The following is a 140,764-nucleotide window of genomic DNA, read 5'->3' as shown; positions in this document are numbered from 1 at the left end:
CTCGCTTCATACATGTCATAAAACTAACTGAGGTGGAATCCAACTCAAGACTTTCAAGGTCCAAGGACTACTTTTGTTTCGGTTTTAAATTTTTTGGGTTGTGTGGAATACAATTTGCACCTACCTACGATATTAAGTATTTCAGCTGAATAACGTTTTCATCTTGGCAGATGTCAGTAAACCTACCGTAATATTTAATCTTAAAGATCAATATATAATCTAAACAATGATCACTAAACTTTACAGTTTTCATATTCAGAAAACAATTTTGTTAATAATAATACGATCAAAGATATCATAATTACTATTAATGCTTTAATAGTGCCACCCGTATTCTGAATGGTAGTTATTTATTTGATTAAAAAAGATATGTTTGACAGAAAGGAAACAAACAATTACAAAAAAAAATTGTTTGTTAAAAGGTAAGAAATAGGGAGAAATTAAAAAGATTAATTAACTATAAAAAACATAAAACTGAGATAAATGCAATGAGCAGACGCTGACCCATCTTTCCTCGCAAGGGTCTATAAAGGACCCAATGCTACTCTTTCCTTCTCCCATCAAACTCGGATTAATCAATCAAACTGTGTGAGATACATTGTAACAACAGAGAGAGGTTTAAACAACAAAGAAAAAAAAAATGGGCAGATGGGCAATCGCAGTACACGGTGGCGCCGGAATCGACCCTAACCTTCCCGTCGAAAGACAAGAACAGGCCAAACAGCTTTTGACTCGCTGTCTCAAACCTAGGCATAGCAGCTTTACGCTCCAATGTCTCCGCCATTGACGTCGTTGAGCTCGTCGTACGTATCTCCCTTGTCTCATAATATTATTTCACCTCTCTTTCGATATTTGATTTATGTTTTTTTTTTTGGTTATAACGATTTATTTTAAACAGGTGAGAGAATTGGAGACAGATCCTCTGTTTAACTCAGGCCGTGGATCTGCTTTGACGGAGAATGGAACGGTTGAGATGGAAGCGAGCATTATGGACGGTACGAAGAGACGATGCGGCGCCGTTTCGGGGATCACCACCGTGAAGAACCCGATATCTCTTGCTCGTCTCGTCATGGACAAATCTCCCCACTCTTACCTTGCTTTCTCCGGCGCGGAGGAGTTCGCCCGCAAACAGGTATTTTACTCTTTTACCCCTCCACCTTTTTAATTCTTAACCGCTCGGTTTAAGTTCCCCGCGTTAACCGAAATCGATTTGGTTTTTGTTAGGGAGTTGAAACGGTGGACAACGAGTACTTCGTCACGGAAGACAACGTGGGGATGCTCAAGCTGGCCAAAGAAGCCAACTCCATCTTGGTATATAAAATTTGACTTAATCTCCACCGTTTCATTTATTCACCGCACGTGACTTTAATCGTGTGGTCAGTGTTCTTTTCTTACAACTTTTTATTCGTTTGTTTGTTTCCAGTTTGATTACCGGGTCCCACTGATAGGATGCGCCGGCGCCGCCGTAAACGACAGTCCACTCCAGATGAACGGACTTCCGATCAGCATTTACGCGCCGGAGACAGTAGGATGCGTGGTGGTGGACAGAGAAGGAAGGTGCGCCGCCGGGACATCAACCGGTGGTCTGATGAACAAGATGATGGGAAGGATAGGAGACTCGCCGCTGATAGGAGCAGGGACGTATGCGTCTGAGCTTTGCGGAGTTTCGTGCACCGGAGAAGGAGAAGCCATCATAAGGTCGACGCTGGCGCGTGACGTGTCGGCTGTTATGGAGTACAAAGGAGTTGGGCTACAGAGGCGGTTGATTACGTCATCAAGCATCGGCTCGACGAAGGGTTCGCTGGACTCATTGCCGTGTCGAATAAAGGAGAGTGGTTTGTGGGTTTAACTCTAATGGGATGTTCAGAGATGTGCAACTGAGGATGGGTTCATGGAAGTTGCTATGTGGGAATGAGATGGCTCTTGTAGTTCCATTATTAATATGTGGTTTCGATTTGTGAGTTTAATGTTTAAGACTTGTTGATTTGTCTCTCTGCTTCATGGGTAATAACAGTTCAGCTCACAAAATAGAAACTAAAAGTGGTAGTAGTTAGTACCTTTCTTGAATCCAACCTTCATGTACTTGTGGAGGCAGTCTCTGAAAGTTTCAAGCACTGCTCTTTCCTGCTCCATGTATGCATCTCTTTCAGGGAAAATTGTCTTGGTTTGGGGATCCACCTCGTCATTGTATTGAGCATCAATCAGTTGGATCAATCTTCCACAGGATTGTATGTCTTCTTCTTCCACAATACCGCTCTCAGACTCATTCCATAGCTCCTTATCATCAGGCTTTATGCATATGCTGTTCTTGTCTTGTAAACCTGATTGCAGCTCCAACACTGGGATGTTGACTGCTAATAGTCGATAGATTTTAAAGGAATACAGAATGGTAGAGCTAATATACCTGCATTGGCTGTAGCAGATTCAGATGCTGCTAAGAGAAGCGATCTTAGATCCCCCAAGTCTGGAACAAGTTTGGGAGTGGTACATCCTAGCCGTGACCTTTTCTTTCTAATGTCACAACAAAATGCAGTTGACAATAAGGTGAAGAAAGAGGAAATATCATTGTAGGAGGAAAGGCTAAAAGCGTACCTGTAAGGGAGTTTAGGAGAGCTATACATAGGGGACTCCAGAGAATCAAGAACGTAATTGTCAGGCATCGAACTTAAAGGAGCTGGACACGAATTCCACTGCTATTCCAGACAAAATGATAATGAGTATTAACAGTGCATACTTTCTGAAACAGGTAGAGTATAGTTCACTTGCCTCAGTAACAACTCTCTGTATCTTCTCCTCCTCCGTTATACCTGTAGGGAACTCTGAGGAGCACAAATCAAACTATCAGGAGTATTAAAGCCGACGTTGTGTCTGTTAGTAGCTCCTAGAGCACTGACATTCTCGCAGTTGATGCATTTACAGTTGTAAGAGCACAGAGCATTAGCTTGAAAGCATTCACAGTACTTCTTCAGGCACTTGGTTCTTTTGCATTTGCAGCCTCTCGAAAGCAGTCCATGTTTAGTATCAGCTGCAGCCTTATACTAGAATACAAAGCACAGATCATCCTCAGTTTCACAAAGTGGTAGGAGGACTTGAAGAACATACCTGCTTGTTAATTAGGAAGCTGGGAGGCTTTCCGTTGAATGCATTTGGATTACGATCTAGTAAATTCAAAACAGCTGCTTCTCTGAGGTAAGAGTTGTCAGTGTTGTTGTGACAATCAGCACAATCACAGTCGTTACATAACACTCCTGACGCAAAGCAGTCACAGTACCTAAATAACCAATCAGTTCAACATATCTCAAAGTGTTGTAATCTGAAGGAAACTCTCTAAAGCTTTTACTCAATTTCAACACAATACTAATTAGTCACTGAAGCTGAAACAAGCTTACAGTTTCAAGCATTTAGACTGCCTGCAGCGACATCGTTTCTGCTTCCTCCCTGTAACGCCTTCCTGATGATCTGTGTTGTTGTTACCTTCCCTCTCTCCGCTTCAAAATTAGAGAGCAATCAAGAAATCAAGATAGTGTTTTAGCACAAGATTCTGAATCATCCATCAAGCAACTTAGTTCTTAATAGATAGTGATCGATCTAACATCTTCTGGATTGAAAGAAGTTCACAATACCGAGAGGTCATCGGAGGGAAAGAGAGATAACTCTAGTTTGGTGAAAACGAGCTCTCTAGGGCTCTTCTCTGACGCGGCGGCGAAGTTATCAATCGATTTTGGGGTGTGACGATTTGAGCGTGATCGGCGGAACGATGATCCAGAGTTTTTCCCGGAAACCAAACGGTTTTTTTTTTTCCTGGAAAATGAATTTTCAAAATGGAGAGAGAGAGAGAGAGAGAGAATGATTTTGGAGGGAACGAGGGGCAGTAGTAGTATAGGACGATGAGATATTTTATTTGTTTTACATTTAAGGTGATTTTCCAAATTCAATTTTTTATTCAAAGCTACAAAACTTTCAATTTGCCATACTATTAACATTTTATTTTTATATATGAATAGAATTTCCGTCGGAGTTCTCTCTCTCTTATCTCTTCAAAATCTTTTAGAGAGAGAGAACAACTTCAGTTGCTCGATCGCTTTGCTAGAGCTTCTTTTCCGGCATCGGTGCATCCGGCCGGTTTTTTGTTCCGACAACGTACTTGTCCTTCGCTGGTCTGTCGGTTTTGACTCCGGCGTCCTTACCTTTCTTTTTGGAATGGACGGCTGGCTACTGTTTCCGTGTCACACCTTTCTTGGTGTTGACGGCAGCTCTCCACCGGGATCTTCCCGGTTAGTTCGATCTGCGGTTCTCGCTGCTCTTCCGCTCGATTGACTCTCCTTACTAAACCTCGGCTGTTCTTTCATTTTCTGAGTGAGGCTTATTCATCTCCGGGCTCTCCTTTATCTTTAAAGATGACTAGAGTTTATTGGAAAATTGATGGTGTATGGCTCGATTGAAGTCGATTGTTATCTCCTCTGAATCGTGGATCTGGTGGGCGATTTAGCTCTGTGAAAACTGATCAGTTGATCGGGTTTTCATCGATTTGCATCCGCTGTCGGTGGATCTCCATCGCGCCGCTTCTCTTTCGCCGGAGGAAGTGCGTCGGTCGAGTCTTGACGCGTGTCCATTGACTGCAGGGCAGTCGAACACGTGGTGGACTTACTCGACAACTTCCCCTACGGGTTTCTCCTATGGGCCTTTGGTCTATAGTTTTAATGTAAACTAGATTTTGACCCGCGCTTTCAAAACGCGGGATCGTTTCTTTTTAAAATTTCATTTAAATTAATAAATATTTGTCGAATTTATATTTTAATAGATTTTTTATTTGTTTATAGTCAAATTTTATAATATTGTCTTCTTTATTTTTTAATTATTATTAAAATAAAATGTTTGTCCTATATTATCCTACGTAGATCCGGTTGGTTTGTTCGAAGGTGTGGGTATGAATAGGAAATCGGTGTTGCCTATTTATAATATTGATCAGATTCAAAGCGAGGTGTTAAGTTTTAGGAGAAACTTGGGGAGAAAGTTGGGAGATCTTCTCTTTAAAATCGAATCTCTCTATATTTTAATATTAGTTTTTGGAAACCATGTCAAACAGTTAAAATATTTTTCTGCGTGTTCTTCAAATTAGGGGATCTTCTTTTTATTTTATTTGATTTCGTAAATCTTTGAGTACAAAATAGAATTTAAAACGACTTAACGGGCTTAAAAACGAAAATATAAGTAGCAAATTGGTTGGGCTTTTCATTTTCGAAAAACATTTAAAATAATTTAAAAAACAATATAAAAAAAGAATGGAATGTTTTATAATTAATAGGAAAATTTAGGGGCAGATTTATAAGAAGTATTCTACTTTAATAATATAGATTTGAGCCTTCTATTTGGGCCTTATGTTTGTACTGTGTAGGGCTTTGCCCATTTAGGCTCTGATCCATAAATAAAATTTCCAGATGTCAAAAAAAAAAAAGAAATTTTTTTTTTTTTTAGCTCAAACTTCGTACTTTCCATTAACCAAGATCATTACGCATAACGTTTATCATTCATTATCCACAAAAGAGTTTATCTAATTTGGCACAACAGAATAATATAAATGAGGAGCATTTAATACTCTGAAAAGACACAGCTTCCTTACTAATTCTGTTTGACACTCTGTTACATCCTCCTCTACCTTGAAAAGCCACCTTGTGACCCATCTCCTATCTTTGAGAGCATTAGACTTATATCTTGCATGTGATCCATGGATCATAGGCCCAACTATCTCTTCAGATGAAGTGTTAGTACACTCAAACACAATGCGATTCCTTCTCTGCAAGACAAGTGTTGAGAACTTAGAACAGTCGCTCACCGCAACTACACATTACTACAGAACCTAAAAACAATGACAGCAACATTAAAGCGTTTCAACTACTTGTCTTTCATTAACTCTCCTCTGCTCCACAACTCCAATCGTCATCGTCTTCCTCGATTCTTCCAGCCACCTAACCATCTCTTCTGTAAATTTTGTTTTCTCCGAATCTTCCCGGTAACTATGATCTGGCTGTTCTTTTGTTCGGTTTGGAAGCGTGTTTCTGACGCATGTTACATGTTCGACGAAATGTCTTAAAGATTCTTGCTTTCCGTTATTTTTGATCTGAATTAATTATTGAAATTTTTAGCAACACGCCTAGGAATAAATAATACAGTCTTATATTCATTTATTTGGATCTGTTGTCTGAACATCACTTTGTTGATTGATTATATTTATATGTAATCAATGATGCAGCTTCACAGTGTGGTTCACTCATGGAAGTGTTTAAAGCAGCTTTTTCGGAAGGGTCTAATGCCTCTGATAGGATAGCTATTAAAGCCGATGGAAAGAGTTACTCTTATAGCCAGCTTACATCTTCTGCCTTTACAATCTCTAAGTTGTTCCACAAGGAAGATACTAAAAATGTATATATGGTGATCTGTTTGAATTTTTGTTGCTATTTCTACTTGTAACCTATCCCAATTTGTTTTATTTTCTTTATTTAAATTATCTTTTCTTTGCATTGTCCTTAGGGAGGTGAAAGTAGGAGGTGTGATGGGTTTGGTAGTCTACAAGGAGCTAGAGTTGGAATTGTGGCGAAACCATCAGCTGAGTTTGTTGCAGGAGTACTTGGGACTTGGTTTAGTGGTGGCGTGGCAGTTCCACTTGCACTCAGCTATCCAGAGGCTGAACTCTTATATGTCATGAATAATTCGGTAATATGAAAATCTTTTTGCCTTGCTATTTTTCGTATGGTTTAAATTTATTGTTCACTTTGCTTGAGATTTTGAGCCTACCTGCTAGTTGTAGTCCTTGCTCAGTAGAAAGGTACTTGAATGGTTAGGTTTTCTTGGTTGGCTCTGTCTTGTACCACATTCAAGCTTAGCAAAATGAGTTTGTTTTTTGTGCTACTGTTAACGCTGTGAATATACGTGTTCACATTTTCTAGGGCTATAATCTTGTTGTCTTTGGTTTATAGGACATATCTGTGTTGTTGAGCACGGAGGACCATAGTGAAACACAATGTGATTCCTTCTCTGCAAGATTATGTGTTGAAAAATCTATTTTGCTTCCTATTTTTAGTGTGGCTTGGATTCATTGTTTACTTTGCTTGAGATTTTGTAGTCCTTTCTACAGAGATGATCAGCTTTAACACATTCATGTTTTAAAATCAGGACATTTTTGTTAGCTTGTTGTCTTTGGTTTCTAGGATATATCTGTGTTATTGAGCACGGAGGACCACAGTGAAACTATGAAAACTATAGCAGCAAAGAGTGACGCTAGATTTCATCTGATTCCCCCTGTTGTTAACTCAACTTCGGAAACTATTACTCACAATCAGTTTCAAGATGACAGCTTTGAAGGAGAAGATAAACTTCTAGGTAAGATGGTATATACTTGATATGGGAACTATATTTAAGGCTGTTGTTTTAATATTTGCTACCATACATTCAAGCATCACTGTTCTGTCTATTTCTTTGCAGATGATCCAGCATTGATCGTGTACACTAGTGGTACAACTGGTAAACCAAAAGGAGTTGTCCATACCCACAAAAGCATCAACTCCCAGGTATATATATTCAATCCTCCATATATAACTCATGTCATGTTTAAAACCACTCAACCCTGCATTAGGATGTGTTGGCATATACTGAACTGTTAGCAATTGTGATCTCTTCTGGGCACTAGTGGGTAAACGAAATGATGATGTAACTTAGAAGCTTGTAAATGTGTGCAGGTTATAATGCTAACTGAAGCTTGGGAGTACACATCTGCTGATCACTTTCTCCACTGCCTCCCACTACATCATGTTCATGGTCTTTTCAATGCTTTGTTTGCCCCTCTTTACGCCCGGTCTTCGGTAATTTATATATCCATATATGCTTCCGTTACCTCTTTCAAAATAACAAGCTGGTGATTGATGTTTTGCTTTCCTCCTTGAAGGTTGAGTTTTTGCCCAAGTTTAGTGTTAGTGGAATCTGGCGCAGATGGCGTGAATCATATCCGTTGAATGATGAGAAAACCAACGACGCCATAACTGTATTCACTGGAGTAAGTCTTTCTTGTTCTTACTTTTATTCCTTAAACATGCTCTAGCAAAAATGTTGTGTAACATCATATAAGATAGTCTTGTTGGCTGTTTTGATCAGTTTCTTATCAAGATTTAGGTTGAGATAGATATATAATAAATTAGCTTTTTCAATTAGTATAAAAAAAGTGAATGTTGTGATATACAGGTTCCAACCATGTATACTCGGTTGATACAAGGTTATGAAGCAATGGATCAAGAAACGAGAGAGTCTAGCGCTTTTGCTGCGCAGAAGCTTCGCCTAATGGTAAGCAACCAAACATCTGAGAAGCGCATCATAATCCTTAGACATATCCTTAGAAGTGCTTACATGTTTGGTAATGAAATACATTTTTTTCAGATGTCTGGCTCCTCTGCTCTTCCTAGGCCGGTCTTGCATCAGTGGGAAAGTATCACCGGTCATCGTCTTTTGGAACGATATGGCATGACTGAGGTAATTAGCTTTTCCTGTCTCTCCTAGGTTCCTTTAAAAAAATAACTGTTCTTAGTAGTTCAATCTGATTAATTTGGATTTTGATTGATATTTTATAGTTTGTAATGGCAATATCAAACCCCTTACGTGGTGCACGGAAGGCAGGTACCGTCGGTAAACCACTTCCCGGTGTTGAGGTCAGTAAGATCTTTTAACCAATGTCACACAGCTAAGGTACTAATGTTCAGATACGTTATAGGCTAAGATTGAACAAGATGAAAACGATACGGATGGAGTGGGTGAGATCTGTATAAAGAGCCCATCTTTGTTCAAGGAGTACTGGAATCTTCCACAAGTTACTAAAGAATCATTCACGGAAGATGGATACTTCAAGACCGGGGATGCTGGTCGAGTTGATGAGGATGGACATTACGTGATTCTCGGACGTAAGCAGAAACATTCAAACATACAATTTATGAGTTGCTTTGTGTTTCTTTCTCTTTGAGACATGTTCTCTTATCTGGTGCTGTCGGATCAGGTACTAGCGCTGATATTATGAAGGTTGGAGGTTACAAGTTGTCTGCTTTAGAAATCGAATCAACCCTACTCGAGGTAACATCAAACATCCATTTGAGTTTTAGATATAACTAAACAGAGAGGACTTGATCATAAACTGGAATCTATGAGTGTTGTGTTATGCAGCACCCAACGGTTGCAGAGTGTTGCGTGTTGGGGTTGCCAGACAAAGACTATGGGGAAGCGGTTACAGCGATAATTGTAGCAGAGACTGGAGCAAAGAGGAAAAGAGAAGAAGAGTCAAAACCTGTGATGACCTTAGAAGAACTCTGCGGTTGGGCTAAAGACAAACTTGCTCCTTACAAGGTAGTGTCTTTACAAAAACTGACCAAGCTAAGATAAAATATTCACCATCTTACCGATACTTTTTATTTTCTTTTTCTAGCTACCAACCCGTTTGCTGATATGGGAGAGCTTGCCTCGCAACGCCATGGGAAAGGTAACTAAAGAGCCTTTTTTTTACTGAATGAGATTGTGTTGTTTGATGTAAATAAGAATCATTCTCATACTTTTGAGTTTGCAGGTGAACAAAAAAGAGCTAAAGAAATCTCTGGATCATCAGGAGTAGATTCTCAGACAAACATGGATCTCTTTATCTGCTTCTTTGTTCTTTGATTGTAATACACATTTGCATTAAATTAATATATATATCCTTTATATATTATGTTGTTGACTTAAACAAGGTCAGGGAATCAAGACCAAACTATTTGGAAATAAATCTTAATTTATTTATTTATATGATTCTGTACTTTGCTCATAATCATGAAGAACGAGTTAGAAAAGGATTGGCGTTGACCAGTGTCTTCTGATTCCGACATGCGACCGTTTAGTTTAAAATAGGCGACGTTGGCCAATCAGGTAATCACAAACGCAATAACGCAAAGGGTATAAATGGTAATTAATAATAACTAATCTATACTATTATATTCAACGGAGTTTTATCCTCAATTCGCATCGAAGATCGAAACATGGAAGACTCAACGATCCTAAACACCACAACGTATCTAGAAGCGTTGGCGCAAGGAAACGGTTTAAGCGAGATAGAGGTTTTAATCTTACAAGGCTTAGAACTCATCCATGTCGGAAAAGGAATCATACGATGTAAACTACTCGTCACGGATCGCGTCGCGGTATAAAAAAAAGATATTTAATCCTTTTTGTTTCTACCATTGGTGAATTTTAGTATATGAATGAAGAGATGATGATCATGTGATTCTCAGGGAGATGATGGAACTTGGCACGCCGGAGCTATTACGGCGGTGATGGATGCGATCGGTGCTGCTTCTGTCTACTCCACCGGCGATGGACTCCATTCTTCTGTTGATCTCAACGCTTCGTTTTATTCAGCGGCCAAGATTCATGTTCGTATTCTCTGTCCTTTTGTTTCTCACGTGTTGTTAATTAACATTGTTGCATGGTAAGAAAAAAAAAACATTGTTGCCTGGTAAATAGTAGATTAGATAAGATAAAGATGAAAAAAGTTACTAACTTGCAATATAAATATGTTTTATAATGAATTTTACTAACCAAAATAAAGTCAGTTTATGGTTATGACAACATTCTTGCTATGATCCTCTAAAACTTACAAAAACGATCATTTAGAAACAAAATTTTAAGTGGTGTTAAAAAAAAAAAAATTAATATAGATAAGGATAAATGTGCAGGAAAAAGTAGAGGTAGAAGCACGAGTGAAGGGGACCAATGGAAGGCTAAAATCATCTATGATTGAGATTAGAAGAGAAAGAGATGGAGAACTCATAGCCACAGGAAGGTTGTGGATGGCTCCACTTGTACTCAAAGCCAAACACACTGCTTCTTCTAATCTTAGTAAGCTTTGAATTATTATTTATTTTTTTCTCAAATTTAAACTTACTATTTAAACATAATTACCATTTTGAATAATCGAGTTAGCCAACTTAGGCATACACACCAGTAGTGGCTTCTCTAAGGAATAAACACACCTACTAAGATAATCCTCACTTTCCTAAATCCAAATCCAAATATATATAACTATAATTACATGCATACAAATATATTAGATTATATAACACACACCATGAATCTTTAGTTTAATTTAACAGCTTCTTCTTGTTCTTCTCCTCTCACACCATTAACCTTATCATTCCTCAACTGGTCCATCGTGGGACCATACGACCAGCTACACACTATGTAATAAATGACATTAACGAAGCTCAAGATGGCTAAAACCCAATAGTAATAATCATAATGACCCTTGTTGATATTATCTTCAATCCAGCTCTCTCCACCCTTCTTTGAGCTATTCTTGACCACATTGAGGATCACACTAGCCAATATATTAGCCACTGCCATTCCTAGACCAAACAAGGCAGCAGCAATGCTCGACATGCTTTTAGGAAACTCGGTATAGAAAAACTCCGTCTGTCCTATCCCGGTTAAGGCCTCTGCCAAACCGTGAAGCACATACTGCGGTACGAGCCACATCGCTGAGATGTTCACTGTCGCGTTGGCGTTGTTTGCAAGTCCTTGGCTTATTGCGGTTCTTCTTCGGTAATGCTCAACAGTTGCGGAAACCGCCATTGCTAGGAAGGATATGAATAGACCTAACCCCATTCTGATCTTGACATTGATTCTAACCGGTTTGCCTCGGATCTTGGAAGCTAATGGGAGGATTGCACGGTCGTAGAGAACCACCCATGAGATCAAGGCTATGATTGTGAACATGCCAAAAGATCCAGGTGGGATTTTGAAGGTTGAATGGTCGCTCAAACGTCTATCCATGGAGTTAGCTTGAAGCAACTGAAACGAGTTCTGGCTCACGTTTATAGACATCATTATCCCCGTGGACCATACCGGTATCACCTTGACCAAAGCCTTGAGTTCCTCAACTTGGTCCGTTGTACAGAGCCTCCATGGGTTTAAGGCCAAACCATCAGCACCAATGTCTTCCTCACGGTTTCTTATGACACAAGCTTTATTCAGAAACCTAAAAAATTGCAACACTTTGTCAAAACTCCTTAAACCAAAAAAAAAAAAAAAAACTCCTTAAACCAATCCAGAACGATATAAAATTTATTCTGACATAAAAAATCCAACAAATATATATATATATATATATATATATATATATAAATTAATTTTATATTACCTCAATTTATCACTTGGAGCTTTAAGTTCAGAATCGTTCAGGTGGTAATAACAGCCATAAGAGTCATTATGAACCGGTAATACTAAGTTCCTGTTCACGTAAGCAGCAACAGCCACTTGAGCTAAACCAGTGAACAGACTCTTGGTCGCTTTGCGTTTAACATAGAGAGGAGACGCGAAAACAAACACGATACTCGCCAGTAGCATGAGAATCGCTGGGACTCCAAACCCTATTCGCCATCCCAAGTGATCTTGAATGTAAACAATGACAGTGAAAGCGATCAAGACAGCAACCGATGAAGAAGCGTAGTACCAACCAAAGAAACTCTCAAGAACCCTCTCGTTCTTGGGATTCTCTTTGTTGTCTAATTGATCAGCACCAAAGGCTAGAGAACACGGCCTGATTCCACCAGATCCAATCGATATAAGGCCAAACGCGAAATACAAAAGAGCCAACTGAGAAGATGTCGCTGCGGTAGAACTGCACTTGGTTACGGTAGATGCTACACACGGTGATGGCTTCACTTGTGGTAACATCGCCGTTAGCCATAGAACCATCATCCCCTGTAACGTTCAATTCAAAAAATTCATTAACAAAGAGTTTATATTATCAAGTACTCAAAAACATTATTTCATGTATATGTGATTTACATTATTAGCATGACAACTTAGTAAAACATGTTATGTTCATTTCTTTCGTAAAATCTGTAGATGTCTTTACAGAAAAATACTTCCAAGGGCAAGAATCCAAATTTAAGGAACATATTGCTCTCTATGAAAATGATTGAACGAGGTGAATGATTGCTATAGATTTTTAAAATCAATTGATATCACGATTTACATTTTTCTCAAGTGGATGACTCACTATCAGAATTCACACACAATTCGCCAGAGAAGTCAGAAGGCCACCACAACCACAAGGTTAGCAACCATAATTTTATAAAAATAAATAAATTGATGATAATGATACTTATATTCTTTATGGATATTTAAGACTTGTTGTGATATAATCACATGGACATTTCAGAATACCTGGCTTTTTGTCTTAATTTTACCGACTTTGATATATATACGATTTAATTTTGTGGAAACAAGCACTAAAAAAATAAATCGCTTTAGTTTCATTTATTGGACAGCAATTTCAGGGAGGCACATGCAACATGTGGGAAATTTTGACTCTTTACGGAAAGAGGCTTCTTCTACAAAAGCATAATCATAGCTCTTAAAATAGAAAATTTACTGAACATATATATATATATATAACCTTAGTGTTGTATACTTCAACAAATAAACAGCTATTAGTGATTCAGGAAATGATACTAAATATAAAATATTCCCTGAAATTTACCAGCTGGTAAAAACAAATTACCCTACCGAGAGTTTTAATAAATAAAGAATTACTTTTAGAAAAACCTCGTACCATTTAATTCCAAGAACCTTAATTATATGATTGTTAGATTTTATTGAATTGTCGACGCAAAGTAAAGTCCAATTATTGGTTTACATCTTTCACCCAAATCAATCTAAACCGAAAATCCCGGTTTGTGATTTCCAAATTTACTATAAAAACAATAACCTGAAATCCCCTCAGTACTATTGACAAGAAACACGTATAAACAAACCTTTTACAAACCCGAAGGACAAGATGTAAATTAATGTAAATCAAACCGGAAAACAGATCGGATTAAACCGGAAAATGAGAAGAACCATAAACCGGTTCTTGAACTGAAAATATTTTGAGCGGCGGTGAAGTTTAATTACCAGGAAACTGGAGAGAGAGGCAATGGAGATGGTGAGAAAGCGACCCAAATAAGAATCTGAGAGAAAAGCTCCAACGAGAGGCATGAAGTTAGTAGCAGCGACCCACATGAACAACACGTTTTGTCCTTTCACAAGTCCTAATCCGTAATCACTCATCAGATAAAGAATCATGTTCTGTAACAATCCATAGCTCGCCACTTTCTCGAACCCCTCGTTTGCTTTATCCACCAAGAACAACAGGAAGAAGACATTTAGAGAACAAGAAGCGATCCAATGACAAGAAGACAGAGAGAGATGCAATGTTTTTTATTACCAATGATGAAGGGCATAGTGAGAAGTCCACCCTTTGGTCTTATGATTCTGGGTTGAAGCATCATCTCCTTTGACTCTGTTTGATCTGGAGGGTTCTCCATTGTTACTACCTTTCAGCCGAGAGAGAGAGAGAAGAAGATCTTTGTCTTTGTGTGAGAGCTTTTGAGTTAATGCGATCTTATGGTTCAGTTTAGACAGCTAGGAATCTCTGTTTCTGCGACGAGTGCGCGCAATAATAAATGGGAGATACAAAATATATTTTTTTCAAGGCAAATTAAATTGAATTATTATAATTATGGGACCTACAGAAAAAGATATTATATCAATTCATCGAAATATTTTTTTAAAAAATATGTATGGGGTTTCATTCTTCGTATATCTAGCTAAATTCAGGCTGAAACAAAAATGCCAGGAAAACACAAGTATTTTACAAAAAACATTGAAAATTATAATAATGTGGGTACATGTTTGTATATATTTTCATCATAAAAAACAGTATAAGTTACATCTAACTTCCAATGTTCCTTAATCCATGTTATCACGTCAAAAATAAATAAAAGAGACGTCAAAACACACTAACCAGAGAGAGTTAGCAAAGAGAAGAAAAAAAGAACGAACAGAGTGTATTTAAATATATACCTACGATAACTAAGTCTTTTTTTTTGTCATTATAGAGTTTTGAAAAAACATAGCACCATCAAAAGATGAGAGGAGGATCAATGTAGCTAATCAAAATAGATAAAACCAAAAAACAACACTCCAGTAGGAGAAAAGAAAACCAGAGATAAAGAGACCCAGAGAAAGCGTAAGCTCTACGTGAGCCCTTCATGCTGATGCTTCCTGGCCAATCTGGGTAGCTAACCATGCAGGACCATTCCTAGCGACGTACGATTGATACCTTTGATCTCTTGTCACACTTACTGCAATTAAATTGGCAATGAGGTTACACGAGCTTGTGACATAGCTGATCTTGGCATCTCTGATGGAATAGATCGCCGATAGGGCATGAGAGACAGGCTGGAAATGACCAAAACAAAGAAGTGGATGATCCATTGCCTTTTTAACCTCAAGAGCTGAGAATTCAAAAACCACTTTCTTAAATTTCAGATCACTCATGGCTTCAGCTGCCCAATGTAGAGCCATAACGTTGGCTTGCTGCAGCGAACTCACATTAGCAAAGGCTCTTCTACTGTGAAGTAAAACAATTCCTCTTGTATCTCGCACCACCCAAGCAGCTCCCGCTATTGAAGAACCTTCATCCAATGAGGAGCCCACGTTACATTTCAAGAAAGAGGCTGGCGGCTTCTGCCATTTCTCTGGAACAGAACCCCTGAACATTGCCGAATACTCTTCAGTAGGGAGATTATCATGCAGATTAAGCCACACCGCCGTATCCTCCATAGCTCTACGGAGAATGATTGCAGGGTCTGGGGTCACACGTTCATAGCAAAAACCATTCCTTGCTTTCCACATGTGCCAAAGGATCCATGGAAAGGAAAGGCGCAAACAAGGTCCAATTGCCGTGTTTTTGCTGCACCTAATAAGATAATGCAGGTTGAGGAAGACAGAGTTCTGAGACCAGCCAGCAGAAGGCAGAGGAAACCTTGACTTGTCCCAAACTTCTTTCGCAGTTTTACAGTGGAAGAGAACATGACATATCGTTTCTGAACCTTGGCCACACACAGAGCAGACTGGATTCACTTGGATACCACGTGTTTGAAGACGAGCCTTAACTGCTAGAGCCCCCGAATTCACTCTCCATAAGAAATGCTTTAACTTGGGAGGAGCTTTTGTTTTCCAGAGGTTACTCCATAGTTGTCTCTCCAATGGGGGCTGAGCATTGATTTGCTGGTTATCAAGTTCAAGCATAGAATCAATAAGCTTATACCCGCTCTTAACATCATATCTACCGTTCTTAGAAAAACCCCATATTAGCTTATCAGCACGAGAGAGATTGATCTTCGTATTTAACACCAAGTTAACGTCTTCTTCATCAATAAGTTGACGTACTAAGTTATGGTCCCAAGTCCCTGTCTGATCATCAATCAAATCCGAAACTCGCAATGTGAGATCAACAATAGCATCCTGATGATAACGGGGAGGACGAGGAACTGAAGAAAGCAACCAATTGTCCAGCCAAACTCTGGATTCTTCACCATTGCCAATCTCTTGAAGCAAACCTTGTTTCATCAGATCTCTCCCATGAAGCATACTACGCCAAGCAAAAGAAGGTCTCACGCCCACGCCACAGTCAAGGAAGGATGAACGACTAAAGTAGCGTTGTCTGAGCAACCGAGACAATAAGGAATTAGGCTCCGACCAAACTCTCCATGCCTGTTTGGCTAGTAAGGACTGATTAAACTTCTCAATATCTTTGAAACCCAACCCTCCCAGCTCTTTCTCTTTACATAGCTTCTGCCACGCCACCCAAGGAATCTTTTTTCTGTTATTTCCGCTACTCCACCAAAACTCAATCATTACACTGGTAAGCTTCGTACAAACGTCCTTAGGAAGCTTGAAACAGGACATCGCGTACACTGGAAGAGCTAAGCACACTGATTTCAACAAAATCTCCTTTCCACCTTGCGAGAGAGCCTTGGAAAACCAGCCTCGAAGACGACCTTGCAGCTTCTCCCGAATGAAACTTAAGAGTCTGATCTTAGAACCACTAAAACACTCTGGAAGACCCAGATAGGATCCTTCTCCACCTTCCTGATCAATCCCGAGAATTCCTTTCACCTCAGATTTAGTCACATCAGGTACCTTGGCGCCAAAGATAACTGAGGATTTAAGATGATTGACTACTTGACCCGACGCATCACCATAGAGCTTAAGACACGCCAAAATCTCCGCAGCTTCCTCTGAATTCGCTTTACAAAGCAGTAGACTGTCATCCGCAAACAGAAGGTGATGTATCGAAGGACAAGACTCAGTAAGACGAACACCATGAATACGACCAGCTTCTTCTGAGGAATTGAGAGAGCTCACCAAAGCTTCTGCGCAAAGAATAAACAGAAAAGGAGATAACGGGTCTCCTTGGCGAAGACCTCGTTCCGGTTTGATGTAGCCATGTGATTCACCGTTCAGTAAAACCGAGAAAGAGACTGAGTTAACACAAGCCATCACCCAGCGAATCCATATATGGTCGAACCCCATTTTCTCTAACAAAGTCTTAACAAAATTCCACTCGACTCTATCATACGCTTTCGACATGTCCGTCTTTATAGCCATCCAGCCTTCAGCGACTTTCTCCACTGTACGGAGTCCGTGGACCATCTCGTGGGCAATGATAATATTGTCGGAGATCTGCCGACCAGATACAAAAGCACCTTGGGTTTTCGAAATTATCTCAGGCAGGATCGATTTCAACCTACGATAACTAAGTCTACCATTACTTTTTTTTTTGCTTAGTCTAAAAGGTATTTGAGCCGAAACCCAACTAATCCCTTAACGGAGATAGTACCAGCGATTAGTTCGGTTCCAAATATTTATAATGTAAAATGTGGCTTTATCTTCGTCTGGTCAAGCAAGTAACAATTATTTCTGGCAGAACATGAATCTAAAACTAACAGATTTTTGTGTTAAAAAAAACTAACAGATTTACATTTTTCCTTAAATTTTTTTATTACCACCACTAGGTCTGGGCGTTTTTACCTCAACCCGAAGTACCTACCTAAATCCGAACTGAAAAAACTGAAACCAAATCCGAATTGTTATACAAAAATATCCGAACGGGACTTATGAGCTTAGTACTTTGGTGTTTGGTTATAATCCGAACCAAACCATAATCCGAACTAGGATCCGAAGATATCCGAAAATAGTTAAATATGTTAATGGTTTTATATATTTTAAGTTGATTTAGATATTTTAGATTATTCAAAATATTTTTTAAGTTTGTTTTAACTGTTATTTTGAATACTTTTTAGTTAATTTAGTTAATTTAACTAAATCTTAATTATATTTGTAAACAATTTATAAATTTTGAAATTCTTTTTGTCAATTTTTGAAGTTTAAAAAAATAGATTTTTGGAAGATTTTAAACAATAGTTACATCTGATCCGAACCGAACCCGGAAGGAACCGAACCGAACCCGGAAGGAACCGAACCGAACCCGATCCGATAATTAGGAAAACCCGAATGGTACTTCTGAGCATAACACCGAAAATCCGAAAATCCGAATCACCCGGACTGAAACCGAACGGTCCACCGAACACCGGGCCTAACCACCACTGTTATATTTCGCTTAATTTATTTCAAAGAACTTTCATAACTCTTGCTTATCTTATGGAAAATCAGTTTCATCTCCACGTTTACTACAAAGCATTTATTATCTGTTCTATTAAGGTGATATATTCAGAATATAGTCACTCTAAATCATTTCTTGAGCCTTGGGCATTAGTAAGAAACTATATATGTGTTCTAGCATTATAATAGTTGTTGATCTTAATGTCTTCATTAATCCTCTTCTTGTAAGAAGATAATGTTATATTTTGGATTAAGAACGCTTGTAGGGTATGTTGCTTTTGAAAAATGGCCCATCACAATCAATTTAGTTGTTGTTCATACTTCAAGAAAATAATTCCTCATTACAGCACTTCTCTACACAAATGATACGTGTAGATCACAGTTATTGTGGATGTAGCTTTTTATTCTTTGAAACTGATGTGCCTTGTTACTGGAAGAAAGATTAGACTGTTCTAGATGATATTAAACTTGTTCAGAGACTAGATAATCAATCTGTTCATCAAAACTTGCCTTTTTTTTCTTTTTTGAACACCTTCAAAGCTTGCCTTCAAATCCTAATTTATTGGTGTTACTCGAATAATGTAAGAGTCTCAAACGAATAAAATAAAGTGTCAATAATACAACAACCTCCAGGCCTCCAACAAATAAAATCACATAAGTTTATAATCGACTCAACTTAAAAGATTCCAAATATAGTTTTGTTTTTGGTCAGGTATAGAAGTGAAATCGTTATCCTAAAACGAAACATCCCATTAGTAAAACGAAAGTATCAAAATCATCATAAAGTTTTTATTTTGGCTCTCTCTTCCTCTTTTCTTGACAAATTGAAACTTTATAATTTGTTCTTGTTCTTTTAAAGTATAATGGAATTTTCATGAAAGTAAGTGCATCATATTTAAAGCTTTTGCTTCGCTTTTTCCATATCACTCGTCAACATCTCCAAATAGTCGGCCCAATAATCATAAGCTAGAAGCATAGTTTACTTATTCTTTTAATAATTAATAAACTTTTTATTAAACTTTGATAATCCGAAACTTGATTTCTAAGACTAGGCCAATACAACCAACTATAAGCAGGTAAAATCACTATATCTTGAGTCGAAGTCTGAACCCATTTATGCAATGCGTAACAAAGTTGCTCCGAGCTAGGCAGAAACATATTCGGAGAAAAACGAGTTAACATTTTTATCCCAAGACAACTATTACTAGACCACCGTTCATATATATCCTTACCATGCATGCAACTCCTTGCGAAATAGGCCAAACGTTAGTCAGCATCAAACGTGCGACCATATAGAGGGACGACCAACGTGATACTGTTGGCACATACTAGCATCAATCAGTGTCACACCCCATCCGTCAAAAGCAAACAGTATCTAGTAGATCACTCCGAAATGAATACCTATTGGTCAATTGTTAGACAGATCAAAACACTAGCATTTAGAAAGAGAATAATTTGGAATTAATATTTAGGCATCGAACTTCATATTATTGGCCTGGTCTTCATTAGATTATACAATGCTAAAATGATTTAAAATCAAAAAGTGAACATATATAAAGCCATAATGATGAGAATGACATGGTCATGGTCATGCACGTGGGCGTTGGATGCTCTCCAAACTCCTTCTGGCAAACTTTTTTTTGGGGTAATAATGTTAAAAAAAAAAAAAATGATGCAAAACGCATCTTTAACTACTCGAACTCGCGCCCCTATACAGAATGATTGGGACACTCGCGCCCCAAACTCCTTTTGGCAAACTTATTGATCTACTATATATCATTATGTCATTTCATTTTTACTTGGTGATCATCATAACTAGTTGTTTTCTGATAGTTAAAGTTACTATTCAATCTTCAACGTTTGTAAAAGTCTTGTCAAACAATACGGTTGAAGTGAACGCGCGGTCCTAATGCAGTGTTCACAGAATTTGGCGAATATTAAGTTATAACGACTGAAAAAAATATTACACAACCTCTATTTAATGTATTGTATCCCTTTTTCCTATGTATTAAAATGGTGCGAAAGATTTAACGTGGACTCTGGATGAAGATGATTCTGGGACACTTCCAAAAGAAGAAGACTGTAGAAGAATAGCCTGAAACAATATTATTTAAACATTGCTTGACTTACACGCTAACTCCTCAATTTTCCTCCATTTCTTACTTCAAGAAGGAAAGGTCTATTGATGTATGTGTCAGGTTTCAGACTTGTTTTTTTTCTCCTCAAAGTTAAAATAATATACTTAAGTATTATTTTGTCAGGCTCATTTTCCTCACCTACTCTGTTTCTTATTTCAGTGTTCTCTCTATTCCACTCTGTTCAAAAGACCACCTCCATTTACACACACGCTATTTATCTTGTCTTGTTCTGCTTGTGTTTACCGAAATTTAGATGTTTTTTTTATCAGTTTGCTATTTGACTTCTAATATAATAAAACCCCAATTGATCACTTTTACCAAAGCTATTAACAACTATTATGTCATCACACATAAAAATGCAAAGCATAAACGAACATATATATACAAATTAATCGCTAGTTTGTAATGATATTTTCTGATTATAACTTCGTAGTTTCAGGTATAACCCTCACTTTAATTTCTGTATAATTTAAGTAACCGCTGTGCACAATAGATTACCTTGATTCCCACTTTAACCACAAAAGTGTAAAGAATAATAAATCAACGTAGCTAAGCTTTTTATTTCACTTACAGACACAAAGAGGAAAACTCATGTGCCTCTCAATCCTTCTCTCTCTAGTCGTTTTTATCTATAATAGTAAAATTTATAAACCGTGCATGCCTTTGATTTTCCAAGTCTCAGCTGCCACCTTTCATTTCATCAGTCAAATCAATAAACTAACATAATCTACAAATTTCTTGTCGCATTTATATCAATATCCTATCCTCGGAATTAAAAAAACTTAATATCAAACGTTGAATCATCATTTAGAATAAATAAGATATAGTATATTTTACTCATGCACGGTGATGAATATTCGTCTCCTTTTTTATCAATACATATATGTCAATTTAGTGAGAAAAACGGAATAAAATGGTAGATTTCAATTTTATCAAAACATAAAATCAAAAGAGGTGCTTTATCTTGTAAAGTTCCCCCATTGATTTAAAGGCTACATAAAAGAATGTCCCTCGTAATCATGAAATGAGCTGTGTTACATCATCACTCTCGTAATCCTCTCTAGATTTTCCCTTCTTTTCCATTAATCACATACGTCACTTCAAGTATTTTTCTGCTCCATTAACATACACTTTTCTTAGCTTTTTAATTCCTTTCTTCTGCATACAACAATAAAGCATGCAATATTATTTCAGGTACACGCACTCCTCCGTAAGTAAATACGTAATAACAAGAAAGAAAGTGCTGCCTAGTGAAAATCAATGTTGAGTCCCTCTCAATTCTCAACTAAAAACTAAGTAACATGAAAAAGTTTTATTCTTTTTATGTTTAGCTTTAATTATGTGTCTACATATCGAGGGTTCTGAATGTTTTACAAGAAGTTTGTGAACAAAAGAACAATTGAGTACTGAGATGAGTAAATATCAGATTGTAGTATTACTAGATTAGTGAAAATGGATTACTGAATACTAAGATGAGTGAAGGCCACTGTGGAATATTACTAATTAGTGAAAATCTTATACTATGCGTGTGTGATTGATTTGTTTTTTTTAAAATAAAAAATGTCCCAAAATTAGAGGGAACAAAGTGGAGATGGGAAAGCAATAAAGGGAAGAGAGGACAATGAGGTGACGACGATAAGCATTTTCCTCCATTTCCCTCTTTCTCCACGTTATCTTTCTTATCTTCTTTAGTTTCAATAATGTTTTTTTGCTTCTTCTTATTATTTTGCAACAATCATTGTTTTATAAGTCTTTTTTCAAAAAAAAAAAAAAAACAATCATTGTTTTATAACCAAAACACCAACACACAACTATTATTGTTTCAAACTCAATGCATCACATCCTAGCAAATGATTTTTTTTTTGGGGTACAACAAATGAGATGTTTTTGAAAGAAAAGGTTGCACATTTGAATCTAGTGACGACTTTCTGCATTCCATTTTAGATTTTATTAAGATAGAATAATCAAATGCAACATTTAAGTTTTGTTTCACAAAAACATAAAATACCACAGTTAAGTGCAATATTCGACTTTATTTCATTCAGATCTTCAGTTACATATATATACAAATTAACAACACAAAACACAAGAAAGAAACTGGCGGAAGAAGAAAAAAGACGGGTTGACAATTGTCATCCGAATTCTCAAGCAAACTCTTCGAACCACTCGTGTAATGTAAGAGCATCTCCAACCCATAACACTATTTTAGTGTCAAAACCACACTATTTTAGTGTAGTTTTAACACTAAAAACAAATTCATCTCCAACCACAACACTAAACTTCACACTAAAAACTATTTTATAATATTATATTTATATAATTTATTTAAATTTTCGTTTTTAAAAATATAATTTATTAATAAAATAAGTGAATAGTGTTTTAGTGGAGTGAATAGTGTTTTAGTGTGGTGAATAGTGTCACACCAAATTTGGTGTAAAATTATAGTGTTACACTAAAATGGTGTAATTTTTAGTGTTGGGTTGGAGAAGGTTTTAGTGTAAAATTCACACTAAAATAGTGTTTTGCAGTTGGGTTGGAGATGGCCTAATAGTGCTACTCTTCATGTCCATAATATTGGCTGATCCAAAAGATGTTAAGACAATGTATATAAGTACTTTCTCAAATAAATACGAAGAACAATACAAATAGCATGATTGTAATGCAAAAAATCTTTGTTTGTTTGTCATTTGCTAGAAATATAGTTGCATCATCTTTTAAAAATTTGTTTGATCCAATACTTCAGTGTTTAAAGATGATTTTGTTAAACCACAAAGATAGATCACAATAGCGGAAAGATAGTTTATACCAGTATGGATCTATATGGTGTTACACCAGCTATATGGCATCTACAATAACATCCACACATGGATAATCCAGCTCCCAGAATCAACCATGTGCATCTCTCAGACATGGTTCTTGCAAAGAAAAGGAAGAGCTATTCCAGCACAGAAGAGTTGATTAAAGAAAACACATTCCATATCTCTATTTTGGTTTGCTCAACATTTTACCGGTTTGAGGTTGTTGTTCCAGATTGGTAATGAAAGGATTGCATAAACGTTGTCTAGTTTAAACTAAACCAGCTGAAGAATCATGATCGATCACAGTTATTAACAAACTTTGCTTCAAGTTGGTTAACTTGTACTAGGTTTGAACATGCGCCTTGCACGGAGTAAAATATTGAAGATTAAATAATACTAATTATGCATAAAAAATATATTATATTTGTTTGTTATTTTTACGTAATCAAATGATCAACAACTAAAAAAAATGTTGGGCAAACAACAAAAATGTCTATATGTAAATGATGGGTTTGGACAAAACAATCTGATTTTGCAGATTTTTTTGCTCCTCTCTCAAATCATCGATTTCATAAATCATGATAAAAGGGGATTAGGTTTTTGTAAACACATTTCATAATAGTAGAAGCCATGTATTTACTAGTTTAAGTAGGAGTAAAAAAGTAACAGCTGAAAAGTTTTATACATTTGGTAGCTGCATAAAGTATATATAGTACCAATATAAGGGGTTTTTTCAAAAGAATATAGGTCATATGGTTCATATGAAATCAATGGTATAACTGCACACACACATATATATATTAATTAATACAATGTTATGGCAAATACTACAAATTAACATCCCACCATAAGTATGTAATATAAATGATCGTGTTTCTCTAAACAATCATATTCACTCACCTTATATGGAGTAATGCGATATTTGTGTATACATTTGATAGCTGCATAAAGTATATATAGTACCAATATAAGGGTTTTTTTCAAAAGAATATAGGTCATATGGTTCATATGAAATCAATGGTATAACTGCACACACATATATATATATATTAATTAGTGCAGTGTTATGGCAAATACTACAAATTAACATCCCACAATAAGTATGTAATATAAATGATCGTGTTTCTCTAAACAATCATATTCACTCACCTTATATGGAGTAATGCGATATTTGTGTATACATTTGATAGCTGCATAAAGTATATATAGTACTGATATACAATTGTATTGCAACACATATGTATAATCATTTTGATTATCCTCACCGAGTTAACAAAATGAAAATTAGTTTACCAAAACAATGAAAATTAGTTAATACATGATCTTGAAAGCCACTGCAGTTGTGATGATGATTTACATATGTATGAAATTAACAAGGAATAATGATACATTAAATTTATTCTGATACATAAAATCAAGTCGACTGAGATGATACATAAATTAGGTGTTGGTTGGCTCAATATAATGTATGTAGTATCCATGATAAATATATATATATATATATATATATATTATACAACATATCCATTTTTGGAACACTTCAACTTACTATATGTTTCAATAATGTATGCTGATAGTGGTGTTATTAAGAAAATAGTTATCCAGATATTACTCAGTGTTCGTTGGAGACTTATCTGGTTTTAATTAAAAAAATAGGCACCTAAATATGTTTAAAACATATATGAGAACACCATTTTACATACGCAAATAATCTTCTCTATTAAAAGAGAAGTACCATTTTTTATCTACTACAAAATAGTCATACTAGAAGTCTAGGTCCATATATTCAAATAATATTTTTATTGTTTACATTAGTTTAAATTTTAGTTTTAAGAATAACAAAATCTATTGAAAAAAATATGACAAAATCTTTTTAAAATTTTAAATATTCTTTTAATTAATGCACTGATTAATTTCACAATTAGTAGTATAATGTTATTATAAATTAATTTTAATTATTTTATTATAAATAAAATAATGAAAGTATTTGCTAATTTTATAAATTTTATAAGTATATTCTACATTATATTAAAATAAAAGTAATTAATGAATTATATATTAAAATCATGTTTTTTGTACAAACATATTAAAATTATGTTGAATCGGTAAACCAATATATTATGAAAAAAATACTTTCATTAAGATAAATAAATAAAATATCATTCACTGTTTAAAGTGACTAAAATATCATTCAATTTTTAAAATGATTAATATTCATAAATTATGTAATAATTTTTACAAAAAATAAAATTGTTAACATATGTTAAATTTTAATATTTAGAACTATATATCATCTATTTAGTTATTTTTAAAATGACAGTAGTCAGTAATATATTATCATAAATTATTATATACAAAATACTATAAAATTTTATATTTATAAATGCAATGTTAAAAATAGATTATGTGAGATGGTGTTTTCGTCGGTTCGTGTATGAAAATGTTTAGGTAAATATGACGTTTTAAACCAAAGTTTTGTTGGTGTGTGTATGTGCAGCAAAATAGTTCCTTTTTAGTTCTAATAACAAACATGAATTAATGTGTGGGATTAATAATTTTCCATAGAAAATAAAAGGTTGGTCCAATGTGCTTAAACTAATTGTAAGACTGCTACATAAGCAAGCAATGTAGAGACTTGAGATATTGACAATTCAGCAAGATTAAATTGTAATTAATACAAAATAAAAAAATTACATTTTTTAAATGATCTTCAAATAATATATCAAGGATTTAGAAAAAAAAAGCTAAGGAATAAAAAAAGGAGTCACTCTTCTTTTGCAGGAATCATAGTCTCTATGATCCGGGCTTAGATATCTGAAGGTAAACCATTTGAGTATAGCCATTGAATACAGACTTATCAAGCCGACCCAAACCGAGTCGTTGGAACAGACGATGCTTCCCATCTGCTACAATCGGTGGAGTCGAACGAGCAGGGTCGTATCGTGACTGATGAGTCAATGAAGGTCCTGCAACTGGAGGTAGCTCCCAGTAGACATCAAGAATCGATTCAACGTATCTGCTGTTCTGAAAATGCTGATTGTATGAGATTTGTGTGTTTGTGTGGTTAAAGTCATCTCTCATTTCTCCTCTCACTCCCCACCATGCTTCACCTGGTCCGCACAGTTCCTCTGTATCAACTGCTTTTTCCCAGAACTTTTTCCTCTTTGATCTAATCCTCGCTTCATCGCTGTCTTTGAAACAGCTGTGGCCACCTCCTGGTGGAAAACAAAACACATCATTTGAGAAAACAATCCAAACTCATGTGTTGAGGTCTTTACAGAACATACCTTTTATATATGACTGATCACATATATGTCTCAGAGAATAGTGATCCCCTGTTCCTGTATCGTAGTTATCCTCGAATATGAGATGTTGGAAACCCGCCTTCAGTGCCTGCTTTAGCCTGCTCTTGGTAACATATCAGAAATGAACTCTTCGCTAGTGCAATAAGGGCAAGAGATGAAGAAGATACCTTTTGAGTTCATTCTGATGATCATCGAAGAAGACAACAACCCGGTTGAGATCTGTTACTCCATGTTTTCTGAGCACATTCTTCCAATCAACACTTCCAAAATCAACAAAATCTTTGCCTGCAAAGTACGTGCAGTTTCCATCTACATAGGCAGGTCCCTTCTTCAGGTACTTCTCAGGGTGTCTAGGCGTTAGTGAAATAATCGGTGTATCTGGCATTGCCTGGCGCATAACCCAAGTGGAATGTCCCTTAAAAGCACCACTCTCGATCATCAGCTCAGGCTTTAGCCAACGTGCCATGAACCATAGCCCGAAGCTGTGATCAAATCCCATCCCATGCATGTTGTTCTTTATGGGACGTGTTTCGTATATGGGCACAAACTCTTCAAGAGCCTTGAGTAAATCCTTGGAGGTCCACTCAACTTCTTTTCCATGTTTCGATCTGCCTTTTGCCAAGGGAAAAGAATTAAATACGTACATATCATAACAAATCAATCTCTTTTGATAATAACAATATCTTCAAATAAATCAGCAAGGACATTAAGAAGAAGAACATCACACTATCAAAGAACATAAAACTCGTAACTAATTTGTACTAGAGCATTTGATGGTTCTTCACTACTATTTTATGCTATCAAATGTGGCGAACTAAACTTTTAAGAATTCTAAAAAATTAGAAAGAAACATAACTGAGACAAATACTCATACCCGTTTTAAGGCTTCTTGTTAATTGTGTGAATGAATAATTTACAACATTAAAACTCGTACTTATATCCTCAAAAAGCTGACTACGTCTGTTCATAACAGTTTATAACTTTTTAATGGTTCACACTCAATCCCTGACTCCCTAATTGATTCAGGCATAGCCACCACTATCCAGAGAGAGATTAACCACTGGCAACTCCACCACCAAAAAAGATTCAAGCTAAAACTCAAGAGAATCATTATAACTACCCAACTACATCCATAATAACGAAGATAACTTTAACTGATGCAACGAGATTGAACTCACTAAAAGGAATAACATTTCCAACAGCCACCACTCAGTATCCGGAGATTAACCATTGCCAACTACAACAACACTAAACCAAATCATCTTGTTTGTGAGAAGCTAATATCCCAACCTATATCAAAGCATTCTAAAGTGAATCCACAATGAATCAATCACTACAGAGAGAGGGATCACGAGCGAGCTTACACCAAGGAACACCTAAGGCACCAAAGTCCGATTCGAGGCCGTCGAGACCGAAGAACCCGATCCGAGCGACCGGATCGAAGCGTGAGATGCAGACGAAGGTGGTGGAAGGGAAGGCGAAGGAGATGAGGAAGAGAAGCGCGAGGAAGAGGAGAGCGATGACGAGGCAGGGCCACCACTGGTGCCCGATCCGCGAGACGAAATTGGAGGCGAGGAGGTAGATGTGGGGACGCTTGGTCTTGGATTCGTCGGTGCCGGATTCGCCGGGATAAGAGAGATCGGCGTCGGAGTGAGGACGGCGGAAGGAGAGAGCGCGATCGAGCATCGTCGTCGGAGTTTTGGGTGAGTGAGAGTGCCACGGTGATTGCCCCCCGTTGCTGCTGCTCATCCCTACTACTCTTTCCATTTTATTTAATTCAGTTATTCTCTCTTTTTCTTTTAATACTACTAGTTAATTATATAAAATTTCACTAAATTGCAATGAAATAATCCTTCTATCATTAGTCAATTTATGATTTGTTCATTTAATTATAATTTTTTTAGATTTGATTATATAATTAAATAAACTAAAATATTAATATTAGTAGGTTGAGATATTTTGAAATCTTAATTAAAAAGATAGTCTTATTAAGTTTTCAAGAAAATTAAGTAGTAATAATCAGAGTACCTGGACATATATTAAAATATTTAGATTTTACTACTGTGCGATTGGACTTGTTTTGTGTGTACTCAATTGAAACCGGTTATGTATGTTTGGTTCGTTTTATTGGACCGGTCACCATTTAAAAACTTGTACATTACGTAAAGTATACATTTCGTTAGTATGTTTTCCGTGTAGTGCAGTACGATTACCAAGCTAATGGTCAAATCTTATATCCTACTATATAAAAGGAGCTAAATCCTAGCCTCCTAAGCCTTGCCACATGAACAAAATAATCAGAACCAACCATTATGCCATGTCATTCTGAACTGGACTTAAAAAAAAAAAAACCAACCATTAAAATATGCGAAGAGTCACGGTTTAACCCGGTTCAACTCCAGTTACATCATAATAAAACAATGCATGCATTGATTGTTGATTATTAGTCTTCTAGCTACCACATCTTTGCCATCCTAAATCAAAATCGATTTTTACAACTTTAACTTGCCCCATACTTAATATTCTTATAGCTGGTGAACAATTTAATTTAGGAAATCGTTATATTTCATGCCAAAAATGCCTACTGTATTCATTGAAAATTAAATAACATATATTCTACCATTAGGATCAAGAACTCTAATCTGAAGACCATATATTCATCCCCTCTCACTCTGAAAAAACCACCACCGCCAACCGTTCAAGATTTTGTGTAAGTCAATATTTGAATGTCACAATTTTGTCAATTTCTTGGCATAAGTGATATGTTTAAGAGTTGGATAGTTAAGTCCGTATGCGGTTGGGGACGTGGGGTTTGGCTCACCTTCCACTGTTTATTTTCAATTGTTTTAATAATAGATTCATATTGATAATCTGTGCGAACAAACGTATAATATTTTAGTTGGTTAAAATTAAACATAGACCGACAATCTTCCGTCTTTAGCTATTGGTCTCCGCCAAAAAAATTTGATTTAATATAATAGTTCCTGCCTGCTAAGCTACTACAATTGTAGTTCACATCTATCGGTCATATAAAATATTTAGTTTTTTTTTGGCTTTATAAGATTTTAGTTTGTAATTAATCTCATGGTTCCATTTTATCCGTTGAGACCTTTTTCACTATGTTTTATTATCAACCATTTCACTTTGCCTAACATTTAAATATTATTTCCTTTGTTTAAGGATTGATTGTTCCTCAATACCATGGTCAAACCAACCGCCAAAGATCCTCCGCTTATGGGAGGAATTTTGAATTTACAAGTACATTTTTGAATCAAAAACATTATTAGTATTGATATATTAATTTAATACTTTAATCCAAAACTTTAATAAAAAAAATATAAAATACAAATTATGTTTTATATATATATATATATATATTTTTCTTTTTGACTATTTACATCTTATTAAATTTGAAGTGCACAAAAAAAAAAGAAAAGTTACATCTTATTTGATAAGATTCCAAATATGTAAATGAAATGCTACGTTTTGATTTTTGTTTATTGCTACGAAACGTTTTAAAAACTTGGGAAAAGGTAAAAATACATACGACATGACCGGCCACTCCTTTTCCCCCGGTTTGCAAGAATCTAATTGAGTTGCTTAATATTTGTTCCAAATTAATATATAGTCCCATCATAATCATAAATTAATAATCTATCTCTATATAATTTTATATAAGTACTAAATAAATATATTTTTATTCATTTTATAGTTACAAAACTCTAATAAAACAAATATAAACATTATTAGTAAAATATGTCTTTTATTTAAAAATACAAATTATGAAAGAAACTACAATTAGTTCATAATAAAAAAAATCATGCTGCCAACTGTATCAACAGATTCGTCATTCACCCTTAGAAGACACATATAGGAATAATTAAATACTTTGGCAAAAAAAAAAATTTTTGTGATGAAGATTCTTAGATGATGATCGTTTTCTATACAAACATGCGGCACCTCTTCACCATTGTTTTAAGAGTCATTCTTGGGTCCACCCCCTAGGGTGAACCTCTAGGTTCACCAACCAATAGGATTTCATTATTTCAAATTCGATATCTTTTAAAAAAGAAAACAAAATATTCTCAAATTATATTATGTTTTTAAAATAAAAAAGTAAAAAAAGATAATAGTTACAGAAAAAAGAATTAAAAAATATATATTTTTAATGTTCTCAACAAAACACTAAACCCTAAATCCTAATCCCTAAACCCTAAATCCTAAACCCTTGGATAAACCCTAAACCCTTGGGTAAATCCTAAACCTTTGGGTAAACCCTAAACCCTTGGATAAATCCTAAACTCTAAATAAAAAACACTAAAACCCTAAACCCTAAACGCTTGAATGTTTTAGTGTATAGTGATTTTGATTTAGAGTTTAGGATTTATCCTAGAGTTTAAGATTTATCCTAGAGTTTAGGGTTTATCCAAGGGTTTAGGGTTTAGGATTAAGGATTTAGGGATTATAATTTAGGGTTAAGGTTTAATGTTATGAGTAAAATATTTTTTTTGTAATTATTACTATTTTTTTTTACTTTTTAATTTTAAAAACATAATATAATTTGATAATATTTTGTTTCCTTTTTTAAAAGATATCGAATATAAAATAAAACAATCTTATTGGTTGGTGAACCTAGAGGTTCACCTAGGGGGTGGACCTAAGAATAAGTCTTAATTAAATATGTAGTCTGCGCGGAGCGCGGACACCGGCTCTAGTTCTACTATATAAAAGGAACTATTTTGGAGACTTCTAAGATGTGCTACATAGGCAGAAAATTCCTGGCCAATCAATCTACCAGTTCATCTCAGACTGGACTGATATCCATGTCAATTATGAAGCCCAAACAATTTATTTGAATCCCAGTTAATATTGAAGTCAGCCCAATATCCATTTACGGTATATGATACCAAGAAACTAAAAAACTCATTCTATTTTATGAAATTACATGCTTTTGTTTAGTCTTTCGTCACAATGACCGGAGGCGTGTTGAATCACAAAGCTTCTCACGCATCCCACTATTATGCTATTTCAATTGAGGTTCTTAGTGTTGTTCTAACTTATATTTAAAAATAATTTTTATTAAATGTTATATATTTTATTATTATCTTAATAAAATTTATTTGATATATATTATATCAAATTGTATAAAACTATTAAAAATGATATAAAATTGTATAATTATCAAACATTTGGCCTAAACAATATTTTTAAAATTTTGTAGATATATAAGAAACTAAATATCATATGATTAGATATTTAGATGTTTAAAAATTGCATATTTTAAAAAGCTTTAGTAATACAAATTGTATAATTATATAAAAATAATAATATTACTAAATCTGGAATGTTATATATGAATATATATTTATTTTATAGATGATGCATAAGATATTACCAACATTAAATAAAATTATCCGTCTCATGTTTATTTTTTTAATTGTAGAGATGACATGTAGAAAAATGCCCAAAATGACCCTAATACCCTAGATATATAGAAAATATAAAAATTTGAAATATAATACAATAATTATTTGTAGATCCAAACTGGTACGTTTAACTTTATGGGACAAGGAGACGTCTAATTTCAGGGAGTTAAATCCCATATCTACCAGAAAAAACCAAATCGTAATCATCACAAGTATCATTCTACGGTTACATGAAGGTAATAAACTAAACATAAAGTTTATGTCAAACTAAATGCTTACAAATATTTCACTTTTTCAGGGAAACTATCACTCATAACCACACCTGGATCGCGCTTCTACTTTGACAACGATATTGATATTATACAACGCTTCCAAAAGAGGAATAAATTGCTATCCTAAACCTCATAGCAAACGACACCAGTCAACTTTTTAAAAATTTACGTTACAGCTTTCTACGTCAATTAAATAGGCACACTCAAATATTATTTTCTCTTACGAATATTAAATTCATCAACATAATTTATTATTCAAACTTACTTTAGTTTATAAAAAAAATGATCACCGCTTCCAACGTCTTCGCATTATAAAAGAAACAAAACTTAACTTACACTTTCAGAAACATCAAAACTTCCAATTTTAATTAAATTGTTCTTTAATTAAATATGAAATCCGCGCGAAGCGCGGACACGGGCTCTAGTTCTCATAAGGAAACATAATCAACTACTAGTTACTAGCCAGTTGCAATCCATAATCATTTTAAATTTTTAATTCTCCCTCTCGCGGTTTACTAACTCGCCTACTTGGTTCAATTAATTTTGTTTAGTTATTTGGAAGATTGGGCTTCACCACAAAACACTGGGCTTTGGCTCTATAATGACCCTTTGCTTTCTTGGTTAATAAATATTTTAACCGCTAATCTTCTATTCTAGGTACTGGCCCGCTTCCAAGGCCCCTCTTTAGATCATCTGTGCAAGTCTGTTTTGGGATACGAAATGCCCAAATCTCCGGGAAGATGTGTTTATGAAGCTGTAGCTTCAATGAATCTCGTGCTTCCTATAGTGGAGCTCAGAATAGACACCTCTGTTCCACTACTACCTGATGAGATGTTCAAGAGACTCTTGCCTATGGAGAAGAATGTTCTTTCTAAGCAACCCAAGAGCCCCCAGGCCCCCCACCCTGGTGTAAACCATCGTAAGTTTCGAAAAGTGAAGAATAAACTCATAAGAGAACCGTGAAAAGCTCTATCCTGGAAGAGAGCCTATCGGAATGCTTGCCCTTTTACTATCTCCTAATTTGCAATGTTTTTAAACGTGGTTGTATTAATGTTTTCCTTAACTTAGTTATTAGCTATTAGTAATTACAACCTGAAATATGATTTAAAATAAAACACAAAGCTAATGTTCTTTTCTTGTTTCAAATAAATATGAGATTAATTATCACAGGAGCAGTTCTTGCCATGTGCATAAGGTGCTTTTGCACGGGGTCCAATTCGCTGAGAGTTTAAGGTTTTTACATGATAACAACTATTTAGTGCCAAAAAAGTATTGAAGATCAATGCTGGAAGAGAAACGCATGTGTATAAGTCATTGATTAACCTAATTCTTGAGGTTAAATCAATGAGTAACTTTGATTAATTAAGTTGCACATAGTCCGCTTGAGTCGTTACAAATAGTGGTTTTTCAAATTAGGAGTTTTCTGTGGGCTTAGGTTAGAGATGTTGACCAGGTCCCTTGCAACTTCATTACGCTCACTTATATGTTAAAAAGGGACATTGAACGTGAAATAGTCTCAAACGGCGGCAAAATCGTTTTATGAGTATAATGTCTCTTTCTTGATTGATTTATTCTCCAAGACTGGATTATGCTTGTATCACTTCCATACATCATGACTTAGTGGAAACGCTTTGCATCACAATATGGCTCGCAAGAAAAATGCATGCGAGCCTTCAAAAAAAAAGGAGTATAATGATTAACCTAAAGCTACAATTAGTGCCTTAAAATGTTTAATTCTTACAAAGCAGCCTTTTTTCTCAAATTACGACTTAACGAAATGTTCAAAGGAAAAAAAAAATTACTACTTAACGAGTTATGTGGGTTTAGGTGAGGAGAGTCTTTGGTGGGGTCGTTGACCAAGTCTCATTTATGTGTTTAAAAACAGTATCTTTAATGTGGAACTGAAAAGTCTTAAACGCAGGCAAATTCATCAGCTTCAAGCTAATGGGTAAAGTCTCTCTCTGACTTTCTTGATTCTCTCACCTAGTGTTTCTGGGTTATGCTTGTGTAGTTGTGTTGTGTGTGATCGGAGGAGACTCATGTGAAAACAGATTTGTTCAAGAACTCGACAAAGCATAGCTCATCACTACATATTCGCGGGGGATCTTCCACTTCCCATCCCAGTCCACATGTCTCCAAAGGCAAGCAGGTTTGCTGATCTAGTTCCCAGATTCTTCATCATCAGTCTGAGAAGTTTTCTGGAAATGTTTTTTTTTACCTTACTGTGATCACTGGAATCTTGAAATGTTTGGTAGATTGTACAAGGTCATGGAGAAGTGTTTACACACTTTATATCACTTCCATTAGCTATATACCCTGAGCTGACACAAAAGGTTGAGGCTTTTCGGAATTATATTTTGGGTGACAATAACGATAAGAAACCTTTGAAGTTTCAGCGCACTTTAGATGGTAAGATCAAACAAAACATAAATAAATAAAATAGGAGTACAAATTTTATTATAAAACTTGTTTTCATGACATGCCATCTTAAGCAGAAATGGGAATCGAAAAGTCGATGTTTATTTCGCCAAACAGTTTACACTTGACCGTGGTTATGTTAAAGTTAGAGAATAAGGAAGCTGTGGACGCAGCTCAGGATATCCTCAAGGTTACAATTTGATTCCTATGAGTTAAGAGATACTGTATGCATCTTCTACACGATTGGTTTGATGATTAAGATCTTGTTTTTTTTTTCTGAAAATTAAGAGTGTTTCTGCAAGTGTGAGGCATGCTTTGGATAACCGTCCTGTCTTCATACGACTTAAAGGATTGGTAAGATGTAACATCCTTGGCTTTTACGTTACTACAATTGTTTGTTTTTTTTTTGATAAAATACTACAATATTTCTAATGGCGCTGGAGTCATAACTTTGAGGTATGCTTTGTATATTTTCTTTTGTTAAGGATTGTATGAATGGATCTTTAGACAAAACCCGAGTGCTCTATGCACCTGTTGAAGAAGTTGGGGGTGATGGCCGGCTGCTAAGGGCTTGTAGCATCCTATTATCTCGAAGAGCTTATTTTTACGCATATCTCTTTGGTTTAGATAGACATTTGAATTTATATCCTAGTTTCAGTTTGCAAGATCTGTTGAATTCTTTAACTCCATAATTCAGATATAATCATAGATGCATTTGTGAATGTTGGATTTGCTGGGAAAGATGCAAAGTCACGCTTAAAGGTAAATGGTTTTATATATCTCATTTACTAGGAGAAAGACAATGATTGAAGTAATGTGGGTTCCTTTCTTTCTGCAGCTACATGTCACGATGATGAATGCAACCTACAGAAAGGATAAAAGCAAAGGGATGACTTTCGATGGACGAGAGATACATAAAGAGTTTGGAAGAACGGATTGGGGTGAATATCTAATCAGAGAGGCTCAGATCTCAAAACGGTTTTGGTATGACGCGAACGGCTACTTCCATTGCTGTGGTTCACTACCTTTTCCACATAAGTGACACTGAAAAGGATCACTATCCACTCCACAGATTCTTGGTCAAAATAGACTATGATCAGTGGTAATGTCAATTGTAATGCTTGTGTGTGTAATCAATCATATATAGCAGTTGGTAACTGTGGCATGTGACATTAATGTGTTTTGATTAAACACTTCATATATAATTAATATGGTTTGCGATACTGAATAAACAAAATAACTCTAAATCATACTGATTGAAATTTTCTATTCTACTAGTTTCTTTACTAATAATCAAATCTTGTTATAAGAGGCTGAACGTAAAAATGATCACTATCCACTCCACAGATTCTTGGTCAAAATAGACTATGATCAGTGGTAATGTCAATTACGTAATGCTTGTGTGTGTAATCAAGCATATATAGCAGTTGGTAACCGTGGCTTGTGACATTAATGTGTTTTGATTTACACTTCATATATAATTAATACTAGATCTTAACCCGCCCGACTGGGCGGGTCTATATTTTTATGATATATATATAAACATTTGCAGATCTTAATTTAGTTGAACGAATTTGTATTATTAAAGTTTACTGTTTAAACTTTGTATTTCGTCACTGTATTGTGTAATCTTGAAATGTTGAGAACAAACAATATTTTATTTAGATTTTAACAAATTTACAGCTTTATGAAAAATACATATTCTATTTTATGTATATTCATTTGTTTATGGAAAATTACACGAAGCCAAATATATCAATTCAATATGGTTAAAAAATCATGTGTATTATATATTTCGTAACTCGATGTGTAAGATCTGTCAAATTGTTATACAGTATTTAAAATCTATATTATTATAATCTATCTTAATACAATTATAGGGGAACCTTATTTATAATTAATGAAAAAAATGTTGAAAAGGCAATATATATTACATCAGAAACTGTTTGTTCTTAATATATGATAAATACTTTTAAAATATGTAAGAATAAGGTTTTTAAAATAATTTTTTTCACATAAATAAATAATAATAATAGAAAAACAAAGATAAAATAATAAATGTAATTTGGAGAGGTAGTTATTCGATATTGACCTCCAGCACTCGTAACTGTAAAGTTCTCAATAAACCGCCATTCACCAATAGGAAGGTTGCGCTGTAGACGATACATCTGATTTCTTTTGGCAGAAGCATGAAGTTTCTCACCCTAAACACAATATAAAAGCTGATATTAATATTTTTTGCTAGTATAAACAACAAAATCGATAGAGTATTACATATAAGAGACGATATATATATATAAAATCAAACTTACTTGTTCATCCACGAGAACGCATTCGAGAGATTCACCAGAGTTGTTGTTTATCTTACATGAGTGAAGACACTTCACATGTACTCGCCAAGTGTCTTTGAAGGGTTTGACTTGGTTAAGAAAAACTAAACTCTGCTTGTTCGACAAAACCAAACTACTTTACTTGTTAGACATTTTAGTTTTTTTTTTCTTTGCTACGGTGAGTATGAAGAATATGAGGGGAAGGTTTATATATATAGTGGGTTATACGTAATCTAAAGATTTTTTTTTAAAATTTAATAGCACGATTTTTGTGGAGTCAATCAAGCAAGATATATATTAGTTGCCTAAGTAACTAAATTTGTTAGCACAAAAAGAGAATATTCGGTTGTTATACTTAAAAGTGGTTTTGATAATTTATTATTTGAAAATTGGATAAAGAAGGTGTGAAATGAGGGAATCAAGTAATTAGGATTCTCGTTTAGATATGTTAGTTTGTAAGATCGATATATGTGGAGTTAATGTGTTGGAATTATGTTTTTGTTAAGTTTAGATTTTGTGTATATTTGTTTTTTGAAATATATGCCTTATTTTTAACTTGGAAGTTACGTTCTGTTAAAATCTAGCCGTTTTTATTAATCCTATTTTAAGTTAAAATCTAAAGTATTAAATATATGCCTTATTTTGTTTTGTTCACGTTTTTAAAAAGCATGTCGAATTTTTAAATTAAAATCTAAAGTATTAACTATATCTATGCATCCAAACAAAACAGTTTTTATTAATCCTACTATTCATATACCCAAACAACTCTCAAATGTACTTCAGTTTTAATAATATAGATGGTTTGCTATACTGAATAAACAAAATAACTCTAAATCATACTGATTGAAATTTTCTATTCTACTAGTTTCTTTACTACTAATCAAATCTTGTTATAAGAGGCTGAAAGCCAAGCAGAGGTGTATAACTTCAGTCTATACGAGGACTTGGAGGAAAACGTTTTAAGGTTGTGTAACTTTAGAGTGGTTCTCAGGTGGGTCAGGGTAAATCTAAACTTGATTTATCTAAATGTTTTTATATAATTAATCGCAATTAAGAGGAAAACAGAGAAATTGTAATACGAAGATCTCGAAGCCTAATAATGTTAAGAGTTTATTTTTAATGAAAAGATAATACGAAGATCCCAAAGCCTAATAAAAGTTTAATTTTTGTAAAAAGAAATTATAGAAAACAATAGTTTTTTAAAGATCTCCTTAGTGATACAGTCAGACGTGAATCTTCATAAAAAAGATAAAATTGTCGGCTGTAGAATAATTTGTAATATTTCTCAGATTTTGTAATAGCATAATATCCAGCATTAAAAAAAATCCCGAAGCCTAACAATGGTAAGAGTTTTTTTTTTTTTTTGTAAAAACAAATTGTAGAAAACAATAGAGAAATACCCTAAAATAGCATTAAAAAAGTTTCTATCACAAAATATAGTCTCTAAGAATTAAAATGGCCAAAATGTTTCTTTAAAGAGGTAAATATATACTTATACCCCTATGATTAACTAATTCAAATCTTAAAGTTTAGAATTAAGGGGTGGGATTTGAGTTTGAGGTTTAAAATTTTATAAAATAGAAAATAAAAATTTGAAAAATAGTTTCAAAAAGTATTTTCGAATTACAAAAAGAAAATTTGAAAAAAAATAAAAAAAAATTTGAAAAAAAAAATTCGAAAAAAAATTATAAAAAAGTTCGAATTTAAAAACATATAATCTAAAACTATTAGAAAAATATTATTTTTTTATTTTTTTTTATTTTTATTATTTTTTATATATCTAGGGTATTAGTGTCTTTTTACCTATTAAATGAAACATTTTTTATCATTTTCTTCCTTGTGGTCTATTTTTGTGACCAAAACTTGAAAAGGGTCTATTTATGAGAATTGTCCAAAACAATATGTTTAAAAAATAATTTCGAGAAATAAAAAATTGATTATACAGTATAACATCTTTAAATTAATACTCTATAAATTAATATACACTAAAAATTTCTATAAAATAATACTCCCTCCGTTCTGCTATATATGACGTTTTGGAACTTATATTTTGTGTCAAAATATGTGACGTTTTCCAAAATACTACGCAGAATTTTTATGACTTTAGACTTCGTGTACCCTTGCTTTGATTAATTAATGAACTATGATCAAGAGTAAAGTGCACACTAAAACAGTTAAGGAAGGATAAAACAGACATTACAATAGCTTTCTTAAATCGTGTGAAATCCTCCAAAACGTCAGTTAAAAAAATACAGAGAGAGTATAATTTTATAGTCTTAAATTGAGTTTTTGGTTCAATTAGTATATCGATAAATTAATAAAAAAAATATAGTTTTGGAGTAGTCCCAACATTATTAATTTATAGAAATTTCACTGTATATGTATTCAACTAAATTTAATTTATATTTCAAAAACTAAATTTATAGAAAGAATTTGATACAAAGTATTTATAAGAAGAACTCTAATATTCAACAAAAGCCAAAAGGTATCACATTTATTTTGTTCAGGGCACAAAAAAATCTCTACCCGGCTCTTTGAATGGGGAGGAACTTCCACTCCTCATCTCACTTCTCTCGTCTGCAAAGTCAAAGACAAGCAGGTTTGCTGTTCTATTTCGGAGATTCTGATTGTGCGCATTGGAACTCACATTGTAGGTTGTAACTTGTAAGGAGTACTCACTCTTTGTATCACTTCTATTGGATTTTGGCCTTCAATTTTTTTTAGAAATAATATACATTTATGTAAATATTTATTGTTCGCAAAATTCTAGACCGCCACTCGCATATACAATAATTAATAGTTAAATTATGATATTTTATTTGTTGAGTAATTAATTTAAAGATTTTTTCTTTTTAGATTGTATTTGTAAAATATTTTTCTTTTCAATTTTATATGAAGTAAACTGATTCCAGGTAAATTTTGTAGATTTGAATTAACTATTTTTATTAGATTAATTGATCTGGTAATTTGATAAAATAACACCAAAATATTGAAATGGAACAAATTAAGGATGAAATTTATTTTGAAAGAGAGACAAACAATATAATATTTTTTTTACGTTTATATAAACTTTATTTAAGTTATATATAGAAATCTTAATTTATGATTTTAATTGGACCATGTATATATAAAAAATAAAAATTTATTATCTTATTATTTTATCGAATTGCGTTATATTTATGTCCGACATAAAACCAAATCAATTTATTAGTTTATTTTATTTACTAATTTGTAAAGTTTCTACTGTATCATAAAACTTAGTTGAAAAGCCTTGTATCACAATATGGTTTGGTGGGTCGTCGACTAACTCTCATTTATGTTTATTTGGTCAAGAAAACAACTTGGTTGAAAAGCTTTGTATCATGAAACTTTGTGGAAAAGCCTTGTACCTTGGTGGGGTCGTCGACCACGTCTTATTTATACGTTTAAAAACAGGACTTTTAACGAGAAACTGGAAAGTCTTAAACGCGGCAAAATCTTAGATCATGCTATGGGTACCATTATCTCTCTCTCTCTCTCTCTCTCTCTCTCTCTCTCTCTCTCTCTCTCTCTCTCTGTCTTGCTTGTTCTCGGCTAGTACGTTTTTGGATTATGCTTGTGTAGTTTTATTGTGTATGATTGATCGATCGGATGACAATCATGTGAAAACAGATTTGTGCAAGGACTTGTCAAAGCAGAATTTATCATTAGGGAATCACGGGGGATCTTCCACTGATCATTCCAGTCCACATGTCTCCAAAGGCAAACAGGTTTGCTGATCTATTTTTGAGATTCTTAATCATCAGCCTAATCCCCAATCTCGTTCCTGCTTTTTCTTTCCTACTTACGATGATCACTGAAATCTTGAAATTGTTGGTATATCAGATTGTACAAGTTTATAGAGAATCGTACACACACTTTATCTCATTTCCATTAGCCATACACCCTGAGCTTAAAGAAAAGGTTGAGACTTTTCGGAATTCTATATTGGGTGACAATAAGGATAAGAAACCTTTGAAGTTTCAGAGCACTTTGGATGGTAAGATTAAACAAAACAGAAATAAACAAATTAATAATGTTGGGTTTAATATAAAACAGAAATAAACAGAAATAAACAAATTAATAATGTTGGATATATAATCACCATATTAGTGTAGGTGCCCTTTTAGAAACCCATCTCAAAGAACCCAATTTGATCCCTGTCCTCAATTCCCTCTGTCCTGGCTGGAATTACTGCTCTAATCACCTCTCTGACCATGATGGTCGGATTATTATCATCTGGAAACCCTCTATCAATGTCACTGTCTTGCATCAGTCTCGTCAATCAATGACCTGTCGGGTTGAAACCCCACCAGATGCTCCATTCTTTTTCACTGCCATATATGCGGGGAACACTGTAGAAGAGAGGTCTGAGCTATGGGTTGAACTCTTAAACCTGCAGCATTCTCATTCTCTAGACTCATCCCCGTGGCTAGTTGGAGGCGATTTCAACGAGATCACTCATCCTGCTGAACACTCGGCCACTACCGTCACATCCTTTACTCCGCAAATGGTTGAGTTCAACTCATGTCTCAGTCAACTTGAAATCAGAGACCTGAGGTTTCATGGCCTGAGATTCACCTGGTCCAATAAACGCCCTGAAGACCCGATTGCTAAAAAATTAGACCGTGCTCTAATCAACGAGCATTGGCTTGATCTCCACCCCCGCAGTCTTGCTCAATTCCTAGCCCCTGAAATTTCAGACCATACCCCCTGTTGTATTATCCTTGACTGCCCTCTCCCCTTGGCTGGAACCAAACCGTACAAATTTTTTAACTACCTCACCTCTCACCTTGGTTTCCTGTCCCTGGTGGCTGAGTTCTGGACTTGCACTGAAACTGAGATTCATTCGCTCGCCTTGTTGAGTGCTAAACAGAAAGAGTTAAAGAGAGAGTTAAAGAGGCTAAACAAAGAAAACTTCTCAGAGATTCAAAAAAGAGTAAATGAAACTAATAGTTTGTTTCATGATGCGCAGGTACTATCTCTTCAACAACCAACTGGTCCCAACTTCACTGCAGAAAAAGAGCTCTTGGATAAACTAAACATGCTGAAAAGAGTGGAAGAGGAATACTTCAAACAGCTATCGAGAATCAACTGGCTAAAGTGTGGAGATCTTAATACTAGCTACTTCCAGAAAGTGGCAAAAGCCAGGAAAGCGTATAATACTATTACCGTCCTCATCGGCCTGAATGGTTTTGTCGCCTCCTCACCGGAGGACATTGGCACAGTTGTGGTCTCTCATTTTCAAAGTATCCTCGGGCCCCTAACTCACAAAACGTCACCAGCTCTGATTGCACAGGTCGCAGACATGATTCGCTCGGACAGGTTCTCTATCTCTCCAGCGCAGTCTGCTCAGCTCTCCTTGATTCCTTCCCCTGAAGACATCACAAAAACTATGTTCAGGCTAAATCCGAACAAAAGTCCTGGACCAGATGGGTTTACTTCAGGGTTCTATAAAGCAGCATGGGAAATCATTGGTCAAGAAGTAATTAATGCCATCACCTCCTTCTTCCATACCACCCTACTACCACAAGCTACCAACTCTACCATCCTTACTCTCTTACCTAAATTTCCTGGAGCTACCATTATCAAGGACTATAGACCTATTTCTTGTTGTAATACCCTCTACAAGGTCATCTCTAAGCTCTTGGTAGGCCGCCTAAAGCCCTTGCTCCCTTCTATTATCCTTCCTAACCAGACAGCCTTCATCAGAGGTCGTTTGCTAATGGAAAACTGCTTACTTGCGGCGGAGATAGTGTCAGGGTATCACAATAATAGAGGACAGAAGAAGCTGACCTTAAAAATTGACATAGCCAAGGCCTTCGACTCGGTAAGATGGGACTTCCTGACAGCCTGTCTCCAAGCGCTCAACCTGCCAAACTTGTACATTCGGTGGCTCTCATCCTGTTATTCTACACCTTCCTTCTCTGTTGACATCAATGGGAGGCTCCATGGGTTTTTCAATGGCACCAGAGGACTGCGCCAGGGCGACCCTCTCTCCCCATACCTGTTTGGAATAGTAATGAATATTCTTTCCCAAAGATTGGACCAAGCAGCTCAAGCAGGCCGGTTTGGTTATCACCCTAACTGCCAAAATTCATGTCTTACCCACTTATGCTTCGCGGATGATATCCTCATATTCACTGATGGCTCTTCTAACTCAGTCCAGGGAGTTCTCCAAGTCCTTGATGAATTTAAAGCTTTCTCCGGGCTAGCCATCAGCGTAGAAAAATCATGTTTCTTCCCAAGTGGATTATCTGAAGAAGAAACAACCTCCATTGTCTCCACTACTGGTATCCCCGTCGGTTCCCTCCCCATTCGATATCTTGGCCTCCCACTTAACTCAAGAAAGTTATCGACTGCAAATTGTGAGCCTCTCCTGCAACAGGTCAGATCAAAAATTAATTCATGGACATCCAAATACTTATCCTTTGCAGGGAGACAAGTACTCTTATCTACAGTCATCGCAGGGATAACAAATTTTTGGTGCGCAGCATTTGTTTTACCTAAAGAAGTCATCCACGCTATTGATAAAATGTGTAACGCTTTTCTCTGGAAAGGTACACTTGAGGGTAAATATGTTGCTAGAGTCGCATGGGACAAGGTTACTCTACCGAAGCGTAGTGGAGGTCTCGGCCTTAGGAATCTCGAGCTCTGGAACACAACTTGTACTATCAAACTCCTCTGGCTGCTGCTATTTAGAACTGAGTCAGTATGGGTTGCTTGGATTCATCAAAATGTCATAAAAGATGAGAGCATTTGGCAGATGAAACCGAAACAAACTCATACCTGGTTGTTCAAGCAGATCCTTGCTGTCAGACAAATAGCGATCCAATGGACCTTGATCGATCCAGGAAATGGCGCTGATGTTAACTTCTGGTATGATCCTTGGACGAAGTATGGCCAACTCATCAACTTCATAGGTCCTCTAGGACCAAGGCAAACAGGAATCCCCATTTCTTCTACAGTCTCTGAGCTCTGGAGGAATGGTACATGGGCGCTACAATCAGCTCGGTCTAATCGAATGGAGGAACTCTTGACTCATCTGACAACGATCAACTTATATGACTCACCAAGCTTTCCCCAGTGGATGATCAACGGCAGACCACAACAAACATTCTCAAGCTCTCTCATTTATCATTCTCTACTGGAGCCTCTTCCTTCTGTCCCCTGGTACCCTCTAATCTGGATTAAGAAAGGCATACCCAAACACAAATCTCAGGCGTGGCTGATGCAGTTGAACCGGTGCCCAACGAGAGACCGTCTCCTAGCTTGGAATCTCCAAACAGATCCTTCTTGTCTCCTATGCAATCATGCGAATGAAAGCAGAGACCATATCTACTTCAACTGCTCCTTCTCTATTCGTGTCTGGTATCACTTCTCCTCTCGTTTTGCCTTAACTTCAGTCTCACCATCCTGGGATGACATCGCTCACACTCTCCTGTCGCAAACTGGCTCTCCCAATCGCAAATACCTCTCCATCCTTACTTGGCAAGCAGTGATCTACAATCTGTGGTGGGAGAGGAATGAAAGGCTTCATCGCGGTATCCATCGCTCCCCTGATCAGATTGTTGCAAAAACTTCCACCATTATTAAAAATAGAATCTCCGCCATGAGGCCAGATAACAACAGCCTTGCCAGTGAACTGATGCAGTACTGGTTCTCTCTTTTCCCGTGATCCTCTTCTCAGTGCAGCTTTCGATGGTTCCCGTCTAACGAGGGTTTCCTGATCTCGTCCGTTCAGTTCTCAACCTTGGGCTTCTCCTTACGATTGCTAAGGGTGGGGCTTCTACTTCACTTTGGGTTATGGGTCCTTAATGGGTTTACAATACTTAGGGGTTTATTCTAAAGTTGATCATGTAATCACTTTTGCTACTCTTTTAATTTAATGCATAAATCAGTTCAAAAAAAAATATAAAATTTGTTTTCATGACATGCCATCTTTGACATTAAACAGAAATGGGAATCGAAAACAGGATGTTTATTTCGCCAAATAGTTTACACTTGACTGTGGTTATGTTAAGGCTAGTAAACAAGGAAGCTGTGGATGCTGCTCAGGATATCCTTAAGGTAGAGTTTGTTGCCTGTGAGTTAAGAGATATTGTATGCATCTTTTATAGGATTGGTTTTGATGATTGAGGTCTTTATCTTTTTCTTTTGAAAATTAAGAGTATCTCTGCGTGTGTGATGTATGCTTTGGATAACCGTCCTGTCTTCATACGACTTAAGGGATTGGTAAGATGGAACATATTTGGCTTTGCGTTACTACAATATTTCTAGTGGCTGAAACATAAACTTTAACTTAATCCCCAATGGTCTGGTTTGTATGTTTTTCTCTTGATAAGAGTTCTATGAATGGATCTTTAGAGAAAACGCGCGTGCTCTATGCACCTGTCGAAGAAGTTGGGGATGAAGGCCGGCTGCTAAGGGCTTGTCGCATCCTATTATCGCCAAAACTTATTCTTTTTACTCATGTCCCTTTGGTTTAAGATAGACAAATTTTTTTGTAAAGCACTGACTCATACCATCTTCAACATACCTCTAAATTCATTTTTATATTTAAAGCCATGCTTCGTATAAATGTTTTGAAGCTTTTTATTATGAAATGTTATTATAAATGGCATATCCTTTTTAAAACGAAACCACTATTAATATCCTTTAATTGTTTTATATTATTTACTCTAAAATTGTAAAATAATCTTTGTGAATGAAAAATACAGGTAAATATTATTTCTGCTAAATATACTATTTTGGTGTATTATAAGTTAATATAAAATGTTTTGAGTAGATTTTTCTACGAAAATTTTATTCTGCAAAAAGTATTTTTGTATTATTTCATTGCAAAACAATTTAGGAAAAGTTAGTTTATATACACATGGATTTATATCCTAGTCTCAGTTTGCAAGATCTGTCGAATTCTTTTAACTCCCTAATTCAGATACTATCATTGATGCATTTGCGAATGCTGGATTTGCTGGGAGAGATGCAAAGCTACACTTGAAGGTAAATGGTTTTATTGTTTACTCTTATTATTTACTCCTTTGCCTTTTGAGTATTCCTTTGTATTTGAAACTGAAAAAAACTCTTGTTTACTAGGAGAATGATTGAAGAAATATGGTCTCATCTTTGCTCCTTCATGCCTGTTCCTTTTTTTCTCTTGCAGCTACATGTCACGCTGATGAATACAACCTACAGAAGGGATGAAAGGAAATCAAATACATTTGATGCACGAGAGATACACAAAGAGTTTGGGGAAAAAGATTGGGGTGAATATCTAATCAGAGAAGCTCAGATCTCAAAGCGGTTTTGGTATGACGCGGACGGCTACTTCCATTGCTGTGGTTCACTACCTTTTCCACATTAAGTGAAACTGAAAAGCATCAATATCCACTCCACAGATTCTTGGTCAGGACTCTGATCAGGAGTGGTAATGTGAAATATGTAATACATGTGTGTGTGTATGTAACCAACCAATCATAGCAATTGGTAACTGTTGGGGGTGGATTTACATCCTACCTCAAGGCCCATTAGACAATAAACTAGACCCATTTTACTATGAAGCCCTAGCTTCTTCTTTGTATAAATAGAGAAATACCTCTCTTTATCAAGGATGGATTCTTCTCCATTTGAGACTTAGAACACTTCTTACAAAGGGTTTATGGATTCTTAGACTTATTTACACTTGTAATCCTACATGTAATAAAATCTTAAATCAATAAACTCTTTTGATGTTCATTTCTCATTTGATTCTTTTAAGATTTTTCTTAAACCTCAAGAATCTAAACTTTTATCTTTAGATTCTTTATTTGATTGACTCCAACAAACATCACAAATATAAACACCATTTTTGGATCAAACAATTGGCGCTAGAAGGAGGGGAATCAAGGAGAACTATCCTGAAAGCATATCAAACTAAGAAAGAATCAAGATCTACAAAAAAAAAAAGGAAGAATCAAGATCAACTCTTTACTCTTCCATTCTCAAAACAACTCGGGCTCTTTGGGCTAAAAAAAAAAAATAAACGTTTTGAGAGTCCAAATCAGATCTAACAAGTTTCGGTCATCATCATCTCCTCAGGCCGGATCCCGACGACGGAGCGGGAGAGACTGACGATTACGGGTCAAAGGTCGAAGCTTTCATGTCGATCCGCCGGTGAAGCCCCTGTCTCGATCCGCCGGTGAAGCCTCCGGGATCCGCCGGTGAAAGTGACAGCATCTCGCTCGCATCTGCGCAAAAGTGACGACCCAGAGCCCCTCATCTCCTGACCAGAGCTTCAAAGGTACGAGCTTTATATCCAAGAAAAGCTTGTCGGGGGAGAGCATCGAGCTTGAGCTCTCCATTCTTCAAAGGCGAAGAACCTAAGTGGCGGAGGTGTTATCGGCATCTGTACAGTCCTTTCTACTCGCCAAGAAGAGAATCTTTGTCACTCTCATCGTCAATCAACCGTAGCTTGCGACGCTTATGAGAAAGCCGAAGACTTTCTCTCTTTTGATTGATGCCATGGAAGTCAGGTTGCTTCTTTAGCTCGTGCAAGCTTCGACTGCCATCGATCCCTAGCTGAGGAGCTAAAAGGCGTCGATCCGCATGGAGACAGACCTTCAGCTACTTTTAGCCCAACGGTGATGGAGTCAAAGCTCGTCTCGAGAGGCCATCTGTGATTGTTCACGACCACGACCACAACGACTTCTTTGTCGCCACCGAGGCTGTCCACGCCTTGGAATCTCCGTTCTCATCTACAAACTCGACAAGGAGATGACTGTTCCCTTCCAATCCTAGGCCTCATCCACCAACGGCGACGTCTCCAAGCTCCCCGCAAGTTACAACTGAGACCACATTGGTTTTTAGATAAAGGTGAAGCTTTGCTATGCAAGACGTTACCTTTGGATGCGGGCAAATGCACTTGTCTGATTGTAAAAGAACAATCACCAGAAGGCTTATGCGACGGTTCTGTACATTCACTTTATACACATGAAGTTCGTGGAAGGAAAGACCGGAGGCTAGCAGTGGCTTATCACAGACGACGTAATGGGAAGAGGTGAGAGCGGTGGTTCTTGCAGTGGGACCGTGATCTGGTGAAGTGTACTTATGTGTAATGTCATCACAAGCTTGCCGCCTCGGCACGAGCTCCTCTCAATTCTCTCTCGCTCTGTCTCTTCTTTGTAAGATGTTGCTAGCTCGTTGACGATCTGGGAAGTGAAGTGAGGTCGTCTCTGTGAGTAGCTGACTACTTTCTCCACAAAGGAAACAGCTCCATGGACTTTGTTCTTCAGACAGGATCCGTTAACAAGAGACCACATTGCTGAATAACTCAACACTTGAGCTCACTACCGAGTTCTACATGTTTTGGGGGTTAAGTGAAGCACAGTTCACACCAAGATAAGCTCAGGGACAGCAAGGCTTTGTTACTTGCGATCATGCCGCGACCGGCGCAATCTTCACAAGAACAAAAACGAGAGAAAGAGGGTGCTCGCCGTGGGGAACATATGAGTGATCAGACCAGCTCAGCCTCTCTTTACGATCAGCTCATGATCATCCACTTCAAAGATAAGTGTTTTGAAACCTTTATGAGATAACTAACCTTGATTGTTTTATTACTTGCAACCTGTGAATACTGCTTAGTAATGAACAAATTATACTTCTGTATTGCAATTTGTGAGCGTTAAGAAAAAAACAAGTCTGATCGCTTGCTTATTAATTATGCAAACTTGGCTATGTCTTTTGGTCAACATTTATCTGATCATCATATTTATTCTTTGTGAGCCAGAATCAGTTGCGAGGCAGACATGTGACCTACTCGGATCAATCTCTTGTCATTGTGCCACAAATGACAAGCCCAGATTCTGATTCTCACGAAGAGCTTGCCACAAGCGGTACAAGCGGCACAAGCCAGAACGTTTCTCAACATCATCATAGCCTGACGAGCATACACACCAACTACTTGTTTGGCACACACGATCTCAACACGAGACTTCGGGTTGGCAATAATTCGGTAAACGTGTACTTTAGGCACAAGTTTAAATTGAACTTGCTTTTTATTAGGCACGAGTTTGCGGTCGACTCGCTTATTGTTAGACACGAGTTTACAAAAACTCGTCTTTGACTAGGCATGAGTTTACAGAAACTCCCCTTCTACTAGGCGCGAGTTCTCAGTAAATTCGCCTCTGTCTCAGCATGAGTCAAGTAAACTCGTCTTTCACTAAGCACGAGTTTAAAGCAAACTCGCCTTTTACTAGGCACAAGTTCAAAATAAACTCGCCTAAACCGTCATAGGCATGAATGTGTCTAGTTTATTGTCTAATAAACCCTATTCGTAAAATTCACAGAGATCGACTTCATCTCTCTCTACGAACTTGGGGGGACTTATTGTTGGGGGTGGATTTACATCCTACCTCAAGGCCCATTAGACAATAAACTAGACCCATTTTACTATGAAGCCCTACCTTCTTCTTTGTATAAATAGAGAAATACCTCTCTTTATCAAGGATGGATTCTTCTCCATTTGAGACTTAGAACACTTCTTACAAAGGGTTTATGGATTCTTAGACTTATTTACACTTGTAATCCTACATGTAATAAAATCTTAAATCAATAAACTCTTTTGATGTTCATTTCTCATTTGATTCTTTTAAGATTTCTCTTAAACCTCAAGAATCTAAACTTTTATCTTTAGATTCTTTATTTGATTGACTCCAACAAACATCACAAATATAAACACCATTTTTGGATCAAACAGTAACGGTGGCTTGTGACATTATATGTTGTGATTTAAACATCATATATAAATTATAATATGGTTTGCTATACTTGAATAAAAAAACTTTAATATCTTACTGATTAATAATTTCTCTTCTATTAATTTTCTATGAATCATCAAATCTTGTTATAACAAGGAAGCTGTTTGCATTGAACCGGCCACAGTCTCAAATCTCAAAGCTTTCTGCACAGGTTTGAAGTCCTAATCGTGGTTGTGACTTACCTGGATCATAGTATAAAAAATGTTTTATATAATTCATTGTATAATAATATTACATACACGTATAAACCTTATAATTTCCACGGAATTTTTTCTATTGAATTCGAAGTCCAATCAAAACTGTCCTTTCAAAGAACAAATTACAAAAAGCTATTGAAATATCAAATAGCTAAAAGAAAAAGGTAAATGATGACTTATACAGCATCGAACCTGGAATAAGTGGTGTCAGAGTCAAGGAGGTAACCACTTGGATGTTTTGTTTCTTGGTAAATTTTACACAATAAATTATATTTGATTTTTACCTGTATCATATACAGCTGACACCCCTTCTTACTGAGTGGGCTCGCCTCTGAGTTCCAACATGTTTCTTCTCTTTATGACAATAAATTAGTCTGTTGTGTGTGGCATCGTTTGAACTCTAATAACTTTAAAAAGTTAACCAAATAGTAAAGTTGTACCGGTCATCTTTTGTTAGCCAAATAAGTGTCTTCCGTTTGGTTTTTCTTGGTCTTGCTTCAACAAAACTGCCAAAACGGTCTTATACCTTTCTTTTTAATTCAGCCCTCTTGTATTTGTATAAAGCTGTTGAGTAGTAATAATGAGCTAATGATCGAGTTGAAGGGTTCTTAATAAATAAATACATGTATTGAACATGTTCGTTGTAAACATGGTTAATTATAAGGTTAAGAGCATCTTTATTAGAGGCTATTAATTAGTAATGAGCTAATAATCAAGTCAACAGATCTAAAACTGGAAAGATTCTTGGGCATGGAAGCAAGACAGCTATGAAGCTTATTAAACTCTTAAGATCGTATTATTCCACCGGCCTACAACCAATCAGAAAACCTTCGTTGGCTATATAGTATTATATAGCTATGGATAAGTTAAAAACGTGCTATCATTCAACTAACTAAGCTTATGTAGAGATATAGTTAATTAGGATTATAATGATCCCATCTGAACGACTCTTGGCTTATTTGGTAAGGTGGCAACAATTTACTTTGTAATCAAAACTGTAATGAGTTTCTGGAATTAGTAAGAGCCATTAGATTTTAAGAAAAGTGTATATAGACGTAAAACGGGGAAACTACCATTTCATACCCAATATATTGTGATATGTTTAATTCATATTCGATTTATATGGTCGTGCTAAAAACTTTCAAAAATTTCAAATATTATACTTTATATTTTTTTTTTTGCTAAATCATACCCCAATCGCCACATGAACTGCTATGTCATATAATTTTACTGACATAGATGATGTGTCAGCTAATTTTACTGACAAATATGCCACATGTACATTTTTTTTGAAAAAAAAATAATTGTTTTATAAAAATATTTTTTTAGAAAATTTAAAATTTTATATTTTTTTATTATTTAGTAAAATTAAAAAAATTAATGAAATAATTAAATTTAATCTTATATAAAAGATATATTTGTAAATATTTCGATCATATCACAATATCATCCTTATAAGAGTTATGTATGTATTGTAATGATTCAAATTACTCTCGATTAATCATGGTTGTATTCACTTAAAGAATTTATGCTATTTTAATCAAAAAAATTTAAATGTAAATAACATACTTCCCAAATGTAAATAACACACTTGGAGAATATGTTATTTACGTACTCTCCAAAGGTAAATAACACACGTAGAGAGTATGTTATTTATATTTAAAGAATTTAGATTAACATATCATAAATTCTTTAAATGAACCCAACCATAATTAATCAAGAGTAATGTTACTCTCACAAAACTAGCATTGAATTTGAATCATTACAACACATATAAAAACTTTTATAAAGGCGATATTGTGATATGATCGAAACATTTACAAATATATCTCTTATATAAGATTAAATTTTATTATTTAATTAATTTTGTTAACTTTACTAATTTTTAAATTTTCTAAAAAATTATTTTTATAAAACAGTTATTTTATTTCCTTCAAAAAAATGTACACGTGACATACATGTTAGCAAAATTAGTTGACACATCATCTATGCCAGCAAAATTATATGACATGATAGCTGATGTGGCGATTGAGGTATAATTTAACCCAAAAATAAACATAAGGTATGTTATTTGAAATTTTTGAAAGTTCAAATATATTTTAGCACAACCATATAAATCGGGTATGAATCAAACATATAACAATATGTTAGGTATGAAATGACCGTTTTCCCGACGTAAAACATCAACGCATATCTTTTCCATCTCAACATAACATATGATTTGATTTGTTTTGAGAAAATGAAAAACTTTATTTCTAGACACTCTAAGGAAGTTTAAAAGTGGAGTATTTAATAGAATTAACAACCTTTTGTACTTTTATTACCAAAATATTTCCATTTATCTTATATTCTTACTAAAAATTGTGTAAACTTACGTTAATGAATGTTTTTTTTAGAATGTTAAATTTGCTACAAATGGTGTATTTTAAAATGATGTTTTGAAATAGTCAGACGGATCTCCTTGCGTAAAGAATTCACATTTTAATTTTTTCATACGAAGTCTACGATCTTTACATGGCTACCTCCTCAAACTAACCTTCTAGATCAATTTTTTAAAAATAGGGTGTTTATGCCAAAATTGATGTTTTTAAGTTTGTTGCTGGTTAGACAAATATATCTAGGTAGCATTTGGATTCAATAGGAGTACAAATGTACAAAGTGAATAATGTGGAGGGGTGGACACAAATTGGATATCTGGATTTTTGGAGGTATTCATGATTCGATATGTGTCGTCCAAATAATAAGTTATCTGATTCGATCCATAGTCATCTGGAAATACAGTCCACAGATATCCAGAAAATTTTAGATTTTTGCCCGAATATTTTGATTCGATTCGTAAAAATAAATAAAAATTCAAAACCATATAAAATAATAATTTTTGTTACAAAAGAAAAAGTTATTTACTTTTTAAAATTCTAATAACTAATATAATAAATTTAGTAAATAAAAATAATGTACAACTTATATAAAATATAATATTTATATAATTTATATATATAATTCTTTGAATATATGTATATAAATGCATATTTATGCATATAACAGATCGAATCAGATATTCATTCTTAAAAATATTAGTATTTATTATTTTTAGTTTAAATAGATAACAAATCAAATTAAAATTTATTGATATTTTGTTGTGCCATGGTATGATGGAGAAAGTTGGTTAGTAAATAGTGAATGGACCCAATAAAACATTGTGGAATGGAATATAATCATAAACGAGTCACATCTTGAAAATCTGATCATTTCACTAGGAAAAAGATCATGTCACATGCAACCACCTCATATTTTGGCCGGTCTGTTACCCATACACATTGATTACAGCTCACACTTGTCCCTCCTTATTTTTTGTTCGTATCCATTTGTTTTCTTATCACTCTAGTCTAATCTCATCTTTATGTTCTATCCTTTTTTGAATTTTGAAGCTCCTCTGTCTTTTTTGGTCCACCACCACCCTTATTTCAATCACTTTAAACCGGCCACTACTTTAAAACCGGCCAATGTTACTAATACGAATTTTTTTGATCCAAATGATTGACTAATTTTTGAGACATGCAGCCGCTCTATCTAAAATGTTACCAAACCATTTGTTTTATATAGCAAAAAAACTGATATATAGCTAAAAGTTCATTAGAAAACTATAAAATTTAAATTTTGTTTTTCAAAAATATCACATCTTTGAAAGATACCCAAAATACGCAAACTTTAGATCTAAGAAGAGACTTTGAAACTTTAAAAAGAGTTGCTAACTGATTTAAATACTCTTGGTAAATTTTTATTTTTTGTAAATTAAAAATTCGATGTATTTTGATTAGATCCTGGTGGTATTTTGAAAATCAAAACATAAAGGAGTATTTTTGAGATCTTTTCCTATATGGTTTTAATCTAATGAACGAATAATCATTAGAAAATTATAAGTTAATTGATTATTTTACTTTCGTTTTTTTTGTCGATATTTTACTTTCGTTTTATACCTTGAATATTCACTTATTTTGTCGTACTAGTGTTACACTGGTTTAGAGAGGGATATCCACCTTATTTTGTCGTACTACTGTTACAATAGTTTTTTTTTACCGTCACTACACTAGTTTATAGAGGGATATCCAATGTATTGTCATGAATTAATTATAGTATTCTTACATATATATAGTAAATTGCATTACGATATAGATATATTTATACATATATTCATATCTTGCTCTTCGAGAGTGTTCCACGTAAATTTCATTATTTTAGTCTTTTTAGGCAACTTCCCTATCCCGAGTCAAATAGCTCTAGATTAAAATGGAAACACATAATCATTTACTAACGTGTCCAACCCACAGTGCCGTGCGAAGGGTGTTAGGGGCCTAAGGCAAGTTTTAAAAAAAAAATTATATACAACTATAAAAAAAATTTCTTTTCTAATACGATATATCACCTTCGCGAAATACATAAGTTTAACACTTACAAAAATAAGTTTATTACGTAAATATGCTATGTTATGTCCTATAAGAAAAAAGTATATGGATTTAGAAATTGACTTATTCGATTCTCATGGAAAGTTTTTTTTTAAAATAAATTTAACCAACTAAACTAGAAATTATTTTAAATTTTGGGGCCCTAAAAACGTAATATTATTCGGGGGCCTAAAGCGAATGCCTTTTTCAATACACTGTAGGCACACCTCTGCCAACCCACAACAAAAATGAACTCATAATTTAAAAAATTAGTTTAAAATATAATGTGCATGTATATATGACGAGACTCCTATATAAATAGAGAATGGCATCCAAAAGGTCTTATCATTTTCTTCATTAAGCATCAAAAAAACCCTTGTTACAAAAAAAAACAAACCCTTCAACGTCTTCTTCATTCTTCATCTAAAACAATGGCGGCAGTTGCCTTTGGTTCTTTTGATGATTCTTTCAGCTTGGCTTCTCTAAGAGCTTACCTCGCTGAGTTCATCTCCACTTTGCTCTTTGTCTTCGCTGGTGTTGGTTCCGCCATTGCCTACGGTTCGTAACTAAACATAACTAAATAATCTTTCACAATCTGTAACCATGGGTCCGTTATACTTAATGAATGTGTCACATTTATGTATATAGCGAAACTGACGTCTGATGCGGCTCTTGATACGCCGGGACTTGTCGCCATCGCTGTGTGCCATGGTTTCGCTCTCTTCGTGGCGGTTGCAATCGGAGCCAACATCTCCGGTGGCCACGTGAACCCAGCCGTCACTTTTGGCCTTGCTCTCGGTGGTCAAATCACACTCATTACCGGAGTTTTCTATTGGATCGCTCAGCTTCTCGGCTCCACCGCCGCTTGCTTCCTTCTTAAGTTCGTTACCGGTGGCTTGGTATGTCCTCATCACAGCATCCTTATTAATATAATTAAAATCACAGTTTGTATAGTTTCCACTGGTACAACCTAAAAACAAAGCAAAATGTTTACATTAAAAGGAAGAATAAATCTGTCAACTATATTAAATCTCTACTTGTAATTTTTAGCAAAATAAAGCCTTCAGGTAACAAAAACTTGTTTTTGTAGCTTTGCAGGTTAACAAAGCAAATCTAATTAGATTATTAACTAGGTTACAATATATATAACAAGTTTGAAGAAAAGAAAAGAGTTTTCTCAATATTTCTTTTGTCCATTTCTGTAGTTTATGTTAACTATATATATTAGACACTTTCTCAAAAAAAAAAACATATGTTAAACACATGTTTGTTTAAAAATTGAAGTTATATAATATTGTCACTTTTTGTCTAATTCAAAAGAACATTATTTTAGTTTTCTTTTGTTCGAGTATACAGTTCTTGAGGCTGTTTAATAGTTAGATACTAATGAAACAAACGCTTAAACTATGTGAAAACGCAGGCGGTTCCAACACACAGCGTTGCGGCTGGAGTAGGAGCCATTGAAGGAGTAGTGATGGAGATCATCATCACCTTCGCTTTGGTCTACACAGTCTATGCCACCGCCGCTGATCCCAAGAAAGGTTCTCTTGGAACCATTGCTCCTCTGGCCATTGGTCTTATCGTTGGTGCCAACATCCTCGCCGCTGGTCCATTCTCAGGTGGATCCATGAACCCAGCACGTTCCTTTGGACCAGCTGTTGCAGCTGGAGACTTCTCTGGTCACTGGGTCTACTGGGTGGGACCACTCATCGGTGGTGGACTCGCTGGACTTGTTTACGGAAATGTCTTCATGCCTTCTTCAGAACATGTTCCTCTTGCCTCTGAATTCTAAGCAGAAAATGCAGTGACTCTTGTTTGATTTCTTCGTCTCTCGATATGAAGCTTTGTTTGGTGTTTGGTTCGGTTTCGTTGTATGAATATCATTTAATGGAAGCCTGTTTGGTTATTAATTAATATTATATATAACCATTCAGTTGGATCTAAACAGCTAGTCATATGGTTAAGTATCGACATATATATAAGAACTCGATCGTTATAGTTTTATAATATAGTAACAACAATATATAACAAATTAATAGATCGTTTTACGCAGAGCTATCGGGATCATCAATAGCTACATTCTTAGGGATATTCCATTCATGAGCTTTCCACTCTGGCAATTGTTGTATGACGACCTATTCAATAGGTTATTAATATAAATTAGTCACATGGATAGAAAATTGTACATTACTACTTTACTATATAACAGAGATTAGAGAAAGAAAGAGAGAGTTTATATAATTTTACCAATCCGGTTGAATCTGGATATCCCACGTTGGTTTGACAAGCTAGTCTCCAATTTTTTGGTTTCTGTAAAAACATTTGTTATTTTATTCTGTAACCAAATGATACAAGATTGTTAAATGGTAGTTATAAATAAGAACACACCCTTTTTAGTTTCTCCTTTTCAATGTCAGTTCGTGGGTTGAGAAGCTCCTTTCCATTTACAATCTGCAAAGAACATCCATCAATATTCCATGATCAAAAATATATATTAAGTTATCTGATAAACCAACATTTAAATTTTAATTAAAGAAGAAACAATATGTCTTATAAGCTTATTGGTATACCTCGACCATGCAAGTAGCGCAGGTTCCTACTCCTGCGCAGTTTGACAAGGGCTTACTCTGCGAAGTTAATGACACATGAATATGATACTCCAAATAAAATTTGATTAAGTGAAACAATCAAATTGAGGGAAAGAAAAATCATACATAAGGACCATAGAGTTCGATGTTAGAATCCAACATTATGTCTCTAAGTTTCTGTCCACCGCACGCTCTTCTCCAATGCACGTCCGGTGTCCCGTCAGGTAGCAACACCGACTGAAAAAATAAATTATAGTAGCACAGTTACTTAAATTTCTACTATAAATTAACCATCCATTCAAAAACCACCTCAGAATATAATAACAATATATATTATTAAATAGTTCGTCAAGAGTGAAGATCACTATTTTTTTTATTTTTTTTGACAAAGGACTTTCGATTAAAATAAAAACGTTTACACGATAATGTTTACATGATAAGGTTGCAAACCTTATAGTGAGAAAAAAATTGCATGAATACAATTCATGATGAATAAACATCTCAAACCTATGAAACATTCAAGGCATGAGAGAGTCGAAACCAAAAAAGAAATGAAAAAGAGCAACTAGCGAGTGAAGATCACTACTTACATGGACGAACGCAAAATCCATAGCAGGAGGTTCATCATTCGGCTCATCTGCGACTGGAGGCTGGCTTGCTGGTGCGGTGCTTATGGCTCGGATAGTTTTGGCTCTGCTGGCATTGTGTTTTGAACGTAAGAAGGACGACTCGGGGTTACTAAGTTTGGTTTTGTGGCTAAAGATATGATTTTGAGATAGAGAAGCTACTAAGCCTGAACCATTCAACTGTACACTTCCCATAGTCTTGCTCTCTTTTTAAAAAATAATCAAAAGAATAATAAATAGGGTTGGGTCTTTTAATTCGGATAATGTTTTATACCACTTCTTGAGGTTCCTATGGAAGGGTGTGGTGCCCCCTCTATCTCTTATCCGCTGTACATGCGACGGTTTAGTTAATTGGTTAACAACATTATATGGCAGTACCGGCTTTTTCTATATAGCTTCTACGTAAAAAAAAATGAAATGATGGATAGCTATTTGGTATATAAAAGTTAAAAAAAAATGAAATATTGAAAAATAAACCACTGATGCGAAAACAATTAAAACCTCAAACAAATCCCCAAAATAATGAAAAGTGAAGTTTACTAAGAATAGTGTTTTCTAAAATTTGAATACTGATTCCACCGATCCAGTTGACTTGACTCGATCCTTATGTTTCTTTCTCTAAAATTAACTCGGAACAATGGTTGGTTTTTACTTTGTGTTTATATAAATAAGAACAATGGTTTTAGATGTGTGGTTAGAATATATCACGAGTATTGACGACAAAACGTTCTACACTTATTACTTGAGCAAGACTGACTCTCCAAGTCATAATCTTTATCAAATTTTGAATCATGAAGGGTGCTACTTTGGTTATGGTATCTTGTGTTTTCATATGTTTCATTCTGAGTCATGGTAAAGGTAATTACATTATTCATTTTAATAGATTGTTAACAACAACAAACGATGTCTGAAAGGAAAAAGAAGCAAAGAAGAGTTTTAAAAAATGACTTAATTAAAGTCGTTGAAATACTAATTTTTTTTTTATAAACTAACAATGTATTTTGGTTGATAAAAATAGACGGGGACTGTTGGGATGAAATCCCATTCCCTGGAAAATGCAGCAAAAATGGAAAAAAGGAATGCTTCAAAGAAATGCTTTCGAAGAACATTACAAGACGCTTTGTTCGCTGCAACTGTATAAACTGGGAACCTGACAAATCAGGTGAGGAAGGACATAACGTAAAACATAGTCATGAGCATACAGAGCATCAACATATCTGCCAATGTCTCAGAGTTGTTGCCGGTGATTGTTTGCCATACGGAAAAGCGTAACAGGGTTTTTGGTGGTGACACATAGATAAACAATGGTGGTAATCTGATGTTATTTTTTCTTCAAAATATATTTCTTTTCATCTTAGTAAAGGCAATAAGATTATGCGTTATCAATTATAACGGACTATATATGCGTATTTCATTCAATTTTGTTTTATTTTATTTTTGTTTGCGATCGACATTTTCAGATCTTATACATTAAAATAGAAGTCATGAATTAGTTCATGTGTGATTTTTTTTATTTGGACCACCACTTAGAAAATTGTTTAAATTATATTTTTTATAAATATATGAATTATTTTAAATTATTCCAAAACAAAAAATCAAAAGATATTCCAATATTTTCTCTGAAATTGTATATGAATAAAATCTATTCATATCTTTTTATTTACAATATAAATATATTATACATTTTCATAAAAATAAACGTTTAAAATATTTAATTAATTTCGCATTTATTTAGATAAATGTATATTTCATTTTTAACCTAATATCTTTTATAAAATATTTTTTAATTTCGTGTTTATTTAAAACTTAAATATATATTTCATTTTAAATAAAAAAAACTTTTTAAATATCTAATTAATTTTCTAATTATAACTAAAATCATGTAGAATTTTATATTAAATTTGAGATATTAATTTAATATAGTATTTTTCAATTAAAATTTTGATCCTTAACCAATAATATATTTCAATTCAGAATTTTTCATCACATAATATAAAATATGCTATCACTGAAAATTAAATTAAGTTATTATATGTAAACTATAAAATTGTTGTATTTTAAAATATTATATCAAACAATTAGTAATATTGTAAATATTACAATTAGTCACGCAAATCAAATAATTATGTGTGTACAAATAAAAATAATCACATGACAGTTGTGAGGGCCAAGATCTAGTCTATATTAATAAAAGGAGAAAAAAACTATAATAGCACCAAACCAAGTTTTTGTTCCCAAACTAGTACTCAAGGCTCAAAGTCACAAAAATATGTTTCATTAAAGAGGTAAATATACACTTATATCCATTGGGTTAATTAATCCAAACTTTAGGGTTTAGAGTTAAAGGATGGGGTTTTACAATTAGGGTTTAAATTTTTATAAAACAAAAAATAAATACAAAAAATTTAAAAATAAAAATTTTAAAAACAGTTTCAAAAAGTATTTTTGAATTATAAAATGAAAATTTGAAAAAAATAAAAATATAATTCGAAAAAAAAAGTTTCAAAAACAAAATTATAAAAAAATTTGAATCTGAAAACATATAATCTTTTTTTCATTTTTTTATATTTATTTTATTTGTTTTTATTTATTTTTATTTGTTTATTTAATTTTAAACCAAATGTATTAGGGATATTTTACACTTTAATGAATATCATTTTTGTGACTTTCTCCTTCTAGTGCTACTTTTGAGACAAAAACTCAAAATGTGCTATTATTGACAATTGCCCTACTAAAAGAGGCCACACTCTATTTAGCATTTTAGTGCTACGACGTATGCCTGAGACGGATCCGGATATCCGGAAAATTTAGGGTACCTGGATCCGGATCCATCGGATCCGTGGATTTAATATATGGATCCGGATTTGTGGTTTTCAGATATTTAGATTTCGGATATTCGTCTCGATATTCTATTATCCGCGGATATCCAGATCCGTAAAATATTTTTTAAAAAACATATTTTTTTAATATAATAACTCAATTAAATATTTATATAATATTTATAAATATATTTATACATGTCTATAATATTGTATAGATTCACAATTAACTTGTATAGTTTATTCGTCATATTTTCTTGGCATACTCTTTTTTGAAAATTTATTATACTGATTTGATATACATATTTATCCACTTTCAACGTATTATATAACATGTTCAATTTTGTGTGACTTTGTATTTCAAACTAGATTATGACTCGTCCTATATTTTTTGTTTAAAATTTTTCTGAATTTTTTTTTTTATATTTAGATTTTTTTTATAATCATATTTATGTTTATTATTAGTTTAATTTGATATAATAGTCTATTAAATAAATGAGATACACAATTGGACCAAATATTTATCAATTGGACATGATCGTGTTTTAATAGAATACTAGACTTTGATTAGCGCGCCTGCGCGGGAATATTTTTCAAAAATATGTATCTATTTATTTTTCATGTCAATAATATAAGAGCTAGACAAAATACTCGAATCTGAAGAACCAAACCGATCTCGATCCGAAAAAATAGTACCAAACCCAAACCAAAATTGATTATATATCCGATTTATTCAAAAATTTTATTTTTGGAGAATCGAATCCGTTCTGAACCTTAGTATTCCGGATACCCAAATGTATCCAAAATAGATTTATATACTTATATATATATTAGTTATTTTTAGATTTAATATATATAAAAATATCTAGAATATATATGATACTTTTAAGCTGGTTTAAATACTTGAAAATATATACAAATAATCAATAATAAATATATAAAATAGTAAAAGTATACTCAAAACACCAAAAATACTTAAAATAATTATTGATTCTCTATCCAATCATTTGAACTAAAATAATTTATATATTAAGTTTAGGTATTCTGACATATATTATTCAAATTAATATTTAATATATTATTTTATTTATAGTTTTTGAGAAATTTAAACTATACAAATATATAATGAATTTTAAAATTTTAAAAGTAATTTAAATGGGTTATCCGAACTCGAACCGAACCCGCGAAAATCCGAAGCGAACCCGAACTGAAATTTAGAAATTTTAGAATGAGGCTGAAATTTTTGACCCCGGAAACCCGAAACTCAAACAGACCTAAACCGAACCCGTTTGGTACTAGATAGATAGTTTCTCATAATATAATGGACTTGCAAATTTTCTTAAAATAATATAAGCCTATTAATTTTTTTTCTCTTAATATACTGCAGTCCATGTTTTCAAACAAACCTATTTTTTTTATAAATTACAATCTATGTTTCCAAACAAACCTCTTTTTTAAAACTGTAATTTATGTTTCCAAACAAACTTTTTCTTAAAAACTATATTATATGTTTTCAAACAAACTTTTTTAAAAAATTGCTATATATGTTTCCAAACAAACCTAATTTGTACTTGAGTTTTAATGAGATAGATATGAAATTTGAAAACTTTTAATGTTTTCGTTGAAATAAAAAATATATACTATATTTTCTAAATTTACTTCTCTAGTTATGTTATCAAATACACTATTTTCAGTTACTGAATAAAATTCATCCTACGTTAATTTTCCCATGACAGATTTTAAAGAAACTCACTTTATGAAAAAGTTAATTGAAAAGTTTGCGCAAATTTCTACTTTCGGTTTTACTCTCGGCCTACCCAAAATTTTTGATGAAATTAGTGGTGGAGATTCGTAAATCAAATAGAATGGCGATTCTCATTGCACAAAGTGTCTTTAAACTTGTCTTCTTTTAATTATATATAGCATCAAATTTTCCTTTTGACTGTCGGACTTATTTGTTGATGAAAGTAGGAGGGCCTCTTAGTGCATACGTAACCAACGTACAAGGGATACGGTCTAAAGTTGTGGTGAAATATATTGGGCCAAGAAATATATAATCTCTAGATGACATCCCATGTTCTGTTAATTCCCGTGTCGATTTTTGAGGGCTTTAAGAGACGTGTTGGTAATTTTGACCAATTATCCTCTCCTTTCAGACCACTATGACCAGGGCTTTATTTTTTTTAGAATGTTTCTCCCACAACACATCACAGGTTCCATGATCTTCTGACGTTTCTGCAACATACCTTTTCTTTCCTCTTCTACCCGTTCTTATTTAGAGGGTATTTTAGTCTTCTTGCATATCTTTGTCAAACCGCTCTGATACCAATTGTTGAGATTGTGAAATCCCATGTCCAACTCTATATTATTCGATTAGTACGATATTGTCCACTTTGGGCTTAATAGACAAGCCCGCATGGATTTATTTTTGGTTTCCTTTCCAAAAGGCCTCGTACTAATAGAGTTGGACTTCTCTTTATATATTAGATTTTCCTTTGTCTAATATCCGATGTGGGACTTAACTTGTTATCTCACATTCTCCCCCTCAAGCTAAGGATCACATCCATCTCGTGTGTTTCCTTCGGCGAATCATCTTTGGCACCACCTTGTACCGGTAATCGCATGGCTTCCTTTGATGTGTTGTGGGAGAAAGAACATTCTCAAAGGAAGCCATGCGATTACCGGTACAAGGTGGTGCCAAAGATGATTCGCCGAAGGAAACACACGAGATGGATGTGATCCTTAGCTTGAGGGGGAGAATGTGAGATAACAAGTTAAGTCCCACATCGGATATTAGACAAAGGAAAATCTAATCTATAAAGAGAAGTCCAACTCTATTAGTACGAGGCCTTTTGGGAAGGAAACCAAAAGTAAATCCATGCGGGCTTGTCTATTAGGCCCAAAGTGGACAATATCGTACTAATAAGATAAGATAGAGTTGGACACGGGATTTCGCAATCCCAACAATTGGTATCAGAGCATCAGGTTGACAAAGATCTGCAAGAAGACCAAATTACCTTTCAAATAAGAATAAGGGAGGTCCGGCAGAAACAGTCAAGAAGATCATGGAACCTGTGATATGTAGTGGGAGAAATATTCTTAAAGGAAGCCCTGCGATTACCGGTACAAGGTGGTACCGAAGATAATTCGCCGAAGGAAACATACGAGATGAATGTGGTCCTTAGCTTGAGGGGGAGAATGTGAGATAACAAGTTAAGTCCCACATCGGATATTAGACAAAGGAAAGTCTAATATATATATAGAGATGTCCAACTCTAATTAGTACGAGGCCTTTTAGGAAGGAAACCAAAAGTAAATCCATGCGGGTCAGCTTCTAAAGCATAAAGTGGACAATATCGTACAAATAAGATAAGATAGAGTTGGACACATGATTTCGTAATCCCAACAAGTAAGTGCATTGAAGGTAGGACGTGTATTTCGAATCTGGTGCTTTTTTAGATCTGCGTGAACATTTTGAGTATCAACCGTGTGTGCCCAATAATAGATTTTCATGATTTCAATTTACAGACGACACATCATACGTCTTAAATGTTTTAAATCTTATTACAAAATTGAGTTTATACTTTCAAAGCGCAAGAACAGAAACAAAAATTATTCAAATAAATCTATAAATATAACTACTGTATTATTCATTAATTACTGTTGTATCCAAATATGGACTATTTATAGTTAAATAAAAACACGTATCATAATATAGTTAAAAGCAAATCCATAGTATATTAAGTTTCCTCTAATTAGTAGATTTCTTAATCTAATTTTCTTAAATGAAAAGTAGTAAACATCTCCTTGCTCTTTCACCCACTAAACCAGCTGAGATTCCCCACGCTTTCTTTTTGTTTTCCGAAACATTTTCTTCGGCCACCAAATCATAATTGCATTAATAAGGCCTTCGTTTTCTTCATCTTCCCCAAATCCTCCAACAATAAAAAAGATATGGAGACCATGTCGAGAAGCCTAAGCAAGAGCTCAGGAGAGGTGTTAACGAGCAGTAGTAACCATTTTTCAAGGAGAAGCGGTTCAATTGATGATCATGACGAGGAAACTCTTACATGGGCTGCTCTTGAGAAACTTCCAACCTTCACTCGTCTTCGTACCACTATCATCCAACCTCATGAACTCGTCGACGTCACCAAGCTAGGCGTTGGTGATCGTCAGAAGTTCATCGATTCTGTCTTTAAAGTCACCGATGAAGATAACGAGAAGTTCTTGAAAAAGTTTAGGAGCCGAATCGATAGGTATAACAAAAAGTTATTCTAGATTTCTGTAGGACTGTTTTTTAAGACATGCAACCTATCTTTTAGCAAAGTGTTACGATTCTATATGTTTTATAAAAAACGTCAAGGTAAAAGATGTTTTCGGTAGTAAATCTCCAAATTATTATTAGCAGATTTTTTTTTGTCTTCTTTTCAACAACATGCATGCATCATGTGTTTGAATCTTGATAATGATATTACATCATTGTTACAATTAACTACGCTTCAGATTCTAGTTTATTTTTAACATACAAATTTACTACTTTGACAGGGTGGGGATAAAGCTACCGACCGTGGAGGTGAGATTCGAGAAATTGACCATAGAGGCGGATTGTCACATCGGGAAAAGAGCTCTTCCGACGTTACCTAATGTTGCCTTAAACATTGCAGAGAGAGGCCTTCGTTTATTTGGTTTAAACTTTGCAAAAACCACTAAACTCATTATTCTTAGAGAAGCTTCTGGTATCATGAAACCCTCAAGGTAATTAACTCAATCTTAACTATTTCTGTTTTGTCGTATCATTTTAATTTTGATTATTTTCATATGATGTATTGTTTTGCTGGGTTGTAGAATGACACTTTTATTAGGTCCACCATCATCAGGGAAAACAACTCTTTTGTTAGCGTTAGCAGGAAAACTGGACCCAAGCTTAAAGGTTGGATAAATGATAATTTATTACAGATTACAGATTAGAGAAATTAAGCTAGATTAATTTGTAAATTGATTAATGAAATGAACAGGTGACAGGGAGAGTAACATACAATGGATATGGATTAGAAGAGATTGTGCCACAGAAAACGTCAGCTTACATAAGCCAAAACGATGTTCATATTGGTGTCATGACTGTCCAAGAGACTCTTGATTTTTCTGCTAGGTGCCAAGGCATTGGCACTAGATACGGTAGTTATCACTTTTTCTACTAGTTTAAAATCGAAATTAATTAGACTCGAAATCAAATTAAGTTAAGTCAAGATTTATAATTGTGATGTTATTAGATTTGTTAAGTGAGTTGGTGAGGAGAGAGAAGGACGCAGGGATCTTGCCCGAACCAGAAGTAGATCTATTCATGAAGTCCATCGCAGCTGGGAATGTCAAGAGCAGTCTCATCACAGACTACACTCTCAAAGTAATGATCTCACTTTTAACCTAGATTTAATATCTCTAACAATATGGGGTGTAAGGTTACAATGTAATCACTTAGTTAGGGTTTAAATCAGTTGGTAGGGTAGCATATTGGTGTTTTATCTTTCATTATTTTTAACAAAAGAAAAACAGGAAACTTGGGTTTAAGACTTTAGTAGTCTTTCGCTAACTGATATGGTAGTACACTCTTCTTTTGCCAAAGTTTGTATGATTCGCTAAGAAGTAGAGAAATATAAAAAGACTTTTTTAAAGAAACTCCGGTAGGGAAAAATAAATAGAAATAAATCATTAACAAAAAATAAATAATCTCAGATAAATGTGTTTCATCCAAAAGTACCAACTCACACAATCAGTGGATCTTAGATGTACCTGCTATCTTCTACTTTTTACCTAAAAGTTAAGATTCTTCTAAGTTTCCACCAAACAAGCCCAATAGTTTCACAATTAAACAATATAGTCTATTTTGCTTGGCAATTTTGGGTAACTATCTTTTTCAAAAAAAAAAAATTTGGGCAACTATTGATCATTTTCTATTTTAGATATTAGGGCTTGACTTATGCAAAGATACGATGGTCGGAGACGAAATGACACGAGGAATTTCAGGTGGTCAAAAGAAAAGAGTCACAACAGGTCTAGTTTTCCCCATTTTTCACCTACACTTAACTCCATGAGCCACCACAACACGATTACATTTTTTTTATCATAAAAATAAACAGGAGAAATGATAGTGGGACCAACAAAGACATTGTTCATGGACGAGATATCGACAGGTCTAGACAGTTCAACAACATACCAAATAGTGAAATGCTTTCAAGAAGTTGTTCGGTTCACGGACGCAACGGTTTTAATGTCATTGTTACAACCAGCTCCTGAAACATTTGAGCTATTTGACGACATCATTCTATTGTCAGAAGGCCAGATCGTGTACCAAGGTCCACGTGACCATGTTCTTTCCTTCTTTGAGGCTTGTGGTTTCAAGTGTCCCGACCGGAAAGGCACCGCCGATTTCTTGCAAGAGGTATATCTATGCCTAATATGTTTTTTTGATACATTATTTTATACTATTTCCGTTTTATACTAAGTGTCCTTTATTTTTTTACTCATGTTAAAAAGGACTATTATTTTTACCCTTAATTAATATATTAAAGTATTATTTATTTTTCTAATTAATGAATCAAGTAAATATGGGTATTGGAAAATATGTAAATAGATGTATTTAAAATATAAAACAATACTTATTTTATAACAAATTTTAATATTTTAAACGATAAATTAGAGAAATAATATCATTGATGACCGAACAACCAGGAATTGATGGTTTAATCGAATTTGTCTACTATGTAATTAAATGTGAAGCAATGCTCAAGAATGAAATATCCATAAATGATTTATGTAACCCATTACAACATGAAACTACTGTAATGACTAATGAGTATTTTCTGTGTGGCCATGTATTTTTCAAAAACCTGAGGTGACAAAATCGTAAATGAGCGGAAACGTTTAAAAAAAAAAAACAAATAGTATGTTAGTAGGTTATTTTAATTTTTTATTTGACACACTTGCCTTGGTAAACAGGTAACTTCAAGGAAAGACCAAGAACAGTATTGGGCAGACACGACAAAACCATACATATACATTCCTGTCTCCGAATTCTCCAAACAGTCCAAAACCTTCCATGTCGGTGCCAATCTTGAAAACGAACTATCCGTCCCTTACGACAGATTCAAATCACATCCAGCTTCTCTCGTATTCAACAAACACTCTGTCCCCAAATCTGACCTCTTCAAGATCTGTTGGGACAGAGAACTGCTTCTCATAAAACGCAACGCTTTCTTCTACGTTTTCAAGACTGTTCAGATCATTATAATGGCCTTGATCACGTCAACGGTGTACCTGAGGACAGGTATGGGCACAAAGGACGAGAATGACGGAGCCGTCTACATCGGTGCATTGATATTCTCTATGATTGCTAACATGTTCAATGGATTCGCGGAGCTTTCTTTGATGATTCAAAGACTTCCCGTGTTCTACAAGCAACGAGACCTTTTGTTTCACCCTCCTTGGACCTTCACTCTCCCGGCATTTCTCTTGAGCATTCCTGTCACCATCTTTGAATCTGTTGTTTGGGTCAGCATCACGTATTACTTGATCGGATTTGCTCCAGAATTCATCAGGTGATTACGATTATTGAACCAGCAAATTCAACTTGTTATATCGTTCTCCAGTGACTTAAGCTCAGCCAGTCATATGAGATGCTAAACATAAATATTATGACTTGAAGTTCAAGTCAACGAGGAATTAGCCTAATGGCTAAAACTTTTGAATCACCTAGTATGAGTCAAAGGGGTTATATAGGTTCGATTCTCGCTGGGAGGGTCTGCTCTTCTAAGAAGAGTCAGAAGTTTGCGTTCATTAATTCATGAAACTAACATGTCATGAGAATTTTTGGACTTTTAGTGTTCAAGGCATCCTAACTTCATGGTTATGAATATTAAGCCTCTAAACCTTCTGTGTGTTTGTGGCAGATACGTGAAGCATTTACTGGTGATATTTCTTACACAACAAATGGCTGGTAGTATTTTTAGATTCACTGCGGCAACTTGCAGATCTATGATACTTGCTAATACAGGAGGATCTCTAGTTATTCTACTCCTCTTCTTGCTAGGAGGGTTCATTATTCCCAGAGGTTATATATATACTTTACATCAAAAACACTATCAAACTAATCATTTCAATAAATCTGCATGTATTGAAAGATAAATTATAAACTACTTAATTATGCTAACAGGTGAGATTCCTATATGGTGGAAATGGGCTTATTGGGTTTCACCTATGGCTTACACTTATGATGCTTTAACTGTTAATGAGATGCTTGCTCCTAGATGGATGAATCAACATGTAACTCCAACAGTTTCAAGCTTGTAATATCAAATGATTAGTGTAACGTAACTGGCTAATGTTTTAAATTTCCTTGCAGTCTTCTGATAACTCCACGAAGTTAGGGTTGGCTGTTCTTGAGATGTTCGATGCTTTCACGGATCCAAACTGGTACTGGATCGGTGTAGGAGGCATCCTTGGGTTTACGATTCTGTTTAACATCCTAGTCACCCTGGCTCTTGCATTCCTAAACCGTATGGTTCACCTATATACATTGTTTGTTCTCAACATATATGTATTCTTGAGAATCTAATATCTACAATAACTTGAGACCTAAATGTAGAATATAAAATACATAGAAAAATATACTCATATCCAGTTTTCTTTGGTATGTCAGCACTTGAGAAGCCGCAAGCCATCGTTACTAAAGAGAAAACAGAGGAAATCAGAGCAGTGAGTGGCTCAGAAAGTGAAATCAGTTACGCGAAAAGAGGAATGGTTCTGCCTTTTACTCCTTACACAATGTCCTTTGACAATGTCAACTACTACGTAGACATGCCTAAGGTAACACCAAATCCAAATCCTTCTTGAAACTGCAAACAACAATGTTATATAACCATAAAACAACAAATAGGAAATGAAAGAAGAAGAAGGTGCCAAGGATAAGCTTCAGCTTCTAAGGGAAGTAACAGGGGTGTTTAGGCCAGGGGTATTAACAGCTCTTATGGGAGTAAGTGGAGCTGGTAAAACCACTTTAATGGATGTTTTGGCTGGTAGAAAGACCGGTGGTTATATCGAAGGAGACATTAGAATCTCTGGTTTCCCTAAAAGACAAGAAACTTTTGCAAGAATCTCAGGTTACTGTGAACAGAACGACATCCATTCGCCGCAAGTCACGGTTAGAGAGTCCCTCATCTACTCAGCCTTCCTTCGTCTCCCAAAAGAAATCACCAAAGATGAGAAAATGGTACTGCTTCCTCTCCCAACTTAAACACCATTAGAGATCACTAGACTAATCTAAATACAAACTTTTGTAGAGATTTGTGGACCAAGTGATGGAGTTAGTAGAGCTAAAGAGCCTAAAAGACGCGATAGTAGGGCTCCCAGGGATCACAGGGCTATCAACAGAACAGAGGAAGAGACTTACCATCGCAGTGGAGCTAGTGGCGAATCCATCCATAATCTTCATGGATGAGCCAACTTCAGGGCTTGATGCTAGGGCTGCAGCTATTGTGATGAGGACGGTAAGGAACACGGTTGACACAGGTAGAACTGTTGTCTGCACAATCCACCAGCCTAGCATTGATATCTTTGAAGCTTTTGATGAGCTTCTGCTTATGAAGAGAGGTGGACAAGTGATTTATGCTGGTCCTTTAGGCCAAAACTCCCACAATATTATTGAATATTTCCAGGTTAGACTCTTAATTTTTTTTTTTTTAGGAATATCACATTGATAAATAATATTCCTCATGACTATTCTCTTAAGAAAATACAGGCAATTCATGGAGTTCAGAAAATTAAAGAGAAATATAATCCGGCTACATGGATGCTAGAAGTGAGCTCAATGGCTGCAGAAGCTAAGCTTGAGATAGATTTTGCTGAGCATTACAAAACATCACTATTATATGAGTAAGTCAAACATAAGATTCAAAAATCAAATGATTCCAAGAGTTAACACTGATTATTAGAACTTATCTTGGTGTAGACAAAACAAGAAGCTTGTTAAGGAACTAAGCACACCACCACAAGGAGAAAAAGATCTATACTTCTCTACACAGTTCTCACAATCTTTGTTAGGACAATTCAAGTCTTGTCTGTGGAAACAGTGGATAACTTACTGGAGAACTCCAGATTACAATCTAGCCAGATTTTTCTTTGCATTGGTTGCAGCTCTCATGGTTGGATCAATTTTCTGGAAAGTTGGTACAAAAAGGTTTGTTCAAAGGATCTGAACTGAACCGTACTTACATAAACCCTAAACAACTTTTTGTATGGACAGGGACAATGCGAATGATCTTACAAAGGTTATTGGAGCGATGTATGCTGCGGTTTTATTCGTGGGAGTAAATAACTCCACATCTGTCCAACCGCTCGTAGCCGTTGAACGAACTGTGTTCTATAGAGAGAGAGCTGCTAAAATGTACTCTGTCTTACCCTATGCCCTAGCACAGGTGAGACTAGACTATAACTTGTTTGACAAGAAAACTTTACGGCTACTAATCAACTTAAAAAATTTAAATGGTCTTAGGTGGTCTGTGAAGTGCCGTATGTACTGTTCCAAACTACGTATTATACGTTGATTGTATACACAATGTTGTGTTTCGAATGGACAATGGTCAAATTCTTTTGGTTTTTCTTCGTATCATTCGTCTCCTTCCTCTACTTCACATACTACGGGATGATGGCTGTCGCCATCACCCCTAATCAGCAAGTCGCTGCTGTTTTCGCAGGAGCTTTCTACGGTCTTTTCAACCTATTTTCCGGTTTCCTCATCCCTAGACCGGTTAGTTTTCTATTACTTTTCTTGCAAGAAATGGTCGTACCCTAAGGGTTTTGTTTAACTATTATTTATAAGTTGTTTTACCTTTTTTTTCCGCAGAGAATCCCGAAATGGTGGGTATGGTACTACTGGATCTGTCCAGTAGCTTGGACTGTGTATGGATTGATTGTTTCACAGTACGGTGATGTAGAAGACACGATTAAAGTTCCGGGTATGATGAATGATCCGACGATAAAATGGTATATTAAGAATCATTACGGGTACGACCCGAATTTTATGAGCTCAATTGCTGCTGTCTTAGTGGGCTTCACTGTCTTTTTCGCTTTCATGTTTGCCTTCGGCATTAAAATGTTAAACTTCCAACAAAGATAGTGTTAGAAACTCAGAACGGGCTTATATGATTTATATGGTCTATAGATTTTCTTTCAAATTTTAATTGTGAAACAGAAAAATAAAAAGGCATTATGACAATGATAATACTCTCCATTTAGTCGTTTTAGATTTTAAAATTGTTTTATTTTAAATGTTGTTTTACATTTTAATTTATTCTCTATTTCAAATTAAATGTCGTTTAGTTTAAAAATTTGTAACAAAATAAGTATCATTTTATGATTTCAAATGTAATATTTTCTATTAATTCATCTTTTTACCCCTAATTTAATTAAGATAAACAATACATATTATGCCGTTATGGTGATCAAACAATGACAAATTTGAACATTTAACAAGTTTTTTAAATTTGTGAGCAAAATTCTAGAAGGACAACTAATGTGAATTCCATACAAAAACCCCTCATTTTAATGTCCCATCATGTTTATTTATGTCGTTCAATAGTTACCAAAGGTTTTTTATACCAACAACTTTTCTGGTCAAATATTCGGCTAACAGTTTGACCATCTGTGGTTAACAATATTTGAGAACAAATTTGACAGCAAACCTTTCTCATTAAAAACCCTTTCGATTACTAGAATAACTTTGAACGCTTTAAACGCAGCCTCCAAGTAAAAGAATCAAAGAAACCTTATATTAATGGAACTAAAACACCGACTAAAATGGAATTAGACTTTCAATCATTATCTCTTTTTTTTCCACTTAATCTAACATTCTAGACTTTATGTATTTTCGCTACAAGTTTTGTTGAACATTATAAAATACACATAAGAAAATTATTGGAAAAAATATTTAACACATTATCCACGCGTAGCGTGAACAAAAGATCTAGTAATCATAAATAGAATACGTAACATTGTTTTATTTATGCTTATCTTTTTTGATACCCAACACCCCCATCTCCAAAAAGTCATATTGTATTGTATACAATTAAAGAGTGAAAACTTATGGATATTTTAGATATAAGAAAAGCCAGTAGGATTTTGCTCATGATCCTTGTGAAGCTTTCACCTAATTTCAGTTTGATGGAGTGTGTACCAGAGAGTCTTCATCCCTTCATTTGAGCAAAGTATATTGTTGGCCTTGTACTGGAAACGCATGTAGTGTCGTCTCTTTAGACTTTAATTTTAAAAAGAAGATACGATGACCAAAAGTTTCTGGCCGGCACATTAATATGGATTTTTTTTTGTAACTGCATTAATATGGATATTTAAGATACATTAATATGTAATCAACGAAACATACATGAATAGTTTATAGAATTGTTCTGAATAATATATTGATGTAGATTCATAATTCTTATTATTTAGATTTCGATTGTGTTTAACTTTTTGTTATTACTTATCATATTTCCATATTGTTGATTTGTCTCATCAATAGATAATTTTTTACTTGTCCAGCATTTTAAAGCGAAACTGATAGAATAAAGAACAGTTGATCTTCTGAAAAATATAGCAATTTTTGAAAAAGAAAGAAGTATAAAAGAGAGTTGAATTTATGTATGAAAAGGAGATGGTGTTTGTATCATGTGACAATTAAATTAGTATTGTCGTTGTCCACGTTAAATTAACTATACTAGATGAATGGATATAAATACTTATAAATATTTAAATAATAATAATTAGTTAGTATTTTATTATTATTTTTAAAATTAAAATTATTCATATAAAATATAAATAAAGATAATATAAAATGTAGTTATTTTAGTCATCATTTAATTTTTTTATACTGTTTACTTATTTATTTTTGTTTGAGTTATTGAATTTGACTGTTCGTTTATAAAACTATTTTAGAAATAATTTTACAATGAAAATAATTATTAAAATAAATGGTTGAATTTATAGAAAACATCAAAAAGGTAAACAAACAAATTACTAACATATATTTTATATTTTAGTCGTATCAGATAATTTAAAAACAAAAACAAAACAAAATCCTCTTGTTTATTGCATCATATAAAATCAATAAGATATTAAAATGTTCCTATCTACTTCATTGAGATAACTTATTTTATATACACTTGTTTTTCGTATCAGATTTTTTTAATAGTTATTTATAAATTATTTATTTCTTCGTTCTTTTGTTCAGCCGTTCGCGCTTGACTACTCATTGCAGAAAACACCATTATGTTATAATTCAAAGAGATTTTCGCTGTTTAGAGGATATGTGTAAGCGTAACGTATCCCATAAATCATAATAGACCTCCCTTAGAGTGGGGTCTCTTTTTATAATTGAGCCAATAGTTGTCACACTATCATCACTGGGGGTATCCAAATTTATTGAGTTTGTAGAAGTTTATTAAGTTCTAGTTCAACATCAATTTGTAAAGAAGGAATGAATCGGTTCATCTTTTTTTTACAATTAGGTTTAGGTTACAAAAGTTCTAGTTCAAGGTTAATTTGAGGATCATATCACACAACTAAAAATATTTAATTTTTTAAAGATTTTTCCGTTATTTTTCTGTGTAATCTTTATATACAAAGTACAGTTTCCTCTCTTCTGGGCGCGTCACGTCATCGTCAACGTCAGAAAGTCGGAGGCTGGGAGCGTGACACGTGTCCTGTTTTTTAAAATGCTGCGAATCATTTAATCATTCTTCCCATCCATACGGGCTTTACATTTGTTGGGCTGTTTCAGCTCTCAGTCGAGCCCAAACCTTATATACTATTTTCCTTTGATAAAACGCCGCGTTTACTATTAGGGTATGGCGTGTTCTTCTTTCCCGTCACCAGAACTGATGGAGATTATAGTTGTGCAGACGATCTTTCATCTTCTTCCTTACAGTTCGAAACGATACAAGTAACCGAATTATCCTCTTTAAACTCTCCATTAATGGTCATCCACGATCTACAATCAATGCGAATTTTTGTTATACAAGGCGGTGGATTTCGACTATAAAAAGGTATGCTTTCCTCTTTTCAAAATCATTCTCTCATTCGTTCTAAACAACCCAGTAGATAATAATTGTGTGCTATGGCTAACGTGTCAGTCTTCCTCTCTGATTTGTAGATTGTCCGCTCCTCTTCCACCGTTGAAGTTCGCTTGCTCTGTTTCTAAGAGGCCAGGAAACAAATACGATGTTGATGTTAGTTTCTCTTTAAGAAACTAAACTGGTGCTGGTGTTAGTTTCTCTTTGGTCTCTTGATTAAAAACTGTTTCTTGGTAGGTATTTTGTTCTACGTTTAATTGTGGATTCAGTCCAAGCTCCCAAAGAATTGTTGCTGGAAGAGTTGAATCCAAACGGAAAAGTTATGTTGTGCAGTTTTTTTCTAATATGTTTCATAAATATGCAGGTGAAACTTTGGACACCTTGAAGAGGGCGATTTATGTACGAGATACAACTGCAAAAAGTATGTTTGAAGCTGTAAGTTCACCTTTCTCCTGTTTAGTCTTTGCATGTTTAAGAAATTCAAAACTGGCTTGAAGTTGATTGTTGTTTGAGTTTCTGTAGTTACTATGAATTTTTGCTGCTGAGATTATTGCATAGAGCCATTTTCATGTCTAGAATGCTTTAAGCCTTCAACAAACTAATCCATTGAGACTCTGTCTTGGCTACCCGCAAACAGATTGAGAATTCACTTGCATTATCTCCCAAACACAAAAGAACAGCAACACTCTCTATACAGAGATCATGCGGATAGATCTCAGAGTTTGTTACTCAGATTTCTATCACTACTGCTGGAACTGGTATCACTAAGCGGTTCACTGTGATATGTAGCCTTGCTTCAAGTCGTGTACCCTTTTGCACAAACAAGTTCTTCAACACTGGAGTTGGTTTCAGTTTGGTAATAGTGTCTTGGGCTGTGGATGGACTCAAGGAGATGATTACTTAAAGCATGCCTTTTCAATGGGTAAGACATTCTTCATGTCTGATTGTGTTGTTCTTGCGATCAAGGAGCCTGAATCAGCAGCTCCTGCTATTAACCCTTTTCTGATATTTATGTTGCTTGGTTTGCAGGTTATGGCTTTTAAGTTAGCAATGAGAACCAGAGTTATATCTGTGGAAGCAAAAGCTACGACCAGTATTTTATTTTCTAATGGAAAACGTCTTATTATCCTTTGTAAATTATATGTTTCTCCAATGACCTGAAGAATATATAAATTGGTTTATGTTTGTGAGAATCAAGAACAAACAAATACTTGAAAATAAAACATGTTTAGCCAAGACGTACTCTCTTCACGTGATGGTTGAGAAAACTTTGCAACAATACGATATGATCAACAAATTCTAAAATAATTTTGTTTTTGTTTAAGAAGAAGAAGAAGAAGAAAGTGATATTGATGAAGGAAATATAATAATACATCAATATATAACCTAACACGTTATTTTAAAATATTAAACAGTAACAATTATTATTATATTTTTATGGTACTTGCTTTTTTTTTAAATAACAAATTGGCTTTTTCTAATTGTTTTAATTGTAAAATTTAAAAAGAAATGTATTATAAATTAAATTAAAAAAAAATATTGTGAACGAAGTAAAATAGTTTTATTCTTTTATAAATTGATTTAATTTAATAACAAATATATAATTTCTATAAAAAAATTGATAGTAAAAATTATAGTTAAAAATAAACTTAAAAATTTCTTTAAATTTTAAATATATTTATATTATTTCGTTCATTTGCTTACCCGCCCGTAGGGCGGGTCTGGCCCTAGTTTTCATTATATTATAAGTTTGAGTTATACAAAAAATCGAGACTTTTTTAGAAACAGAGACGACGAACACATAAACCCCCTAGAGTCGCAAGCACCAAACTGAAAAAAAAAACAAGTAGAGGAAGGGAAAATGTTTCTTTAAACATGAAAACAAAAAAAAAGGAACAGCACTAAGGTTATATTTGAAGACAAGAAAATCATGGTCAAGTACACCCCGAAACAGAGTTAGAAAAGAAAACCTGTTGACAAAAAAAAGAAAAAGAAAAAAGAAACCTGAGACTCGTAACAACATTTTTTTTTTCCATCTGAAATTATATTGATCCAAAGATGAAATAATAAGCTGGTGGAAAACAATGATATCCCCACAATCTAAAACCCAAAGACGGGACACTAAAACCCAAACACGGGTGCACAAAGACAGAGGATAAGTCAAACCAAAACTCTAAAGTGCAAAGAAGTTCACAGCTTTAAAGAAGACAAGTAGCCTAAAAACCCATAACCACCGGAAGTTTACATAGAGACAGCCAAACGAACCAAGCAGTGGTGGAGCCTGACAAATTATTTGACGGAGACACAAAATTAATAATAATACTAAATTAATTTATTTAAAAAATATTAATAAATATTATAAACTGTTAATAACAACATATAAACAACTATAAACTTTTAAATCAACAATAACACTAATTTTATTCAATTCCTAATAAATTTATATTATTATATTTTTTGCAAATGTTATTAATTACACATTAGATCTCACTGTAGATCCGCCCCTGAAACCAAGGATGAGCGCCTGGCAAGCTTGACAACCAAATCGAAGAACAGAAAAGATCAGGCTGCTACAAGTAACAGCAGAACTAAGACAGGCCGAAAACATGTAGTACTGTTTACTAATTATAGTATTGTAAATATTGTATCTTAAAATGGGGTCCATTTATAAAGTCACGGGTATCACCAGTCGGCCATATTGAAAGATTAAAGTGTATTAGGTAGAGCAACATGATTCAGGTGTTTATAATAGAGGAAAGGAACAAGTTGAAATAGAGGAAAATTCAGCCTATTAGGTAGAGCAATATAATTCTTTCCTCTATTTTCTTCTTTTATTATTTTCCAGCAACTTTTCGATACATTAAGTAAAAGTTATAAGTCTATTTGAAGTAACCACGTGACATTGATGATATATTTACTATTTAGGGGAATAATATATATATATATATATATGCATATTATATACTTTTAAAGAATCAAAGGAAATATGCGTAATGTGGATATGAATCTGGATGATACATTAATAACACTAATATAAATTATAAATTACAACATTACATGTTTTTATTAAAATTTGTGGTCATTTTGTTCTTGGTATGGTCAATTCAAAGTATACAAATACTAATTTTTTTAAGGGGGATAAGATGTGAGTTGGTTTATTAAAAAAAAATCGTTTGGTTTCAATAGTTTAATAACTAAGAATATAGAAACATAAGTGAAGATATTCTGTAAGTTTAATAAAATTAAGATATTTTTTAAATGTTACTTTAAATATATATTATAAGTAAATAAGTAACTGAAATCAATAAAATAATAATTGTTTTATTTACGTTTTTATAATTTAAATTTATTTTTAATAAAAAATCTAATTATATTTTGAAAATAAGTTAACTTTGTTTACTAGAAATATTTCTCAAATAATATATAAAGACTGGTATACATTACAGATAATTAATATTATGGCATATAATGATTTTATTTCATCAGAATATGAATTAAAAGAATAAATCTGAGGGAATGTTGTTGATGGATAATTTCAAATTTGTGGAAACTTAACATATTATTAGATGTTTAATATGTTAAAATAAACACAATAAGAAAATCTAGAAATAGGAAAAATGAAGTTCTCTAGTAGATTAGTTTTGTGTTTTTCATATCCCACATGTTAAAGACAATTATCTTTCATATAAATAAAGATCTAATAGAGAGGTGTTCCATAAGATCAGAAGATCGAGATACATGATCTAATAGAAACATATTGAGAATTTTAGTTTTGAGTAGTTTCTAAAGCAATAAGAAAAGTTGTTCTTATAATTCGTGTGTTTCTAGAGATTTGAATTGGTATCAGAGCCATGTTGGACTGTTACCATCATTAAGAGCCTCAGGTTGGAGACTTGATCTAAGCTTAAGTTGAAGCTAAGATCCTGGTGCTTGTGAACAAGAGATCGTGTAAGCAAGATGGCAGACGTGACTAGGACTCTACGCACGAAGGACCATGGATCTGCATCCATCCAATGTTTGATGTTGACATAGATAAACTACACAGTTTGGTCGATGAGGATGAAGGTTCTACTTCGTGTTCATGAAGTGTGGGACATGATCGAACCTGGTTCAGATGATCAAAAGAAGAACGATATTGTGATAGCTCTTTTGTTTCAATCTGTTCCTGACACATTGATTCTCTAGGTGAGAGAACAAACCGCATCAAAAGAGATTTGGAATGCCATCAAGTCGCGACACCAAGGAGCTGATCGCGTAAGGGAGGCGAGACTTCAGACGTTGATGACAGAGTTTGATAGGTTGAAGATGGATGATAACGATACAGTCGATGACTTTGCGGGGAAGATATCGGGCCTATCATCCAAAGCAACCTCGTTGGGAGAGAGCATAGAAGAATCTAAGATGATTAAGAAGATCTTGAAGGGTCTTCCGAGATACAAGTACATCCAGATCGTAGCGTCGCTTGAGCAAATCCTAGACCTCAATAAGACAGGTTTTGAGGAAATAGTTGGAAGGCTTAAGGCGTACAAGGAGCGTGTAGGAGAAGAAACTCAGAAAGAACACCAAGGGAAGCTGATGTTTTCGAACAATGATAATCATAGTCAGAGGGGCTATGAGAATTCCCGTGGGAGAGGAAGAAGACGGAATGGTAGATGCAGAGGTCAAGGTAGGTCACACAACAAAAATCATGCCTCACACACTGAAGATAACAACTCGAAGAAGAATCATTCAAAGTTGATATGTTGGAGATGTGGCAAGCTTGTTAACTACGCAACAGTCTGTCCAGAGAAGACAAAGAAGAATTAAGAAACCAACCTAAACGAGACAGAAGAGGCCGATGCACTCTATGTACACGAGGTGGTGTTCTTGAACGAAGATAAGGTGATTCCAAAGAATCTTGATATCGACAAAGGCAATGCAAGTGTTTGGTATTTGGATAATGGAGCGAGTAATCACATGATGGAAAACAAGGAGTTCTTTTCGATTTTGAATCTCAACACCAAAGTTAAGGTAAAGTTTGGTGATGGATCGTGTGTTGCCATTGTAGGAAAGGGTGTGGTTACCTTTTGTGTGCAAGACTAGAGAAAAAAAAGGCACTCAAAAGACATATATTACATACCAAACCTGAAGCACAAAATATTGAGTTTTGGGAAAACAACAGAAAATGGATATGAGGGTAACATGAAAGATGTATACTAACGGTCACAGGTTCGCATGAAAGGTTGCTAGTACGTGTTACAAGATTTCCAAATTGCCTCTACAAGACCTCTATGGAGATAAGCTATCTAGAGTGTTTACATGTCAGGGATGAAAATGTTACATGGAGATGGCATGCTCGACTAAGACATATAAGCTATGGAGTTATAAACAACATGGTAAAAAAGGAGATGGTCAGAAGAATGTCATGTGCAACACACGGAAGAAGCGTATCTGATGCATGTCTAACATGAAAGAAAATTGGACATTAATTCCCGAGTGTAACACACGGAGAAGCCATGTGTGTGACACATGTCTCTAATTCTCGAGAGTATCACACGGAGAAGCTGTGTGTGTGACACATGTCTTGCAGAGAAGCAAATCAAAGACTCATTCCCGACTAAGGCCACAGTTTGTACACAAAAGCCATTGGGATTATTGCTTGGAGATTTGTGTGGACGAATCTCACCACCAACGCCAGCAAATAATCGTGAGGCATTCTATCGGTTCAAAAGAGGTCACACCGATAGAGGAGGAGAGTTTGCCTCAGCTAATCTAGGTTTCAGCGATGAAGGAGACGAGTTTGCCTCATCTAAGTTCAATCTAGGTTGCACCGATAGAGAAAGAGTTTGCCTCAGATGCATCTTGTGAAGAAAATTGGGTTGAAGCTATGGCAGACGAGTTGAAACCTATCACAAGAAACAAGATATATTAGCTTGTAGATAGACCGACTGGTTCTGGGAAGAAATGAGAAGAGAATCGAGTTTATGTGTTACACAAGGCTTTGTATGGATTACGTCAGGCGCCCATAGCATGGAATTTGAAACTCGATCAGGTTCTCAAGGAGATGAGATTTAAGAAGTTCACGAAGGAACCATCAGTGTACCGCAAGACTAAAGGAGGAGACGTCTTGATCATAGCCATCTACGTTGATGATCTATTTTTGACGGGAACTTTGCTTAAGGTGATTAAGAAATTCAAGGAATAGATGTCTAAGAAGTTTGAGATGTCAGATCTAGGTAAGCTAACGTATTACCTTGGCATAGAGATGATTCAAGGAACAAACGAAATCAGAATAAAACAAGAAAGGTATTCTCAAGGAATACTTTGTGACACAAATATGGAAGCGTGTAACGCAACTCAAGTTCCAATGGAGGCGAACTTGAAAATCTCAAAAGCTGAAGATGAACAAGAGATAGATGCTACAGAGTTCAAAAGAATCATAAAATATTTGAGGTATCTGCTTCACACAAGACCCGACATGTGTTACGTAGTTGGTGTTCTTAGTAGATACATGGACAATCCTAGAGACTCATGGACAAGCCATCAAGCACATACTGCCGTATGTGAAAGGAACAACAAACTTTAGTCTGTTCTTCAAGAGAGATGGGTCAAGGAGTGTCGTTGGTTACAGTGACAGAAGTCGCAACATTGATGTTGATGAAGAGAAGAACACGTCAGGACATGCATTCTACTACGGTTCATCGTTGATCACTTGGACATTGCAAAAGTAGCAGATGGTGCATTATCATCATGCGAAGCAAAGTTCATGGCAGAAACATAAGTCGCAACATTGATGTTGATGAGGAGAAGAGCACGTCAGGACATGCATTCTACTACGGTTCATCGTTGATCACTTGGACATTGCAAAAGCAGCAGATGGTGCATTATCATCATGCGAAGCAAAGTTCATGGCAGAACCAGAAGCAACAAAACAAGCTATATGGATCAAGGAGTTGTTGAGTGAGATACTAAGTAAAGAAGGCGAGAAGGTCAAGCTTAGGATCAAAAACAAATCAACCATTGCTCTAGCGAAGAATCCAATTTTTCATGGAAGGAGTAAGCATGTACTCAAGAAGTATCACTTCATTCGTGAGTATGTGGAGAATGGGCAAATCGGAGCATGTGTCGGGTGTTGAGCAGAAGGCCGACATCCTTACCAAGCCATTAGTAAGGATTAAGTTCTAGCAAATGAGGAGCTTAATCGGAGTTCAACAAAATTGATCTCCCTAATTCAAGTTGGTATTAAAGGGGTGAATGTTGGATAATTTCAAACTTGTGGAAATTTAACATATTATTAGATGTTTAATATGTTAAGATAAACACAATAAAGAAATCTAGAAATATGAGAAATGAAGTTTTCTATTAGATTAAGTTTGTGTTTTTCATATCTTAACTGTTAAAAAGAATTGTCTTTCATATAAGTAGAAATCTAATGGAGATCGTAAGATTGAGATACATGATCTAAGAAAAATATATTGAAAGTTTTAGTTTTGAGTAGTTTCTAAAACAATAAAAAGCGTTGTTCTTATAATTCTTGTGTTTCTAGATATTTGAAATGCTTATTTCATTTTTTTCACCAAAACTAAAAATGGAAAAAATTATAAATATCATAATAATAATAACACTAATAAATCAAGTCAATTTAGAACCGAAAGTTTTATATTCATTTATCAGTATAGAAATAGAAAGTAAAAATCGGTTGGCAGATGAGTTGGACTGTCTTTTAGTACCATTAAATAAATAGCTGTATAATAGTGAAAATTCCAAAATCTTTCATATCAACTGCTTGTCGTCGTCTACTAACATGTATTCATTCATTCTTAATTTATTCAATGTCTCGTGGATCACGAGATGATATTAAAATATCAAGAAATATGTCGACGTGACCTTCCCATGGGTCGATAAATACCCATGCGATTTCCAAATATAGATCACTGCACAAAGCATTACTTTCTTCTAAGGTCAGCTCTCTCAACTTCCCTATAATCCATCTCTTCCATATTATTGTAGTTTGTCTAGGATTTAATTATTTTCGTAATTACAGGTTGTAAGATATTCGCAAGGTTATCAAGCGTAGGTAAAACAGATGGCCCAAAAGCTGGAAGCAAAGGGTGGTAAGAAAGGAGGTGTATGGGATGATGGTGTTCACGACGGTATTAGAAAAATATATGTAGGTCAAGGCCAAGATTGTATAGCCTTCGTCAAGTTTGAATATGTCGATGGTTCTGAAGTGGTTGTTGGGAATGAACATGGAAAAAAGACGCTGCTAGGAACTGAGGAGGTAATAATAATAGATACTATTATTTACTTTGTTGAAAATGTCAATTTTGTTCAATATTGGTTTCGCCTTGAGAGTTATTTTTGTTTTTTTTTCCTTTGTAGTTTGAGGTTGATGCAGATGACTACCTCATATACGTGGAAGCATTCCGTGATAAAGCAACCGAAGAAACAATCGTGGATCTCAAGTTCGAGACTTATAAAGGCAAAACCAATAAGCACATCGAGACAAGTCCAGGGGTTAAGTTTGTTCTCCATGGTGGCAAAATCATTGGGTTTCACGGGCGTTCGAGCGATGTTCTACACTCCCTTGGAGCCTATGTTACTTTCCCATCAACTCCTAAATTGCAAGGGAAGTGGATTAAGGTAACACAACTCAATTAACTAATGATTTTATTGATAATACACTGAATCACTGGAAAATGTTTGATTGAATTGAAAATCCAAAAAATGGTGGTTATATATATAACTCTAGTTTAACTAACTTTGAACTAAAATTTAGGGAATGTGACGTAAAAAATTAAAAAATTGGGGAATCATCGAATAATTGAATAATTCCGCGCGCGTGTAACTAATCAGAACATAAAGCTCTTAAAATATTTTTTAGGTGGAGCAAAAGGGACAGGCTCCTGGGCTAAGATGCTCACATGCCATAGCACAGGTAGGAAACAAGATTTACGCATTTGGTGGCGAGCTCATACCAAATCAGCCCATCGACAAAGACCTTTACGTCTTTGACCTTGAGACCCGGACATGGTCAATTTCTCCAGCCACAGGAGATGTTCCCCACCTCTCTTGCTTAGGCGTCCGCATGGTGTCTATTGGATCAACCCTCTATGTCTTTGGAGGCCGAGACGCTTCCAGAAAATACAACGGCTTCTACTCTTTTGACACGACAAAGAACGAGTGGAAACTGCTAACTCCGGTCGAAGAGGGACCCATTCCTCGTAGCTTCCACTCTATGGCAGCCGATGAGAACAACGTTTATGTTTTCGGTGGAGTGAGTGCTACGGAGCGGCTCAAGAACCTAGACGCTTACAACATCGTTGATCAGAAGTGGGTGCAGTGTGCGACTCCAGGAGAATCCGTTAGCATAAGAGGAGGAGCTGGGCTCGAAGTAGTGCAAGGGAAGGTTTGGGTGGTTTATGGATTCAACGGTTGTGAAGTAGATGATGTTCATTACTACGATCCTGTTGAAGACAAGTGGACACAAGTGGAAACGTTCGGAGAGAAGCCTTCCGCGAGGAGTGTTTTCGCTTGTGCGGTTGTTGGTAAACACATTGTGATATTTGGAGGTGAGGTTGCGATGGATCCACAAGCTCACGTTGGCCCGGGACAATTGATCGGTGGGACCTTTGCGCTGGACACAGAGACATTAAAGTGGGAGAGGTTGGATAAGTTGGGTGAAGACGAGGAGACTCCAGATATTAGGGGATGGTCGGCTTCCACGAGTGGAACTATTGATGGTAAGAAAGGGCTGGTGATGCATGGTGGGAAAGCTCAGACCAATGGCCGCTTTGATGATCTCTTCTTTTATGGGATTGAGTCAGCTTAAATACTTTGAAAAGTCGTTTGGTGATAACTATTTGTGATTGTGTTGTGTCTATGTCATTCAATAAGGGAGGATCATGGTGGTTGATACCATATGATCCTTTATCAGCTTGTTCGTTTTTTTTTTCTGTATGTTTGTTTCATGTTTCGTGTTTGTATCAATAAATTGTTTTCTTGGTTTATAACTAAATGAGCAATGATGTATGTGTTGGAAACTCCGAAATGAGCCATTTATCATGAATAAAATCATTTGTGCTACTTTCTAGCTAAGATATATAATTATCGGCTACAAAAGTTAGTTATGTTTATATTTTATATGCTCACATGCAAACAAACACAATCATCTAATTGTGCATATTTAGCGTGTGTGCGTGTGTGTTTTTCTGGTTGTGTTTTGATTCTCTGGTCACACGCGCACACGAAAATGGTGAAGAGAAAAATCTTGACTGACATGTGGGAATCAAACTCATGCATTCCTTTATTCGCAAGGACTTCGTCATTGCGTGAACATGTTAGGTAAATCATGCCTTTCTGTGGTTTGCCACTTTCTAAAAAAACGTATGGTAGCTGTTTGGTTGTTACTATTTTTTTGCTTGGTTGCAACTACTTTTCACCAATAGATTGATAATTTTCTATTCCACTTTACCAAATACCAAGTAACGGTAACATTAGTTTCACCTTGCAAAGTGTATTTTCTTAATAGATTTACTACTGTATTTATCATAATTTCTTGAAATTATGTATGGGCTGTAACTGGTTTTCCCTATATGGAATATGCTGAATAATATGAATGATTGTTTTGTGAATACTAAAAATGGAATGGTGAATGAAGTGGAATAAAAACTGACATTATTAATGAAATAATGAATTATATGCATTCTATGGTTTCACGAAGGTTTCAAAACTCCTGAACAAAAGAATATGTTTTACAAATGATTTATTTTTTGTTTTATTAAAAAATGGCATATGTGGAATTACTTTAAACAATTTTTCATTGTAACTCGTGAAGATTTTTTTAATTCTATCAAATGATGTATTTCAAACAATTTTATTCTACAAAATGGCATTCCAGTTACAGCTGTACTGTTTCATACTTACATTTTGATGTTTGAAACAAAATCAAAAGAAACTAAATTAAATCAATAGTTGAAACAAAGAGAAAATTAAAATAGGATTCTGTTACCACTTATTAGAATCATACTTACAAATGTTTGATTTCTTTTACCTAAATGGTCATTTAATAAAATAATATTTTAGGGTTCAAAGATAATATTATGTTACAACCAATAATTCAACATATATATATATATAGAGAGAGAGTGTGATGTCTTGCTACCATTTCAGTTTTATTATATTATATTATCGTATTATTCTTGTTCTTTTAGTCATCGGACTTGCGCTATTAAAATTTTACTAAACTTTGATCCGTGTCGAGATATTTTGTTGTTTAAACCTAGTTTGATGGTTATATAAATACATGTTAGCTTTCAATTTTTTGATCTACTTCCTCTATATTTATTGGTCTCTATATAACTGAATATTTAGTAAATAATGAGAATTTTAGAGATATTCTCAAAGTTGGTGTATGCTTGTTAAGTTTCCATAATTTACGCTAATAAAATATCCGAAGTATAATATCTAACAAATTATTATCTTTTTTTTCTATCAAAACAAACAATTTCTTATCTAATATTCAAACAACGCCAATACATTTGAAGATCATATACTATATTTATATTATTGATTATTAGACAATTGATGAATGTTTAATATTAAATAGGTTTGTTACAATTTTCTAATAGCATGAAAGAATTACCGAATACAATTTGATTTTTTTTAGAAATCATCTATATACCTTTTAGAAATCGTCTATGTTGATGTACAAAAAGCCATACTTTTTCTGTTGATGTCTTGAACTATTAACAAATACTCAACCTAGAGTATTTGGCATCGGTTATATTTTCCTTGCTTAATTAAATTCAAAAATAAATTCAAATACATCAAATTGGTATACGACTGAGTCTGATATAAATTTGGTTCTGAATGATAATATTAATTGTGACCTAAGTTAGGAAACATATTTGATCTTGCTGACAGAAGAAGTAATGTATAATGTAGAAGAAGTGTTATATGAGGCATACGACAATGTCTAATAGAATAATGGTTTTGGTGTTGATATTAGCAAGTGATTCATGAAAGAACAACGACATGGTATATAATTAATTAGATTGATGATGATATTAGTCGGTTGGTTTTACAGAGAATAGATACTATATGATTTCAGGAATAAATAAAAGGTATTAAATTTGTTTTAAATAAGAATTTATTGTTAGGATAATAAAAATGTACATTTAATAATTTTTCTAAGAGATAGTCCAGATTAACAATCACATATTAGAACAAATGTGACTTCGATTTTAACCGTATAGATTTTTATTAGTAATAGAAAAATACTGATATGAATCCATTTGAATTGTGATGTTAAGTTTTTATCCGTTACTGGTAAAGGTTCACATACACAGAAATGTACAACTTAAGAATACGTGGAGCCTTTTCCTCACGTGTCCATAATAATAATATAACGTGTGTAACAACTTCGTTTAGTGTAACCACTTTTTTTTTTGCAGCAAATTAAGCATTATTTACAATTCTATTAAAGTCCATATCTCGACAGAAAGATTCTGTTGCCTGAAATATTTTCTAAACTTATAACACTTACTAAATATGGAAATATAACATGCATAATCACAGTCGAAAAATTACCGTCAAAAAATAAATCAATATTGGGTTTGGTTTGGTCCGTACCAAAGAGTGTCAATATATATATATGCATATCCGAACCCACAGTCATTCATCACTCTCTTTTACTTGAATTCATTCATCACTCTCTTATACTTGAATCAGAACTAAGGAATCCTAAGGTTAACAAATATCTTTCCGCTTAGATTAGTTTCATTTTATATTTTTAATTATTGGGTTCAGGCTAGATGTGAATATGTCTTTTTAAAAGATATAAGATTTTAGTTTTGATAGATTATAATCATTATTTCCCAACTCTTCAGATCTTTGTTATAATGAAACGGTTTTGATTGTTTCCAGGAAAGAAATGGCACAGAAAGTGGGACCTTTTGGTGGCAACAAAGGAGATACATTCGATGATGGTGTTCTTGGCTACACCGGTGTGAAGAAAGTGATTGTTGGTGAAAATGGGAACGGTGTTGATTGTATCAAGATAGAATACGAGAAAGATGGAACGTTCGAGACACAAATGCATGGAAGCGTTACCGGAATACTCAAGGAGGTATATATGACATTGCATCTCTCTAACACTTGAAAATTTATTCTCTATTTTAATTTAAATGCTCTTTTTTGTTGTTGTTCCAGTTTGAGCTTAACTATCCAGACGAGTACATCACATCAATCCAGGGAACCTACAGCAATGTTGCGAGATACAACACAACGATCGTGAAGACACTGACCTTCAAGACATCACACGGCAGAACATCTCCCATGTTTGGTAACACGGCTATTTTCTCGACAGATTTTGTGATGGAAGGTAAAGCTGGAGCAAAGCTTATAGGGTTCCATGGAAGGTCTGGTTCTGCTCTCGATGCCATAGGAGCTCACTTTTTCGCGTCGGCTTCTCCTCTAAAGCATATAGAACCTCGTGGTGGATTCGGAGGAAACGCTTGGGATGATGGAGTTTATGATGGTGTAAGAAAAATCTCGGTGGGACTAAACTGTGGCAACATTAGCTATGTTAGGTTCAAGTATGTTAAAGGAAGCACATCGGTGAGGCATTCTCATGGCAAGATGAGCGAAGAACCTAAAGAGGTAAGCTATATTTAGAAACTAGCCCTAATCTTCTTTTTTTTTGATAATTACTAGCCCTAATCTATTATCTATAGCTTTTACTATTTGAGTTTGCTTATGAGTTTGTTTTGCAGTTTAAGGTGGATTATCCAAATGAGTACGTTACATCAGTGGAAGGGACTTATAACTTTTGTGGTGATGTGACCTCGCTAACTTTCAAAACGTCAAAGGGGAGAGTCTCTACTGGGTTTGGAAGAGCATCTGGTTCGAAATTTGTACTTGCGGTGAAAGATCACATGCTTGTCGGATTCTGTGGCAGGAACGGTCTCATTCTCAATTGCCTCTCAGCACTCGGTGCACATTTTGCGCCACCAGTTTCGGCAACAGTTGCGCCTGTTCCAACACCAGTTCCAACGCCAGTTGCACCGGTTCCAGCGCCAGTTCCTGCTAAGAAACTAGAAGCAAAAGGTGGAGATCACGGTGCTGCTTGGGATGATGGTTTCTATGAAGATGTGAGGAAGATTTATGTAGGACAAGGTGAATCTGGTGTTTCCTTTATCAAATTTGATTACGACGTTGGCAAGAAGCTTGTAGCTGGAGATGGTCATGGGAAGATGTCACTTCTTGGAACAGAGGAGGTTTTGTGCTCTAAATTTTCAATACCCTATATAACGTTTCTTGAAACCCAAGTTTCACAAATCTTTTTTTATTTGTTGCAGTTTGAGCTTGATTTTCCAAATGAATACATCGTATCGGTGGATGGGTGTTACGATAAGGTCTTTGGAATCGAAGCTGAAGTTGTGACGATGGTTAAGTTCAAAACAAACAAACGTACATCTCCACCGTTTGGGATGGATGGAGGCACAACGTTTGTGCTTGAGATGAAGGATCATAAAATTGTTGGGTTCCATGGAAAAGCTGGAGATTATGTTCATCAAGTTGGTGTCCATGTCTCGCCAATCTCCAAGTCTTAAAGAGTTCTCTCTCGTCTTCGTGAAATAAAAAAGCTCTACAAGCTTGTGGCTCCTCCGCTTCTACTATCTTTAATTTTGACTATGTGTTCTTAGGTCGTTGGTTTGTTCGAGTCCTTTGTGATATGAAGTTGTCCGTCGTCTCTTTGAATAAGGTATCGTTATTGTTTGGACTAGCCAGGATCTGCATCCATTGACTTGTTCAATGTTAAAAATGTAATATCTAATATATTAAAACAGATCTTTTTATGTGTGATTTTTTTTAGTTTGGACCATTTCTGGAAAATATCATATTTTACATAAGTTCATTATTATATCTTTTAATATCCTTATTTTTTAATTTGAAATACAAATGAATATATTTAAAATGTTCTAACAAAATCTTTTTAAAATCTTCTTAGAATCTGTTTAAATTTACTTTAAAAAATTAGTTAGTTTTAATTTAAATTATCATAAAATATGATTTAGAAATTAAAATTGAATATAGTTTTGGTTTATAAATGAAAATTTAAATAAAATGAAATAAATTAATTTCAAAAATACATTTACTAATAATTTTTAAAGATTTTGTTAGAAATAAATATTTATTTATATTTTAATTTTTTCAAATTTGTTTTCTAATAAAATAAAAATCATTATTTTGATGAGTGATATTTTTATATGAACCATCATTTAAATTTTCTATTAAATGTATATCACTAATGCAAATATATATAATATTTTTAACTACTTTAATCATCATATCTTTTATATCTTTTAATTTTGTTAAAAAAAAAATAAAATTCTAACAAATCTCTTGAAAAAGTTTATAATAAGATCTTAATTGTCATAAATTGAATATAAATATTTTCAACTAATTTTGTAATTAGTAATGAAATGTTACTAAAAAAATAAAACTATATCCTATTTTATCAATTTTATAATAATATCTATCATTTTAAAATAAAAACGTTATATTGAACAAAATATGATTAAATTATTTTAAATTGATAAGTTAACATATTTTATTTTCATAAATATAAAATATTTATGCTAAAAATATAATATGTTGGTAGAACGGGTTAGTATTAGTAAACTATAAAATACATGTATAAAAATTTAACTTACCTTAAACTTTTTAATATACAGTAATTTATTATATAAAATTAATAAACATTAAAAAATTACTAAAAAAATCTAGCGATTTGAATTACGGATCATGATTATAATAAATTAAATACAAAATTGTTTTCATATATGTTGTTTCATGCATTAAAAAATTTAGTTTAGTAAACGCAAATTCAATAGGATAAATATATAATACGCAACATATATATGTGATGATTTTAATTTACAGCATAAAAACTATAAAATTATTATATTTGGCATAATTATACAAACATTTAAATATGTGAGTAACATTAAAAATATATAATAATTATGTAAACTAAATATCTATATATATAAATATGAAAATTTATATACCCGCACAGTTGTGCGGGTAGAAATCTAGTATTCTCTTAAAGTCTATATGTATTCGGGTAGAAATCTAGTATTCTCTTAAAGTCTATCTAATACATACTTCAGACGTCTCTATATACAGCATACCACAGCCGCTTAAGAAAAAGACACTGAACATCGCTGGCTTGATAAGTGTGGGATGCGCTAAGTTTTTCTAAGAAAACTACATTTGAAAACTATCATATTATAAAGTTTCTTGGAAGGTTATTTTCTAACTTTGTTCAATGATCGAAGGGTATTATAGTCTTAATAGATGAACCGTTGTATGGTATCCGTTGGGAAGGAGGGAATGCTATTTCCATCTGTTGCTTACAGAGACGTGTTCCTGGATTTAAGGATCTTGAGTTAAAACTTTTTGAGAAAATTGCCAAAACGGAACAAAAATTTAGCACTGTTGTCTCTTTGGTATAAAATCATCATTAAGTTGTCCCTATGGTATAATATTTTTCATAATCCCAAAATTAACCCTGGATTAATAAAATTAAACACAATTTAAAAGTTAAAATGAATTTTAAAAAGTCTAATAAAAATAAACAAACGTTTTAGAAAGGCAAAATAAATTAAAATAAAAATAAAAGAAAAAGGCTCAAAAACCCGTAACCTAACTGTTTGTTTCTCCGCCTCTCTCTCTCAATCTAGACGAACAAGAAGGAGATTCTGTGTCTTCTCCGGTGAAATCAACGACGAGTCTACCAACCGATGAAATCGAGCTTTCCACCGTGGGTTTGATCGAATCTCTCCCCTTCGTCTTACTCCACTTCTCTCGCTCCACGAACAAGAAAGCGATTTCAGAGCTTCTCTAGATGATTTGTGAAATAGACTCTCTCTTCCGGCGGAAGCCCTTCATCTTGTTCTCTCCGCCTCTCTCTTTCTCCGACATCGCTAGCCGTGAGGTAAAGTTAAAACTTTCTTCTTCCTATTTCTCTTTCGTTATTTGAGTCGGGCCTGCTGCTTATCTCGCATCTGGTTTTAGCAACCAGTCCTTTAGTTATCGGCTTATTGCAGACAACATAGTTTTTAGTATTTTGTGTACTTGAAGCTTGAACTAAGTACTGTCCTTTAATGGATTATTGGTTTGGCTATGGTATTTCTTTCAGTTTATTCAAGTTTCTGCACGTTTTGTGAAGAAGTGATGTTGATTCCTAATTATTTTTGTTTGTGCTCTTTGTTTAATATGTTGTTCTTTTTTTCTTCATGTAGTAATATCGCAATATTTTAAGGATGATGTCTGCATAAATTATACAGTATATAGGTGTTAGAAAACATAGGATACTGGGTACGTATGGCTTTGATTATGCTTGTACTAAATATTGAATGGAAGAAACTCATTATTTTGGTTCCTCAAAACGTGTCAAAATTTTCTCTTGATCTCAGTTACACACATAACACTGGAAAAATAGAAGCTTATCTCGTACAATCAAGTGCTTCCCTCATAACCTTTTAATGTTTTATGCCAAAGGAATTGAGTTGGTTCTTGTTATGGTTAGCAGGGAGATGATTTTTGAACAGATGCTTTGTCTTTGGAAGTGATGTGGGCTGATCAAGATGCTATTAGAGCTGGAGTTGGGAAGTAGCCGTGGAGAAGAATCAGGCAGCTAGCACTTCCCACGGATGATCTGTTGCTCTGTACGATCGCGGCGTTGGTATAGGAAACTGATCATACAAAAATACAGTAGTATGAAGAATATTGCGGAAGAGAATAATAGCATGGCTGGTCAGCTTGATGTCTGGAAGCTTCTTGATGATGCGCATCACTTTGTCGTGAGACTGTTTTTTTTTCCACAATTGTATTATGGATAATATAAGTTCAATTGTAGCTATTCCATTTCTCGCTTCCACATTTTAGCACCAACGAAGAAGGCTCTTTTATTTGATCATCAAAGTTGAAAACATCTCAATCAACACCTAAAAAGAAACTAGCAAACACATTGATTATTGGTTCGTAGTAGTTTCAACAAGAATCATTTTAAGGACAGAGATGCAGTCTAGAACCAAACAACTGTTTCGCAAATACAGAGAGATCATAAAAGAGTTATCCAATGGAAGCAAAAAGAGAAGCCTCTTTGCTCATAGAAGAAGAGTTTGTAAAAGTCACAAGAAAAACTAATACACTTTTGATCTATTTGTGCCTTTGATCTATTTGTGCCTGATATGCATCATAGAACAAGAGTTTGTGATTTTCAAAAAAAAAAACTATGAAAAAAACATGGTTTAATGAAGACAAAAAGTTAGAATCGATTTTTTGATATTTTTGACAAGGTAAATCGAGTTTCTCATGTTTTAGGGAGTTAGAATATTTTCTTAACTGAAATTTCCATAATTTTCGCCAAAATCAAATTTTCTTATCCGTAGAAGGCGCTCTCTACAAGCGTAGAACCAAGACAAAAAACTCATAAGCAGATTCTACTTTATATAGCCGTTTGAGTAGTTTTTAGATTTCGTATTCCTACTATTACAGAATACCTTGTAAAAGTAGAAATTGCATTCAACGAAAAAGTAGCTAACTTTACAATTAGTAGAATTCGCATTTTACATATTTAGAGGTTTAAGAAAAAGTAGATTGTTCATTCTAAAAAAAGTAGATGTACTTGTTTAATCTGGAATTCAATTTCTACTATCCCATTTTCCGTAGAAGTCGAAATCTATTTTAGTAGAACGTAATTTAATATTTTAATTTATCAAGTTTTTCAACAAAAAAAATATACCAAATTGTGAATATGGATGTTTTATCAATTGTTTCTATTTTTTTATAATTTTTTTGATTCATAAAACTATTTATTTCATTAAGTTTAAGAAATGAAAAGGGTAAAAAGGACAAAAAATGAACAAAAATGGATTTATACCATAGGGACAACCATACTATTTTTTTGTTCCGTTTTAGCAATTTTCCCAAACTTTTTCTACTTTACTACGTTATGATTAGGCCTGGGCAAATAAACCGAATCCGATAACCCGAACCGAATCCGATCCGATAAAAATGAATCCGAACCGATCCGAACCCGATGTAAATACCGAATGGATCTTGTTTTGTGGTATTTTGGGTTATGGGTATTATCCGAACCGAACCCGAATCTAAATGGATATCCGATAGAACCCGAAACATTTAAAACCTCGAAAAGATCTTATACCAAACATGATCTCAATTCCTAATATGTATCCAAAATACACTAAGAAATATTGAACATCTAAAATACTTATCTATTACATGAAGGTTGGTGGTTCTATTACATGAATGTTGGTGGTTCTATTGCATGAAGGTTGATGGTTGAAGTTGGCCGTTGAATCTTTAAGTATTTAGATTTAGATTTTGTTTTCGTTAAACAATGTTTCTCATTTCATGAGAACTTGGTTTTCGTTTTATGCTTTTATTTATTTGGTTTTCTTTTTATCAGTAAATATGTTTACTTTTCGTTTGATTTTGAATGATCAAGGTTGATGTTCCTTATTTTTGAATCGATTTTACTTAACTTTTGGTTACAAAATAGGTACAAATCAGATATTTTTAAATTGAAGAACCGATTTTACTCATGTTTTAGTTCTAAAATAGGTAAAAATCAGGTACTTTTAAACCGAAAAACCGATTGGGACCCGAACCCGAAAGTATATTGGGTTGTGCCGGTTCTTTGAAGATTTACTAACCCCGACCCGAACCCGATAGAACCCGAACCGGTCCCGAACCGAACTTTCATATAATCCGAATGGGGCTGATTTTGATAAACCCGAAAAACCGAAACCCGAATGGATAAAACCGAAACCCGATTGGGACCCCGAATGCCCAGGCCTAGTTATGATTATGGTTGAGTCGAAATTTCGAAGTATGATATTGCCATTTTGAAAGATCAGGCCCGTCTCATAGGGATTGAAGGTCCAGTGCTAGTCCTATATATTTAAAAAATGTTTTTGGATAAAGTAAAATTATTAAAATTATTGGACCCTGTTTTGTAATATTTTTAAAATATTAGAGTCCTAAATTCTATAGAAAATTAGCAAAACTAATATTGAGCCCTGTGCAAAAGTACTGTGGGCACACCTTCAAAACCGGGCCTTCTCAACATATGATGATAAGATAATCACAACGTTTAGTTTTTAATATATTTTGTGCAATAATTATAAATTTGTACCTCTTAAATTATCTAATGTCAATGAATTGGTATCATTGATTAATATACGAAAGGTAATTTCTCACGAGCTTCATATCCTAATGTGCAATGAATAGGTATCCGGATCATATGGATCTTGCCATCTCTTATGAATCCATCCATTTCAATACAAATATCGTTTTGAAATCACGTAATATTTTATTAATTTTGACTAGTGAAATATATGTATTGTTATGGAAATGGTTGTATACTTGTATTGAAAATCTAAAACATCAGTTTTTAAAAAATACTTATATATTTCTTAAAGATACTTATATTGAAACGGAAGAAATATTAAGTTTCTCCTTTTCTTTTTCTTTTTCTTTTTCTTTTTCTTTTGGAGAAACAATTTATCTTTAAGAGATACCACATTTTTAAACAATATTATTTTAGCAAATGCAAGAATCTTTCTCAAACCAGTTGTAAAAATACTTTTCAGAGTAATTTTAAAAGGGCTTCGTGAATTTTCTAAGTGTTTCTTATAGAAAAGATGTTGCTAAAACATGAAAAATGGGATTATGAAGTATTCCTCTAAATGTTACTGTAATTGGAATTCAAAAATTGATTACAGTAGTCACTAGAGATGTCAAGATCCATATGAACCGGTTCCTGTTTCTGGAATACAAGTTTCAAAAATGTATTATATCTAAAGTCTACTGTTTGGTCCTATCCAGTAATTTAAATAATATTTTACCGTTTTAAACTATGTTTTGGGCTTACAAACATGTGCACTATCATACATATTACAATTATCATCAAGCTGTCAAATGTCAACCATATAGACTTCTAATTATCAGAAGGTAGCAAGTCACGTAATTGTAATGTGTGACTAATATATTGCAACTGGAAATTCATTATTAGTGTGGAAGTCTCTACTATAAGGATTGAAGTTTGATTTCACCCATACGAAAAACGACATCGTAGAGAGAGGTGAGAGAGTCTTTTCTCTCTTTTCTTCTCTCCCCCTCCGCTTAACTCTTCCTCGGCGCAACCACTCTGTCTCCGCTCCGGTGACCGGCGTAGTGTCTCTTCCCGTCGGTCACCACCCCAACCTCCCTCGTGTCCAGCCTCTTACCTTCTCTAGATTTGTTTACCCACTTCCTCCTTGCTTCATCTTCTCTGTTCTTTGTCGGGTTGCGGCCGGATCTGACGATCTAAACCGGAGTCTGAGGGCGTCTTCAGCTTCCGCGGAGGGATGGCGAGGTAGTGGTTAGTCGGATCTAAGAAGGAGGCGTCGTCAAGAGTGTAGATCTAGGGTTTGAGCTTGAGCAGATCTGGGTAAGGTCTCGCCGGAGGGTTCGCCGGAGCAGCTAGCGTCGCTGCTTTCGTCGTTCTGGCCAGTTCGCTGCCTCCACCGTCATCCCTTGCCTCCTCTTTCGACTGCTACGTAAGAACTCCCCTCACTTGTTTCAAGTTGAAAAGACGATTCTGAGGCTTATCGTCGGGGACTTCTTCTCGGTTAGTTCAAGTGACAACAGCCATGGTTTCCTACAGTGGTGTGATGATCTCCCATTCTTGCTACCGACGTCGTCCGCTAGGGTTTGAGGACAACCCGATGTGGTGACTCATTTGCTTATAGGTCGAGTCCTCTATCGCTTTCTAGGCCACCTGTTTTCAAGGAGAGTTAAACCTCCTTATGTGCTTCATTCCCTTGTTTCAAAGCTCCGACAGTGTGATTTAGTGTTCCTTCGTGGTCTTTGCTGCATCCTTTGTGTCGCGTGGGCGGTGATGGAGCCTGCTGTACCGCCTACGCTTGACCGTAACTTGTGCTTCTGTGTAAGCAGCGTCGCTACGGGTCTGAACTTTTGTCTCTCAGTCGAGATAGCTAGGATTTGTTGGTCGACGTCCTTCTCCAGCGGAGCTCCGGGGCGTAAGCCAGACGCTTCCGTCGATGCCTGCTCGGAGCCACTTCGGTGAGTTCTCGACTAAACTTCTCCCAGCTATTCTCTTGCTTCTTCTGATTTGTTCAGATACTGCAAGAAGGCTACGATAAGGGTGACTACATTGTTGTCTTCTTGATCTTATTGCATATTGATTTCAAGCTTGCTCTTGTTAGATGTTTGGAATCAATCCTTGTGTATCCTAGGGGTTTTTTAATTTTTTTGCGGTCTCTAGGATCAAATCAGCTGTTAAGCAGATTGTGGGTTCAATTAAATTTGTAACCAAAACTTCATTTTCATTAATGATATTTACCATTTAGCAAAAAAAAGTTTGATTTCCAAAAATATATTTTTTACAAATTCATGAAAATACGCTTTATAACTTTTTTAACCGGGTACAAATACTTCGTGGAAGAATTATTAGCTGATTTCATATTTGTGTAAATAACCTTTTTGACTAAAAACTTAATACGCTGAACTGATTTTCCATAACAAACTGAAATACCATCCTGCAATTATTAAAAAAAAACTAATTAGCACCACTGCCATCGTTTCCAGTCATGGCGTCGGCCAACAAAAACATAAAGACAATTAGTTGAGAAGTTATACAAGTATATGAATATTTTAACCAGCGTTTTTCTTGGGCAAAATATTATAAAAATGCCTCGTGGATCACGAAATTATAGATTATTATTTCTTCATATATTAATCGACTGATTGCCTATAAGCAGATATGTTTAATATGTACCATGTCAATATATATAAATACACGTAGAGTTCAATTTCAACTAATCATAGCACCGATCACAGTATACTCTCCCTTCAAAGTTCATCTCTCTTTCCTCTTTATTTGTAGAAGTTCATTGATAGTTCTAATAACAATTTGTATTTGTAATATAAGTAATTGTCAGATTTCTCTAAAAGCAAACAAAGATGGCTCAAAAGGTGGAAGCACAAGGAGGGAAAGGAGGCAATCAATGGGATGATGGATCCGAACACGATGCAGTGACCAAGATTCAGGTCGGAGCAGGTGGAATAGGCATTCAATATGTTAAGTTCGATTATGTCAAAAACGGACAAACCGAAGAGGCCCCTCTTCGCGGTATCAAAGGCCGTAGTATCCCAGCTGATCCGGTACCTCTATACACTTTCCTTGCTTATGTTGCTTAAATTCTCTAAAAGTTAATTACGAAATTGACTTGAATTAAAGCAATATTAAAATTTTATATTTTCGATGTTAGTAGATCGACGTAATTTAGCATAAGTCATCACGACTAGATATTATCAAACATAGTTTAAGGGCATGCTTATATCATATTTTCTTTTATTTAATGTTGTTCTATATTTTTTTTTTTTTTTTTGGTAAATGTAAAGATATGTTCTATATTTTTCTTTTCGAAGTTTTTGACTTTTTGATCTCGATTTATGCAGTTTGTGATTAACCATCCTGAGGAGCATCTAGTTTCCGTAGAAGGTTGGTATAACCCTGAAGGTCTCATTCAAGGGCTTAAGTTCAACTCCAACAAGAAGTCTTCTGATGTCATTGGATACAATGATGGCACTTCATTCACTCTTCAAGTTCAAGACAAGAAGATCGTTGGGTTTCATGGGTTTGCCGGAGACTATGTACATTCTCTTGGCGCTTACTTTGCTCCATTGACTAGTTCCACCTCGTTAACCCCTGCCAAGAAGTTACCGGCACTTGGTAGTGATGAAGGAACTGCATGGGACGATGGTGCTCACCAAGGTGTTAAAAAGGTGTATGTAGGTCAAGGCCATGATGGTGTATCAGCGGTTAAGTTTGAGTACGTCAATGGTTCTGAAGTGGTTGTTGGAGATGAGCGTGGAAAGCCTACTCTACTCGGGTTCGAAGAGGTATTTTAAATACTTTTTTTTTGAAAAAAAAGGCTTTCAAGGTATTTTAAATATTGCTTGTTTCTTAATCAAAATTGATGACTTTCCATCTTAGAACCAGTTAGCCGTGAGTTATGTTGTTTGTATGCCTATTGATTTTGTATGTGGGTTCTATTGCAGTTCGAGCTTGACTATCCAAGTGAATACATCACGGTTGTTCATGGCACAGTTGACAAAATCTTTGGGAGTGGCTCTGCCGTCATCACCATGCTTAAGTTCGAGACTAATAAGCGAACATCTAATCCCTTTGGGCTTGAAGCTGGCGCAAGTTTCAAAGTCAAAGAGGAAGGCCACAAGATTGTTGGGTTTCATGGAAAAGCCAATGAGCTGCTTCATCAGATTGGAGTCCATGTCCTCCCAATCACCAACTGATCATAAGACATCTTTCTCTTTGATTTCATCTAATAAGTTATCGTACCTGTCTCTTTTTATGTCTTCTAAGTTTGTCATCGGAAGTCTCTACGTTTATGTCTCTGGTGACCTTTGAATAAGTTCTTTTACTTTGTATGTTTCTGTTTGAAGCTGCGAAAGTGTTATATAAGTAATGTCTCTTTGTGAATGTGGTTTCTTTCCTAGAGTTGTTATTTTGATTATGGGAGATATGAGCATCTCCAATCCAACTTCAAATCCTCAAATTTTGAAATTTTTGAATAGTGATACTTCAAATTTGAGGTTTCACTATTCAAAACCTCAAAACTACTATTTTTTTTTTTAGTTTTTACATTCATTTTTTTAATAAATATATCTAATAACTTTATTTAACATAACTTGAGTACACCAAAATAAAATAAATATTATATAACATGAAAACAAAGTTCACACAATATAAAAATATATTAAATAAAGCTCACAAAAAAATAAAAATACATTAAACAAATTTAACACAAATTAAAGAAAATTATATAAACACTTAAATATTACATATCTTACGGAAATAATGTTTGAGTAATTTGGCATATTATATAAAACTTTCTAAAATTTGTGTTTATGTGTTTTGTTTTATTATATATGTAATTTATATTATTTATAGTATATAATATTGTAATATTGTGTGTTGTATAATATATTAAAAGTATGTTTTATATGTATTTGTAAAGTTTTATCATTATTAGTAATTTTTATTAATGTTAAGGACTATAATGCAAATAAATAAAATTTTAAAGATTTTTTTGATGATTTATGGTTGAAGTAATCATCTCTCAAATCTTCGTTTTGAGATTTTGCTCTTCTTAAAATAAGGTTTTGGGATGGAGATGCATAGAGCTTTGCAGCTTTTTTTGAGTCCACGGGCTTAAACTTAAGCAAGAACCAACAGGCTAACAACGGATCGTATTATATAGGCCGGCAGAATTAAGTGCGTCTATCAATGGGCTTACCGGTTTATCGACAAGATAGGTTTTAATTAAGTGCTTTAAATGATATAATTATTTTATGGGAAAATTCCTTCAAAATACAAAGACTAATTTTCATTTGCTAATAAAATACACAAACTATTTTGACTTCCCGTTTAATACACGAATTAATTTACGTTGCCTATTAAATACATAAACTTTCGAAATTCGCAGGTTTTACACATAGTTTTAGACGGTGTTATCTATATTTAACGGAGGTGAAGACGACGTTAGTGTTTAATTAAACATGTGCTTAATTTATGAAAAGAAAATTCCTTAAAAATACACTAACTAATTTTTATTTGTTAATAAATACACAAACTAATTTTCATTTGTTAATAAAATACACGAACTATTTTGGATCCCCATTTAATACACGAATTAATTTTTGCTTCTCATTTAATACACAAACTTTTAAAATTTTCAGATTTTACACATCGATTTAGACGACGTCAACTATGTTTAACATGATTTAGTGGATGTCAACTATGTTTATCAAAAGTGAAGTAGATGTTAGTGTTTAGTTAAACATGTGGTTAAACTGCGAAAGGCAAATTCTTTTAAAAATCCTTCTGATAGATTATATTGGTAGTTTTCTTCTTCATAACACTTGCATAGTGTAAATTAACCTTGATTGACAAAAAATAAGAATCGAAAACTAATTCCAAAATCAGAAACTCGTTTAAAATTACCTAGTTTTCTTCGTCATTTTTCATGACATGGAAATCATCTCCACTTTGAAGCAATATAAAATGAAATCAAAGCGAAGAAGAAGAAAAGGAACAGAGTTTGATGAGTAAAAGAGGTTGGAATAGATTAGGGTGTCAAACTTGAATTGAAGCTAGCTTGAATATAAGTATCAAATCGATTCGAGAGGTTTTGGTTGAGGGTGAGCGTACTTTTCACTTTTAACCATACGTTTAGTTAAAACTAAAGTCATTTCTGTTATACGTAGTTGACTTCGTTTAAATCGATGTGTAAAATCTACAAATTTTAAAAATTTGTGTATTAAATAGGACACAAAAATTAGTTCGTGTATTAAATAGGGATCCAAAATAGTTTGTGTATTTGATTAACAAATGAAAATTAGTTCATGTATTTTTAAGGAAATTTTTTTTCATAAATTAGACACATGTTTAATTAAACATTAACGTCGTCTTCACTTCCGTTAAACGTAGTTAACGCCGTCTAAAACGATGTGTAAAACCTACGAATTTTAAAAGTTTGTGTATATAATAGACAACACAAATTAGTTTGTGTATTAAACGGGATCCAAAATAGTTCGTGTATTTTATTAGCAAATAAATATTAGTCCGTGTATTTTTGAGGAATTTTCCCTTATTTTATATCGGAAGATGATAAAAAAAATTTTGAAAAGAAGATGATAATTGTTTTAATTGGTGAAAAATAAAAGTTAACTATATTTTGACAAACGGACAAAATGTGATGGATTTTTGATTACCTCTAGCCCAATTTAAGAAAAATATATGTTCAATCGACCTGTCTCTTAAATAAACCCGGGTAGGTAGCACTAAACGTCAACGAGTGTATGGTCGGCGTACACGTCAAAGGTAACGTATGATAGGTCATAGGAGTATTGAATTAGTAATCCCATTTTTATATCCCCAATTTGAATAAAAACCCATTCACGAGATATCTAGGCATGTACTAAAACTTCTGCGCTGTCAGTTATGAATAATTTGATATTTAAATTGATAAATTATAACATTAGCATTTAATACAAATAATAACCCTACTGGAACTTTTTTTTTAAAAATCTACTCTATTAATTTAGAGTCCTATTTTTATCTACTGTTGAAAGTTGTCATTTAGTTTTGGACCCTTTCTAGATTGTTACAATAATATTGGATACACGCTACTTAAATTATTTCAACCGAAATATTTAAAACAGACCAGCTTTGGTTCAAGCAAATAACCGGAATTGACGATTCCAATATAAATTAAAATAATACTCGGTTATGTATCCCTTATCCCCCGTTAAAAGCGTTAATGTATATCTAATCGTCTAGAATATTCTAACATATTAACAATAGATTTGATCAAATCTACAATAACGTTCCTTCCAAACTAAAGAATATCTCACAACTTAATTTAGTTTCGATATTTTCTTAATACAATCATTAGTCCGAATATTCTAACAGTATGTTCATTAAAATTCTAACAGTATTCGTAACAATATAGTTTTTAAAAAAATGAAAAGCAAAATATTCTAACAATCCCATAATATATGGAACTCCGAATATGCCATTCCATCGTCATTAAACCTAGCATTTTCACCCGAAACACTATAAATAATCTTCTACCACAACATTTCTCCACACCTCACGATAAAAAGAAACTAATATGGCTATGGTTAGAAACAACGCGATCACTATGTTGAACAATGTCAAACCATTTAAGACTACTTGGAAAGTTGAAGTCAAAGTGCTTCATTCGTGGACACAACACTCAAACTATTCCGGTGGAGACTCTCTCGAGTTCATACTCGCAGATAAGATGGTATGTCTATTTCTGTTAAACCGTTTTTGTTCTTTACGTTTTTTTGCCATTGACTAAACCAATGTATGATTATTATTTTTTTGTAGGGATTCAAGATACATTGTACCTGCAAGAGGCTCTTCTTTGCTCGTGTTAGGAAATTTAAGATTGGTGAATGGAGGTTGCTCGAGAATTTCTCTCTTCACCCAGCTACCGGGAAGTACAGAGAAACGAGTCATAGATTCAAGATGTCCATCTTAGGCAATTCCACTGTCAGCGAGTCCTCCCTGAAAATTGATGATAATTTTTTGTCATTAACACCTTTTCAATCAATCATTAACGGGAGTCTTGATTCAAATTTTTTGATTGGTAAAACATTATTTGTTATCTTATTATTCTATTTGATTTTTTATTTTAAACTAATAGTTTATCCTGTTATATGGTTGTAGATGTTATTGGCCAAGCGGTAGATGTTGGAGACATTGAAGTTGTTCAAGTGCTTGGTAAAGAAAAGAAGAAGCTGGAACTTACTTTGACGGATACAGGGTAAGTTAATATATATCTAACATATGTTCTATAATTCTTTGAATCAAACATATGTTCAATAATTTTAACATATACATATATTTTCAGTGATCAACAAATAGCTTGCTGTCTATGGGGTCGTTTTGCTGAACATGTTTTAGCTGCTTACAAAGATTCTGGAGAGAACAATATTCTCTGTTTAGTAAGATATGCTAAAATTAATGTTTACAAGGGTAAGTTTTTAAATTATACTTTTGAGGTTATATATTTAGTATATGTTTCTACACCCTACAATAATACTTTCATATGTTATAGGACAAGTCCAGATAACAAACGCCTTTGAAACTTCAAGTGTGGTGATAAATCCTGATGGTTTCGATGTGCAAGATTATCTAAGGCTGCCAACTAATGAGCTTGCTCTCTCTACTGTTACCCGTGAGGTCGTGAAACCAAAAGGAAAGAAGCGCCAGATTGATAGATGGTCTTTTTATCCAGAGAAATCAGTATTAGATATCATAATGGCAACTGAGGTTATGTGTATATTATTCATTATTATCTTTTTAATGTTAATAGTATTGATTTAATAAATACTGATTCTGTATTTTTAGGTCGAAAAATGCATTGTTAAGGCAACAGTTCATGCAATAGACACAGATTGGGCATGGTATTACTTTGGTTGTGTTAAGTGCAACTTCAAAAAAGTTACCGACATCACCAAGAGGGACGTGGTGCCTGTGAAACATCTGTGGCGTTGTGATGGATGCCACCAGTCTGTGACTAATGTTGCACCACAGTATGTATATTAAACTTTATTTTTTAGAATAGATAATCTACTTTGAGTTGCTAATTTATTTCGCTTCCAAATAGGTTTAAACTACATCTTCTTATAAAGGATGACTATGGTGAAACTAGAGTGATGCTGCTTGATACTGTTGCTCAACCAATTTTGGGAGTAAGTGCTGATGTTCTCCTAGGTGGTTCTTTAGATGAGGTATATAAGCCTTCTTTTATTGCGTTTAATTTTTTTTATACATTTTTGTTTCTTCAGTTTTTAAATTATTGATAATTTTCGTTTTTAGGTTGAGGACCCTGAGGACTTACCAGATGTTATTAATGATCTAATTGGAAAAACTTACAAATTTGGTGTTTACGTGAACAAAGACAATGTCGACTATGGAGCTGATATTTTTGCTATCGGAAAAACTTGGGGTGCTGATGAAATAATAACTGAGGATGATGATACCCTGACTAATGCTGTTTCTTCTGATCGTTCATCTGGACAGGTTTGTTAATTTTTTTTTTCTATGTTATTCATGTATTAATCATAGAGATTTGTCTCCTTATATTTTTTTTTTTAGGTTTCGCTGATCAGTATTGAAAGTGAAGACAACACATGTTTGACTTCAACTCCACTCTCAAAACGAAGAGTAGACAGTGATCTCGATGACCACTCTTCTACTTCAAAGAAAAAATGTTTCAAGATCATCAAGGTGGAAAAGAATAATGGGGAGTAGTATGAAGCTTCGTGAAATTTAATTTGGTGGACACTTTATGTTCAATTTGTCTTCTTTATTTGATTTTTTTGCTTTTATGTTATTTGTTTAATTCCAATTTGTTATTGTTATTTGGTTTTTTCAATAATTAAGGGTCTATTAATAATAATAATTTATTTTCAATATAACTGTAAGTTATCCATACGAATCCTTTTAGTTTGTCTAATTGTTTAACCTATTAATTATGAGTTCATTGACTTCGAAATTAAGTATATGTCTTTGACAAATATGTTATTAAAAAGTAAAATTAGTGTAGTATATTACTCAATATTTTAGTGTACCGAATAGAGCAATGTTAAGTGATTAGTTAATTTTTCTGAAAACAAAAACTATTATTTAGACTTACTTTAAATTCATGGTAGATCAAAGTTCCTGTTATCACTGCGCATTTCCTACATCATGTTAACATCATATAGAGGCCTGTAAAAATATCAAAAAAATATAATTTGTTAAACGCATATACAATCAAAAATATACCAGATAATATAGAATCGTACGAGTTAAATATAACCCTTGCAGTTTTGTGAAACAACTGGATATTCTCAACAAATCGGTTAAGATAGTTTCTATACTTATTATACTAAATCTAAACACACAATATTCTTATGATCTTTGAAATGTAATACCTCATGAAAAAGTAAGGAATCTTAACTGATATTATTCTCATTTAAATTTTTTATCATCCCGCCATTACTTAGAATTGAAAACTTTCAAAGTGTTAAGACTTGAACAAGGTTACACAAATACACAAAAAATTTAGCATCAAAACGTAGAGCAGTCATCCATGAAATTATAAACCTATCTCAAAATTAACGAACAGGTTAAGATTCCTACTTCTCTAAAGATTATGAGAAGCAATATATGTTGTTAACATGAGCGTACTAGGGAAATTTTGATGCAACCACTATTCTAATACTTAACCATTTATATGAACAGAATGAAAAGAAAGCGTCCGACTCCCACCGGAGCTGATCACCGGAAACGTTCACAAACTCAATACAAACAGAAACCAGTTGCTGCCAAAACAAGAGATGTACCTTTGAGTACTGTTTTTCCAAGACTGCTGAATGATATTCGGTCGAACTTTGCATCAAGGTTCCAAGCCCAAGTAACTGCATCAAATCCTACAAGCAAATGAGGTTCTTATATTATATTGGTCTTAATTTGATATACCAAGTTTTGTTATCATTACACACTCATCTGTATTTTTATTTGATGTAGTTTGTTTTGACAAATACAATAACTTCAACCCTAATCACAGTCAGAGGAGTCTAATGCAGAAAGGCATGTCTTATTTAAACTTATTCCTTTTAAGTACTGTTTTGAAAAAAAAAATACTGACTGTGGGTAGAACATGTGTTAAATCGTTTTACTATGCAGCCACATCAAGTAGAGCAACAGGATCCAATGCAAGCCAAGTAACGTTTCAAAATAAACATACACCAAATCAGACATTTTCAGAACCAGTGACCAGAGACACAACAAGGAATCAAGAAACATCACAAAAAGTTGTTACAGAGCATGAACTTCCAAACGATAATCAAGAAAATGAAGGTGATATAGTTGTTCTTATTTGATCAGGGTACTTTTTTTTTTGTGATACTAAAATTTATTATATATTTTCAGCTTTTCAAGACACTATGGATGAATTCAGTGATCTGGAATTCGAATGTAGTAGTCAGGAACAATGTGATACTGATACTTCTGATGATGAACAACCATCTATTGATCTGGAGCCAGTAAAAGACCATCAGTCTGACAGAGTTACTTTTCTGGCAGCTTTGTTCAAAAAAAACTTCTCTCAGCCAAAAGCAAAAGTGAAACCAGTATCACCCAAAAAGATGGTTAGTTTGATCATATAAGTTATTTTTAAAATGTGATTGATGTGTTTTGCTAACCAACATCACTACTTTGCTACCAGATTATGTTGACGAGGGTGACCCAACACATACTTGTGTTCATTGTGGAGCTATGATGTGGTATGGCGAACGCATTAATAAGACCAAATATAGACGAAAACCTATATTTACATTGTGTTGCATGCAAGGTCAGGTTCAGCTGCCATATTTAAAGAAACCCCCTGATGTTCTTATGAAGCTTCTTACAGGAAATGATAAGCTTAGCAAGCATTTTCAAAGGAATACTAGAGCGTATAATATGGTTTTCTCATTCACTTCTCTTGGTGGAAAAGTTGAGAACTCTGTAAAAAAGGGACCAGGACCCCAAATGTTTCAGCTTCATGGTGAAAACTATCATTTAACAGGAAGTCTAACACCTAAGGAAGGAGACTATGCTAAGTTCGGGCAGTTATACATTGTTGACACTGAGAATGAAGTAGAAAACAGATCTAATGCTCTCAGGTAGCTAATATTATTTTGAACAACTTATGAGGTTAACTTTTAGCCAAATCGTTTTGTATTAATATAAAATATGATTCATTTTTGTTTCTGTTTTCAGCAAAGGCAAAAAAAAACTCATCAAAGCGCAAGCAAGACAGCTTGAAGAAGGAAATTATTGAGCAGATTATCAAGATGTTGAATGATGTGAACCCATATGTTGCCCAGTTTCGATCAGCAAAAGAGAGATTTCGAATGAATCCTGAAAAGACTTTTCACATGCGAATTGTCAGTAGAAGTGACAAAGATGGAAGGACATACAATATGCCAACAGCTTCCGAGGTTGCTGCTTTGATTCCTGGTGATTTTAATTTGGGAATGGATAAGAGGGATATTGTTCTGCAGCATAAGTGTGGACGACTAACAAGGATTGATGAGATTCATATTTCCTATCTAGCACTTCAATATCCTCTATTATTTGTGTATGGTGAGGATGGTTTCAGGATTGGCATTAAGAAGGGTGTCACAGAGGCTTCAAAGAAACTCAAAAACGATTCTATTAGTATGAGGCAGTTTTTTGCTTTCCGGTTGCAAGAGCGAGAACATGAGTCCCATGCCCTGCTTTACTCAAGAAGGTTATTTCAACAATTCATAGTCGATGCCTATACGACGATTGAATCTAACAGACTGAGGTATTTGAAGCTTAATCAGACATGCTTGCGTTCAGATAGTTACGACTCTATCAAGGAGTCTGAGAATGCTGGTCAGACAACTATGAACGAGCAAGGTCAGCAATTTCTTCTGCCAGCTACATTTACTGGCGGTCCAAGATACATGAAGAATATGTACTTAGACGCTATGGCCATTTGTAGACATTTTGGTTTTCCAGACCTTTTCATCACATTCACATGCAATCCAAAATGGCCTGAACTTACAAGATTTAATCAGAAACGAGGCTTGCAATCAGATGACAGGCCGGACATCATTTGTCGGATGTTTAAAATGAAACTCGACAGCTTGATGAATGATCTAACAAAGAAGCATATTTTGGGAAAAGTCGCTTCATGTAAGTTTTATAAATATATTTATGGCTTATACAAAACACGTTTTCAAGCATATGAGATTTTTTGTTCCTTTTTATGTTATCAGCGTGGGATTACAATAATGTTTTTCTTATTTTCAATGTTTCAGCTATGTACACTGTTGAGTTCCAAAAAAGAGGCCTGCCACATGCTCACATTCTGCTTTTTATGCATCCTTCCTCCAAATTCCCAAAAACAGAAGACATTGATAAAATCATATCAGCTGAGATCCCAGACAAAACATCTGATCCTGCTCTTTATAATGTTGTTAAGGATATGATGATTCATGGTCCATGTGGAGCTGCTAATATGAATTCACCATGTATGGAAAATGGAAAGTGCCAGAAGAGTTTTCCTAAACATTTCGCTGAGAATACTATAGTGAAAAAAGATGGATTTCCGGTTTATAGAAGACGCGAGCAATCTGATCGTTATGTTGAGAAGAACGGTTTGAAATGTGATAACATATGGGTCATCCCTTACAACAAGAAACTCTCTCTTCGTTACCGAGCTCATATAAATGTAGAGTGGTGCAACCAGACTGGTTCTATTAAGTATTTGTTTAAATACATTAATAAAGGAGCAGACCGTATAACTGTGGTTGTCGAACCACCAGGTCCACAAGTGGAGCCAGCAGCAGTTACGAATCAACATTTACCAAACTCAGCAGCAGAGAGCTCAGCGATAGGGAATGATGGTGGTGTATTGAATGTGGAGATTAAAAAGAATGAAATAAAGGATTTCTTTGATTGCAGGTATATTATTAAATGAATATTGATGTCTACATAATTGTCATACGATGTTATGCTTTTTATCGTATATTTCTAACTTTTTATTTTTTTTGTAGATATGTTTCTACTTGTGAAGGAGCTTGGAGGATTTTTAAATTCCCTATACATTATAGATCCACAGCGGTTGAGAAGCTATCATTTCATCTACCAGGGAAACAAAACATTATCTTCAAAGGGAAGGACAAACTAAAGGAAGTGGTTGGTCGTAAGCTCATTGAAAACACAATGTTTTTGGCTTGGTTTGAGCTGTGTAAGGTTGATGCATTTGCTCGGACCCTGACGTATATTCAGATTCCCAACTATTACACCTATTCAAAGACTCAAAAGAAGTTCAGTAGAAGGAAGCAAGGATTCAGCGTTGGAAGAATTAATTATGCCCCACGTAAGCAAGAAAGTTCTTATTATTTGAGAGTGCTGTTGAACTATGTCAAAGGTCCGACCAGTTATGAAGATATTAAAACCTATGATGATGTGCTTTATGAGCGGTACAAAGACGCATGCTATGCTCGAGGAATATTGGATGATGACCAGGAGTATATCGATGACTTAGTCAGGCGTAGTTACGATAGTACTGCAGCTGTTGTTCGTGATCTTTTTGTTATGATGCTTCTGTCAGATAGTCTGTGTCAGCCAGAGGTGGTTTGGGAAAAAACTTGGGAACTGTTATCTGAAGATATAGAGTATAACCGCAGAGTGCATTTCAACAGGCCAGGTACAATACCACGTTGTTATTACTTTTATAAGGAATTACAAACGTTTTTTAAGTAGGAATAGGAATGTTATTACAATTTTATTTTTAGGAGATCAGACAGGTTCACTATATTTATAATGTTTTAATATTATTTTGCAGGACTTATACTAAGTGACAATGAGAAGAAATTATATGCTCTCATAGAGATTGAGAAGCTTATGAAAAGGAGTGGGAGTTCACTCTCCTTATATGAATCTATGCCACAGCTTCCTGAAAATGCCAAAACGATTGAGAATGTTTTGATCTTGGATGAACTAAGCTACGATCTTGAAGCAATGCAAGCCACTCATGATAGAGATATTCTTTTGATGACTGATGAACAAAGAAAGATATATGATGAGATCATTGGTGCCGTTGTTGAACAGAGAGGCGGTATGTTCTTTGTTGATGGGTTTGGTGGCACTGGAAAAACATTTCTTTGGAAACTACTCTCAGCTGCGGTTAGGTGTAGGGGAGATATAGTTCTTTGTACAGCATCTAGCGGAATTGCTTCTCTGTTGTTACAAGGTGGTAGGACTGCTCATTCCCGTTTTGGCATACCTATCAATCCCGATGATTTTACTACATGTACATTGCCTCAAGGATCAGATAAAGCAAATTTGTTAAAGGAAGCTTCACTTATTATTTGGGATGAAGCACCGATGATGAGCAGACACTGTTTTGAATCTTTGGACAGGAGTTTAAATGATCTTATGGGAAATCAAGATCAAAAACCATTTGGGGGAAAGGTTATTGTGTTTGGAGGTGATTTTCGACAAGTACTTCCTGTTATTACTGGAGCTGGTAGGGCTGAGATTGTGTTGACTGCAATGAACTCATCGTATCTCTGGGAATATTGCAAGGTTCTGAAATTAACCAAGAATATGAGATTGTGTTCAAACAATCTTACCGACCATGAGGCCAAAGATCTGAAAGAATTTTCTGTGTGGATTTTGGCTGTTGGTGATGGGAAAATAGCTGAACCTAATGATGGGGAAGCATTGATCGATATTCCAGAAGAGTTCCTAATTATGGACCCAAAGGAACCTATAGAAACTATAAGTCATGCCATCTATGGAGATACTGATTCATTAAGAGGAATGAAGAATCCCAAGTTTTTCCAACAAAGAGCGATTTTATGTCCAACTAACGAAGATGTTAATATGATTAATGATCATATGTTATCTAAACTTGATGGTAAGGCGTTCATTTTATTTTACAACCAAAGTTTGGCGTTATACTATTAAGACACTAACTTATTTTTTTAATTTCTGTTATTTCCATCAGGTGAAGAAATGATTTACATCTCATCTGACAGTATTGATCCATGTGATACAGCTTCAGTCAACAATGACGCCCTCAGTACCGACTTCCTTAACAGCGTTAAAGTTTCTGGCCTACCAAATCATAGCCTAAGATTGAAGATTGGATGTCCTGTTATGTTGCTAAGGAATATTAATCCTAATGAAGGTTTAATGAATGGAACCAGATTGCAGATTACCCAACTTATGGATTTTATGGTGGAAGCTAGAATCATAACTGGAGAGAAGGTTGGTAATGTTGTCTACATTCCAAGATTATTGATCACTCCTACAGATAAAAGACTTCCTTTCAAGATGCGTAGAAGACAGCTGCCATTATCAGTGGCTTTTGCAATAACCATCAACAAAAGTCAAGGACAATCACTATCTGAGGTTGGAATATTTCTTCCTAGGCCAGTATTCTCTCACGGACAGCTCTATGTTGCCATATCAAGGGTCACGTCGAAGAAAGGATTGAAAATATTGATTGTTGATAAAGAGGGGAAGCCACAAAGGAAGACTATGAATGTTGTCTTCAAAGAGATTTTTAATAATCTTTAGACAATAGAGGAATGATTTTGTTTTATATGGAGTTTGTTTCGTTTTAATAGTTTGGAGTTTGGAATTGGTGTTTTGAATTTCATTATTTTTGAAGACAATATTTTTTTGGGTGGCGTTTTCTTATTTTGAACTTTCAAGTTAAGTATTACAGGAAGTTAGTTATATATTTTGCAAACACTGTTAAGCACACTTAATTATAACTACATAATAGAGGTTTGGAGTCAAACCAACCGTGTATATTGATCATCACGTTTCGATCCAAAATAAAATTATAATTAATCGAATAACTAAATCCATACAGTAAAACATTCACAAAACAATTTTTGAAACACCCTATTTTGATCCTAAATAAATGGCAGTTTGTCATCTAACTAAAACCATTTCGTTATACTTTTATCACAACTGTATATTAAAAGTCAAAGTAATCCTAACAATCCATAAGTGTAAACGAATCATAGAGGAATAACTAGAGTAACCAAATCAGTCCAATTTCAAACCAGTCTATTACAATCTTAAAGTAAAGTATTTGTACAATCCTAAACCGTCTAGCCATATAATGATTCAACATTTTTATATTATGGTTCCTCACTAACTATAATTCGAGATAGTACTAACCTTTGTTATCTGAAATTCTCTCTTTGGAAGTGTTTCTTCAATACATCCATATATGACAGAACTCTCTCTGAAAGGGATTTGTAAGAAGCTGGCTGAAACATATATAAAAGTGGTTAATTAGCTAATGTATAAGAAATACAAGTCTTTTCAGAGACTTACTGATAAAACGTGAGTATATAAATATTTGCTGTCCACTTATCTTTTGTATAAGCTAATGCAGATTTCTACAACTCTTCTTATGTCCTTTTAAGAACACTTTATTGTTACCTGTCCAAAAACTGCAATCGAGTCAATCTTAGATATAAATCATAGGTTTAAAAGCTGAAGAACATAACCTGTTTCGCCATTGTCTTGATGAATTTTGCTTCTGTTCCAAAATATGATATTGATTTAGATTTTGCGGATACGAAATAGCCTTTTCGTTTGTCATGACTCATCTACAAATAAGAACATGGTTTCATTTAAGATACAGACTTAAAAAACATGTATCTTATATGAAAAATAGATAGAAGAAACCTATGACTTATGATTTTGAAGTAAAAGGAGATTAGGGTTAAAGAATATTACCTTGAATCTTACAGATATCGACTTAGGAAATCTCATGGATGAGGATGGAAATGATCTGTGGCAATCAATCTCAACGAATTGAGTCGTCAGATTAGTAAAATCTTGCGGATCGATTCCATGGAACAAGAGCAGAGAGAGACGAAGATGGTTTGGTTTTTTATCTTTACACCGACAAACGAATGGCCAAAAGTTGTTGACTTTAGGTACGTTTTTTTTGTTACTTCCCGGAAAAAAAACTGTTGTGTAATTGGACTCAATTATCTGGCCTTTTGGGCAAATCAATTTAAATTATATTGGACCTGGTCCATAAACACATGTAATTTAAAAACGTATGGATCTTACCAATTAATCAATTAATGTTTTGGGCCTAATGAGGTTTTAAATATTACATTAATTTTGTACCTTAATTTGGGAGAACTAGAATTTTTATTACCACATGATTAATCCATAAAAATATGATATTGCGAAAGTTGTTGTTATAAAATATAGAAAAAATAATCAAATATTTTTTATAAAAATTTACTTTAAACAAGAATTAACTCCTAAACTACATTCACTTATACGATTAGATGTCACAATCAATTACCAAAATAAAACAATTACATTGTATGAATGTCTATACGTTTCAAATGAACATATTTAAATTCTATATGTTATATTTTAACACACACATCAATACTATACATATAGAGAAAATATATTATATACATATAAATATGGTTAACAAACCATAAATTTGATTATAGTATAATCTAATTTAAAAACGATAAAGAAAACTTTATAAAGAAATCCCGCGCACAGCGCGGGTCTGGATCTAGTGTATTTTAAATTACAAGCCTAAACACACAATTTGCCCATCTTAAAAACGAAACTTCACTGGCAAAACAAAAGAATAAGTCTCATTTTTATTGCATATAAAATCAGCTAGTGTGATTTTCTTATTTCAAATTAAAATGAGATCGCTGACAGCAATTTTATGTGCTAAAATTCAACTCATTTGCTTCATATCCACAACGATTTAATATATTACAGACTCGTGGATCACGAGATTATATAAATAAAAATATTGACATTTATTACGTAACTGATGGCCTATATCCTTCAGGACCTCAATAAATGGATAACTGGACTCTCTATCTATATCTTTGATCAGGTTAACCCTCAGTCTCTCATGTGATAATAGATTTGTAAAATTTAGCTTTACGTCAATACAATAATTTTAATTAATTCGTTGTTACAAGTACTTTGAAGGACTTATCAAAAGCAAGCAAACGATGGATCAAAAGGTGGAAGCACAAAGAGGTGTGGAAGGAGATGTATGGGATGATGGTTTTTATGACGGCATTAGAAAGGTGCATGTAGGACAAGGCCAAGATGGTGTATCGTTTATCAATGCCGTGTACGAGAAGGGTTCTCAGGAGGTTGAAGGAGCTGAACATGGGAGGGAATACGACAGACACTACTTGGATTCGAAACGGTATACTGTTGCGTCCATTTTTATTTGCTCAACTTATCATTTGCATTCGTTAAACTACTCAAGACTCAATAATAGGGAGGAATTACTTCCCTACAACACTACCAGTCTACCAAGCAAGACCTAAATCTCAAAAATGAGAATGAAGCAAATCCAAAATTTACGAAAGAACTTATATAGACAAGTTACCAAATTTGTAAAAATAATATATATATTATTAAAACTTACTAAATTGTTTATATTCCTCAGAATCTTTGGCTTCGAATGTTACGAACCGCTCCGCCCCGCATCGCAGTTAACACTAACAAAAATCTCTACATATATCATATATCTATACGTTTTTATAACTGTTAAAACCGTACCACAGTTAAACCACTTGTTCCGCACTGCTCAAACCGCGCGCAGTTACCATTTGGAACCTTAATTAGGACTGATTCTTACTAAGACTAGACCCATTTGCACCAATTATGGTCTACATAGACATAATCCATTACAAATTCCCTACTCACGAGATGTTTATTTCTATTTTTTTCAGTTTGAGGTTGACGCAGACGACTACATCATCAAGCAGTGGCGGAGCCACAGTGTAATTAGGGGGTCAAATGACCCATATGAAAAAAACATTTACTTATATTTCCTTCTAAAATTTGATGAAACGTTAAATAACTAAATTATTGACCCTTGTAAATTGTAATTGTTAGCAAATTGACCCTAGTAAAAAGCTATCCTGCCTCCACCATTTATACATCACAGCAGTGCAGGTAACCTACGACAAAATATTTGGCCATGAGTCGACGTCATCACATCTATTACCTTCTATACATTCAAAGGGAAGCCTCTCCACCCCATCGATTAGAGACAGAAAAAAGTTTGTACTCAAGGAAAAAAACGGTGGTAAACTTCTTGGGTTCCATGGACGCGCCGGAGAGGTTCTACATGCTCTTAGGTGCGTATTTCGTTACAACCACAACTCCTTTGACTCCTGCCAAAAAGCTACCAGCAGTTGGTGGTGATGGAGGAACCGCATTGGATGATGGTGCTTACGATGGCGTTAGAAAGTTGTTTGTTGGACAAGCACAAGATGGTATTTCAGTCGTCAAGTTTGTATACGCCAAGGGGGCTGAGGAAATTAAAGGAGATGAACATGGAAATAGTACTTTACTCGAATTCGAAGAGGTACTTATTGTTTGCTTTTATTCGGTTGGACTCTTTCTTCATCAAAATTCACTTTATTGTTTTGTTTTGGTTTGCTTTAATCGCAGTTTGTACTTGACTATCCGAGTGAGTACATCACGTCAGTTGAAGGCACATATTATAAGATATTTGGGAGTGACTCTGAAGTCTTTACCATGCTTAGGTTCAAGACTAATAAGCAAACGTCTGCTCCCTTTGGAATTGAAGCTCTGGGGCACCCTTCGAACTCAAAGAGGAAGGCTCCAAGATCGTCGGGTTCCACGGAAAAGTCAGCGAGCTGCTACATCAGTTTGGAGTTCATGTCCTTTCAATCACTAATTGATCATCACATGTTTTCCTTTCATTCCTTTGAAATTGTCAATTATGTTCGAGTGAATAAGTTTCCTACCTTTTCTGTTCTGTTTGTTTATGTTTCAAGTGTTTTTTAAGTATTGTCTCCTTTATGATGTTGTTATGCCTGATGTTTTATGTGTGGTTGATTTTATATAAAATGGTTGATTTGATCCATGTCAGGCATAACAACATCATAAAGAAAATATGTGGTATTTATGAATGCAAATATAAATTTCATCGAACAACATCTCAAATTAAATAAAAAAATGCAAATATATAAAATATTATTATTTTATCATAGGTATTTATGAATTATGAAAAAATCACCTTAAAATATTTACTTTAAGATATTTATAAAAATAGTTTATTAAAATTTAAATTTAATATATACTGAAAACCCTTGTGAGAATCCTTCATTAAAATTTTCTAAGAGCTTTGACCAAAAAAAAAAAGTTTCTAAGAGCATTTTTAATGAAATTTTCTGAGAGCATTTCCATAAATTGGTTCTTAAACAGTATCTCACAGTTGAAATAAAAATATATAATAAATAAATAATATTATAAACTTTATGCATTATATTTGTAACACCTAAAAACAAAACAGCCCAAATTTTCATTAAGTTTTTCCGTTTATTCAAGCAAACCGCTTAGCATATTATTTTGTCACCTAAAACAACAATGTATGCTTACATTTAGAAATCTCGTCTTTGTATATAATGTCAAGAAATCTCTGATTTTCTTGTTTTGCTTAGTAAAAGGGAAATTTCCCATAATCAAATAGAGATATGTTACATTTCTCTAGTCAGTCACTCAAGTAAGACCCTTTAATATATAATTTAAGGAACTAGACAAAAACTCCAAATAAAATTTATTCATTAAGACGGATCACGAATCCAGCTTAGACAGAACAACAACATAAGAAGAAAACCTTGAAACAAATAGCAGCGGCTAGTAAAACGTGGAAAAAGCTTATTCAAAAGTTCAAAGACCATTAAGAGAGGAAGAAAACAAAAGCGTGACAAATTCAAGATATCCAATATCAGTTGGTGATGGGAAGGACGTGGACTCCAAATTTATGAAGCAGATCACCAGTACTTCCATGAAACCCAACGATCTTGTGGCCTTCCTCCTTGAGATCGAAGGCCTCGCCAGCGGTAAGCCCAAAGGGACCATATGTTGCTGGCTTATTAGTCTTGAACGTAAGCATGGTAAGTACCGCGGAGTCACTCCCAAAGATTCTATCGAATGTGCCATTTACTTCCGTGATGTATTCATTTGGATAGTCAAGCTCAAACTGCCACCAAAGTAGCCCAAACCAAACTGACATTAGTCCATATCTTTGAAAAAAATGAAAAGAAAAACGAAACCATCCTGATGTAAAGACAAAAAAAAATAAAGCAAGAACTAAGTACCTCTTCGAATCCAAGTAGAGTACTCTTTCCATGTTCATCTCCTATGATTTCAGAAGAACCTTTGTTGTACACAAACTTAACCGCTGATATACCATCTTGGGCTTGTCCTACAGACACTTTTCGTACACCGTCGAAAGCACCATCATCCCATGATGTTCCTCCCTCACCACCCTTAGCTTCTAGCTTCTTGGTTGGTTGTGCAGGAGTCAAGGGGATGGTGCCTACTGGAGCTAAGTAAACTCCAATAGCACTAATAGTCGCGCCAGCTCGTCCATGGAACCCTGTAATCTTGTAACCTTCCTCCTTGAGGTCAAAGTGTGTGCTACCTTCGAGGCCATACGGCCCATATGTTCTGTTCTTGTTAGTCTTGAAAGTAAGCATCGTCAGGCCATCACTCCCTAAGATTTTGTCGTAGGTGCCTTCCACGATGGTTATGTATTCATCTGATTCAAGCTCAAACTGCGCAAGAGGCAGGGGAAACAATATTTTGAAACTAGTCCACATAGGTTTTTAAAAAGGAAAAAAACATATTATATATATATATATAATATGTTTTAATGTACCTCTTCGTATCCAAGCAATGTTGGTGTCCCACGTTCAGCTCCAATCACCACTTGAGAACCATTTGTGTATTCAAACTTGACAGCTGCTACACCATCTTCGCCCTGTCCTACAGATACCTTTTTAACATTGTCGTGAGCACCATCGTCCCACTCAGCTCCAGACATACCACCCTTAGCTTCAAGCTTCTTCGGGGGAACTGAAGGAGGGGCGGCTATTAATGGAGCAAAGTAAGCTCCAAGAGAATTAAGATTGTCTCCAGCGAATCCATGAAAGCCAATAATCTTCTTGTCTTGAACTTGGAGGGTAAATGGAGTACCATCATTGTATCCAATAACATCAGAAGACTTCTTGTTGGAGTTGAACTTAATCCCTTGAATGATACCAGAAGAGTCATACCAACCTTCTACTGAAACTAGATGCTCCTCTGGATGGTTAATCACAAACTGAAAAGATCCACCGGAAGTTCAAAAGGTCAATAACTTCAAAAAGAAAATACTCATATTCCATTTCAGAAAGATATATGATATGGAAAAAAATTGTTTCAAAAAGTACATTTTTATATTTTATGTATTTTTATTAGGTAATAATGACAAATTGTAATTTTCAAAAATAATTGTGTTTATTGAAATTCTATTAGTTTAAATTGTGGAAATAGATTATCATAGAAAAATATGTATTTAAAATTAAAATTTAATATAATTGCTTTTATGTGTGACCACATCATTTTGAAACAAATGAGTATGATATAAGCATTGCCTTTTAACTATGTCTGGTAATATCTAATCCTGATCTATTATGCTAATTTACACCGATATAATAACATTGAAAATATATAATCTTGATATTGTTTTAATTTAAGCCCATCTCATAATAACATATAGAAAAGTTTAAGCAACATAAGGAAAGTGTTTTTTCTTTAACGAAACATAAGGAAATTGTATTGGTACCGGATCAGCTGCGATGGCACGGCCCTTGATACCGCGAAGAGGGGCTGTTTCGGTTTGTCCGTTCTTGACATAGTCGAACTGAACATATTGGATACCGCTCCCACCTGCAGCTGTCTGAATCTTGGTTACAGCATCGTGTTCTGATCCATCATCCCATTGGTTGCCTCCATTACCTCCTTGTGCTTCCACCTTTTGGGCCATCTCTTTTGCTTACGAATATTACCTGTAATTACGAACACGAAATGTTTTATAATCAAAAAGTTTTCTACAGATCTATAATCATATGAGAGAGAGTGAGAGTTGACCTGAGAGGAGAGGGTGAGAGTTAGTGATCAATACGAAGAACTACATTGGTATTTATTGAGCTTATTAAACTTATGCCAGTAATTAATTAATACAAGGGGATATAAATATTATATAATCTCGTGATCCACGAGTCATTAGAATAGTATATTGTTGTCAATATGAAGCAAATGAGTTGAATATGAATAGTTGATATTAGTGATCTGATAGTAGTAATAATTATATGCTTTAAAGTTTAAAGTTATGATCGTGCATAATGATGTTTGACAATTCAGCTAAGAATAGTCGTTATTAGCGGATTCAAATCCAGCGGCATGGGATGTATTCCGTCTTAAACTTTTAGCGGTGGCGTCGAGGCCTTGCCAATTTAGCCATGTCATGCTTAACCACAAAATATTAGTTTGAATTTCGGATGAATGTAAAATTTATACATGCAATATATACTACCTCTCTATCGCTTTAATTAAGTTAACAGTAACCATCTTAGATCATCCGATTAAGCAGTGGAGAATGCCACACACGTCCCACGAGTTAGACTCGACGTGCTCAGAATGTGATAATGTATTTTATTTATATTATTGTTATGCTAATATAAATAAATAACACGAGTCCCACGAGTCGACATTTCTTTTAATTAAATTGTATGACTTGCTAAAGAACAATGCTTTCAAAAAAAAAAAACTTATTTGTATTTCCACATAAATCTTTCAATCGTTAAGATAGAGTTAAATCTCATTTTGATCAGATGTCATATAATATAGATTTACGTTATGGTTGATTAGGTAATTATTCATTTTTTTTTTGCTAAAAGGTAAATAATCATTAATTAAAATTATAGTTGCTACAAAGTTGCATAAGCCCCCCAAAAAAAGTGTAAAAAAGACTTATGGAACAAACTGACAAATTTTAGAAACTACAATTCATGATCAACAACTGCCAATGCCGATAGGAAATCCGACGACGCCAATTAGCACAAACCCTAATCTCCCGACGACGCTTCAAGGTACGAACCCTAGCCTCTCTACGACACTTTAAGTGCAAACCGACGAATCGGAAAGACGGCGAGCCCAGCATAGACTAAGGATGCCTATCCCTAGCATGAATCCAGCTAAGAACCGACGACTCTTTTCAACACAAACCCATTGAAATTCTAAAACAATACAAACCAAGATCCGAAAAAGCGAACGGGTAACTGAACCCATCACTACAGAGAGCAAATGGGTAATTATTCATTGATTTCCTAATTCTGTAAAAATCGACGAACAATTATTTACAGTCCATACTAGAAAATGAATCAGTATAAAAATTATGTTCTACGTCAAATAGCATATTTGATCGAATAAGGCAATACGTTTCCAAATTCCAACGATCGCATGACCGTGCAGTTCAAGGAAGCTTCATACATAATAAATTAAATTTTTAATTTCAAGTTGTTTAAATAATTAGACGTCTCAATAATTGTAGTATCTTATCTTATCTTATATATATAAAGTAGAGTTGTGCTCTGCACACAACCCTCCACATCATCAGGAAGCATGGGGCTTCTTCTGCCACGTGTACAACTTCTTTAAAAATGACTCTTGCTTTGTTTCTGTTTTGTCAATCTGAATTCGTACTGGGCCGTCTATGTATTTCATGTACAGACCCATACTATTGAAACCCTCACCCTTTCTCCTCCTTGTGTGTCCGTTGGTTTTCGCCGACGATCACCGTCTCTTCCGCATCGTCCCGGTCAATACTATTGGATCGACTTCTATTGATTCCATATTATGTAATTTAATGCAATTAATCATACGTTTTGGCTGTTGATATGGTTTTGGTTGATGAGATTCAGATTTTTCACCTTCCCATCAACCAAAGCAGTTGTACAGCTGTATATATATGGTCTTATGGTGGTCAAGTCAAATCACAAACCTCTTTGGAATCATACTCTTGCGGAAACTAAAACTTTCAAGAATTGCGATTACTTAGCTCCACTTCTCGGATTTGGAAGCTGGTCGTTTCAATGCCACAATTATGACACATCTCCTTCGTTTTGGAGGGAGGAATGTTAAGAGAGCCGACGAGCATATGGATGTGGATTTGGTGATCCTCGATTCAAAGTTAACGATCATTCAACAGCCTTTTTATTAGTTTAGCATTATCGCTTGACCTTTATCAATGAAGCCAGCTGACTACATCCAATGTAGTTTAACATTATCGCTTTACCTTTTTCAAGTAATCGTCTCCTGGTTTAAGTATTCCGTGGTCTACATGTTAGGTGCTCACTGCTCATGTTTCTTTTTTTTTTGAAAGAACTGCTGCTCATGTTTCTCCCCGTCTAAACATGTTTTTAAGTGACAGACTTGTGCAGGAGCTCAATTGCTTACAAATGTTATGTTCTGGTTCATTATTTACCCTTTTATCACATCCAAGGATTTCAGTTCCGATTTTTTTTAAAGTTCTAACCCAAGCGCACAATTTGTAACGTTGATTATGAAATGTTAAAATGGCAAAACCATTCTGAGAAATGCACTTTTCAAATCTTTTACGAGTTGCAATGCAGATACAAGAGCTTCATAAGGAAAACAGAAACAACTCTCTCTGGCTCTGGCAAGGTGATGCCAGACTAATGTCGTTTGGTGAAACTCTAAATTATGTTCTGTACATGAGTTACGAACACATGTTCATTGTGGGATACAATTAACGTAAGATAACTTGACCTGGAGAGAATTGAAATTATGTGACCAGCTCCAGTTTCCGGCATCATGATTCTTCTGCGTTGTTATCAAGAATTGATATGTAGTTGATAGAGGACAAGTAGTGTAATATTATTGAATTTGAAGGAATTACAATCTCAGGATCTCTAATGAGATCTTAAGTCCATATACATGAGATTTCTCTCACACTGTCCCATATTTTCCAACCCCCGGATGAAAAAAATGATTAGGTTGTATAATATATACACAATTCCATACCAGCTTCACTTTCAGCTCATCAACCAGCGTTAGTTACTTATCAGTAGTCACCCGACTAATAAAATTTTTTGCTCAAAATGCGAAAACCTTTAAAAATTTGTAAACGGAGAATGAAACAAAAAATATAAAATTATTTATTCATTCAAATATATAAAATCTATCCACCTTTCGTATCCAATGAATAAAGAGATATGTCTTAAATCAAAATACATATATTACTAATAGTTTTAAAATTAAACACAATATAAAATAATACTATGAGAAATAAAACACGAGGAAACAATAACAAATAGACATACTTAAAATTACACATAAATATCATTTTTAAATTCTGTATATGATTAAATGATCAACCAAATAAAACAAGAAATTGTGTTACTATTAATCAAAAATGCAATATATTTTCCCAATAAATGCAAAATTAATTAATTACAATAATTAAAATGAGATAATTTGAGAACAAATGGTTGCAGAAATTTTAAAACAAACCATATAAATATAGAAATAGTTGTAACACATCAAAATTTAAAATGAAATTTAAAATTAAAGAAAATTTTTATTATAAATTTAAAATCTAATATAAACTGAAAACATTATTATAAAACATCATTTGCTGTTACATAATATATACTAATACATTATTGAAACTATTTTTATATTACTTTAAAATCTATCTTTTTATAATTTTATCACTATATTTGATTTTCAATTGATTTAGCTTGGAGGTGGATGTATTAATTTACTATCGTGAGAAATTAGTTGTTGTAATAATATTAAAATCTGGTACTCTTAGAAATAATAAAAATTAATCATTCTTGCTTTAGATTTTTTTCAACTATGTCAAATTGAAATCAAAATCAAATAGAAAAATATAAATCATTACATTTAACTTAATTTTCTAATTTAATAATTTTGTGTTCTCCAACAAAAATATTAGTGGTCTTTTCAATTCAACCCAGCAAAATTTAATAAAATTTTCAATATAATCTTAGAATAAAAACAGATTATATTAATTATTTCAGTATAAAGTAAATTTCAACTGTTTTATACAATTAAAATATATTTTAATAATAATTTTAGTATAAACTCACCCGCCCGTAGGGCGGACCAATCCCTAGTTATAGTAATATAAAATACGATTCTAAACAAAAGAAAATAATACAGATTACGGTAAGGATTGATCGTTGGATCGGTTCCAACGAAGCGACTATACGAGTATCAAGTAAATAAATAAACAAAACATGCGACAGCCAGCAGTCCAGCACTGTATTGTTATTTAGATGCACGATCCAATTACGCAGTAGTTATTAGTTGAGGAAATGATAGATCAAAGAGGGTTACATTGAGATTGTCGTGGCACCATGTTCATTACTCATGTTCTCGCTCTCTCAATATTTTTGCTACTAAATCTTTTTTTATATAAGATATTTATATATATGTAAATTTGGCATGAACACCTTTACGTTTCATGGGCTTTAATTCTTCTTTAAATACATGTGGCCTATAAATCATCCAAAAAATCTCGTCAATGTAGTTAGTATTTGCCCGATCCAATAAACTTGAAATGGACAAAAAGCCTTTTAGTGTTATGTTCTCTCCTATTCCGCAGCAACGACTCGACGGCCTCACTCTCTCCCCTCCTGTCGTCAGCCACCAGCAACGGTACTCATCAGACCGATCTAGGGTTTCGTATCGCACGGCAGCGTTATGAGAGAGGTACATATATACACATTCCACCTCTAAACCGGTTATAACCAGGACTTCTCTCTAACCGGGTTCATATTTGCAGGAAGCCATCTGATGAATTCTTGAGGGCAGTTGACCAAGACATTGCAGATTTCACCATCAATATCGTTGCAAAGCCTTTGACGATGACGTTAGGGCATCTCAAATTCCGCTCTATTTTCTACACTAAACTCTATTATAGAGTAAATTCTTCTCCAACTCCACTATATATCCCACTCTAAAATAGAATAGTGTAACTCTATTTTTTACTTTATATTTGAATACTAGGTTAAGATCCGCGCCTTGCGCGGGATAAATATTATATATATAAATTATTTTATATATTATATGTTTATAACATATTATGAAATAAATAAATATATATTGAATAATTAAAAAATTATTATCAACTACTTATATAATTAAATTAGTGCGAACATATAAATAAATTTTATAAATCAAAAAAATATTTTTTCTATTTGATATGATATATAATTAAATTTAAATGATAGTAACATATATATGGTATATTTTAATATTAATATTTATTAGATGATGCTTTTTGCTCATATTTTTTTTATCATTTGTATATGTTATAGCAAAAAGTCTAAATTAGTGATAACAAAATTTTCACTGTGGGATTAATGGTTTAAGTAATTTATAATATTTTAAAAAATTAAGTTGTCAATATTTCTTTCAAAAATTTTATCAAAAAAATGATCAAAATAAATTTCAAATTAAGATATTTATATATTTTTATATGGCATATAGTTTAATTAAAAATGATACATATATTTATATATCTTTTCTTTTGATACTTATTAAATGAGACTTTCAACTTATATTATTTTTTAATTATTTGTATCATGTCATAACAATAGTTTTAAATCATAGATCATAAAATTTGAATGTGAAACTTTTACCAGTTTTAGTAATTTGTACTCGTTTTTTAAAAATTTAAAATATAATATATAAATAATTTTTTTAATTTTTATTATATAGTTACTATGATTGTTTAATTTATTTTAATAGCTTAAAATTAAACAAATATAATTATAATACACACTTGTTTTTATCAAATCTTTATTATTCAAAATCATTAATTGTCATATATACTTTAGCCACATTAGGCAATTCCGTAATTTTATTAAAGGAAATAATGAAGCACATTTAATAATGCATTTATTGTGGTTTAATAAAAAACTTATTATATATTTAGATGGACCAACCTATTTCTCTAAGGATTCTAAGAATCATTCTAATGATGACATGTGGCTACAAAAAATGTTGCAATGCTTCTCAAATAATATATAGGGGATTTGGAGTAACTCTATTATATAATGAAACTTTTTTTATTTATACTTTAGTCCTTTTAGTTTTTAAACTTTTCATTTTGTAACTATTTATGTAATTTAATTATGCAAACACCACATAATTCTCTTCAAGACAATATATGAACGTTTGAAACTTATTATCATTAGCCAAAGAAACAAGCATTAAAATTAAAAACAATTTTATAAAATTAGCCAAAGAAAACAAATACTAAAATTAGAAATAAGCAACACAACATAAAATTAAAATCATAGATAATTGTGATTTAATATTCTGGTAAATTGCCTCCAGATCCACCAAGATTGTTAAAGTATTGTCCAGATGAGGTAGACGAACGAATATCTTCTTGTTCATGTTGTTGACCACGTCTTTTTGTAAAATATGTGTTCATTCCTCTTGAAAATATGCACGAACTTCTGGATCTTACACTGAAATCAAGTCACAAAATAAATATTTGTTTTATTTCTTCTACTCATTCAAAGCATAATTCTTCTTTTGAATCTCCAATTGATATTCTCGATGTGCTCTTGTCTTCTTTAGTTGTTCCAAAAAATCAGTATTTCCTTCTTTTAAGGTATTGATAACCGATGTTGTTTGATCACCAAGTTATAGATTGTTCATAGATTAATTTTCGGAGATGCCGATGTACAATGATGTTATGTTTCGTAGGAGATATCGTATGTCTCATCCTCTATTCCTTCGTATAATCGAAGCTGTTGAAAGTTATGACAAATACTTCAGACAAAAAAAGGGATGCAGCGGGCGTGGTTGGATTATCGTCTTTGCAAAAAGTAACGGCCGCATTTCAGATGTTAGCATATGGTCTTATTGTTCATCTGGTCAATTTAGAAAAATCAAAGACAAAAAAAACTCATTTTGCGCTTCAAAATTCGTTAATTGATCATTTATGGGAAATATAAACTAATAGTGATGTTTAAGCTAAATGTATTATGTTTTAATATAATGTAATTTTTAAGTTAAGAAATGTTTGATATAAATATATAATTTATAAGAACTTTGTGAAAAACAAAATATAAGGGATCAATTTATAAATTTTGTAAGTAAAATGTATTAGTCATAAAATAAAAAAGAATATTTAAATATATTCTTTTTAGAGTTGAATGTAAAGTAAACTATTTGATAGAAACTTATTCTATTTTAGAGTAAAAATTACTTTAAAATAGAATAAACCATTGGAATTATTCTATTTTAATAACAAGGCTGATTTGATCCAAGTTGCTTATATATCATGTGTTGATTTTGGTTGCAGGGTTGAATGTTCCAAGATGCTACTCCGTAAGCCGTAGATTTTCTTGAAGCTGCTCAAAGCAAAAGATCTTACGAAGAGAGTAAAATAAAAAGAAAGCCTTTTTAGGATAATCCAACGAAAATATTCATTTATTTTTGGTTTCATCTCAAAGTTACTGAAGTCTGACCCATGATAAGCCCCCATTAAATGGCTCAAACTTTTTTTCGTAATTATAATGATGATTGGTACGTTTACCAACTTTTTACTCTCTTTCTGTCCAGCTTCGGTTTTTATTTTCTTTCCTGTTGGAGAATGTTGAGAAACTTATACGTAGACGTGAAGATAGATCGAGCATAGTATAGCACACAGTTTTATATCTTAAAAAGTTGACAGTAGTTTTATGAGCTCTTAGTGGTCCAAAACAATACAAGAATCTCATCATCCAAAAATGTGATCGTTAACAACACGAAGAAAAAATAGTACGATGTTATCCAAAGAAACTCAATGAGACAAATTTCCCTCGATGCTTTTTGAAATGTAAAAGCATATTCATCTAGAGTCTGAAGTCTAAACTATAATTAAGGTTAAAACCTTATTTAAAAGGCTAGTATGGAATCTTTTTGGCAGATTACGATATTAATGTAGCTCTTATCCTTTTCTTTGACATGGTAAATAGAGATTATAAAAAGCCGTTGAAGTAAATTTTATTTTATTTTCGGGTTTCTGAAGAACGAATATGATGACGTAAACACGTATCGGTCTCCGCCAATCATATTCCCTGGTGGGTTTAATAATGATTAGATGTAGAAACATAACAAAAGATTTTGAAATTTTCGTAGTAATGATAACATCATATCGTACTTGTCTGATGCTACATGGATTCGCAATTTTATTGCAAATTTCAACCTCATTTCGTCATCATAGGTAGTAGTTATTAATATATTCTCGATTACACTCACATATTTGAATTTCAAATTCTCCAAAACATATAACCAAGTTTGGTTAATCTATTAATATATTTAAATGATATAACCTTAACATATTACTCTTGTACATGATCTTTTGAATCAGATTCTTATTTTTCTAATGTATATAACATTAATTAGTTCATCGCTATATACAGTGCCGTGCGAAGAGTTTTAGGGGCCTAAGGCAAGTTTTAAAAATAAATTTATTTATAACCGTAATGAAAATAATTTTCTAATATGATTTATTATTTTCACCAAATACACAAGTCTAATACAATAAAAGAATAATTTTATAACATAAATATGTTATATTATGTCATATAGAAAAAAAATACATGAATTCAAAAAATAAATTAATTAATTTTGGTAGAAATGTTTTTTTTTAATAAGTCTAAACCACTATACTAGAAATTATTTTAAATTTTGGGGCCCTAAAAACAGTCATATTAATCGGGGGCCTGAGGCGAATGCCTTTTTCGATACACTGTAGGCACGCCTCTGGCTATATAAACACACATTTCAGTATGAATAGTAGTAAGTTGTAGTACTAGTAAATAACTAGAAACAAATTTAACATTTTCTTTTCCAAAGCAAAACTTTACAAAAATAAGAGCCCGAAGAAAAGGGAGAAAATAAAAGACCAAAAGATAAAGAAAATAAAAGAAGTCCTCGATGAAAAGTCAAAAAGCAATGAAGATCTTTTTCTCAAGGACGAAATAAACGTTTCTTTCTAGTTATAGAATCTAAAGTCCGCCGGTTCTTGAGGAAACTGACGATCATAAGAACAAGATGAACGTTTTTCTTGCTGCGGTTGCGGTTGGACCATCCTTACGCCGCTAACGCTACTCCTAGCCGCCATAATCTCATCAAGAGACAACCTCTTTCTATCAGGACGCTGTCTCGGCGCGCTATGGGAACGCACCTTGGCCTTAAACGACTGAGTATTAGCCATATAACTCGGTGTCATCAAACCAGAATAACTCGGCCTAAAACAAACGTCTCTGGAAACGCTTTTCGCCGGTGAAGGCGGTGTATAGTAATGATGATTACTCGCCATCGATGAAGAGAATCTTGGAGTGTTTTGAGCCGTAGGAAACTTGCATTTATCTCCTGGAAAACTCCATTCGAAATCTTTGCCTTGATAGATGAAATCATCACCACATTCGGATACTGCAACATTCATTCTCCTCGATCTTGATTTCGTTTTGTAAGTGTCAATCTCAACAATCTTGGGACTGGTCTCATCATATACGTTGTTGTTGAAGTTCTCTCTCTCAACAGAGATTGATATTCTCTTGCTATGGACTTCGCTTCTTGAATCATCAAACCTCTCCTATTTAATAATCATTAAACAAAAGTTTGATAATAGAGATTTGTGGTAGAAACTGAGACCGACAATAGAAGTGAATGGTTCTTCTTACAAGGGAATGTCTAGGATGTAACATGTTGTTACGGTTGATGCGTTGAGACCGAACGCTAGTTTGTGCTCTGAAGAGAGCTTGCATGCTGTGAAGCGTTTCGGCGGCGCGTTTGCGAACTAAATATCCTCTCACCAAAGCTTGGAGCTTCACCAGACCTTTCAAAGCTCTTAACGCTTTCCTCGCCTAAAACAAAATTCAAATTTAATATTTTTATAAGACTCAGGAAAAGCTTAATCATTATTGAAGTGTTTGATTTGAAAAAAAAAAAGAATCTAATTTTTTTCCTTGAAATTAACAAAGACGTGTACTGTTTCATTCAGGAAGATGTGTAAGGACCAAGCAACGTACAGACATGCTTTTCTTAAGACATCCGAATCTAAGCTATACCCACATGTCAAAACTCGAACTTTCGTGTCTAAACGATACCAAAAAGAGTTTTAAGGAGATATTTTAGTAATTTACCAAATAGCCCTTGAAAACTGTTTGAATTTTCACGGCGGCCCACCGCTCCACTCCGTTCCCTCCGGAATATCCACTGGCTCTTCCGTTACTTGTTAGCCTAACCACCGCGACCGCAGCTTGAGCAGCTGCAACCGCTGCGTCTGCGGCAGCGGCAGTGGCGGCAGCAACCGCAATAGCGTGTTTGTTCTGTTCCTTGTCTGTTTCTGCCAAGTAGGTTCTGAGCCAGACGGAGTCTGCTTGGAGAACTTTTCGGTGAATGAGGGACCCACCAGCTTCTCCTCCTCCGTTGCCGGAATATTCACCGTCGCCGGAAACTCTGTTCTCTTTCTCTTTGCTCTTTTTCATACCGAAAATGCCCTTGAACCATCTTGCTGCTCTGCCCATCTTCTTGAAGAACGGTGAAAAAAGTTTTCACGATTTGAAGAGTAAAAAGATTCAGAGGTGAGAAATCACAAATACGCAGAAGAACTTTTCATATGCAAGAAATGGAGACAAAAACAAAAATTATGGCACTGAATCTGAAGACACAGTATGATGTTTAGTGAAAGAAAGCACTGTAAATAAAAAAAGAGAGAGAGATAAGAACTTGAGAGAGAGAGTGGGAGCGATGGAAATAGATTCTTGAAAATAAGCATCAGGTTCGTATTTATATATAAGTATTATTTGAATTTAAACTCAGGAAGGGACAAATATGTTGATTATAATAAACTATTTCTATACATTTGTTATGGAGAATTTTTGTTTTGAAATGCACCGTTTGGTAAAGAGCTAGCTAACCTTTTGTTTATACGATCTAGCTTCATATATAAGGTAACGTATTTTAATTTGTTTTACCAAAAAATGTATTTTAATTTAGAATGATTAACATAATTATAGCTTAAGCGTCAAAGTGAAGTTAAACTTGTTTTTCTCAGCAAATCAATCTTTTGAAATATACTAGTAGTATAGATTTAAAATTTATTAGTTGCACACGAAATAATTTATTGAACAGGAAAAGAAGAAGACTATAATAATGATAATAAAAGACTAAATTTTTTTAATTTTGTAATTGTGAGACAAACAGTTACTTCATTTGAAAATACCTTGGATTCAGCTTCAATGAACTGACAACAGTTGTAATCATACTTTCTGAAACGTGAAAAGTAGGAATCATTACTCATAAATTTTGAAAGCAAATTATTTGATAAAAACAAAAGAAGAGATAATAAACCTTAAGCTAAAATAATAGTACTCCTTATGTTCTGAAATATAAAAATTTTGCGTAGTACCACTTATTAAGAAAATTACTTTTTATCTAAAAAGTATCATTAAAATTATAAAATAAAAATTACTTAACCAATTACAAAATATAATTATTAAATTTGATTGGCTACACAGTTTTTGATAAACTTAAAATTATTTAGAAAGATGAAAACATCTTATTTATTAGAACACAAAAATTATTTTAAACATCTTACATTTTACATTTTAGAATAGAGAGAGTAATACTAGTATGTATTTACTGTATATTTCTTTTACGCAGTGTCTAGATTTTAGAGCAGTGCAAAATTATCTGTAAAAAAAAAGATCTGACACAACCTCGTGAAGTACTGAATTACAAGACAAAATGATGTCATGGAAAGACAAAATATGGAGCGCTCTATTTTTTTTACTAATCTATTTATTCGAATTACTTCTTTAAAATATGCAAAAATGGAAAGAAAAATAGAAAATCAAACGCAACGGAACACGGATCTGCAGACAAGCAATGAAGACGAACAGAGATTATACTTTTTATTATTTTTTTCAAACTAAAACTACAAATAAACACACCTCAGAGATTGAAAGTGGTGTACCTTCCTTCCCATTGATTAATAAAAAAAATGTCTTTATGGAGCATTGTGTTCTTACTCGATCTTAGAGATACCCTTCTCGTAATTGTCGTCATTAGGTTAATTTGATTATCTTCTGTTCCCGTCCTCAACCCATAATCCCATTTATTTTTAAATGCAAACTAAAACAAACAATTTTTTAGGTTAAATATTTAATGATTACGAATCATAACCGCTAATTAATCCGTTGTTTTTTTTGAGCAAAATTAATCCGTTGTTATTTGGTATAGGAAGCATACACTTAAGCTAACTGCATTGGATATGGAATCATGTAGTTGACTTGGTTATAAATCAAGTCTTGTTTAGAAATGGAATGAGTGTGATTTTGTGATTTATAGTTGCTCGAAATGTTTAGTGACAATATAATGGCAATGCCAAACTTTAGTTAGGGTCGTGGTTGACGAACGTTGACCAAGACTTTTCCATTGTTATTGTTAATGATGAGTTTCTGTTACCAATCAAAGAAATTAATAGTAGCATTGCGTCTGTCTACCTCGAGAAATGAAATTAACTTTGTGAAACAATGTACTTTTTGACGTTCTTCTTTGTACTTTTTGTGTTGTGGTTTGTTAGAGTTGGGTATAGATTCTAGAGTCGGTTATGGGAATGTCGGAGTAACAAAAATGTATATATCCAGTAAACAACTGATCGATAATTTCAATTAACGTGACAAAAAAACAAGAGACTATTTAAGTATTTATATTTTTATCCAAAATAAATATTTACATATCCGCAATAGTGAATTACTTAGATTTGTGACAAGGCTATTTTTACGCTGAATCCAAGTAGGCGATATTAACGATCAGACATAAATTAGTCTTCCGATGGCTATCAAATGAGTCAAATTTGAGTAAAACAGTGATTTAACTATATGTGAATCAGTAAACTGTGCTCTAATGATTTGTTAATCAATATTCCCTAAGTTTCAAAACGATTCTATTTTTGAAAAAAAAAATTGAAATACATTTTTCATAGTTTAATATATAGTTTCCCTATATTTTATTAGGTAAATTAGTAAAATGTAAAATTTTAAAATTACTTATGTTTATTAATTTTTTGGCTAAAAATTATGAAAAGTAATTAATCACAAAATTGAAACTATAATTATAATTAAAATTTAATATATTTTATTAACGTATGTAAAACGGTAAAACATGAATCATTTTGAAATGAACAGATTAAAAAGATTATTTATAACCATCATAATTTTTTGTTTGCATATCTTTCATATATGGTGTGAAGATTAATTTGTGAAAATAGTATGTAATATAGTAATATTTTGTAACAGTATTTCTACGTATTTTTACGTGTCATCATTCAAAAATATCAAGAAACATATGTTTTCCGTCCGAAACTCTCGGATAGAGTATTATATTACATTAAAAGAAAGTAAAAAATATTCTAAGCACTATTAGTAAGTTTAGAACCATTCTAGGTGAGACGGAGTGGACCTCCATGCTTAAGAGTTAAGCCATTAGGTTGTCCAACCACAGCTCAATATAATGTACTTTGGGAGATGACTCCGAACTGATGGGATGGACCGACTTACATTATAAATTGATTACGCACGACCAAATATTTTAGGAGTTATTTTCACTCTAGAACAGTTTTAAGTTTTTTATTACACTCTAGTGCAGTTATTTCTCATTAGACACTTTCTTCTAACTTATTTTATTATTTTCTAACTAAAGTATAATTTAGATATGATTAAGTGGAATTATTCAGTATTTCATCTTCTTTCCTATATTTTGTAACCATGAAAACAATGGTGTAATCATATAATAAAAACAGCGGTGATGCCGGAAGCTGTCGGAGAGCTTTCTCCTTCACAGCGTGCTCTGCAACTCATCCGCATCGTGATGTGACAATAATAAAAAGATGAAGCAAGATTTAGTTTTTTTTTTTGAAAAAATAGAATCATTTAGAGCTTGAAATTGTGTCTTATACGATATTTCTAAAGGTTTAAAGGTATACTACACAAGAAAAAAAACTGATAATTAATGTGGAAATAATGGCTGGCGGCAATAGAGGGAAATTGCAGAAACCCCTAACTGATTTTAGAGAAGATGAAGTTAAAATTACGAAAATGCTACTTATTAAAAAATTAAAAATTAAATGAATCATATGTACATGATATGCTGTACATACAATTACACTATCCACATGTACAACGATTCATATGTACATGAAACGAGACATTCTTTGTTTCTGGTTCCACGATGATGATGGTTTTGAAAAGATGCTTATGGTACCCGGGAGGAGCAGGACCAAATGTTTTTCCTGATGCATTCCATAAAAATGTATAACATACATTTGTAAGTTATAACATTTGCAAATTTAAATAGCATTGAAATGTACACACATATCGTTGTCCATTTGTATAATGACTCACATGTACACCGGTGTATACTAGTATGTTATCTATATATGTACATCGATGTGTAAACTGCTCATGTGTACATATATGATATCTCATTTTACGAAAATACCACTCATTAAAAAATGAAAAAATAAATGATTCATATGTATATCATATGTTGTACATACAATTACACTATCCATATTTACAATGATTCATATGTACATGAAACGGACATCCCTTGTTTCTGGTTCCACGATGATAATGGTTTCGAAGAGATGCTTATGGTACCCGGGAGGAGCATGACCAAATGGTTTTCCTGATGCATTTCATAAAGATATATAACATACATTTGTAAGTTATAACATTTGCAAATTTAAATAGCATTCAAATGTACACACATATCGTTGTCCACTTGTACAACGACTCACATGTACACCGGTGCATACTAGTATGTTATCCATATATGTACATCAATGTTGGGGTAAATTTGTGAAGTAATTTGATCAGATTGGAAGTTTGAAGCATATTGTGAAAGAAAGAGTAAACTAGAGGACCAAAATTACAAAAAAATGATACTCCTCCGTTGATGTTGCAGATCGCACTTCTCGTCCCATCTCGTTTACGACAATGGAGAGTCGGCTATGACGCAGCAGAGACACGCCATAGAACATGATTTGGAGATGGAGAGGTCGTGGGCTTGAGACGTGGAGAAGTCGATGTTGACGAGACGCGACGAAGAGCAATGACCACCGGTGGACGAGACCTCACATCGACGGCATCTTGGACGTAGGAGCTGAGCACGAAGAGGAGGAGACAAAGACACCATGGTTGAAGCGATCTTCGCCATTGACATTGTTGTATACATGACCTTTACACCACCATTAGAAATATAGCTTGCATATCTCAAAAGATAAATATAATAATACAGATAATAGTTGATTAAATTTTTCTTGAAAATAAAAATTTCGAAGAAACAAATTTTATTCTATAAAAAATGTTTGCGCATTCAAGACGAAGAAGAAAGAGATGTGGATTCACTTTGTTTTGTTTGTTAGTCAAAGCTTATGTTAAATATTAAAGTAAAAGTATATATTAAATTTAGTTAAGTTAAGATAATACACTTAAATCTAGGTTAATTTAGTTTGTTTGTAAGGAGGAGATGAGTTTGGTTAAACAAAACTATCATAGTAGCAACAACTGCTCTATTATGTTAATTAATAAAAACTTAAAACTGCTTTTAGACGTATTATTTTCATGTTTTAGTGTATTTACCAGTAGTTTCACACATCACATGATGTATTTTCTGTACTAATTTGTATATAATATTCTAATGGATTGTGGAGTGTATTTTATTTTATCTGCAAAATGGTGTAAGTCCATGAAATCATATTTATTTTCTCGTCTTTTTTTTTTTGCTAAATTATTTTCTACCGTCTGCCGGAAAAAAAAAAGAACATCCTAACTGATTCGAATCAATGAACTTTTTAAGTCAAGGGAATCAATGAACTTCACATGATCATATCTCAGAGCTTGATTATTTTGCGAACCGACATGATGATATGATTCATATGTTTGTTTAAACAAGAAGAGATTATGAAGTTTGGGGTTATGTAGATAGCTTTTAATAAAACCGCACATTTGAAACCGATGATCTACCATTTCTATACGTTGAAAAAGGAAAGATGAAATCCATCTTCTCAATCTCACTCGCATCACCAACTCATCTATTCTAACTGGATATATATCGGTTATCTACATTACAGCAACTCTCACATATTGAAGACCTTCGTACGTGTTTCATCTCATTCAGCTACTAGCATCTGTACAATAATCTAATTTCATTCTTTCTGCTAATAGTAAGCAACCCTATCTATTGTTAATCAAATTGTTCTTACCTCTAAAAGATATATACACATATTATAATAAGTCAAACATGAAAATCCAATTAATCCAAGTTATCCAATAAACTTAATCATGAACAATAAACAATAACCTTGCCTGAAACACTTGCATAACAATATAGGCTGAGTTGGATTCCTGAACATGAATGTTACAATTCATAGTGAAAAATAATATTATTGTATACATTCAAGAACATAGTCGAAGTGAGCTTCAAGCTCCATATTTAAGCTAATACATCTATTACAAGAATCTATCCAACTCATAATCCTAATTAACGTTAATAACAATATATATGAAATTTAATTTTATATACCTTTTCTTTTAATTTCTTCTTTCGCCTGACTTAACCCTGTGTGCCATAGGACCCCTTTTATGACATTGGCACTCTTTAAAGTTAGCTTCTTCAGGCCATCTCTCAAGAACCTCTGCTTCTTCCTCTTCCTTACCAAATACAATATACGTACTTTGTCTCTTGCTTCGCTCTGAAGAAGTAGATACAACAATAAGAAGAGTATAAGTCTTTGTCATTTTTTGTAAACTTCCCTGCTGTTCGCTTTTATTTACAATACTACCCTTCTTTGATCATATTTCTTCGTAAAATACACACACGTATGAAGGAGCATAGAGCAAACTTATGAATGGGTTAACCGATGAAGCGACCAAGTCTTAGCCTATTTTATGTCAAAATGATGTTTCTAGAAGCACTCGATTGCTTGGAGACCATTTACTCAGAGAAACATTTTTTCATACAACTCAATGATTATACAAATATAATATGAGCACACAAGTTATCCCATAGGTCCATTACAGCCTGAAAATAATTGTTTCTTACCCTCTTTATTCTTAAAATATTTTCATTTAATACGTTGTACACATTTGGCTAGAGCTAGGTAGGCCAATACCGATTCTTTTTATACATTCACTTCAAGAAATCAAGAAGAATGTTGAAAAAGGAAATCAGGAAGATATCTATCTGATTTGTTTCCGTTGGCTTGTCAATGTGGAGAAGAACACTCCTCATTGTCATATTGCTTAGAGAGATTATAGTGGTACGTTTCAAACATTTTAATAAAACTTATATTCCAATGGAACAAAAGATTTTTTTCGAATGGTAAAATCAAAACTACTGTATAAGCTTCGTTGGTGATGAAAGACTGATCTCCGTATCTGTGTTCATTGTTTTGGCTTTTTTCTGTTGTATTATTTGGTATTATCAAAAGATATAACAAAATATACAACTATTTTCATACAACTACCGTGTCATAAACAAACTTTACAGATACAATGTTGATCTATTCGTTTCTATTAAAATTATAAATTATCAATTTGGAATGTCATTTACTATCCAATGAAATTGTGTTTTCCATTGAGTTTTTTAATATACACGTTTTTAGAAAAACATATTAAACTGTACTATAGTACAAATGGATCGTTAAGTGGGGTATATATACTCTGGAGAAGGATTCAGCCCTCAATCTCATTATTCTCTAGAAACAAATATACATATTCAGCAGTTATGGGCGCATCCACTTGATCTTAATATATATTGGAGAATTTTTGTCTCCTGTTCCCTTTCTCAATACTTATCTATCTTCAATATTAAAAGAGAAATACCGTTTTTATCTACTACAAAATAGTCATACTAGAAGTCTAGGTCCATATATTCAAATAATTTTTTTATTGTTTACATTAGTTTATTTAATATATAATATTTCTAAATAATTATAAGGATATTAATAACAAATCCATTTTAACTATAAATTTAAATTTTAGTTTTAGGAATAACAAAATCTGTTGAGAAAAAATCTAACAAAATATTTTTAAAATTTTAAATATTCTTTTAATTAATGCACTGATTAATTTCGAAATTAGTAGTATAATATTATTATAAATTAATTTTTTTATTATAAACAAGATAATGAATTTTTTTGCTAATTTTATAAATTTTATAAGTATAATTTACATTATATTAAAATAAAAGTAATTAATGAATTACATATTAAAATTATGTTTTTTTTTTTGCAAACATATTAAAATTATGTTGAACTGGTAAACCAATATATTTTTTTATAAAACTTTCAGTAACATAAATAAATAAAATATTATTCACTGTTTAAAGTGAGTTAAATATCATTCACCTTTTAAATTATGTAATAATTTTTACAAAAAAATAAAATTGTTAACATATGTTAAATTTTAATATTTAGAACTATATATCATCTATTTAGTTATTTTTAAAATGACACCAATATATTATCATAAATTATTATATACAAAATAATATAAAATTTTATATTTATAAATGAAATGTTACCCGCACACCCGTGCGGATTAAAATCTAGTCTATATTATTAAAAGAGAAGTACTCATTAAAAAATACCCTTAAGTTTTCTAACTTATTTACACTTCTATGCCACTGAAAATTAAATTAAATTACCTATTTTAATACTTGTTTTTTTAAGTTAAATTAATGAGTTTTCCTTAATCAAATTTAAACTTAATGTCATTAAATGAACTTACATATTTTAATGCTTGTCTTTTTCAGTTAAATTAATGAGTTTTACTTAATCAAATTTAAACTTAATGTCATTAAATGAACTTAAAAATACATCATATTTAACGTAGCTTATTACGGACGAGTACAACCCAATAATGAACTTGAATTTTATTTTTACAAAAACGTGAATCACTTGACGTATGTAATATTTAAACTGTATTAACTACAATATAACAAATGCATATAACATTCCTATACTTTAGTTTGAAATGATCATGCTCAAGTTTTATATAGTCAACTTACATCATGCATCGACCGATGTACAATATTCAAACCACCTATAGTTTTCGTTTTTCTTATAGGATGTATCAACTAACCAATCATCGTATTGATTTTCTAAGTTTTATAAAAAAAACAAATCAATAAATACAAACTCAAAATGTAATATCTTCTATTAATCAAAACATAATATCTTCAATGTCGTATCTTTAATATACCTATTAAATATAGAAACTGTAACCATAATTACACTAATTATAAGAATAGATTTGATTACAACCAATTGATCTATTACTTCGGTAATTGATTTGCTTGCAGAAGAGGAAACAATAAATTTAAGATTTGTAAGAATATAAAGATATAGAGATTCCAACCAATTGCCTATATATATTTGCGTATGATTTTCGTATAATAAGCTTCAAATTGAACATTGAAAAATATACAGAGATTTTTTTAATCTTTTACCGACACAGAACTTAAACAAAATAAAGAGTTAAATGTAATTTTTTTGTTACACTTCCCCGAAAAAAACGGTTACAATATAGGCTTTCATAATATGACCTTTTAACATATTAATGTTATGGATATTTAATAATTATCTTGACGAAAAACAAAGACTATAAATAATTTATTATTAGTAAAATTATGAAATTATTTACAATTTGATGACTAATTCATGGCCCTTTTTTATATGTTAAATTTTTCATAGAAGTTTAAAAATTTATTTTCTTTAAACATGTATAACTAATTTATAATCTTTTATGCCATACTAAGTCATAATATAATATTTCTTCATATTTTACATTAATAACCATTGTTTTTTATATCGTCTACAATTCTCTAGTTACGTATGTTTGTTCTATTTTTATATGATATCGAATATTCATCATAAATAGATGGTTTAAGATGCCAAAAAATTATTTACTAGGTAAATATAATACATCAAATATTACAAATACATCATTTAGTTAAATAAATAACAAAAAAACAAAAATTCATATCCGCGAGTCTAGTTCTATGTTATTTCAACTAACTAGCAAATATAATTGGGGAAGAATTTCAAAACACGCATGATGATTGGTGAAGATTATAAATGTATACGGATAAACGACGAACCCTATATTTAACAATTAATCGTAATCAATGATGTGTAGTAAAAAGATTGTTGCGCCTACAATTTGAGTGCTGGTACAGGAATATCTAACCTCCTTATCACTACAATATACATATATACATAATGTACATGTTTATATTTATTTCCTTCATATTGTAGATAAGGTGATAATGACTCTAGTGTATGTGAAACATATCGAATAATCTTTCCTGCTTTTCTTGAGGTGGGCCAAAAAAAATCTACTGTTTTTCAAGATATATTCGATAGAAAACACCAAAGTTATGTCGGAGAAATAATTTTCATTTGTTTTAGTTTAAAATAATAATTTCCAACCAATATATAGTGGCACTAATATTTTGTAAACAATTTAAAATAATAAATTTCTAAATGCGACCAAATTATAGTGGTTCAAGTCTCCCCTTATAGATTTAAATGTAGAGTGAGAATTATTGGCAAAGTACTATTCGTTGCATAATGGGTTCAGATAATTTAGTTTTAATTTTATAAAATTTGGTTTGAAAACTTAAAATGCATGTGGTTGGTTTTTAAGACTTTAGAGAGTGCGTCGACACAGCATGGACCGAAATGTTTATAAACTTGTAACTGTCCAATTAAGAATAAAACGGCACCCAGTCTAACGAAGACGCTCTAAAAAGGTACTCAATGTATTCGGCCTCCCCCCCCACTGCCCGTCCGGATTCGTCAGGTGTCTAAAGCGAATAAAAAATATGATGCATCTTAACTAGAATTAAAATTTACTAGATTTTAAGCATATAATCAAAATAATATAATATTTTATATACTATTAAAATTTAAGTTTTTTAAAAAGTACAAAATATCAAAGCTCATCTTATATGTTGTTTTCTTTTATATTTGAACTTCTTGATTAATTTTGAATACTATTATAATAATATTTTCTACGAATACAAAGAAACAAAAAAAATTGTATAATCTATTGATAGAGCAAAACATATAATAAAATACGCTAACATCAACTTTACAAATTTTATCTTTTTCATAGATTTTTAAAAATATTAAAACCCTATGATATTTTTTGAATTTCATAAGTCTTTAACAAAATTACAAAAACTTACAAAAAAGAAATAAAGAAAAAGCAAATGTACATGAAACTTCCATGGAGCTATTTTGGCAAAACACCAATTACGATACAGTGGAACATGAGCCTAACAACTGATAATTCTAATTAATTGTTATGATATTTTTAATTCAAACTGCTATTGTGGCAAAAAAGAAATAAATGAAAAGAAAGATGGAGAAGATAAATCATTATTTTAATAAAACAAAAGAAATAAAAAAAATAGGAAAGTTGGAACAAGTAACCGATTCTTCCGTGATGACTAAAAAATCAGGAGAAGAAAAGTGCTCTTGGGAACTCGAGCCTAAGCATCAGGGTATACATCCACGATAAGATTAAAATCAACCACTAGGCTAAAGACAGTTTTATTTAACCTGGTGCCTCTCAAGTCCAAGCTTTATGGGCTTTAACCCATGGTCGGCACTGGCCTCTCCACACGATGGATTAAACCAGTGGAAAGCTAAACCGGTACTACTGATTATCATTTATTTAGTTTATTAAACCTCTTGTATAAAATTTCTTGGGAA

The 140,764-nt window shown here is 33.7% G+C and overlaps 14 protein-coding genes, 5 long non-coding RNA genes and 3 pseudogenes across 30 annotated transcripts; 13 read left to right on the top strand and 9 right to left on the bottom strand.

Annotated features, from left to right (window-relative positions):
• The window catches only part of LOC106348549, a 39,737-nt pseudogene extending 37,613 nt beyond the window's left edge, over positions 1-2,124 (top strand).
• LOC106367719 lies at positions 2,035-4,349 on the bottom strand (annotated as a pseudogene).
• Positions 4,350-5,608: 1,259 nt separating this feature from the next.
• On the top strand, positions 5,609-9,808 carry LOC106348567 (malonate--CoA ligase). Of its 3 annotated transcripts, none has more exons than XM_048738966.1 (15): positions 5,609-5,981; positions 6,251-6,429; positions 6,529-6,711; positions 7,206-7,377; positions 7,480-7,565; positions 7,734-7,856; positions 7,940-8,047; positions 8,233-8,331; positions 8,425-8,517; positions 8,616-8,693; positions 8,756-8,942; positions 9,035-9,108; positions 9,199-9,378; positions 9,458-9,511; positions 9,596-9,808. In XM_048738966.1, exons 1-15 carry the CDS (start codon positions 5,867-5,869, stop codon positions 9,638-9,640), a joined length of 1,776 nt encoding a protein of 591 aa, XP_048594923.1. In that variant the 5' UTR covers positions 5,609-5,866; the 3' UTR covers positions 9,641-9,808. The 3 variants fall into 3 exon arrangements, with proteins under 3 accessions (XP_048594923.1, XP_048594924.1, XP_048594925.1); XM_048738967.1 differs by having other exon boundaries at positions 5,611-5,981; positions 6,251-6,420; XM_048738968.1 differs by lacking the exon at positions 5,609-5,981 and adding an exon at positions 5,992-6,010 and having other exon boundaries at positions 6,251-6,420.
• Positions 9,809-9,839: 31 nt separating this feature from the next.
• On the top strand, positions 9,840-13,528 carry LOC106348584. 2 transcript variants are annotated; one of them, XM_013788350.3, is made up of 5 exons: positions 9,858-10,202; positions 10,293-10,433; positions 10,737-10,899; positions 13,052-13,119; positions 13,335-13,528. In XM_013788350.3, exons 1-5 carry the CDS (start codon positions 10,041-10,043, stop codon positions 13,422-13,424), a joined length of 624 nt encoding a protein of 207 aa, XP_013643804.2. In that variant the 5' UTR covers positions 9,858-10,040; the 3' UTR covers positions 13,425-13,528. The 2 variants fall into 2 exon arrangements, with proteins under 2 accessions (XP_022543578.1, XP_013643804.2); XM_022687857.2 differs by lacking the exons at positions 13,052-13,119; positions 13,335-13,528 and having other exon boundaries at positions 9,840-10,202; positions 10,737-11,004.
• Positions 11,038-14,531, bottom strand: LOC106348558 (protein NRT1/ PTR FAMILY 1.1). The gene is made up of 4 exons (XM_048738965.1): positions 14,273-14,531; positions 13,960-14,177; positions 12,200-12,762; positions 11,038-12,037 (listed from the first exon to the last, which is right to left on the bottom strand). Exons 1-4 carry the CDS (start codon positions 14,370-14,372, stop codon positions 11,137-11,139), a joined length of 1,782 nt encoding a protein of 593 aa, XP_048594922.1. The 5' UTR covers positions 14,373-14,531; the 3' UTR covers positions 11,038-11,136.
• Positions 14,532-26,102: 11,571 nt separating this feature from the next.
• Positions 26,103-28,613, bottom strand: LOC125577553. Its single transcript, XM_048738964.1, has 4 exons — positions 28,122-28,613; positions 26,925-27,369; positions 26,740-26,855; positions 26,103-26,667 (listed from the first exon to the last, which is right to left on the bottom strand). Exons 1-4 carry the CDS (start codon positions 28,522-28,524, stop codon positions 26,246-26,248), a joined length of 1,386 nt encoding a protein of 461 aa, XP_048594921.1. The 5' UTR covers positions 28,525-28,613; the 3' UTR covers positions 26,103-26,245.
• Positions 28,614-34,320: 5,707 nt separating this feature from the next.
• On the top strand, positions 34,321-36,096 carry LOC106380482. The gene is made up of 8 exons (XM_013820256.3): positions 34,321-34,403; positions 34,507-34,604; positions 34,711-34,864; positions 34,951-35,063; positions 35,162-35,227; positions 35,359-35,449; positions 35,571-35,635; positions 35,712-36,096. Exons 1-8 carry the CDS (start codon positions 34,400-34,402, stop codon positions 35,913-35,915), a joined length of 795 nt encoding a protein of 264 aa, XP_013675710.2. The 5' UTR covers positions 34,321-34,399; the 3' UTR covers positions 35,916-36,096.
• A 5,131-nt stretch (positions 36,097-41,227) lies between these two features.
• On the bottom strand, positions 41,228-44,373 carry LOC125577529. 5 transcript variants are annotated; one of them, XR_007315960.1, is made up of 7 exons: positions 44,011-44,373; positions 43,728-43,912; positions 43,330-43,600; positions 43,018-43,228; positions 42,394-42,596; positions 42,007-42,268; positions 41,228-41,912 (listed from the first exon to the last, which is right to left on the bottom strand). It is a non-coding gene; the product is annotated as an uncharacterized LOC125577529 (long non-coding RNA). The 5 variants fall into 5 exon arrangements; XR_007315962.1 differs by having other exon boundaries at positions 42,007-42,233; XR_007315942.1 differs by having other exon boundaries at positions 42,007-42,596.
• A 10,582-nt stretch (positions 44,374-54,955) lies between these two features.
• On the top strand, positions 54,956-56,568 carry LOC106428943 (aquaporin TIP2-1). The gene is made up of 3 exons (XM_013869688.3): positions 54,956-55,212; positions 55,303-55,553; positions 56,075-56,568. Exons 1-3 carry the CDS (start codon positions 55,086-55,088, stop codon positions 56,444-56,446), a joined length of 750 nt encoding a protein of 249 aa, XP_013725142.2. The 5' UTR covers positions 54,956-55,085; the 3' UTR covers positions 56,447-56,568.
• Positions 56,569-56,611: 43 nt separating this feature from the next.
• LOC125577452 (photosynthetic NDH subunit of subcomplex B 3, chloroplastic-like) lies at positions 56,612-58,189 on the bottom strand. Its single transcript, XM_048738962.1, has 6 exons — positions 57,833-58,189; positions 57,369-57,479; positions 57,225-57,281; positions 57,043-57,105; positions 56,902-56,964; positions 56,612-56,789 (listed from the first exon to the last, which is right to left on the bottom strand). Exons 1-6 carry the CDS (start codon positions 58,061-58,063, stop codon positions 56,700-56,702), a joined length of 615 nt encoding a protein of 204 aa, XP_048594919.1. The 5' UTR covers positions 58,064-58,189; the 3' UTR covers positions 56,612-56,699.
• A 357-nt stretch (positions 58,190-58,546) lies between these two features.
• Positions 58,547-59,257, top strand: LOC125577468 (putative defensin-like protein 233). The gene is made up of 2 exons (XM_048738963.1): positions 58,547-58,726; positions 58,887-59,257. Exons 1-2 carry the CDS (start codon positions 58,660-58,662, stop codon positions 59,138-59,140), a joined length of 321 nt encoding a protein of 106 aa, XP_048594920.1. The 5' UTR covers positions 58,547-58,659; the 3' UTR covers positions 59,141-59,257.
• A 4,819-nt stretch (positions 59,258-64,076) lies between these two features.
• LOC125577440 (ABC transporter G family member 29) lies at positions 64,077-71,999 on the top strand. The gene is made up of 19 exons (XM_048738958.1): positions 64,077-64,943; positions 65,233-65,442; positions 65,533-65,617; positions 65,703-65,862; positions 65,958-66,088; positions 66,645-66,735; positions 66,822-67,123; positions 67,681-68,279; positions 68,631-68,791; positions 68,894-69,003; positions 69,083-69,236; positions 69,380-69,546; positions 69,617-69,949; positions 70,020-70,394; positions 70,478-70,611; positions 70,688-70,915; positions 70,982-71,153; positions 71,231-71,485; positions 71,582-71,999. Exons 1-19 carry the CDS (start codon positions 64,642-64,644, stop codon positions 71,852-71,854), a joined length of 4,242 nt encoding a protein of 1,413 aa, XP_048594915.1. The 5' UTR covers positions 64,077-64,641; the 3' UTR covers positions 71,855-71,999.
• A 2,551-nt stretch (positions 72,000-74,550) lies between these two features.
• LOC125577439 lies at positions 74,551-76,037 on the top strand. Of its 2 annotated transcripts, none has more exons than XR_007315855.1 (5): positions 74,551-74,774; positions 74,862-75,034; positions 75,166-75,236; positions 75,439-75,723; positions 75,831-76,037. It is a non-coding gene; the product is annotated as an uncharacterized LOC125577439 (long non-coding RNA). The 2 variants fall into 2 exon arrangements; XR_007315854.1 differs by having other exon boundaries at positions 74,554-74,774; positions 74,882-75,034.
• A 6,685-nt stretch (positions 76,038-82,722) lies between these two features.
• On the top strand, positions 82,723-84,798 carry LOC106381025 (nitrile-specifier protein 2). Its single transcript, XM_048738953.1, has 4 exons — positions 82,723-82,743; positions 82,827-83,061; positions 83,163-83,423; positions 83,665-84,798. The coding sequence occupies exons 2-4, from the start codon at positions 82,867-82,869 to the stop codon at positions 84,610-84,612; spliced, it is 1,404 nt and encodes a 467-aa protein (XP_048594910.1). The 5' UTR covers positions 82,723-82,743; positions 82,827-82,866; the 3' UTR covers positions 84,613-84,798.
• A 2,571-nt stretch (positions 84,799-87,369) lies between these two features.
• LOC106381026 (myrosinase-binding protein 2) lies at positions 87,370-89,648 on the top strand. Its single transcript, XM_013820890.3, has 5 exons — positions 87,370-87,529; positions 87,708-87,909; positions 87,993-88,442; positions 88,556-89,059; positions 89,141-89,648. The coding sequence occupies exons 2-5, from the start codon at positions 87,715-87,717 to the stop codon at positions 89,393-89,395; spliced, it is 1,404 nt and encodes a 467-aa protein (XP_013676344.1). The 5' UTR covers positions 87,370-87,529; positions 87,708-87,714; the 3' UTR covers positions 89,396-89,648.
• Positions 89,649-90,804: 1,156 nt separating this feature from the next.
• LOC106379338 lies at positions 90,805-92,728 on the top strand. Its single transcript, XR_001275976.3, has 2 exons — positions 90,805-91,785; positions 92,383-92,728. It is a non-coding gene; the product is annotated as an uncharacterized LOC106379338 (long non-coding RNA).
• A 3,239-nt stretch (positions 92,729-95,967) lies between these two features.
• Positions 95,968-99,384, top strand: LOC106381022 (PYK10-binding protein 2-like). Of its 4 annotated transcripts, none has more exons than XM_013820887.3 (4): positions 95,968-96,944; positions 97,823-98,045; positions 98,343-98,786; positions 98,946-99,384. In XM_013820887.3, the coding sequence occupies exons 2-4, from the start codon at positions 97,845-97,847 to the stop codon at positions 99,195-99,197; spliced, it is 897 nt and encodes a 298-aa protein (XP_013676341.1). In that variant the 5' UTR covers positions 95,968-96,944; positions 97,823-97,844; the 3' UTR covers positions 99,198-99,384. The 4 variants fall into 4 exon arrangements, with proteins under 4 accessions (XP_013676341.1, XP_013676339.1, XP_013676338.1 ...); XM_013820885.3 differs by having other exon boundaries at positions 97,813-98,045; XM_013820884.3 differs by having other exon boundaries at positions 95,968-97,720; positions 97,813-98,045.
• Positions 99,385-101,514: 2,130 nt separating this feature from the next.
• LOC111202891 lies at positions 101,515-113,227 on the bottom strand. Its single transcript, XR_002655806.2, has 6 exons — positions 112,777-113,227; positions 112,545-112,646; positions 112,210-112,487; positions 105,831-105,917; positions 105,140-105,213; positions 101,515-103,002 (listed from the first exon to the last, which is right to left on the bottom strand). It is a non-coding gene; the product is annotated as an uncharacterized LOC111202891 (long non-coding RNA).
• A 789-nt stretch (positions 113,228-114,016) lies between these two features.
• LOC106381024 lies at positions 114,017-116,623 on the top strand (annotated as a pseudogene).
• A 6-nt stretch (positions 116,624-116,629) lies between these two features.
• On the bottom strand, positions 116,630-119,117 carry LOC106379337 (PYK10-binding protein 1-like). The gene is made up of 5 exons (XM_048738921.1): positions 119,005-119,117; positions 118,700-118,922; positions 117,752-118,195; positions 117,189-117,647; positions 116,630-117,070 (listed from the first exon to the last, which is right to left on the bottom strand). The coding sequence occupies exons 2-5, from the start codon at positions 118,898-118,900 to the stop codon at positions 116,816-116,818; spliced, it is 1,359 nt and encodes a 452-aa protein (XP_048594878.1). The 5' UTR covers positions 118,901-118,922; positions 119,005-119,117; the 3' UTR covers positions 116,630-116,815.
• An 8,658-nt stretch (positions 119,118-127,775) lies between these two features.
• Positions 127,776-129,972, bottom strand: LOC106428919 (protein IQ-domain 26). Its single transcript, XM_013869669.3, has 3 exons — positions 129,117-129,972; positions 128,655-128,837; positions 127,776-128,566 (listed from the first exon to the last, which is right to left on the bottom strand). Exons 1-3 carry the CDS (start codon positions 129,498-129,500, stop codon positions 127,964-127,966), a joined length of 1,170 nt encoding a protein of 389 aa, XP_013725123.2. The 5' UTR covers positions 129,501-129,972; the 3' UTR covers positions 127,776-127,963.
• A 3,731-nt stretch (positions 129,973-133,703) lies between these two features.
• Positions 133,704-136,044, bottom strand: LOC125577414. The gene is made up of 2 exons (XR_007315848.1): positions 135,565-136,044; positions 133,704-134,217 (listed from the first exon to the last, which is right to left on the bottom strand). It is a non-coding gene; the product is annotated as an uncharacterized LOC125577414 (long non-coding RNA).
• Between the last annotated feature and the right edge of the window lie 4,720 nt (positions 136,045-140,764).

The sequence above is a fragment of the Brassica napus genome, chromosome A1, assembly GCF_020379485.1.
Source record: "Brassica napus cultivar Da-Ae chromosome A1, Da-Ae, whole genome shotgun sequence".
Classification (NCBI taxonomy): domain Eukaryota; kingdom Viridiplantae; phylum Streptophyta; class Magnoliopsida; order Brassicales; family Brassicaceae; genus Brassica; species Brassica napus.
This window is presented reverse-complemented; position numbering and strand designations above follow the sequence as displayed.

What these genes read in the sequence shown, in the direction of transcription:
- LOC106379337 (XM_048738921.1), bottom strand. Translation starts at nt 118,900, where the DNA reads ATGGCCCAAAAGGTGGAAGCACAAGGAGGTAATGGAGGCAACCAATGG. An exon ending in GTGCCATCGCAGCTGATCCG is followed by an intron (nt 118,196 to 118,699) that starts GTACCAATACAA and finishes GGATCTTTTCAG; the next exon opens with TTTGTGATTAACCATCCAGA. An exon ending in CATTGCTTGGATACGAAGAG is followed by an intron (nt 117,648 to 117,751) that starts GTACATTAAAAC and finishes CCTCTTGCGCAG; the next exon opens with TTTGAGCTTGAATCAGATGA.
- LOC125577468 (XM_048738963.1), top strand. Translation starts at nt 58,660, where the DNA reads ATGAAGGGTGCTACTTTGGTTATGGTATCTTGTGTTTTCATATGTTTC. An exon ending in CATTCTGAGTCATGGTAAAG is followed by an intron (nt 58,727 to 58,886) that starts GTAATTACATTA and finishes TGATAAAAATAG; the next exon opens with ACGGGGACTGTTGGGATGAA.
- LOC106428919 (XM_013869669.3), bottom strand. Translation starts at nt 129,500, where the DNA reads ATGGGCAGAGCAGCAAGATGGTTCAAGGGCATTTTCGGTATGAAAAAG. An exon ending in CAGTTTTCAAGGGCTATTTG is followed by an intron (nt 128,838 to 129,116) that starts GTAAATTACTAA and finishes ATTTTGTTTTAG; the next exon opens with GCGAGGAAAGCGTTAAGAGC. An exon ending in TACATCCTAGACATTCCCTT is followed by an intron (nt 128,567 to 128,654) that starts GTAAGAAGAACC and finishes ATTATTAAATAG; the next exon opens with GAGAGGTTTGATGATTCAAG.
- LOC125577553 (XM_048738964.1), bottom strand. Translation starts at nt 28,524, where the DNA reads ATGGAAAGAGTAGTAGGGATGAGCAGCAGCAACGGGGGGCAATCACCG. An exon ending in CATCAGAATGAACTCAAAAG is followed by an intron (nt 26,856 to 26,924) that starts GTATCTTCTTCA and finishes TACCAAGAGCAG; the next exon opens with GCTAAAGCAGGCACTGAAGG. An exon ending in TGATCAGTCATATATAAAAG is followed by an intron (nt 26,668 to 26,739) that starts GTATGTTCTGTA and finishes GTTTTCCACCAG; the next exon opens with GAGGTGGCCACAGCTGTTTC.
- LOC106381026 (XM_013820890.3), top strand. Translation starts at nt 87,715, where the DNA reads ATGGCACAGAAAGTGGGACCTTTTGGTGGCAACAAAGGAGATACATTC. An exon ending in TTACCGGAATACTCAAGGAG is followed by an intron (nt 87,910 to 87,992) that starts GTATATATGACA and finishes TTGTTGTTCCAG; the next exon opens with TTTGAGCTTAACTATCCAGA. An exon ending in TGAGCGAAGAACCTAAAGAG is followed by an intron (nt 88,443 to 88,555) that starts GTAAGCTATATT and finishes TTTGTTTTGCAG; the next exon opens with TTTAAGGTGGATTATCCAAA.
- LOC125577440 (XM_048738958.1), top strand. Translation starts at nt 64,642, where the DNA reads ATGGAGACCATGTCGAGAAGCCTAAGCAAGAGCTCAGGAGAGGTGTTA. An exon ending in TCACCAAAGATGAGAAAATG is followed by an intron (nt 69,950 to 70,019) that starts GTACTGCTTCCT and finishes AAACTTTTGTAG; the next exon opens with AGATTTGTGGACCAAGTGAT. An exon ending in GTTTCCTCATCCCTAGACCG is followed by an intron (nt 71,486 to 71,581) that starts GTTAGTTTTCTA and finishes TTTTTTCCGCAG; the next exon opens with AGAATCCCGAAATGGTGGGT.
- LOC106348584 (XM_013788350.3), top strand. Translation starts at nt 10,041, where the DNA reads ATGGAAGACTCAACGATCCTAAACACCACAACGTATCTAGAAGCGTTG. An exon ending in ATTCAGCGGCCAAGATTCAT is followed by an intron (nt 10,434 to 10,736) that starts GTTCGTATTCTC and finishes ATAAATGTGCAG; the next exon opens with GAAAAAGTAGAGGTAGAAGC. An exon ending in AAGGCCACCACAACCACAAG is followed by an intron (nt 13,120 to 13,334) that starts GTTAGCAACCAT and finishes TTTATTGGACAG; the next exon opens with CAATTTCAGGGAGGCACATG.
- LOC106428943 (XM_013869688.3), top strand. Translation starts at nt 55,086, where the DNA reads ATGGCGGCAGTTGCCTTTGGTTCTTTTGATGATTCTTTCAGCTTGGCT. An exon ending in TGGTTCCGCCATTGCCTACG is followed by an intron (nt 55,213 to 55,302) that starts GTTCGTAACTAA and finishes TTATGTATATAG; the next exon opens with CGAAACTGACGTCTGATGCG. An exon ending in AGTTCGTTACCGGTGGCTTG is followed by an intron (nt 55,554 to 56,074) that starts GTATGTCCTCAT and finishes GTGAAAACGCAG; the next exon opens with GCGGTTCCAACACACAGCGT.
- LOC125577452 (XM_048738962.1), bottom strand. Translation starts at nt 58,063, where the DNA reads ATGGGAAGTGTACAGTTGAATGGTTCAGGCTTAGTAGCTTCTCTATCT. An exon ending in AAAAGGAGAAACTAAAAAGG is followed by an intron (nt 56,965 to 57,042) that starts GTGTGTTCTTAT and finishes ATGTTTTTACAG; the next exon opens with AAACCAAAAAATTGGAGACT. An exon ending in ATCCAGATTCAACCGGATTG is followed by an intron (nt 56,790 to 56,901) that starts GTAAAATTATAT and finishes CCTATTGAATAG; the next exon opens with GTCGTCATACAACAATTGCC.
- LOC106348567 (XM_048738966.1), top strand. Translation starts at nt 5,867, where the DNA reads ATGACAGCAACATTAAAGCGTTTCAACTACTTGTCTTTCATTAACTCT. An exon ending in ATACTAAAAATGTATATATG is followed by an intron (nt 6,430 to 6,528) that starts GTGATCTGTTTG and finishes CATTGTCCTTAG; the next exon opens with GGAGGTGAAAGTAGGAGGTG. An exon ending in CTCTTTACGCCCGGTCTTCG is followed by an intron (nt 7,857 to 7,939) that starts GTAATTTATATA and finishes TCCTCCTTGAAG; the next exon opens with GTTGAGTTTTTGCCCAAGTT.
- LOC106380482 (XM_013820256.3), top strand. An exon ending in TCATACGACTTAAAGGATTG is followed by an intron (nt 35,228 to 35,358) that starts GTAAGATGTAAC and finishes TCTTTTGTTAAG; the next exon opens with GATTGTATGAATGGATCTTT. An exon ending in CCGGCTGCTAAGGGCTTGTA is followed by an intron (nt 35,450 to 35,570) that starts GCATCCTATTAT and finishes TCCATAATTCAG; the next exon opens with ATATAATCATAGATGCATTT.
- LOC106381025 (XM_048738953.1), top strand. Translation starts at nt 82,867, where the DNA reads ATGGCCCAAAAGCTGGAAGCAAAGGGTGGTAAGAAAGGAGGTGTATGG. An exon ending in CGCTGCTAGGAACTGAGGAG is followed by an intron (nt 83,062 to 83,162) that starts GTAATAATAATA and finishes TTTCCTTTGTAG; the next exon opens with TTTGAGGTTGATGCAGATGA. An exon ending in TGCAAGGGAAGTGGATTAAG is followed by an intron (nt 83,424 to 83,664) that starts GTAACACAACTC and finishes AATATTTTTTAG; the next exon opens with GTGGAGCAAAAGGGACAGGC.
- LOC106348558 (XM_048738965.1), bottom strand. Translation starts at nt 14,372, where the DNA reads ATGGAGAACCCTCCAGATCAAACAGAGTCAAAGGAGATGATGCTTCAA. An exon ending in CCTCTCTCTCCAGTTTCCTG is followed by an intron (nt 12,763 to 13,959) that starts GTAATTAAACTT and finishes TGAACGTTACAG; the next exon opens with GGGATGATGGTTCTATGGCT. An exon ending in GCTCCAAGTGATAAATTGAG is followed by an intron (nt 12,038 to 12,199) that starts GTAATATAAAAT and finishes GCAATTTTTTAG; the next exon opens with GTTTCTGAATAAAGCTTGTG.
- LOC106381022 (XM_013820887.3), top strand. Translation starts at nt 97,845, where the DNA reads ATGGCTCAAAAGGTGGAAGCACAAGGAGGGAAAGGAGGCAATCAATGG. An exon ending in GTAGTATCCCAGCTGATCCG is followed by an intron (nt 98,046 to 98,342) that starts GTACCTCTATAC and finishes CGATTTATGCAG; the next exon opens with TTTGTGATTAACCATCCTGA. An exon ending in CTCTACTCGGGTTCGAAGAG is followed by an intron (nt 98,787 to 98,945) that starts GTATTTTAAATA and finishes GTTCTATTGCAG; the next exon opens with TTCGAGCTTGACTATCCAAG.